Source organism: Brachyistius frenatus, unplaced genomic scaffold, assembly GCF_029030835.1.
Source record: "Brachyistius frenatus isolate BFR_SWC_R1_liver_20210118 unplaced genomic scaffold, ASM2903083v1 Contig_12, whole genome shotgun sequence".
NCBI classification, from domain to species: Eukaryota; Metazoa; Chordata; class Actinopteri; family Embiotocidae; genus Brachyistius; species Brachyistius frenatus.
Window position 1 is genome coordinate 925,708 of NW_027210611.1, and position 144,179 is coordinate 1,069,886.

Here is a 144,179-nt window from a genome sequence, read left to right on the forward strand (position 1 = left end):
CCCATACCAGCATACATGGGAAATGTAAGGACAGATTCATAAAACAAGAATAAAATAAAAGTATTGTGAACAATACGATAAAAATATGTGTGCTGTTGGACTTTCTTACACCCAGCATCTACTTGAAGATCAGAGGTCAGCTTATATTCAATTACAGTGCCAACATATTTATAAAGCTTCACAAACTCCATGGCTTGATCATTGATCACTAAAAGAGGGGTGACTCTAGGATTTTCCAAAAGTCTGTTGTATTGTTTTAAGTGTTTTACACACTGATTAAATTTTGGATTGTTCCCAGTCCTTGATGGATTAAAACGATTTTTTTTTTTTTACTATTTTGTGTATTTTAAACAAACAAAAGCCTTCAAATATTGCAAACAGATATCAGAAGGTCAATTGTTAGAAGATTATTTGAATTTTAGAAAAATTCTGAAATATTGAAAAACCCTAGCTGTGAACATTTTGTAGGTGTAATCTATTCGAAATTAATTTTCTACATGATACTGTATGTTGAAAAATAACTGTTCCCGGTGGCTTTAGATGTCTTTGGAAAATGTATTCTGTTGAAACAAGATATATATCAATATGAAATCTGGGATGCAAGACGGCACGGTGTTTTCAACAGTCATTCACTTTCAGATGACTGTCTTTCTTCTTGCCTCTTTGACATCATAGTGGTGTCAAAACCATCTGCTTCAAATAACCACATTAACAGCAATTTAATGAGGGCTCGGACTGCCTAACACTATTACTGCTCTAATTATTCTCAAAGTGCTTGGTGTGTGAATATGATCTGATCTTTAACAGAAACACGCACAGGTTCTAGAAGTGCATAAAATCTTAAAGGAACTCAGCCTCTTCAGGGGATAAAGACTTAATGAGCTCAACAGCCTTTGAGTTGCCTGGAGACAGTGGCAGGGTTATAAAGCATTAAGGAAGGAAATCAAGTCCTCCTGAACACAGGAAAAAAAGAAAGAGACTGCAGAGATTCTGACTAAGCTGTGGGCGGTGGCTGTAGAGGCTGCTGAGGACACGCGGTAAAGGACCCTGAGGAAGAGGTAAGAGTAGTGATCAATAACATAATCGGCAATCACTCAGGCAGTGACATTTAGTTAAAGCGAATTTAATACCATATCCAGCCTTAAATCTCTGGGAAACAATTTCCCATAAGACACTGTTGAGTGAGATGGAAGCTTAGAAGGGACATTTCAAAGCACAATGCCACCATGAAGACCATTTCCTTTCTTAATTGTAGAGTGAACCACAGCAGTGTTTAATAATTTGCAGTATCAAGCACTGTCAAGAGGTATATTTCTATTACTAAGCTCAGTGCCCTTTTTTCTGCTTGTCTCTGTCTTCCACCTTCACTTTCCTTAACTTAAACCCCAAAATGTGACAGTTGTGTTGATAGGATTGTCGGTTTCAGCACTGCCCTACAGGCAAACTCTTCCATGGTTTGGCACCCGTTTTCTGTCTCCCTCTCTAATGTCACCGTAGAGAGCCTTTGGTTGAAAAGTCAAAACCTTTGCCTCTTCCTCTTCCCAATATTTAGTATTAGTTCCATTGGGTAGTGCTTAAATGCAAACATTACAGCGATTTTGGGCCGCAGAGGATGGACCATCCCAACTTTGGGTTTACATTTATACCTGAGTGAAATGTCTCAACAAGCATTGGATGGATTGGTGCATATGGTACACATTTTAAGTTCAACCTCAGGGTAATTTGTGATCATTTATCTGATTTCTGTTGAACTCTATTTGACTAATTTTAAATTTGACCAATATTTTGATTCATAACCATGTACTTGCTAGGGATGGGTCATGATTTTCAAATAGTCATTAAGAAATAATTTTTTTTTTTTTTAAACCGAATAATTTACGCAGCTATTATCTCGCCCTATTTCCCTCATAGCTCTGTTTTGAGTTAACATGCTAACACACTGAAGTGATAGACGTGTTGAGTATCAGCAGGTCAAGCAACAGCATGTTAGCCTTATCATTGGTGGCACGTTGCCATGCTAGCATTAGCATTTAGTTCAAGTGTGTGGACACCATGGCTTGTTCTATTCAGTGTTCATCTGTTGTGAGCATCCTTGAAAACGCTAACTGCTGATGCAAACCCTTGGAGCATTGTTTTCATGAAACCGCTCAGAGGCTGTCAATCGTTGCTATTGTGGAGCTGTGCTCTCCTGGAAATGCCTCATCACTCTATTATATCTATGAAGACAGTTTTGTAAAGGTGGGTTTCTTTTATAGGGTCAGTTTTGATGACAGCGTATTGTCTGAAGAAAATGAAAACAGTAAATCAGGATAAAGAAGCCTTCTTGGGATGATTGTATGCTCTTGTCTTTTGGAGGAAAACAAGGGAGAAACACAGACCTCGGCTAATTTGATTGGCATCTATTCTGATGGCTGCTGAAGTGTCCAGGTGCCCTCTTATCTAATTCTCTGTTCGGCTGGGAGGCTGGAGTCTATAATAGCCTCGTTATGGAAGCTTGTTAAATTCATTATGAAAGAAGGAAGCAGGAGCGACAATGGGGGCAAGAGCTCAGTTGTTCCGACATTCTTCTGGCACAGACTCTGCAGGGGAATAGTGTTTCTCATTTTCATGAGATTTCATTCGATAACACCTCGCTTTTCACGACCAGTTTAAAAGATGAAATGCTGCCCACACAGAGCTCCATTCAGGACCGTTTTGTTGTAGAGATGGGGAGAAATCTAATTTAAAAACTCGGCTCATGCCTTTACTCGAATGTTATAGGGAAGATTAGCATATCTCTGTCATGTCATGGCAAACTGACAAGCAGCACAACTTGAACTGACATATTAAGCTGACTGTGTCTTGCAGACACAACCAAATGCAAAAAAAAAAAAATAATTAAAAAATGGATACACCCACACACATTGTATCACTGAATACGTGTCACAGTCCACAACACCTCCTCAGACACTGTATAAATTATCATGTTCCCAACCACACAAAGATGGCACACCGTCTTGCCTTTTGATGAGAATATTAGATCAAGTTTGACAAGGGAAAATCCCTAGTACTGAAACTGCATCCACTGTTTTCCCGACCATTGTCTTCCAACAGGACCTCCCACCCCCAGAACGAAACAAAATGCTATGTTACTCCTGTTCACCTGTTTAATTTCAGCTCAGCTCACTGTCACTGAAGCTCACGCCAATTCTGTCATGTTGTTCCTGTGTGCTTTCTGTGTTTCACGAAGGGCGGGAGTGCCTCGTTCACACCGAAACACAGCACAGCAGAGCAGAGGGCGGACTCAGGGGAACGTTACTGGAGTTGATAACAACCGCACCTGTGACGTGACTGTGAAAAAAAAAAAAAAAAAAAGCGCAATGGAAGCCAAAGTTAAGCTGTCAAATGAACAATTTCAAATCGGACCAGAATATCAGTATTTTTTTTAAACGCACCCTTCCTGTATCTACTGAAAGTAGCAATGATACTAATGTTAGCAGCTCTGCTGCTGAGCAAGCCAGCAGTCATACTCAGTACAAGAAGACAGGCTTTGATTTATATTTGTTGTCAGAGAAGAAATGCTCCTGGTCTTTGCTGGTTTTGTGGCTGGTGTTTGAAAAAGTTTGCAAACTTGATATGGGCCAGATTTTTTTATATACATAACTTAAGGAGTCTTTGCAGTTGTAACTGAAGCTGCTTGGTTAAAGTTTTTCCAGTTTTGCTACACTTTTATGCAAAATTACACATTTTCCAATATTACCTTTATTCAAATTAAATATTTTGTGCGATTATTATTATAATGTAATATAGAGATGGGACATGATTTTCAAAGTTTAAGTAGTCTTAAAAAAGAAAAATAAATAATAGTCTATGCAACTTTTTCCCCTGTTTTTACACGTGCTTGGTAGTAATGCATTACTGCTGCCAGAAGGTGGTGTTAATGCACCTAAAGGCTGTTTGCCATCTGCCATTACACAACAAAAGAGATGAGTGAGATTAAATACTACGTTACATACGGCAGAATCTTGCAAAGACAACTACGTCTGTCAAAATTGTCTGTGTGTAGGTCAATCCAAAAAAAAAATTAAAATGAGGTGCAGTTCAAAATCTGCCTGCATGGTAAGCTAGCACATTTTAAGTTTACCACAACTGTGCACAGCAATTAGAGATCAAAGAACCGAGCAGACAATTCATTCACAGATCAATAATCACTAGCATTGTCACAGATGCAGTAAGTTTGTTGTTTGACGTGCAGAGCAAACAAAGGCCCTCATCTTAAGGATGATAGAAAGCTCGCCGTCAGCTTTGTCATAAGTTAGAGTTTTTGAAGTTTGATGGCATTTCTTTAGCGTGAATTTACGATGTGAGTTTATTTCTCTAATGATCTACTATTATGTATTGTGTACATGCAGTGAATATATTTAAATACGGAAAGATGAATTGTCATTTATGTATTAAAAAAAACAACCTCCCTTATATTAACTACTTTTTTCACTGAAGTATTACCGAGAAATAATTGCGTAGTTTGCAAGTGATTGATGCGTATTGTTACACAGAGTGTGTGAACACCAACTACTGACAATACCTCAAATAACTCTGCCTGTTTGTACACATTGGAACCATACCTTTTTAGTGTGTAGGTTTATGTACTCTCTTATCTCAGGCTTGGGTATGTCGCTTGACTTTAATAGAAAAAAAAGGTTTGTGAACTGAGGAAAAACAAATTTTTTTCACCGACTTTAGTGTTTTCACACATACCATCTACTATTATTTATTCCATTATCAACTATTCACTTAAGGTTTCTTTCAGAAATGTAACTTTGAAATGCACTTACTCTATGTACTGCCCATTGAACCATAAATTATGACCCTTTCAAATGTCTTTGACAAAATATCTTTTTAAAGTTCTTCTTAAAGTGGTGTGTTAAGTGTTGATATCATATCCTGGTATAGCTTTATGTCCCATTGCAACCTCATTAACCTCCAAACACCAACCTCTCCTGGTGCGATCACATTTCTCATTCAAAGTGTTGTATTGCTCTGCTGTTTTTCTATTGAGCCCTGCAACCACATAACCGCATACTGCAGAATATCAATCAATCTGGCCGTAGCACGCTTCAAGGCTCTTCAACTCAGCCTCCTCTACTTTAGCTCAAGCAATCAACTGATTGTTCTTCAGGCTCCAAACCACTTCTAAGTCACCCCACAGATTTCACATGAAATTTCAACCAAATTAGCAGCAGACTACCGGAGAGCATCACCACCAAACAGAAAGATGCTCTCGGCCACAGTACTGCTACCACATGAAGCTAACAAGTGTGCAAGGCAAAACAACTACACCACCTGCCTTTATCAAAGTTCCTGACTAGCTTTTTATGTCGGAAGGGCATCCCTCTGAAAGCCAAAACAACACCACTGCTGCTGTTGGAAGATGCCTTCTTCCTCCCAGCCTTGTATGCGTGCTGATGTCTCTTTATTTTTTAAGTTTATTCCCATTTGGGGATTGTTTGTAGTAGCCCCTGCATATAATTTTCTATGCTATTTTTTTTTTCATGCTGCTTTGCTATGTTGCCTCAACAGGGAGTGTCCTAAAAAGAAAAACCGTACTGCCAAGTCAAAGTGTGTTTACATCTGTATTTGCAAAAAAGCATGAATGTTTCTAACAGGTATTGATATTGTAGCAATATTTCGCATATCAAAAGGTAAACTCTCTCAAAAAGAGATTGGCCAGAAAATTAATGAACTGTTAGATTATTTTGGCGAGGTGGAGTCATGGTTAATCTAGAAATATCATGGATTTCTTATCATTTGAATGGAAAATAAAAATATAAGGCAATTATATCGTAGTTCTCCAAACAACATTTTCACTGAGATATAAGGAATAAATATGCAAGGTTTTGTCTCTTGAGGTATAATTTGCCTGAGCTTGCTATAATTGCTAGGAAAGGAAATTACAGTGTAAACTACAGGTTTAAATAGTAATAATATCTTACATATTGTGGGATAGAGTCTCCCAATTGATCAATAAAGAGCAGCAACCGTGGCATAGTTCTGTGTTCTCTTCTGAATGTGGTTTTAGCATTGTGAGATTCCAAATTTAAAATATTTTACAGTTACATGAAATCCAAGTACTGTATATTTCATTACGGTAATCGTATATATAGATATATTTTTGTTGTTGTTGTTTGCCAGATTGTGCTATCAGGTAATTGTATCACACATAGACAACATATTTTTGACCATGTTCAACATGTTCAATATGTTTATCAAGAAAGTGACTAATCACTTGTGTATTATAGTTTGGAATTTACCATCACATCTCTAATAGACCAGGATTCATGATTTACAATAGATATTCTTAGAATATTTTCCATTTCACCTGTAAAGTTGTGAGTACATTGGGTCTTACAAGAAAAGTGGACTTAGTTTTGTGCAACACGAGTCAAAACTAAGATACTTCAGAGATTAAGTCAGATATGAACTTGGGACATAGTAAAAAAAACCACTATACACCATTTCATTCACTGCTAAAATCTCTTGTTTAATGGAAGGAACGGCATTTTACACACATACATGATACCAATATTGAACTCCTTCTTCTGCATTTAAGTCTGTTTTAATTACCTTTAATCACCTGCTCCTGACTCAGGTGAATAAAGAAATGCAGCAGCATTGTATTTTAATTAATACTAGCCAGCAGGGACACATTTTCTTACTTGTTTGTGATTGGGCCATAATTCTCAAAGGCCCCGTTCATCCCCCCTCTATGTCATGTTTAATCAGCAATTTGTGGCATGAAGAAGACATAGGCCGATGCTTACCTCAGAAAAATAAGTTTCTCTTTACATTCTGAACTTACACCCTCCAAGTTTAGCACACAAGGCTGCTATTCTGTTAAATCCCATGTTTTCCACTGCCGTAAACAAAGTTATCCTGAGGCATTTGTTCCCTGCCATGAAGTATCTGACAATCTGTCCAATATAGTGTTTCACACAAACAGCAGTCTCTTGACAGGACTCGTTTATAATGACAGCCATACTGCATAAAGATCAAAGCTGCTATCAGGACTTCAGTCCACGGTTATACTGTTTATGCTCCCGCACATCAGGGAAAAAGCTTTTCATGTTCAGAGATGTTTATTACTTTTATATGTTAAGAAATAAATTATGCTTTGGAGACAGACACCTCAAATTTGATATATTGTAAACACAAAATAATTGACCAGTGAAAATCTAGATTTAAATAACTCACTTGTAGTCATTGCAAGCGGATTCTAAGTATTTGCTATTGTACATGTAAATCTATGAAAGTTGATAGAATAAGACATTATAATCCATGATTTCAATAGTTTTCAATTTCAAGCCTTTGATTTCATCTTTTATTTCCTACAGACAATTTCCTCCAAATGGACAGTTTAAAGTACACTGGTTGAGCTTAGGATGGGACATGATTTATAGATATTGAATAGTCGTTAAAATATAAGCAATCAATTAGTATATTCAAGTAGCGTTCTTCCTCATTTTCCCTGTTTTTACCGGCGTATGGTCATAATGCATTACTCTTGTCAGAAGGTGGGAGGGTGGCGGTAATGAACCTAAAAGCTCTCTGCCAGTCGCTATTAAATAGTCTAATAATAATCGAACTAATCCAAGCAATTTTTGAACATAATTTCAAACGGACATTGAAATGTGACAAATATTTTATTTACTTATCAAAGCTTTCTCTTCTCTTTCAACATGGACACCAACCATGTGCTCTACAGGCATACAGCACTACATTTTATAAATGCATGAAACTCTACAGTAGCATGCCTCTTTGTAAAGGACAATATACCACATAAAGGTGTAACATTTTTGTGAACTTTTTGTTTTTTGATTCCTATCCAGGCATATATTTGAAACAGATCACTAACTTTTTGCCCATCTGCGTGACTCGGTTGCGTCTCTTTACATTTTCTCAGATTTATGAGGAGGCTACAGACTCTGCAGATCTACATGCTCACAGCAGGAATAAGAGAGCCACATGGCACTTAAGGCACTACTCATAACGCCACTACTTACTTACTTAAATTGCACTCTTCAGGAGCAGATATCACAAATGCTTCACACTTAAATAAAAAGGTAAATATAAAGGTAAACCAAACATTGAAAATGAAAGCAACAAATACAAACATTAAAGAAATCTCAATAATACAGACACTTAACAAAGTTTTTACAAACTGATCTACATCCACGATGATGTCTTTCACCTGTTATTATTCTACTTTTGAACTACATTTGAGAATGTTAAGTCTACAGAGAAGTTTCCAGGGTTAATGGGATAATCTGGATCTCTTTGTCTTTTAAGGATAGAAAACTTTTATCATGGGATGGCAGGAGCACCAAGTTGTCTCTGTTTACAGCAATAGTAAAGCTTGTTAACCAGCGCATCATACAGAAAAAGTCCTATATTCATTTATATTGCAATTTCAAGTCGTTGTAGTAATTATGACACAAAGTAGATCTGTGAGTTTAGATGTGAGGACAAGTTTCTCCTGCAGAGGGGGCTTAAAATGCTCATGTTCTTTTGGGAGTCGGTAGAAATTGATTTGTTTGACTTTGCGTTGTTTGCTTATGATATGTTGCTCAAAACATAAATAAACCGCAATGAACGTGATCTGTAGCATCTGCCAGTGTTGTCCCTTGATTTTCATTTAACCATTCCATATTTTGTCACGCTAGCTCTCTGTCCAGCAAAATTGCTGTTCATCTACTCCTGAGAAAGATACAGTGTCATAGTTCAATGTTGGTATTTAGTAATCACAAAATATAAACAACATTTAAGAAGATAATGTGATATTGTACATTAGTACAATGTACAATAATGACCTCACTTTTCATAAACATGGTAAGCAATAGTTGCTTTTTCTATTTCAATCAGGTGAACAAAAGTGCACTAAAACTGGAAGCACACGCTTGAAGTCAGCACCAACTTCAGTTGAAGTGAGCAGGATACGGAGAAAATATTAGGATAGAAAATTAATGTGACCATATACCTTCAAGGTTATGTTCACGTTAATTGTTCACTTTTTCTTTTAACCAAAATAAAGGACTAGTGTAATTTCATACTGTGGTTCAATTATTCTGTAGTGAAAATATAACAGCCTCAATAAGTGGTCATTGAACAGTCTGCACAATTTTGGGCTTGAGGCAAATTAAGTTTAGAATGAAATGATGCAATAAAGAGTAACAATGTTTTTATTATCAGAAACTGCTGATTTCTAATCTCCTGTATGAAGGTACTGTGATTTCCTCCAAACACTGTAGTCTCCACATAAGAGTCCCTAATTAGTAATCAGTACAAGTGCTCAGTTCTGATAAAATACAAAAAAGATGATCTGTAGAATACCTTTCATTCTTTCTGCTTTTTTCCCTGACTGAAGCTCGGGCTTTCAACAAAGTGCTGCTATTTAAATCAATACATCCCTCATTACAGAATAATGAATATTTCATCAGCAAGACTATTACTTCAAATGAATAATTTAACTGTGTTATATCAGTCAGGGTTGGGGGTTCAGTGGTGCCCTGGTCCCTCAGCTTTTAAACCCAATCACTCATTATGAGGCTCTTTAAAACACTGCATAACCCCACCAAAAAGGTTCAGGATTAGGTTCAGAGATTGTTCTATCTGAAAATGCCAGGGTCACAGTTCAAACCATTGACGGTAAAGATATCCTCAGCTCCAATTAGCCGATTTACAGTATATGTTGTAGTGAAAGCATTCTTCTTTATTATAATGAGTGCCATGCATGGGTAATTCCCACATGGATGTGTGGCTTTCGTGCTCATTATAAATATGAAAACGACACATGACCTGGAAGACCAATCTATCAAATATTCAAAAGAAAAAAAAGAAAAAAAAATATGAGTGGTACCAGAATATAGTCTGGTTTGTAATGGCTGCTCTTTTTGTACTTAGGATTTATCATTTGTTTGTTTTTCCAGACACACAAAGAACAATTTCTGATCCCCTACATTAAGCTAACAATTATATTTGTAATCTGATGTCATTTTAAATGTTAGTTCTAAATTAGATACTCAGATTACTTTCAAAAATAAATAATGGTATCTTTAACTACTTACAAACTTGTTTAACATAATTTAATGTTATGCTTTCTTTTAATAATGACCATTGCAAAGTGCACGAAGTAAGCCATGACTGTTTTTTTGCCATCTCCATATTGTTATCTGGGCATCTAATAACTGCCCTAAATAAACAACATTACGCAGGGAACACAGGCACACAGCTGTTTCCGTTCTCGCCCGTCTGCTTTTTTTTTTTTATCGTTGGCTAGTTCAATTAACATTCCATTAACCTCACAATAATATAGGCCTGGGTCCAAAAGGACACAAATAGAACACAAACAAAGTCAGACGATGACACAACAAAGCTTCAAAAGTCAAATCCCGTCCAACCACAACTAAATGCCGGCAGGGAGCAGAAGGCTACTGTAGCGCCACTGCTGGCAGTGAAGAGCCTGATAAGGTAACGTTAGCATCAGAAAAAAAAATTGGCAGTTACAGTTCAGTTTAAACCCAGAACATACTGGTGCCGTTTCCTTTGCTAATAACAGTGTTGTTTGTCCTCCCAAAACACATCTAGTGTTTGAAATTTAGATTGTACAACCTAATTCTAGGCTCTATGGCTGGTGCAAAATGGATCATTAGGGGAGACGCTCTGCCGGTGATTGGTTGTTGTGTTGTGGGAGGGTTAAGGTTAGGGACCAGCTGAATGACATAGAAAACAACCAATCACAGCACTGTTGATTTTCCAGTGTGCATCCCTTCGAGTGCTCTATTCTAGCACCAATCATTGTCTACTGTCTCTCTGGAGTTCATATAAGTCACTGCTGGGTCAGTTGAATGCCACTACATCCTGCATTTGTTTCAAATTAAAAGCCCTCTTGTGTTTCATACATGGCCCCGCTAAAGGTTGTGGACATCAATAATATCTCCTGATATATTTTATTCACTGTAGAAAATCAAGAACGTAATAATCTGATATTGGCTGATACGCCCACCACTATGTGAATAAGGGTAGTTGTGGCACTTAATTTTCCCACTTGAAGCAGTGATTGTGACCATTATTCCATGCCTTTACTTTACCTTTTAACTGCCTGTCCCTTCTTCCCCTTTTCACCCTTTCTCACTTTTTAGCTTACACAATCAGGATCAGCTAATGAGCTGTAGAACTGCTGTGATGAAATGAAGGTTTAAAGCAGAGAATATAAAATATCATAAAAAAATCTTGTATTAATCATTTCAGCCCTAAAATACCAATGCCTCACTAGTGGACCAAATTCTGATATCCTAAACATGGGCTGTGCTCAGTAATACTTCCAAAAGGATATATTTATTATCAATGACATCAAATTCACTATCGTACATTGAATATAGTGAGTAGATTTTAACCTTGAGGATTTCCACATAGAAAATGTTTGAATCCACTTCCCCCTCTGAAATTCATCAAAATGGAGATAAGAGTTCTTTCAAGTGTTGAGCTGTGCTGGGTATTAAGTACCACAAGGTCAAATTTAGTGTTCATGTAAGATTATGGAAATGTCAGTCTATTGCCTTCCTCTCAACTTGGTAGTTAAGAACACTGAGAGCACAGTGGTTAAGTATGTCATACACAGATAGATGTGTTGATTGTATGAGAAGCACCTATTTCAGTCACATGCCAGCTCATTTGTAGTCTTTCAATCAGACAGTTTATAATTTCTGTGTAATTACTCCCATTAGCATGAATTGCTCCTCTGAAGCTTGAGTATGTGATGACATACATTTTGAATACAGATAGTTGGGCATGGGCATCGCAAGCTCTGCAATCTTCTCCTTCAAAAGGGTGCACCGCATGTCTGAAAATAAGGCAGTTATCGAGTTAATTCATCGGTATCAAAGCATAAAAATCAAATATATCTGCGGCTAAAACTTGATCCTTTAGGACAAAATGTGAGCTCAGGTGGATACAGTTTCCTATCTCCCTGTTCTGCAAGCATAAAGAGAATTTTACATTCAGGCTACATTTTATTCACTGACATACAGTTATGGTTGAGTTTTGGAATATGTGTATTTAGTTATTTGTCCTGTGTTTATCATTTGCTCTCTGTGAGGTTCTTTCAGAGGTTGATCTCTTTGTTGCACTTGAGCTATAATTTTCAGAACTTGGATTAAAACTTGATATGGCATTGTAATGTATTATAATTATTATTATAATGTGATATTATTTTGATTAATTTGTAATTATTATTTTCATAATTTTATTAAGTTAATTCCGTAGAATATTTTTTTGCACTTTATAAATATACTTTTTTTGTTTTTACAATAAACAGTGACATTTCTTATTTTTGTTTAGATTGAGGCCATTTAAAAAAATAAATAAATAAATAAAAATAAAATTGTATCAAATATTCTCTCAAAAGACTGAAAAGGCAGCTATACCATATCTGTTGTTTCAGCCTTTGTGAACAGTGTTTGTGATGAGGTTAAATTTTGTCTGGGTTTTGAAGTAGGAAAATACCACAAAATCACAGAAACATCTTCAACTCCTGCTGCTGCATTGTATATTTCTCCATTGTCCACTTGTTACTGACTGGGATCAAACCGATTTCATCAGAACATGTTTTATATCATCCAGCAGACAGCAAAACCTGAATTATTTCATATCGACACATGATTTTTCAATCTCTGCAAAAGGAGCTGTTTCTTACATGTATAACTAAATCATTCTTTTGTGCATGAAAATCATTAGTTCAGCAAGTGTGCAGAGATGAGTCTGACTTTTAAATGGCTTCATCTGCATAACTAGTGAGCTTCAAAAGCTTTTCATAAAATTTACATCAGAGACATTTTTCTGATGCAAAAGGCTCGTTCTGGACTGGTACGTCTTTTTACCGAAGAGCACATACATGTGCAAAACAGTTTTGGAATGTCATAAATATAATTAAATGTGGCTAAAATAATGAGAAAGCCATGTAATTGTCTGTGTTTGCCAAATATTGCCGACCATGCATCTGAGCACCAAAACCAGAGCATTTAGCATTGCTAGTAAATCCTTTTATCAGCGAGCCATTCATATCCTCTCCAAAAGTACATTCTCCCACACTACGCTGATAACAGTGGCAGAAGTAGCCTATCTAGATCTATCTCTCCCTGGACTCTCCCCTATCTCTCTGTCCTCTGTCCAAAAGACCTACTGAATGACAAACTATACTGTTCTCTGTGGATCAATGACTCATAAGTATAAACCAATTTCCTTTACAAACTGCACTCTGGGAAATAAACAGACGCACTGCCTTGGGAGCCTGACACTGCATGAGACTTCAGCAGGCCATTATTCATTTTAATGTTGTGGAACTTTGAGAGATGCACCAAACTTGAGAGATTAGGCTTAAAAGTAAATCTTGCAAAAGCAAAACTGGGGTCAGAAAATGTTTTATATAAGAGACATCAAGAAAAATAACTATTGTACATAAAATAATATTTAGGCGATTGCTTTTTACAACATATCTCTCAGGATAGCAGTGCTTTTTTATGTTTATGAACATTAGCTGAGAATCATGTATTTTATCTTGCTGCCAAGCTTTTTGAGATAAATCTTAAGATTCACTTTCCACTCATTTTGCTACACACAACAACTTTAAACTATTTGAAACTTGCTTTAAGAGGTCACTTCATCACAATCAAATTCAATGACTTTTGGATTTCTTTATTTTCTTGTTTTTGTCAGTTTTCACATTTTCAAAGCAGCAAAGGTTTTTCAGAAATGTTGTGTTCAAGGATGCTCTAACATTTGAGGCTTCCAAGGAAGCTGCTGAGCATTCATCATTATAAACAAATCTGCCAAATCCATGTCATCCTCTTCATACCAGTTCTCTTATTTAGCCTTTTGATTTGGATTTTCTGACAATACAGCTCATCAGTGCAACACTTTCTGGCAGACAATGACCTGTTCTGGAATACTAAAGCGTCCTTGAAACGTTGCCAGAGGGTGTGTTGCAAGGGTCCCTGTTTGCAACTGCAATGCAGTGCAACACAATATGTTTAGATTAATCTCATTCAACGCAGCAGCACAATATTGAATCAAAACTAAGCTATGCACTGCATTGTTATTACACACTGTGCGATGGTTTGCAATGTGTTGTCAGTTCTGTTTAAGTTTTATTGAGCTCTCATTTCTAGCTGCATCCAGCACATTTTTGTATGATACAGAAGTTAACGTCCAAAGTTAAAAGACTGCAATGGAAACAATCAAGAGAAGTGGCTGAAAAGGCTGAAAACATGAAGAGAAAATTACTGTGTGGAATGCTTGCTGAAAGAAAAAGTGTCAACAAGGGGAGGGAAAAAAGATCTACTGCAGCGATTAGATGAGCCGTTTATGCTATACTCTTTTGATAATGTAAATAAAATCAGAGCCGATGACAGTAAAGCAAATAAAAGAAACATATCAGCAGTAAAGATGATTAAACTGAGGTAGAATGGAGATAATGGTGCTTCATATGGTTTGTTTTTCCTGTTATGTCAATGATAGAAAAGGGGCTTTGGTTGAACTCTGAACAAGTATCTTCTCCGGAGTCTGTGTGTTTCAGTAACATCAGAACTGACAGCTTGTAAATTGGACATTGGCGTTTTCAAGGAGGCATTTTAAGAGTTAGGTTTTGAATGACAGATGCTTTGGAGTGACGTTAAAGTAATGTCTACACTTTTCACACTGATCAGTTTTATTTTTTAAACTCATTCACAAAATATGTCAAACGATTGCTCAAAAGCTGCTGCTGATGCAATTACAATATAAGAACTATATTTTGTGATATTTTGACTGAACAAAGCCTTTTAACATTCTTACATACAGTAATGCGAAGACACTCACGATATAGGAATAGTTTGCAGAGATCTTGTGAGACTTCTTCCCTTTGTGTGAGAACCTTTTGGAATACAGTTCTACAGTAGACGTTTTGTGTATCTCATTTGTTTGGTAGGAGTGGTGACATCCTGCAGGAAAGTGGTGGTCACAGTGAGTTGTGTTATTAATTAAACTCAAGATTCCACCCATGTTTCTCAGGTCTGTATCTAAAAAACTCTGAGCCAGGCTGCATTAGGAATAATCAGAGTATCCAATTACAGCTCACACATTTGGCAGTAGGATGCATGCACAATCATTTCCTGTAAGTTCTTGCGCGTATCTTTGGCTATTCAAAGTTTGTTGGATAATTGTGTGCCGAGGTTGGAATAAAGAGAAACATGCATACAGATCATTAGTTTAGTTTTCCAATAAGCTGTCACAAAATAGTGCTTAAAAAGGCTGCAATGCCAGAGAGGAAAAGTGTGTATACAGTTTTGTTTACTTTAGGCCCCTTGCCTCTCTCCAGTTCTGAATGACTGAAAAGGCACTGATAGTCTTGTTTGTTACATGAGGCCTATATACGTTTGAAAAAAAGCAAAATCAACAACAACAACAACAAAAAGCTGTTTTGCATTAAGAAATTAAATAAATGTCAAATTCTGGTTTACATTTTGATTATTTATAATGTCATGTGATACTACAGTAACATACATATTTAAACAGCCGTGGTTGTGTTGAAAAAAAATATTAAAGTTATGTTGCTGGATGTCTAAAATTGTCTTTATAGTTATTGATTGAAGGCCCCAGTAAAATGACATGAGTGGCCCCAGTGGGTTAAATGATGGCTGGTATAAAGGAACCATTTAAACCCCTTTGTTGTGTATGCACCATTCGTTCTCTGCTTCTTCTTATTCTTAAATATCCTTGACATTAATTAACAGGAGCTCTGTGGTCTTCAACATCCACATCCATTCATCCTCTCTCTCATTGAGTTTTACACTCCTTTTACACTCCTTTTCAGTGTGTAAAACACATACGTATTTATTTTTTGCCGCTAGTCAACACTGCAACAGCTAATGCCAACTTTGGACTATTAAATACAAGCCAGTGTCAAATAAATCTGTAATCCTTTATCAATAATTCATTATCTACAAATTTATTATGGATTTCTGATTACTGTATTGTGGCTGAGTGACGGAGGGTTTGCTCCATTGATTGAAGCTACTCATACCTTAACCATCAAGGCTGTTTGTTCATGTTGATGGAGTTGCTGTTATACACATAATTGGTTTCCATTTCACTTGGTTGTTTTCAACCTCTCATTCAAGTAATTTGGCTGCACCCCTAAAACTAAGAGTCAGATCATTCTTGATGTTTCCTACTTTCTATACTTGTATCAAGTGACTTTTCTCGTGATTTGGACTTTTTAAAACTTACTTTGTTTCTTTTTTTAATATCTGTATCAGTAAATGTATGGTCATCATTCAAAGGAAAAAAAAATCTTCGACAGTCGTGCCAATTGTTGATACTGTGTAGCCGACACCCCTTCCAAATAATCCCTCTTCCCACCTTTTGTGATGGTCTCTGCCTTTTTAACAAAATGTCACTGGTTAAATGGTGTTGAATTAGTAGGAGATTTGTAACTGACCAACATCTTTGATCATTTTCAACAATTTCAAAAGAAACACAGTTTACCCACAACAAACACAAGTCAGAAACAACAAACAAACAACACTGCGCAATTACTTCCTACCTCACAACCAGATAAATTGGATCTTTGTCCAAAAAACCCCCCAAAACTATTTCTGGTGCTCAAAAGAAGCTACTAAGTCTAAACTCTCCTTTGTTTGACAAGCATGAGGGTGGGAAGATATTTGAAGACATCTGTGATGACAGCCCAAATTGTTCCGTGTTCCATTAACACCAGACAACGCTGAAGTCAGTTTTAAGGTGATTATGCTACATGAATCAAAGTAAACTCCACAGTATTTTTCTTGAGGCGACACCACAGTGTGATAAATGTCAACTACCGGAGGTTCTCTGATGCACTGTGTGAAGCTGACCATATGGTAACAGTTTTTAATGGCTGCTCAGCCTCTCCCAGCTTTTGTGCACCTGTCTACCTCTATAGTTTCAGCTCTGCATCTGCCAGCAAATTTACTGAAGCCTTTTAAGCCCAATTTCTCTTCCAACACTACTTCAGTGCATCCACTCAGTTCCGAAGAGGTTTTTTGATTGCTTTAACAACACTTGCTTGGGTTCCCTTGATGCTGTCACTCCCTTTAACAACTACATAATCAACAACAAAAATTCCTGTCTTGACTAAATGAAACCATTTTAGAGAGGATAGGGTAATGTTATATCATGAATTGACATACGATTTTTTTCCTGAATGCTCATCTGCAACAGACATTGTTTTTAAGGAGGTCCTTTGAGTTTAGAAGAACTATTTTGTGTATTTGGAAGCCAACAATGCAAACATTTCCACTGCACAGTTACAGCGGCTTTTTTTCAACAGGCCATTTAAATAAATCAGAAAGACACTTCCTCCTCATTTACCTACTGCTGCTACAACTAAATGACAAGTGTCTTTCCAACAATGTCAACCAGCAGCAAAAACACCCACATTACCCGTTTTATATTTGCTGCACAATTGGTGTTTACCTATTCACAACTCTTATGATCATAAATTGAGCCCTGTAGTACAAATTCACATCCTGAATTATGATGGGATATCCAAAATATCAAACGTATTGGGAAAGTGGAAATGTCTTAAAGTCTGAAAAGTTTTTATTATCTCTATTGGTATGTAGAAGTGACTGTCCAAATTGGGATGGCATGGGCAGGACTACAACCCCGTTTCTGAAAATGTTGTGACACTGTGTAAATTCTAAATAAAAACAATGCAATGATTTGCAAATCCCATAAACCCATATTTAATTGCAAATAGACCAAAGACAACATATCACTGGATTCTTCTTCTATAAAGTCATGCAGTTGAATTATGTGCAGAATCCAGTTTGGCATTGTTTTGTTGAAATGAGTCAATCAGTTGAACATACTCGTATTATTTACTATTGAAAATTAAGGTAAAAATGATCTGTAAGGTTTGATGAAGACCTCCAAGGAGCTATCATAGATATTTACAAATACAATTTAAAATTATAGTAGATTAAGTTACTAAAAATACATTTCAATAATTGCTTGAAGTTTATGTTGCTAAAGAGCAAGATTATTTTTTCCAGACGTGAATTGCGACCAAATACATATAAATTGGCATTCATCAGGTGGACAGAAACATGACTTCATTGAATGCTAATGCTGCTCTGTACGCAGGCGACTTTTTGCAAGTATATTAAAGGGTGAGGATACGCCACTGTTGTGTTCACATCTTCTTTACACTGCCCCCTAGTGGCCAATAATTAGTTATTGCCAGGAGGACGTTTGATCAAAATGTATTTTTACTCTGTTATTAAGTCACATTATGAGTGTAGAAGCCTGTTCATAATGTCAGCCTTCACAACTATATATTACTTTTCATAGCTCCTGAAAGTTTCATTGGCTATTTCACTTTTTATTTAATTAGATTTATTCGATGTTGATGTTTGTTGTAAATCACAGATGGACAAACAAGACATCAACTTCATTTAAGTTAAAACTCATAACGGTGGATTTTTATGAGCATATCTAGGTTCCAAAACACATTACTAGACTGCATTAGAGACATTTGGGGAAATTAATTCATACAGAGCACTGAAGGGTTTTGATCTTTTGCAAGAGCCATTTTCTCTGAACCTCCTACTTAATGTTTTGACACTGTTATCCATGTAAATGCTCTGCGCAGTGCTTCTGAATACTGAGAGCGCTCTTTTGCACATGAATTGTCAGAGTGGTTGGAGATCATTTAATTCTTAGGAGATGGTGATTAACACATGCATTCATTTCAGGTTATGCACCTCTTTGATTCCAGCAAAAGGAGAGAGACCAAAAGAGGATGAGGGAGAGAGAGGAGGAGGAGAGATGAAGAGAGAAGAGGGAAGAGGAGAGGGAAAAAAATGATAGAAAGAAATACAAAGAGACAGACAGAAAGTCACACAGGGATGGAAGAAGCAAATCCGTCATTACTGATATGTGGCAATGTTCAGGGAAGAGTCTTCATTAACGTTGTTGATACTAAGCCCAGCCTCATTCAAAAGCTCAAAGTGCTCTTTGTGCTTTTGGCAGATATTATCAACCAGCACGACAAAGACTGGAGTGAAAAGCAGCAACCGTGTATTGTACAATAAAACAAAATTATGTTTCAATTTCCTCATTAACAACGTAGTCCAACATCATGTTCAATTAAAAGTACTATTTTGGCAGTTTTGTGCAGGGAGAGAAGTGGCTTTGAAAACTGATAAACATATATGAATAAATGATGTACATATACACATTTAAAGCAGAGAGAGAGAGACAGGAGAAGAAAGTTGTATGAAAGGCAAAAAGTGGGACATATGAGAAATGTGAGGGAGCTTTTCTTTATACCGTAATTGCAAGATTTAACGATTTAAAGTGCTATTTAGACAATAATGCCTTCAGCCAATTTCATACTGTATATGATGATATTTTCATCTCTTCAGCACTGCTAATATGCCAGCACCCTCCTTTGGGTAAATATTGTTTTTAAAGGTCATGTCCCAAATACTAATTCATAGCTCATGCAAAAGGGCAGATGTTCTTGAATGAGAGGTCATTTGCACCATCCATACACTGTTATCCGTTATCTGTAATCTTTCAGATTTTCATCTTATCTATTATCCATCTATGCATATTATTGTTGGATCAGCAGGAAGCGGCGGTCACGGTCCCATTCCAGTAGGACTTGAGGGATGTTTTCAACTGCAATGGGCAAAATACTTTGGTCATTCTTTGGTCTTTTGTCACTTATCTCAGATGGTTGAATTTTCCTTCGTTAAGAAAAAGTATGTGAAATGTGTTGTTGGTGATGAAAATTTACAGTTCTAGCATTGTCATTCTACCATAGTGTTGTGTACAATACAGGGAGGGTTTTCCCTTTAAAATTACATTTTGGTGGTGATTCATAGATTCAGTTATTCTGCCTTTACAGTTACTGACTGGTTTATCAAAACATGTTGAAAGAGAATCATTTTTAGAACCTTGGTCTGAATAATGCACAAAAAAAGGCAGTAAGAGATCAATTCTGTATAATCAGCCTTAATAGTCCTCAGTAGTCTGTTTCAACTCACAGCCATGTACAGCGTCTTCACTTAAAAAAAGAAAGATGTACAGTTTACTGTTCACTGACCCCCACCCTCTTACTGGCGCTACGCCAGGTGAGCAAGTGATTGCATCACGAATAGCTGAAAAAATAACTGAGACTATAGCACCTTGTATGAAGTATTCTCATAGGGTCCACATAACCACTGCCCAGTGGCCTGCGGCCTGTAAAACTTTATGCAGGGCAATTTGATTGGTCAATTGGAGTCTGCAATGTCAGTGCATTTTAGATTGTTACTTTTTTCAAGAGACGTGACCGATGAAATGCATCATGGGTCACTAAAATACATGTGTGGACAATGAATGCTTTATGAGATGCGGCCAAAGCCTCTCACCGGTTCTTGAGAAAAAAAAAAGAAGAAGTCCTCTAACGAAATAGGCTGCAGAAAGAAAGAGGGGCTTTCTACTTTCTTGAACGCGATAATACTCCTGAGTGGAAAACAGCGACTGATACATATTTTGGACAGGCCTCCAAAAAGCAACTCAAAACGGACTGAAAGAGTGACGTCAGTGTAAACACATTAACAAGACAGCTCTTACATGGCAGTCCTGGGTAGATCATTGGGTTTCACCTTTGGGAAATCTTACATTATTCCGTAATTCCCTCTTTTTAAACTTATGCTTGGCCACACACCTTTCTGATTTAAGTTGCAGTGGTGACTTGACTCTTCTCTGTGCGCGGCTGCCTAACTAGCTATACACAGCTCGCTAAGGAGTTTAGGGAACAACAGTGAATTGTAGTCACACAAACGAACCTGTATTACACTCTCCCCCTCTAAAGTGCATGATTCTCTGCATTCAAATTGATCACACACTGTACCACCCACCACCACAAGTCAGTTCTCACCATGTCTATATATAATCAGACCAGTATTAAGATCAAGGGCTGCCAGTGCCCACAAGTAAACATAAAAAAGGTTCCTGATGCTGTTTTTGCATATTTTGGTGGAAAAAACACTGAATATTTCACTGATGCATTCACTCCTAACTTATTTCTGACTTTCCAGATGTGTAAAGTAACAACGTTTTCTCATTATGTTAATAGAAATGTAATCTTGTCAGGATTTGGTGTCCTTCAAAATGTATTTGATGTTGCAAATTATTGTCTTGAGGCATTTAACCAGTGACAGACGATGAAGGGTTAAAGTCACAGTAAAGATTTCCTTCCAAGGGCAGTACATGAAAAATTATTTCACAAAGCATTAAACCAAGAATTCAATTTGATCTATAATGCCCATCATAAAACAACACACAGGGTCACTTCAAAGGTCTCCTGACAATGAAAAGGACCCTGACTTTATGGATAATAAATATATATATTCTGTGGCTATACATTTTCTACTCCTCTTTGTTGTGGGGGGTAGAAGCTTAGACTTCCAGTTCCCAAAGTCAGCCTAACACCCTGCAAAATATAGTTTTGTCATAGCTTAAAAAAATGTGCCCCGAGTGTTGTTTGGATTTTAGCTCTTACCTTAAATGACTCTCATACTGGAAAATAATTTCAATTTTTAAACATAGTTTTGTTACAGTTGGAGCTTGAACACTCGATACTTTGAAGTTTATCATGATGCAGTTTACGTTTAATTTTTGTATTAATGTGTTTGAAAATGAGGGATGGTATTCTGCCTTATCAGTGCACACATTCTTTCAACCTTTTTCTTCTTTAATCGAGATCAAAGGATGACATTAAAATATCTATAATGCTGATGAGACATTTTGACTCTGGCCACATTTAAGATGTTACCTTTTTCTCTAATTTGTCTCTGCTTTTAGAAGGATGCCCCCAAGCCCTCACTGCTGTGCAAGTCTCTTCCAAGGGTTGTATAAATCTACAGAAAATAAATGAATGTGTAGTGCAGCTTTTAGTGGGTAAAAGCACTTTGACCCACAGCAGTCTTTATAAATCAAATTAGCCAGTGTCCTTGAATACTGATTGCTTTTACAGGGGGAAAAGAATGCAAAATAAATGTAAAAACTGTGTTCGAGTGTAGCACCCATTAGAGTGTGTGTTTGCAAAAGAAATCCATGCTGGATATTTTGATTACTTTAGAAAAAGGAAAATGCAATTTCCTTTCATCACTAGCACTTGGCTATGACTGCATGTGATGGTGTATAGTAGAAATAAGATGGTGACTGGGGAGCTGGGGAGCAGGAGAACAGTGATGATGCCTAGTATCGTCATGACTGCTCTGTCACTATATGTGGACAAACTGTGTGGGGATGATGGGGGACAAAGGAGGCGATTAGTTGGACCGAGCACTCGTAATACTCTCTCAGGGGACCAGTAAGTCAGGCAGCTCAATGCTGCAGCCAGGTTCACTGAGCAATTAAGAGCTGGGAGAGTCAAAGTGGCTTAGCCTGATGCTCTGCAGCTCTGCGCTAGTGTTAAGAGCAGAGGGTCACTTTCAACCCCGATCAGTCCACCTGTGTCTTAATGTATCCGTCCACACTGGCTAGAGGAGCTGAGAACAGAGCCAAAGGGACAAGTGAGGCCAAAGCAGTACATCGGAGGAATTATTCTCCCGTTTCCCCATAACTGTGTCTGACATATCCTCTGGCTTCTCTCCCAGATCATTAGCCATACATATATTTTTTTTCTTTATGCCCTTGTTATCCCCAGTTTCTTAATGAATTATTTATAGTGGGGAGAGTGAGAGGGTAGAGTGCATTTCCCTTGGAGTAAACATACCAATAAAGGGAGAGTTGGCTGCAATAAAATTATATGGAAGGCATCATTTGCTCTTTTGCCAGAATGGGTTTCAAAGTATTATAAGGCTATCATTTCCCATCTTAAACTTAAAAAAAAAGCACTTCTCATGAAGTGAAACCGTAGAAACCTTGAATCCAAAGAGCTGGATTTGTCATCAATAAATTGAAATGTGTTTGCGTCAATTAATCATCCCCCCAGATGCCACTAATCAGCCCTTTCCGTCATAGCATCATAGCAATCCTGCAGACTCCACGAGTTGGACCTTTTATCTGAACGCCATCATAATTAATTTGTGACACACGAACAATTGATCTGAACTGTAATAATCCCGGCTGGTGCAAAAACTGAATCAATTAAATCCTCTTAGATATTCCATTTTCTGATGCAGTTTGACCTCCATGGAGCAAACTCAAGTTTCAGGTTTCTGCCAATTTTAGGTGGCTGTCACATATTACCCATGGCTACCTGGCAATCAGAAACAACAATAAAAACCTTACAGTACTGGAAGTATTTTAACAGTAAGGCTTAGGGCAATTCTCAAACGGTGTTTTTTTTGTTTGTTTTCCATTTGCTTTTTTTCCCCACCAGATTACAAGAATGAAAGCAGCGATACTTTGAGGGGAACAATTTTCAACTATCCTGCATTCTTGAGCTCTCCCTCCTTAGTCCTTAGAGAAACAATTTTTCCAATTTACAGCTTCCGCAAGAGTGCTAGAAATATCCATCCTGAAATAAGGAATCAGCTCTTTGTTACATTTCATTAATTTGGAGGAGAAACCATCAGCTTCATGCAAAGATCACAGTGTCAGAATTGAACAGCACTCTCCTCGCAATGAGGTTCATGCATGTGAAAGTGGATTATTCTCCTATATATGAATCTGCATTAATTTTTTGCTCATTGAGACATAATTGCTTGCAGAGTTCTAGTCTTTCAGAACTGAAAGAGAGGGCAGTGATAGGTCAAAGCAGAGAGCCTGTTAATTGAAGTTGTACATAATAAAAGAAGGGTTGGGGGTGGTGGTGGGGATCTGTTCATTAATAATTGATCAAAGAGCCGTTAAATTGAAATGTGTTTGCGTCAATTAATCATCCCCCCAGATGCCACTAATCAGCCCTTTCCGTCATAGCATCATAGCAATCCTGCAGACTCCACGAGTTGTGCTGAGCTTCAGCCATCATTCATCATGTTTTACTGTGCTCTTAAAGCTGGCCTCAAGTCTGTGACAGAGTGATTAAAACACTATTGCCATTGAACGCTGCAGGCTTTACTCACAATCTCCTCTGAAAATTGGTTGCAGTCTGCACTGTGTACAGTGTGAAACTCGATTACCATGTTTCTATGAGCTATTGATATTCTTTGAACTTTAACAGGGTGGTGGGGCATTCTGTAACAGTCTGTGGTGGCAGTTTTAGTTCTTAAAATGTTTAGTTCAATCATCGTCAGGCTCTGCAGTCCCCTGGTTTGTTGAGGGGATGAACACCCACTAGCAGCTTGTGAATGCCACATAATCATATTCAAAAGAATGCACTGAAGTTAAGAATGACTTCATCACAGCTCATTAGCTCGTTATTACACCCGGACATAGTTTTAAAATATTTCAACATAATGTAGCCCTATATTAACAAACCAAAATTCACTTCATTAGTAGATAGAGTCTAGCCACGCTCCACTGGAGATTTCCAGTTGTTGCATCCTAATGGGTGTAGACTTCAGTTTAATTTTAAAACTACTGCAGCAGCCAATCAGCATGGACCATTTTAACATGTATGTTGTGCACTGAAACCAAGCTATAAACAACAGAGACCATCCCCTAATGTGACCAGAGTGCAACGCAATGTTGGTAAATGACCATTACAGATTTTTTTTTTTTTTTTTTTTTTTGCTCTGGCTTGTTGCAGCTGTTGGTGTCGTGTCATTTAGCTCTGCCTCTGTTGCCATTGTTCGAAGTACATTTCAAAACAAATGCTTTACTTCAGCGTCATCTCACTAACGCTGGCTGATTGGTCCGCCCTTCAGTGTGGCTGAGTAAACCTTAATGCTAACAGGATTTCCAGAAGAACATCGTAGTGACAACTGAAGCTGAGAGCACTCGGTGGGCGGAGCCAGGGTCGAGATTTTGACTATGTAGCATGAAAATGAAAATATTGAATTCATTTGGAAATAAAATGAATTGTCTTTTAGAGGGAACTTGTGTAGTGCATGGCTCAAAGTCTTCTGTTCTGATAGGTTTACCGTAATTACTGATGGGTTGCTTTCCACCTCCATATCAGAGTGGCAAAAACCACTGTAATGAAAAGCAACAAAGTTTTATATCATATGTACTGTATGATGTGCAAAAAATGTGTTTGTGGACTGCACCTGCTGGGGTGTTCATATCACTGTGTTGTCTGTCTTCATGTATTGTTATTTAGTGGCTTGAGTAGATTGTGATGCTATACTTAAGAAGACCATAATTTGTTGTATGTATAAACTGCAAAGTTACCATCTATGTAAAAATAATGAATATTTGATTTGGCCCTGTGTGGCGGTTTGCAAGCATCACATTATTTCTCTCGACATAACGAGAGATAAACATTTCAGACAGCCTCAGTTATTATTGGTATACTAATGGAGGTAATTTCGTCATAAATATGTTTTTTTTTAATACTGCTTATTGTCATATTTAGCCCTAGTTACCAGAGTATAAAGTCAGGACAAATTTCATACATTCCACAGAGTAACCCTCATCTAATCTGCATGAAATCAGAGCCCCCATCTTTAATTAAGATGAAAGCACAAACTGCCTTTTTATATTTACTACATCAGTGAACATTCAGGTTAATCCAAGAAGGGATTAGCTCCACTCACCGAGAGTGACCACTCGTGTAATAAACTCACAGGTAAGGTGATTCAGTTTCAGAGGTACCTGTGGACTTACATGATGGCCCAGTCACAAGTCATAATCGTCAGTCCCACTGTTGCCATGTTAGGAAACGTCCCCATCATCTTTATTTAACGTTTTATATCTCCAGGCTGCGTCCCAGGCCCGATGCTGTTGACATAAAAATGATCAATGACAGTAGATCAGCCCCATGGGAAGTGCAAGATGCACATCACATGATTAATGGCTTTGCCAGCTGTCATGAACTATACTGGACCAATGCAGTGAAGGCTTCATAAATCATAAGTGTTCCGACACATGAAGTTTTGTGCGCTTTATAAAAGCCAACGTTTGGCGTGTTTTTGTTTTTCTCAGTTTTGATTTCTGCAGTACTCTCAGGAACAAAATGAGATGAACTTTGCTTCCAATTTTGTCTTTTTATAGTTACTGTATTCTGTTGACAGTATTTATTTCAAAATGCCTCCAGTCTTAGCGATGAATTAAACATGAAATTTAAAAGTGCAAATAAGATGTCCCTGTGGAAAGTCTGTCATGCATTGTCATACGCTAATGAATGTCTCTTAAACCTTCATTAAGTGTTTACCACCAGAGAGAGGAGAGACTTCAAAACAGATTCACAGCAACGCAGCCCTGATATACCACAAGCTTAGTGGTATTAGTAGAAAATTGGCTGTTTACACATCCAACAAACACAGAGCTACACCAGCATCTCACTGGAGTCTTTTTTCTTTTTACCTGTCAAATGTAAGCCTGGTATTGAGTTCCATTTCAGCCCTGGCTTGGTCCATGAGCCCCTTAGCAAAAATATCTGAAGCAACTAAAAGCTGCAAAAGGCTGTAAGGCTGGGTGTTGGTCTGAAAGGTGTTGATTTGTAAAGTTAAAGTATTCCTAAAGATTTCAGATTTCAGTTCCAGTTGATTTGGCAATGAGCAATGTGATAGTAGCGAGTGCCACTTAATACTGTTTGTTCTGGGGCAGCAAACATTGAGCAGATATTTTATCACAACAGAAGACCACCTTGTGTATTTGAATAATGGAGCCATATAAATTCATATTGTTCTGATGAAGAAGTCAGTTAATAGCAATTGCTGACTTTGCAATGCCTGAAGCAGTATAGGGAACTGTAAAGTTTGAATTTGGCAGCCCATCGTTTGCAGCTATTTACCACTATAGCTGCTCTTTTGAGCAATACTATATTTGCCACAAAGTTCAAAAAGTTCCTGTTGCCTTGTTTTGTAGACACATTGATGAACAATCGTGCTGAGGTGGCAAATATACTGCACTTCAATCCCACATTTTGTCAGTTGAATGTTTGTAATCTGAAACAGACGTAATCTGAAATGTTCTGTTTGCTTGAGCAAATTATTAGATGTCATGTGATGTAAAAGGTGTGAAGAGCATGAGGGAGAGTGAGATTGTTATCAGTGAGGTAAAATTGCTCTGGATTGTATACATGTATCATTTCCTGTGACTCATGTATGTGAATGGAGTCTGGATCAAGCACAGGAATTATCATTTCCACCACTCTGAAATAGAAATAGCTTAACACAGAAGTAATTACTGAATGTAAATTTATTAAATGACTATTGCAGAAAGAAACCCTAACCATTAATGGTATCAAAAGTGGAAATTGATTTAGTAAGTCTTTCATTAAATCAAGATTTTAGTCCGATTTTGTAATACTACTTTGAACATGAAAAGGCAATAGTGAGTCAGTGTAGCATTGAGTCAGCCCTCAGTTTGTCTCTCAGAGTTTTGGCAGTTTAGCCTGTTGTTTGTTATCAGTTGGCTTTATGTGTGATTGTAACGTTAGATTGCACAGAGCCACTAGTGGATCAACTAAAAATACGTGTGACTGGATAAGCCTATAGTTTAACAACAAGTATAGCTTGTTTATCTCCATTTTTTAGCACCAGCATAGTAGCAATAAAACTGCCACAACAAAACCATATATCAGCGCCGTTTGGAATTTTTTTTTGTAACAGTTATTATTATATTATATCATTAACTGCACCAAAGATCCGTCTTGAATAGTCCAAACAAGGACAATATGCATCCTTTTTTGAATGTGTTTAAAAAAAAAATCATACAAGTTACAACTTTAAAATGATTATTATTACAAACTATGTCATCACTTTGCAGGAGCAAAGTCACTTGATTCATTGTGTAAATTCCCCAAATTTCTGTTTGTATATTTGTTAAAAATATTGATTTCTCCTTATAATCATAATAATAATTAAAACGGCAAGCAGTGATATGCGGGCCCTCGCAGCTTCACGTCGGGGATCCAGCGGGTCGGGGCCGCCGGCTCCCCGACGTGCAGCGCGCGAGGGTCGGCATATTCCCGCTTGCAGTTTTATTTTTTTTCTCGACCTTGTTCCTTATTCTTCTTTAAAAAGAAAAGGCTTTTTTTGGCGGCTTTAACATCTTCAAAAACTCATGAAACTTGGTGCCCGATGCAAGTTTCATGAGTTTTGGAGCATCGTTTCACCTTAAACATCAACTTTCTGTGTCACGGCGAAACATCAAATTTAGTTACTTCTCACTGTGAGGCAACTGCTCTATATCATACTATATCATGTCTGTAATATGAAAAAAAAGAAGTCACTTTTGGACTTTTATTTATTTATTTATTTTTTTGTATTGTTGTTGACCTTTGGTTTGGTATTAGTATGACTGCATGTACAAACCCGAACCTGTGTGGCTTACCCTTAGAAGGACTCGCTTTAGGAGGTCTCACCCTCCGTGAACCACGTGGCTAAGGGTAAGCCATTTACCTACATGTATGAAATCCGGTGGACATGGTGGCGAGTCCCCTTAATAAGCCACACGTCTCACGGAGAGGGCACAGACTCAATTTCAAGTCGGTCCGACAAAATCTGAAGGAGTTTGTTAAAGTACAACGTGTAAATCGCCAAAAATGGCAACTAAGTTCAAAATGGCGGACTTCCTGTTGAGTTGACGTAATGGTGCAATGTAACTTTTTTGTACATCTAGGTGTGATACACATGTCCACCGGATTTCGTGCATGTCGGTAAATGGAGCCGCCGGGGCATCTGTTGAGGGGGCGCTAGCGAGCCATTTGGCCACGCCCATTAACATTTTTCGCCGGGAGAGACGGGTGTACCAACTTTCATGAGTTTTTGAATATGATAAAGCCTCCAAAAATGCAGTTGTTTACGGAGAATCATAATAATCGCTCGGATAACAATAGGGCTTTCGCACCATCGGTGCTCGGGCCCTAATAATAACAACAGTAATTATAACTAATAATAATAATAATAATAATAATAATAATAAACTTGAAATGCTGGTGTATTCAATCTTCCTACATTTGCATTCCACATCAATCGTTATGCTGCCATGTGGTCACAATAACTCTCCTTGATGGCCCATTAGTAACACAGGTCAACAGGGGTACGACATATCCACCCACCAACTGCCAACACATATGTATGCACAAGTTGATTACACAAGCATACATGTGTGTGCATAGTCTGCACCCAGAGACACAGAGGACCGCAACAGAAGGATATGATGTAGAGCGAGGGAATAAGAAGGAAGGAGAGAGCCAGAGGTCAGAATTAATAGAACTCTGAACCTTTAATAACACTGTACAATAGTGAAGCCATTACAATTATAATTATACTCATTAGCGTAATATCTCCTCTTCCATCCTTTACCGGGCTGATATGCAACTCTATTGAGATCCATCAGCTTCTCATGCTTTGGGACTTGGTGAGCATATGGTGCATTTAACGATGTGGAAAAAAAATGTAATACATCTAAAAATGACTTCACATGAATTTGAAGCAGTTGTTTATCTGACCAGACCTTTGGGAATGCATATGTTTCCATTAAAACTGAGAAATATAAAGTGAAATGTTACTCTTTATTATTTTTAATTGCCCACATTACTGAGCAAGCTAAGCTCTCCCTTTCTTATGACCTGATTGTCTAAATAAATTCTGTATCTTAACTAATTTAACCACACCATTTCCCTATTATCATGGTGCCTGTAACAGAAGTCATGGCTGATTGTTTCAGAATGAACCGGTAAAAGGAAATTCTTTATCCTTTATATGATCTTTATATTTCACTGAAGAATCTGCCAATTTGTTCCCAGTGCAAGGTTACCCCTCGAGCCATCTCTTCCACCCTCCACTCAGTCCAAACAACAGTTTATGCGAGTTTATCACTTTTAATCTAACATGGCAAGGTCGCCACACAATGAAGAGCAGGTACTATCACGGAGTGGATCTGCAGAAATATTTGCCAATGCCGAGAGGCAAAACAACAACAACAACAGCAAAAGACACAGGGGAAGATATCACAACATTAAACACAGTGTGTCAAGAGCTACACATGCAGCTCACTGTGACCTGATGAATGGGATGGGATAACTATGTATGGTTGTCATGTTTTTACTGTGACAGATGTCCATGGATGCAGTGGAGTTTCCCTGAAGAGGAGATGTGCTATCTGTTATGAGAATGACAGGCAATATGTTCTTAATAACCTCTCACAAACATCAAATGTGCATGCGTGAAGGGTGTTAGAGAATTAATGTAGAGTCCAGAGCTCACTTTCAGTTGGCTTTTGTGGCAGCCAAGCGCAGGCAGCACTCTACAGTCGTCTAAAAAAAGAAATTAGCAGCCAAGGTGTTGCCTGGGAGCAGATGTATATAAAAAAAAACTTTCCAGTGTTGGCAGCCTTGTAGGTTAATAATACATCCAAGGGCACAAACACATTGACCGAGCCAGGACGGTGACACATTCTAGCACCAACAGGAACTAGTTTGGTAAAGTGAAGTGAACTTGTTGAGGAGAAGTAGTGATTCCTGGCATCTCAGTTAAGAACCATCTGTTAGCTGCATTGATTTCAAATTGCAACACTGGCTTGAAGTGCATCTTGAGGCCAAGAAGTGATATAAAGAACACCAAAGAAATGGAATCCAAGCTTTAGCAGTGGCAAGTAAGGTGCAAACACTGTTACTCCTCCACAAAGCACAACTATTTGTTCCACAAAGCCACCCTGAAGATTCACGACTGGACTCTTAGCAGGCACGCTATTTATGAGGATTTAAATAAGCAGTTACGGCAACAGGAAGTGTTATAGCTGACTTAGCTAATGAGCAGTGCAGCCCAATAACCTGTAACCGTAAACAGGCTACACAAACTAGACCCTTTGCTACAGCAAAGGGTACTTTGTGTATATTTCAGTCAGTAGAGTAAGTCATTTGGGAGTGTGGCGCTGGATTTTAAGTTGTCTGCCTGAATTGGCTTGCAAGCTTCCCAAATGATATAAAAAAGATAAATGGAATTGTTCCAGTTTTGCAAAAAGAGCACATTTCTGTGGCCACGGGCATATTTATTTCTCATGAGTCCCTGTCAGTTAGCTTTTTGCAGTTCACGTTCAAACACATACCCTTATCAAAAAGCTGTGATCTAGATGATTACTTGTTACTGACTTTATTTCTAAAGAAATTGCCATTTTATCCACAGGAGGTTTGATATTTTGGTCAATTTAATAGTTTGTGTACTGTACATACTGCACAAACTCAATAACGATTGTTTCTTAACCACTATATGAGAAATAGTCAGGTATTTGGACAGCATCTAATGAGAGGCGTTACTATCAAAGGTGCACGAGCGCTGTCCAATACGATGCTATCATCAGCTCATATATGGGTCCACTGACATAGATGACAAAAGCAGTAGTGCGAAGGAAGGAGCGAGAGCACAGCATCCTCGTTAAGCGCTGTGTCTCAGGCTGTGAACAGCAAGGCCAGACCCTTTGATTAGACCAGAGCGGAGGACAAAGGCAATACAAAAAAAACCTCCCTCACCGCTATGATTAATACTCTAGGAGCTTAGGCTTCCCTGCACTTTTTGATCATATCATTCCAAATAAATAAATCAATAAAGCTGGAAATGAAAGTGTAAAAACACAGCAGACCGTATTGGGGAATGTGGGAGGAAAGAGGCAACAATATTTTGAGAAGAAACAACTCTCAACAACAACACTAGACACTTGACTTTGTGGTATCTGCTCACAATGTCAAATTCAAAGAGTATATCTTATGTGGTCAGTGTATTCTACAGGGACGGTGTCATGATTCTTGTCGCTGCCCTGTTAATCCTCGCCCATTGACTTCCGACCTGCTATTCTCTGTCCATTCTCTGTGCCGCGAGGTGCCCCTGGACCCTCTTTCCAGTCCCCAAAACCTGACCTTTCCCACCCACACCACACACCTGTTAGCAGTGTGTTCATCGGCTTTGTCCAGTGCTTTGTTGGTAAATCAGGGGGTCTCGGACAACATAGAGGGTGCTGCTCCGGTGGGTCAGGGGGGAGAAATGAAAGTCATTGAGGACATAAAACAAAATCTACAGATTGGTTAATACCTTGGAGCTAGCTGTTAAAACAAAACTGTCATCAGAAACAAAGCATTATTTATTTACATGCAGGCATCAAAGCATTCACAATAATTACCCCGGCAAATAATGTTATTGCTGTTTTACTGGAGATACAAAAAGCTTAAACAGATGAGGCCAAAAATACAAGCATCTGACAGTGACAGTCAAGCCCAAAGAACACTGCACATGCACAAATCAGGCTGCTGTGCTGCTCTTATCGCCAACCTGTTGAACAACCAGGCCGCCGTAGGGTACAACTGACAAACTGATTGGAAGAAATTCAACATATTTATTTTTTGACATTTTCCCAGTTTCCTTCGTGTTGCCGAGCTTCACATCGCAGTAACATCAGCACAAACCTCCACACGCTGCAGGCATCACTGCCTAAGTGATGGACGTCTCTGTCTTTTTAATCAGATTTAAAATGCATCCAATACTGGCAAACAAGCGATTTACGAGTAACTTCGATGGAAAATAACCGGATGCCACAACTGATAACGTGAAATATTACACAAAATTTTATTTTCAGATTTTGAGAGTGACAAAAGAGGTCCCAGATCCCGTTCTGGCCATATCCGGCACAGATTAAGCTGACAGAGCCAGGGCTTTGTCACCGATTCTTACCAGAAACCAGATTTTCCCTCATTTATTTATAAAAACTCTTCATGCCTGTTTGGTGGTAAAATTGTGTCCACTTCCTGTTGTCTGTGAACCCAACACTGACAGGCAGCACATGTTAATCACTACTAATGAGTGTTAAAATGTGCCTCAAACATTATATATACTTCAAAACTTTCAGCTTCTGGATAGACTCAAACCAAGGTTAGATATAAAAGGGCATTTTTCTGCCCATACTGTGTGTGATCTGTTGCAGTCTGATGAATTAATAAACAGAAATACACCACAAAAAAAGAAGTGATGGAGGCTCCGCTATAGGCAGAGATGAAATTAGACCTAGAAGGCTACAAATTCAAATGTAATGCAGTGATTTTGCATTACTTAATATTACATTGAATGGCTGAAGATCTCTCAAATTTATTTTCATCAGTTCAGCATTTCTGTAGAACAATACAGACAGCTCCCATTTTCTCAGACATCTATATTTAAAAAGTAAATATATGTATAATTTTCCCTGGCTTTTTTTTTTTTTTTTTTTTTTTTTTTTTTTTTTTTTTTTTTTTTTTTTTTTTTTTTTTTTTTTTTTTTTTTTTTTTTGCTCTCATGCTTTTTTGTTTTGTTTTGCTGGCTAATATGAGAGTAATCCATAGACTGAGGCAGCTGTCATGAAGCTTGACAGCTCAAGCTCTTCCCATTATCGTACTACTTGATGTCAGAAAGCAAGTGACCAATGAAACCCGTTGCAAAGATGCTCGAGATAATTTTTACTGAAATTTGTTGTGTTGATGAAAGAGGTTTCTGGCATATCAAGTGATAATGAAGAGCAATCGCCTAAGACAATTTCAATAAACTCCCATAAGGCTTTGAAATATAAATTTGATTAAAGGACAGAACTGTAAATACTTATTTCATTCAGCAGTCCTGAATTTGAGTTTACATTACGAAAGTTAACTGATGTTTTTTTTTTTTTTTTTCAATGATGATTAAAATAGGTAGCTCGCGGTAAATTGCATATGAAAGGCAGTTATACACTAAAAGCTGCATTTGTGTGTTTAGGGACAAAGGAACAAGCTCTGAGAAGAGAGGGAAAATTGAGAAAATCATAATCAGTCATAATCCCAGATAATGATTTTTGTGCCTGAGGTAAAACCATACAGAGGTGCTAAGACCTTTGGTAAACATCACCGTGCTCCCTGAGTTTGTTATGTGCTTTTTTACAAGGCTGTACCTTTCCCTTTATTTTCCTCTGGCTTAAAGAAATATACAGTTTACAGAAAAGTCACACATTGGAATAATGTCAGAGACATTTTTTTTTTGTATTTTAATGAATATTTCTCCATCTCTGAATATGTACTGATGATGGGTACAAAGATAATTGATTTGTTGTTCAACTTGGTGTCAATCAAATGTTTTTTTTCCACAGTTCAAACTAGGAGTAGCCCTAAAATAATATCACGGAATTTCAGGGTATTTCTGCGATTACAATAGTTTTGATGGCGTGTTGTCCTTTGCAGATTATAAAGGAGATTGTCGTTGTGTTAAATTTTGCAACGGTTTCATCATTTTCTCAAATAACATGGCCTCGGTGCTTACTCCACTGTTGCAATTGATTATTGCCTTTGTGTCATCTGTTAAGACCACAGCGCTTCAATATCCCCTCTTTCATCATTCCATTTGTTTTCATCTTTGCTGTAAAGATAAGTTATAGAGTGTACTATTTGTATTCATCACCAACTCGCACTGCAATGTCCAGGCACAGAGGCGGAGAACAGGCAAGCAGTCATGTACGGAAGTGGTCTGGTAATACTACAGAGAGCAAGCCACAGGATAAAATTAAATAAGGGGGCGTTCTTCTGCCCAATGGAGTGAAAAATCATCTGTGAACATTCCTCTGAAAGCATACCAACAAAATTAGATCAAGCTGATGGAAAAGGTGTCAAGGCTAACGCTATGGGGTTGTTAACACGGCTGGTTTTTGTTGACCAGACTCTGCCCCCTAGTCCACATGTGGCTCTGATTATAAGAGGCCTTGTGGTTTTGAAAAGCGATGACCCTAAGTGCATAAAAGCTGTTCTGAATCAAGGACGAGGAAATATGCTTCGCAAAGTGTTTATTGTACCTGTTCTGTGCTGCCTGTTCTGCAATATCTTGATCATCAAGACGTTTTGAAATCCACTCAGCATACAGTACAGTGAATACATTAGAGCACAACATCTGGAATCATTAAATTTCACTTCTTTTGTTTTTTGGGGGGGTTTGGCCAAAGAGTTGTTAAAGTAACCAGTGCGGTATAAAACTTGAAATAAATTGACAGGTGGTTGTGACATGATATGTATGCTAATCACTCTTCCACAGTGAAACATGAATGAATTTGAAATATGAATATGGAGGAGTGTCATCCGCGCCTGCTGTTTCAGGACACCTGGCTATTACGCTGTCACATCACTGCTGCTTGGAAAACTTTCTTCAAGGTTGCCTCTGCTGTACCTGCCCTTGCAGGCTGCACAGCTTCCTTCAGCATCTTTACGTTGCTGAGGCTTGTAACCTATACAATACAGAACATTTTGTAATGTTGATTATTTCTTCAATACAAAGTAGAGATACAATTGTTATACAGAACAAAAAGAAATACTACCAGTCAGTAGCTGGAAACAAAATAAAGACAAATATATTTTATTTATACATTTTGTTTGATTAAGAATCATCTCAGGAGAGCAGTACAGCCTCACTCTGCCCGTCAATAAACAGGCAAGCAGTCAGAGGATTAGAAGAGTCAGAACGGAAGCTCACAGTCTTGGAATTTTTATCATCACTCTGTAACTTTTAAGGTTCTTGAAGTTCAGATGTCTCTCCACACAAGGGCAGGTTACTTCTTCCTATAATCTAAATCACTAAGGAATCAGAATGTCAGAAAGAGCTTTGTTTGGAGGCGGAAAAAAAAAATCACTCAATAATCTGAATTATTATTGAAGAGAAAAGCCGCCTTGTTTTTTTGGGCTCCAGATTTAGACACCACAGAATCCACAGTGCACTCGCCAGCAAAATGAAAGCATAGATGCACACGAGTGCACTCAAAACAAATACAAAGCAGACGCAGGAAACAAGGACCATGCATGGGGCCAAATACCCCTTCCCCCCCCTAATCCTGGTGGAATATTTTGTCATTACTGGCTCTTGTGTGAGCAAGGATGCAGGAATGCCACATCCAGTAAGTAATGCCCTGTAGCCAGCACTGGGAGAGCCCCTGCCAGCCTGATGTGTTCTGCTAACAATCACGGCACACTGAGTCACGGGCCAGTGGAAAATGCCAGATAAACATCACACTGGGAATGAGCTTTCTCCCTCTCTCTCTTTACCTCTCTCTGGCAGTTTAAGTGGTTTAAGAATAGCACTAGAGATGGAGGTGCTTATTTTAAGTGACACCATGCGAGTCAAAAGGTCAAATGAAACATACAAGGTTAAAACAGGCGAATAAGGCGCCCGGCGGATCAGATGACGGAGGTACACGCCAGGGTGTGTTTGGGTTGCGCTCTGATCCAAACGGCATTCTGCATGTTATTCTGTCTCACCAACATCTCCGCTGTCATCTTCTATTATGTACTACACTATAAAATCGGCAGGAAACAGAGGGGAACTGAAACCTGAGTCAGTGCTTAGTGTTCTGCTGTAGGAATACTGCATTAGGACTGCTTGGCTTTCGCTCAAGCTTCCAATTCACACCTTCACACAGGCTTTCACAAAAAGCTTGTCGTAATTTCCTGGGAGACCTTAAAAAACATAGTCAGGAGCAGCTCTCACTGCAGCCCGCTATTGTAAATCACATGAGGGCAGCTCTGATATTTCATTTCTGCTGAACATCTCTCGGCTCATCGACCGGTGGAAGAAAGTAGCCTGTGAAACATCTCTTCCAGTTTCATGACGTATTACACAAACGCAGCACTGCAGAGCACCTACACTGTGTCCGACATAATAGCTTTTTACTTGTTAAAGTAGTGGATATAAAAACAATCCCTTGACTTTTAAGGTATCATACAGTGTTGGAAAGTATCTAAGTAGTTTTTCTAAAGTACTGTACTAACGTGAAGAACTTTACTTCAATGAAATTTTCATTTTATGGAACTGAAACCTCCACTGCTGAACTTTTGTTGACCCTTTATGGTAGTGAGGGTAATTACAAAAATGTGTAATAGCTAAATAGCCTATTCCAAATATTTTATAAATAGTAACCTGCTTCCTTGCCTATCCTCAGTCCCTTCAGCACCCTCCAAGGAAAAGGAAAAGCTACACCAATGACTATCTGTGTTTGTTCTTGTTGTCGATCCCTTCTTGTTCTTTTTCATTTCCTCTGAATCCTGAAGTACTATTTTTTTATCCACTCCAGAAACCTTTCTTTGATGCTTATTAGGTTTTTCTGGGTCCTCCCCACTTTCAGCTCTGGCAAGACAATCCTTGCTGGGTGACTTGAAACACATCACTACGGTTTCAGAGCAAGAATGTCTTTGGTCAGACAGCAGATTTTAAAAGTCTGTTTACTGTGAAATGCTGAGAGATTTATCTGGCTTGGTAGACTTAGTCAGCATTGTGTGACCTCACTTGAATGTTGCAGACATTCCTTTATATGTACAATTCCTGTCTAATACTTCACACCAAATTTCAAAAGGGAAACTTTGCACTTTTGATCATCTACATTTATTTACTAGCTGAAGCTATATGTGACTTTGAAACTCATTGTCAGCCTGTAAAATAGTATGCTATACTATTATATAATAAACTGCAAGCAGTATTTAAAAATACAAATAAAAGTAGCTTCCCCTCCACATCTAAAATTAAATGATGCCTGTGTATAAATATCTCGATAATAAAGTTCAGTATAATATAGCACTCGAAAAAGGGCGACTCTTTTGATACTGAAGCTTCATTATTGCAAACAATTGCTTATTCCACACTGTGGGACAAAACTAAATATGTACTGCATTCTGTATCCAGTAAATGACTTTAATACACATTTCAAACATATCGAATGTGTCAGGCCAAAATTCTGAGAATCCTTTGGTAGTTTTGGGAGCTATACTGTCTACAATATCACCTAAGGGTGAAGGATTTTACAAATATGTCTGAACACTATTAAAACTATACTGAATTTATAAAGAAAACTGTTAGTTGCCGTATGGCGATGGATATATTAATTTAACTTAAAAACTCCTGGAATCTCTTTAAACTTGGCATTGCCTCACGTCAGGTTCTTCACCCCCAAAATCAGTTATCTTTCTGCTTTTTAATGATTCTTTTCCAGTCGCAGAGAATGAAAAAGCAAAGTTTTCGGTCCATTTCCTCCGGACCACCTCATTACGGTGCTGACTGAGTGCTGCCCGTACTGTAAGTCTGCTGCACTGAGCAGGGATGAATACTGTAAGTGCCATCCAGTTCCTCCTCCTCTTTCTTCCTGGCATTCACTTTCGGTGGCAGCCGGTGATCATGGCAACGGCTAGTCTTTGGCGGAACCACTCAGGTCTAGACTGGTCCAAGCTGCTGTAGTCTGCTGGCTGCAGTGCTAAGGCGCTGTGTTTAATTAGGCCCATCCTGCTGAGCTGCTGCTGTTTATTTCCCCTGTGACACTCTGCTGATCTCCGCTGAGCAGTCAAGGAGAGACAGGGAGAGGCAGAGAATCGTTATGCATACACTGCTGCGAAAAAGCACCCATACATTAATTGCTATATAAACTCATATATAAGCAACTCACACTGACAGTACAACAATACTCTCATATAACTATATACTTCGCTGTATACACATTCGACCTCTGGAAAATGGAATTCCGTGCAAACACCATCACTTTGCAGAGAGACACTATAGCATCTTGAAGTGCTCAGTCAGGGATCCTCTGGTCTTCGCCTGCACTCCCACGTCATCACAAGCACCAATGTGTTATCATCACACATCTCTAAGAAGCAGTTTAAGACTGCTTGACGTCGCGCTGACAAAGTGAATGCTTAAAAATTTTACATTTTTGGACACATTAACAATTGTCAAACACAGCATATACATTTTATATCGATATCAATATCGCTTGCTTGTCAGTCCAAAGGTAACAAAGTCTGGTTGTTACTTTGAGGTTGTAAACTAACCTGTGGGGACTCCAGCAAATGACCTGCTTAAGAATTTGTCCTTCAAAAACCTACAGTGTGTTTAATGTTTTTTTTGCACAAAACAAATGAAATGTCTCATTTATTGAGCTTTATAGGTTCTGGTGAGTAGCGTTTTGTATCTTTAGACAAAGACAGCTTTGCTGTTTCCTCCTGCTTCCAGTCTTTGTGCAAGAGCTTAATGTTGACCATACAATCATGAGTGGTATCAGTTTTGTCATCAATTTATCGACTAAGAGTTCTTCTCTTGTCATACTTTGGTAGAGATCATATTGTGTTGTTGGGAAGAACATGGTATAAATGTAAAGATGTTTTTGGGGAATTTATTGGTAAAAAAAAAAAAAAAGTACATTCACAGGCTACTCTGATACCTCATGATGGGAAAAAAATTGAAATGCTTTTCCCACACACACTACTGAAAATGGAGTACTTGTCACACAGGGGAAAGGGCAGTAGCCATGTCTCTCCAGTACAAAAATCAATCCCTAAAAAAAAAAAGCAATAGCCCTGACAGAAGTTAAGTTGGGTCTGTGAGTTTCTCAGGATCCCTGCAGGGCACAAACTCCAGAGTTCTTTTAAACAGTACCTGTTTAATTTAAATGTGGGTTCAGTGAACTGAAAGTGAATTACTGTTTATCTCGGCTGGGTCTCTGCGGCAGACAGAAGCATCAGGTCAGCACAACGCTGCAGCCAAATGGAGACAGAGATAGATGGTTTGTCAGAGTACCAAGGTAACAAACAGCTCATAATGTAGGACACATTTTCCCTATGTGCAATTTAAGCTGCTTAGCTAAACAATCTGAATGAAGCTATAAGGTACACTAACAGAATATTATGCTGTCCACACATTTTCCTTTACCTGCTTCTTACTTTCTTTATTGTGTCAGTAAAAGCAAATTGAGAACAATTGGAGCACATGGCATGTTTGACAACTCTGGCACCAACTAAACTGTGAAAGTAGGACTGGCAGAGCAGCCATATGCTCTGTGCCAGATCTTTCTTGTTACACAAACACCACTCCTCACACACACACACAAAACAATTATTTAGAGGAAATATAATTGATTTCCTGCTTTTACGTATGAACATCCACGGCTTTATGCTCTTTAGATTTAATATCAGGCAAACCTGTAGCTTCATGTGTAATGAAAAATATATGGATGACAGATTTTTTTTCTCACATTAACAAAATCATGGCATAATAGCAATAACGAGGTCATTTAAATGCTTAATTTCGGGATGAGCAGATCATGAATCTGTATTTCAACTCCAGGTACCTAATTCACATTACATTTTTGTTTTCTGGTCCCCGGCAGACACTTCCCTCGGCCCACAAGATGAGAGGGGAATATTTTGCTTGTTAAATGGCACAATTTCTCCTCTTTAGGCTAAATATATGTGAAGAATAATTCATGAGACACACTATTATAGTATTTCGCTTTGGCTTGTAATTCACTGGCCATATGGTGTCATTGTGCCTGGTTGATAAAGTAACTGAAAGGAGCAAAAAGGACATCCAGGAATTCTTTTGAAGTGCACAGCTGTGCTCATATCAGTTGTATATGAAGCATAATGAGGGATCTCCTTGTCACTGTCACCTGTGATAGACTCATCCGACTCCAAATCACAGGACTAATGGATAGATTGCCCAGTGGGATACAAAGGAGAGATATTGTTGTTGGAGGTTACAGTGGCTCCCGAGCATTGAAATGGGATGCATAATGGTGGATTTATTTACGGTGTTAATGTATCAGAGAGGAGCTCATTTGTCTGTCACCATGTATACTTGACTGGAGAGGATGGAGATTAACTGTGGAGTCAATGTGACCTTTCCGTCTGTCATTCCTCTTTCCTTCCCACTGTCTGCTGTAACCAGCTTTGGTATTTTTCTCACTCTGCAGGGAGGGGCCATGAACTTGGATGGGAGAAAGTCTGCAGCTGCACTGTGTCTTCACCCTGTGCCTCGGACGACAACAGAGGTTCCCAAACTTTTTAGACCATCTACCACTACTTCCCAAACCAGAAGTACCAGTGCAGGTACAAACATTTATTTTTCCTGAAATGCAGTGTACTGATTTTACTATGTAGTCCTGGAAAGGCAAATAACAACAACTTAAGGCTACTATTGCATAATAAAAAAAAAACACATTTACTTATCTTGCTAGAAATGCTCCATTCAGTGGCTCAACTGCCAACTCCAATCCTTTTCAGCATTGAAAGGTTCATGTCACCTGTCAGGTCCAGTATTGTCACTTGACTCTGGACTGTGTTTTGGACCTCAGCCATTTCCAAATTCCTCTTATTCCCCTTGCTAAAATCAACAACTGCGCAGTTAGAATCTGACCGCATCAAGATAATGCTAGAGTTATGCTATGTTGAACATGATGTCACATCACCCTACATGGCTAAGCACAGGCAGATTTTTTTTCCTTAAATATTTAAAATAATTAAAAGCTGATTTTAGCACAATTGCAATGGGATCTGTCTATGCAATAACTGTTGTCTGTAATGAATTAAAATACAACTTTTTTTTTTTTTTTTTTTTTTTTTGCAGTTCTTAGGGCCTTACGCTTACCACGGACTAGAAATTGGGAGTATGCCGGAAGACGTTTCTGCCGCTGGTGTTTACTCAATGTGATTGAAAAATACCCTTTCCGTTGCACAGGTATATGAGGGCAGATTTATTGTAGTGTTTGTTTGCTTTAGCCTGTCATCAATAAATACAATTGAGCAGACAGGAGAAAATAAGATGATCTCTAAAACTTTCAATATTTCACGCTTATTGCTTTAAATGATCAGGAATAATAAATTGTAAATCATTTAAAGGAGCTGTTTTTAGTGGCATCTACTGGTTAGGTTGTAGATTGCAACCAACTGAACACCCCTCTCTTCACCTTCCTCTTCCAAGTGAGTACAAAAATCTGTGGTGGCTGTGAAATTTGCATAAAACATAAAGGGCCTTCTCGAGAGTCAATGCTTGGTTTGTCCCTTCTGGGCAACCTTGGAAACATGGCGGTGCAACATGGAAGAAGACCCTATGTAGGTGTGAAAAGCTTATCCTTAGGTAATGGAAACGCAACGAATTTTAGTTTTAGGTAATCACAATGAAAGGATAAATGTGAATATTATAACATACTACTTCTGCGAATAGACCCCTCTAAATCCTACACAATGTACCTTCAATACTCGAGGTAATATCATGATAACACGATGTCTTCCATTACACACAATATCTCTGCGTTTACGTTATGTCTTGGAGCGACTCATCGAAAGACAAATATTTGTTTATTGTCTTGACAGGCATCAGAATCCGGAACCAAAACAGATTCAGAGCACAAAACCTTCCAGCCAAATGTTCGTTAAGATTTTTAACAGTCTAAGTGCCAGTTTAATCATTTTTGATTGCATATTATTAGTGACGCACTCAGTACATATTTCTGTCTCTTGTTTGGCGAGCGGGGCCCATCGTTGATTTCCTTTTTCTCCATGTAACCAGAGTTCAGGACAACACTGTTGGCACTGAAATGACTGGAAGGGGGGGAAAATGAGAGCTGTGACAGGCTTGAGCAAACAATCTCAGCATTATCAAAGCTGCTGAGTGGAAGAGAACACGGTGTACAATGATTGGAGGGGGCTGGGAGGAGGACACTGTAGTGAAACACATCACCTCAACACAAAGTTTCTCTGACACTGCAAGTTCATGGATTGGGATGGGAGGGGGTTCCAATCCATTAATCATAAAAACCATTCTTATGTCAGACAAGAGCTTTGTAGCCTCTACGCTGACGTATGGTATGCTAGCTAGCTGTAACAGCTTCATAATTAAACAGTAGCCTTTATTACCCGAGGTCTGACAATAGGCTGCTGCAATAACAAGAAAAGACATGCCAGCGTGTGCAGTCCGGTCCTCGCTGTACATTGTAATCAAACTGACAAGGTAACAACCTCTGTTGTGGATCACATTTACAATCTCCCTACTTGTACATAATTACCACATTTCTCCCCTGCAGTGAGTATTACCTGTAGGAGCTGCATCCCTGTAGAGAGAGATAGACGTGTGACGCCCACCACTGTCATTAGTCGCTGAGTGGAGGCAAAGATCAGCTGACAACTCCTACCTCCTACCTAAGGGCTGCACATTGGGAGAAGGTAGCTGATGGGGTGGAGGGGTGGGGGGGCAAGTAAGAAGGTATAATGGGGTGGTGGAATTAAATGGAAGCAGTTTAACTGGGTGTGATTTAGAGTTGCCCAAATTGTGTAGGAGAGTGCAAAGCTGTACATGATGCTCACTGATTTAAATCCTACCGTATGATGTCATCCTTCTTCCTCGTGGTACAGCAGCTTGAGGCTTTTCCGATTATTACACAAGCCGCAGAATTTATTTTGGCGGGGTACTTTTCACTCACGTTAATTAGGAACAGTTTTGTTCAAAGACAATGTTGAATCAAACGAAAAATAAATTCAAAACAGCAATGGATCTTGCTAATTTATTGTCTGCTTTGTTAATAACTGAACTAGAAATACAAACAAATGGGAATCTTTTCACTTGCTAAAGGTGTGTTTACATTAGAAACAAAGTATAAAAGTATAAGTATTGGACTGTAATTTACTTCTTTTTTTTTTCCCATTACAGTAGACTGAGAAACACGGAATGTATATTTTAATCTGTGAGTGAAAATATATTTAAAAAATATGCTACAACAATAATGGCTTTAGCTTTCCAGACGGAAAGTCAAGCTTTAATGAACCAAGTCAAGCATTGGTTAATTAAAACTAATTCACAGTTCTGGAATTCATTTAAATAAAAACAAAGAAACACATTTAATCAATTTATTTAAGGTACAGAATCACTTAGCAACATGCAATTTACAACAACAACAAAAAACACATTTAACAGAACATATGGCAGGCAACTGAAATAATCAAAGTTAAAGCAAGACAGCCACATTCAAACATTAGTGTTAAAGAAATGGTGAAACGACATGCAATAGGAGCACACAAATGCATAGAGAGCAAAAGAAAGAGGGGAGGGGAGGAGCTCAGTGCATCATGGGAAGTCCCCAAGCAACCCAGGCCAATAGGGGTGTTTCAGGGTCACCTGAGCCAGCACCGAACCTTAAGTAAAGTTTTAAAGCCTAATATTAACTTTATAGACGACGTCTGCCTCCCACAGCATAAGAGTTCAGGTTTCATTACGTGGACTGAAAAATTCAAGTCGTTGCAGGTTAAGAAAATAGTAGATATGGGGGAAAAAAATGCATTGAAACAATATGCCACCAAGAGTGATGTGAAAACAACATTGCCACAAATCAACAAATTTACATCCCGCCTGTTAAAGTATATCACAGATGACATTGGCAAATTGTGACTTATTTTCTTACAGCATCTGTTTAATCCTACATCGACAGAATTATGTGTGTGACATAAATATTTTCTTTGAGTTTGTGTTCTGTATTCAGCATATTGACAAAGTTTACATTTAGGTGAGAATAGTGTGCTGTATCTTGAATCCACTTTGTACATTCTTGTGTATAATGGATGTGTGTGTGTATACGTTGCACGTACAAGTCTTTACATATGCATATAAGCCCATATTCAGTGGACACTTTTGGGTCAGCTTCGAATCCAATCTGTTCCCTCTATGTACAATTAAAGCGCCACTGAAAATATAGTGTACTTGCCCCAATTATATTTCTCCAAATGTTCCCGGCAACATTTCTGCTCCTCTCCTCCCACTTCTACGTTTGGGTGACAGGCATCTGAAATACCTTGCCTGTAGAGCTTTTCACAATGCCCCAGATCCATCACTGCAGGGCCATTGAGGCTCATTGTGTGCATCCATTAACTGTATCTATGGTGGAACCTTACAAAGGGCCAGCTTGAAGAGGGTCACTGGTGCGTGGGCCCTAGCCATCATAAATCTGGTGCAGTACAGTGCTGAACCTCCCCTGTGCTCAACTAATGGCGCTCTAATCACTGGTACCACTTCTTGGGTGGGATGGAGGTATGTGTGTGTGTGTGTGTGTGTGTGTGTGTGTGTGTGTGTGTGTGTGTGTAGGATGGGATGGGAGGGTGGGGGCTCACGAGGGGACAGGGTGTGTAAAGCATTATTCATTTGTTGCCAAGCCCAGAGACCAATGAGCTCTAACTAATCACCCGGCTTTTTGTGTTTTCCATAAAAGTGTTTCTGAAGAGCGCAAATTGGCCAACTGTTTTTGTATACTTCCTTTGTCACGATATCGATATTAATCATTGTCTTTGTCCCATCTCCAGCTCAGTGTTAATATCCATATGAATAAAATATAGACTGCGCACCAGGGATGGCCAAATCCCTTCCTTTGCTTGCTTTTGAAAGGATCTCATTGTTCCTCATTATTGAAGTGGGTCAGTGGCTCTTCACCTCTCTGCTCACCTGTAGAAAAACATACGGACTGCAATATTAATGCCCTCCAGAAAGCAGAGAAGACCTTACTGCAGCCGCATCTTTCCATAAATATGTTTTGTTTCTGTGCTGGAAACGAGCTCGATACATACTAGAATTACTCATTTGTTCTTCTTTGGTTTAACAGCATTACACGATTGTTTGCACAAATAGATTATGTGAACGTGGATGTTGATCAATGTAAACATTCATTAAAATGTGGAAGGATGTCCGCTAATTATCACAGCATTAAATTATAAAATCGGATGAGAAATAAATTATAGTGTGTTGCAATGATACGCCCTGGAGCTATTCATAATTACAACAATGCAGAAATATACCCACATAGAGGACAAAGTTAAAGAAAATGTGACTTTTCAGAAATCACTTTCTCGAACTTGTTATGAAGAAAGCTGTGGCAAAGTATGAAAACTGGCGGTGGTACCAAAGTTACAAATTGTTGCCTTGTTTAATGTGTTTCTCTGCGCTCTGAATGCTGATTGGTATCCTTCTAAGCATTGCTATGCTGGTACAAGTGTCCCACTAATTTTGCCTGCAGGGCCCTGAGAACGGCTAATTCCCCCGTGCTGTAGGACGTCGTCTAAATTGGGTTATTTTGAGAAAGCTGAGCAAGATATGAACAGATTCTTTAACACCCAGTATCCAACCGCTTGTCCTCTGTAGATTGGGCAAACGGTTTACATATTATTACTTTGCTTTTATTTTTTATTCTGCTCGCTACCTCCACCAAGCTTTGTGGGCATCTCAGTCAGAACATCTCCCACTGAAGTCTGTGGGTGTCCTCTCGAGTATAAAGAGCTCCTATTGGTCTTCCTATTGCATCCTACCCACACACACATCCAAAGGTTCCCCTCTCTTCGCCAATCAGTCCCCGCAAATCCTGGCAGTCGTCACAGTGTCTGAAACACAAAAGAAACGTGTCCACCTTAATACTGTCCCTGGGTGCCCAGAGATGGAGTGCTGGTGTTGGCAACAAGAGAAGACTGCCTCTGCTTACCCCCCACCCCCACCCCTCCCCAACCCCCCTCAGTCCTCCTCTTTCTTTCATATGGTGCATGATCAAACCTCAAAGGAAGATTCAAGTCAAGTGCTTGGAAGGCAATGGCTTTCTTCTACCAAACACAGCAGGGTTACTGGTGGAATGTGGCCAGTCGGATTCACACATCAATTACGCTATTTAGATAATAGACGGTGTCCAGTGCTTGATGTTCAATCAGGCTTTGTATTAAGCCCCAAAGTGTTCATCACAAAACAAATGAATCAATATTAACTGAATCTGAATTTATAATTTGAGATAAATCATTCATTCGCCACTCATTTTTTCAAAATGTTGTTTCGTCATTGAAGCCTTTTGCGTTTGTTTTGATTTTATCATGAAAAGTTACAAATGTCAAAAGTCTGTTTTTTATTTCTTAATGCAATTTTTCCCAGCGTCTCTTCTTCGTTTTGAGACATTTTTGAGACATTTTATTTCAAAAGGTTTAAGGAAGGAAGTCGTGATAGAGTGACAAGTCTGCATAAGGAGGAGGTTGGCAGTGGTTGGATGGATCAAACACAGGACTATTAGAGACAGGGTGAGACTCTGTGAGAAAGCAGAAGTCAGCGTATAGTTATTTTAAGTAAAGTTGTGTAACGCATTTAATTTATATAACGTATGTAACGGGTGTAAGTAACGCATTTACGTTAACCCAAATCGTGATCTTTTTCTGCGAAACCGAGTAGTCATGTTGCCTCGACAACGATCTTGTCCTGAACACCAAGTGTATCTCTGTCTCTCTATCCCTGCCAGCAGGCTTTGATAAAATAACCGTTTTTAAAACTCTGGATGAGAATGAGTCAAAATAATACAAGTTATTTACTGTGTTTGTGTACTGCGTTTATTTGTATTGGCAGACTCTAGTTGTTTTTTCTAGCTTGGGGCTAATTGGCTTCATTTGGTTGTGGTTGAGTGACAAAAGAAAAACAGTAGAATCTCGTACACACTGACTCCGAGCTCATTGGCCTCCGTTTACAAGTGAGCCTCAACCCATGTTTCAATTGCTGTTTTTTGTTTTCATCTCAAAAGCCATTCAGGACTCATTGTTAATTCAACATCACTCATGATCGTGTATAATAATGCCAGTCAAATATAACATCTTGAGTGCCACAGTTAGTAATATTGCAAACTGGAATTCAATAGCTGAATGTGGCTTATTTCCTCTCTATAAGTCCTGTAGTCAGTCACAATGTGTTTCCGTGTCCGCCATTCTACAGCTGCACAGCTTCTATTTACAGTCTTTTCAGCTTTAATAGTGAGACATATAACGAATAGCCTACAACTTTTAGACTCAATTTACTATTGGTACTTCAGTAAAATCATGGGGCTATTAGCAGAAAAAAGGACTGGAATGTGTTCAAGTGCAGAACTACCTAAGGAGTCCCCTTGTGTTGCAGTTTGGCGTTCTACTTGAGGATCAGAATTTCGCACAAAGCCAGTATTGTTTCACCCTGTAGTGCACATCATGCTCTTTGATTTGCAGCCTGACAACAAGTCTACATGCAATGTTTTTTTTTTTTATTGTATTCCATGGATATTTTAAATGCCATGTGGCACCACAAAATATGATACTTCTAAAAAAAACAAAAGAAGATTTTGTGAGCTGAAAATAATTTCCCGCTCCACAATACCTTGAATTTCTCTGGGTGCTCTGCTAGCTTTTTAGGAGGGGATCATTCTAATCCTGCAGTGATAATTCAAGACCATTTAAAATCTGTTGAAATGTCCCTTTTGTTCCTCCACTACTGTTCGCATGAACAATATAGGTGACCTGTCATGATAGCTTCCATGCCAAGGAAAGCATGTGGGTGTCCCCATATGGTTAATACTAAACCATATGGAGACACTTAAATTAACAGCTACTATTGGAAAAATGCATTTCACTACTGCAACTACAGTGTAGCCACAAACAGAAGGTTTATTTTCTCTTTTACATGCAACCATAAGTCCGATTTTTTTTTTTTTTTAATTTTATGATGCATTGTGTTCTTTTGTCCTTGCGACACTGTGTCACAGGTTTCAGAAAATAGTTTCTCTGATGTAACCTATAGCAGTAATATTTGTAATCGGTGACGCGTATGGCGCAATACACCAGAGAAAGCCTTATCAGATATTCATCTGAGGTGATTTCCAGTGTGTAAACATGAATGTTGTCCCTTGATAGGGTTGTGCCCAATAGTCCTGCAAAGACGATAGATGGCCAGCGATCCACCCGTGTGTTATTCAACACTCCTCCGGACGTGCTCATCAGCTGCGGGGGATTAACATTCCGCTGAGGTCTGCTTCCTGTGGGTGCCTGGACAAAAAGCGGAGGCTCCGCAAAATATTAAATACATATGCAAACAAGCAGGCAAGCCAATAAATAAATAATATTTTCAAATATTCATGCCAACCTGTTGGATGTTGTTTGGCAATGATTTCAGGATCACTCATGCATACAATGTGCTTTATTAAATGGAATTCCTACAGTGTAGTTAAAGGAATGCCACTGTGTGCATTCAGTTGGAGATACGATTATCCGTGGTGTTGTACAATGGCTCATATTAGAGCTGGTGGAGATTTTGTCAAAAGAGATTAAATGTGTAATCCCTGTTTAGTGTCTCTTCTTCTGTAAAACACACTCAATTTAACTAATATACACATTTTTGAGGTGAAAATATAAAACAAGCAGAATCATTTACCAAAAGAAGATGAAGATAAAAGGCCGTTGTTAGCTCTGCACATCCAACATCAAACTGACTTTGTCTGGTGACAAAGCTATCTGTTGATGTTTGGTCTGTACGGTGCTTTGCCCTCAAACGATTGTGCATTGCTGTGGTAGATTTACGATACGATATCTTTACTTGGCAGAGTTTGAACTGATGTAGTAGTCTTTGCATGTGTCTGCTGTTTGTACTATAGCATCGCATCTTACTGCATCACACACATTTTAACAGCCGAGTAGCAACATGTCATTCTTCTCCTTTTGTTGTTAAAGGAGGTTGACAAACAACTTTTAGGTGCATTACCACAACCTTCTGGCAGAAGTGATGTGTTGCTACCAGGTGCTGGTAAAAACAACAAACAGAATATTTTTTTTTGTAATTCTCATAAACTATCTTTTTTTTTTTTTTATGATTTATTGACTATTTGAAATTGTGGAAATTATGAGCCACCCCTTGTCTGAATAGTTACACTGCGGCATGCCTCAGTCTCAGAATGGCATATCAATAAAACATTGCAGGTAAGAAATATTGACTGATCGCTAAAACCCACTGCAGTACAATAGAACTATAAAACTATTCCTGCGTGTCAGGAAGCAGACAGTCAACCAGTGCAGCGGTAAAAGAGGGAGAATCACTGAGGCAAGGTCATGCTACCACGTTATTGTGCAGTGCTGTTCCTTGACAGGGTGAAAATATCCTCGGCGTCGGCCTCACTTCAAAATCTTTTCATTCAGCTTGACTTGTTGTATTACAACAAATTAAGATCCTTTACGACATAATAATGCACATTTATTTTAAAAGGGTATTTTGCATGCTAATGTTTAACACTCGGCCGGCTATAAACCAAGGAATTATTGGCTTTGCATTGCCGATTCATGCCTAATGTGTCTTAATGGCATATCTTTGGGTCCCATTTAAAACACTAATGGGCAGTTACAGATCTCAAATTGTGGTGTGTTATATTAAATTAATTATTGATCTCGGGCTTAAATGCAATTGATGTCTCAGTCCTAGGATACCTTGTTATTGACGTATTTCCCCCGACGTTGTAAAGTGGGTCTGCCGAAGCCAAAATGCGTCAGAGTGTGGAGCTTGCAGACCAACATGCACAGACATCTTGGTCCGCAACGATGCGACTCGTATTGAAATGAGAAGAATCAATGAAAACATACACAAAGAGTTGCGTTTCCAATGACTGGCTCCTGTGTGTCGTATCAATAGATGGGGATAATGAGCTGAAAGTGTCACGCTCTGTGTTAATGGTCAGCATATTTTACAACGTAATTGGAATTAATTTGTGTTATTGTTCCAACGTTGGCTCTCTAATTGGAAGAATGGTGCATGTAAAAGGGATTCGTGAGGTCACATAACTTCATCAGCGATGTGCAGGGTTTTGAAGTTGATTGATTCACAGAGTAATAAAAGGCCACTTTTTTCATTTAACTGCATGTAACCACGAACTTAAAACTTTGGCACCTGACTCTGTTTGCACATCTGCACTGACTGTGGATACCGCATACTTGTGCTTCTTGGCTGCCGTGTGGAGTAATACCGCTGCCAGGAACAAGAATACTGAAACGGCAATACGAAAAGGCACGCATACGGGCGCTGTTGTTTCTTCGTCATGCGTGTTGTTTTTGTTTGTGCGCCTGACCAAAGCCACTTCCAGTATGCTGTTCACGCCGATAATAAAGCTGCGTCAGAGTTCTGACTTCTGCGTTTGGGGCTTTAGAACCTTGAAGATGATTTTTCCATCTTGGCAGGCGTGGATGTCTGCTTGTTTGCAAAACTGAAGACTTTATGGGGGTTCTTAGTTTTGGCACTGCTATCTTCATCTGTCTTTTAGTGCTGCTCTTCCTTCACAGATGAAATAGTCTTGTGTGCTGCAGGTGAAAACAAGCCATGCAAACATCATATTTTTAAAGCCCGTGTCTACGTAAGAGGCATTAAAAATACCTAGCTGACTGTATCTGTGTAAATTCGGATAATCCAGCAGAATGTAGAGGTTGATCTTTACAATACACTGGGCAAATGTTGTTATATCCTGAATTTGTCCTGTGCTGTGGTAGTTTCATTCCCACACCCACCTCAGCACTGTGGGTCTGTGCAGCATCTGGCCTGTCTGTGTGTTTGTTTGCCGGTAATACAATTCTTCCATGCTGTAAACAAATCGAGTGAGGCAGTCCTCTCACTGCTTTGGTTTAGGATTCTTCTTTGTGCTGCGAGTCAGTCCTGTCCTGTCCTGTGTGTGTGTGTGTGTGTGTGTGTGTGTGTGTGTGTGTGTGTGTGTGTGTGTGTGTGTGTGTGTGTGTGCGTGTGCTAAAAATACTTGTGTGGACAAACACAAAACAAAAAGAAGAGATAGATATTGTGGAGCTGTTTTGAAATGTTTAAAAACTGCAGCGGCAGTTTTATATCTGTCCTCATGTTCCCTTCAGTGTAGGAATTATTAAGGTGTTATTATAGCTGTAATAAAAAGAAGGGTGTTTCGTGGATGCAACCTAAAAAAAAAAAAAAAAAGAAAAGCCATTTAGCTCGATAATGAGAAGACTGTACACCGACATAAATCAACGTCTCAGAATATTTCATTAAATGAAGCAATAACCGAATGTATTTTTTTTTTTTTTTTTTTTTTATCTCTTCCATCCACAAGAGACATGCAAATGAGCCAAGACTCCAGGTTAGCAATAAGGCCCAATGTGACACTTCTAAAATCTCCCGAGTGAAAATCTGTGCTCGGACTTTGGACTTCTAAAGGACACTGCTTGTAAAAAAAACTTTTGGTGACAAGGGAGCGCAGAATTTCCTGGTTTAAGCCACGCAGCTTTTGAAGCTTCTCTCCACTTAGAATTGAGGCTAAAGGGTCAAATCCAAAGAAGAAGCCATTTGAGAAAAATGATGGCCTGAAGCGAAATTAACCAGTGCGGGGTGAAAGCGTATTTAACATCATCCAGTCGCCATGTAAATCTGTTTTGCACCTTTTGAGAGAAGCTGGGGCAGCATCATATTAGCATGAAATACCAGTTTGAGCTGTTTATTATATCATAGGATTTTGGTCAAATTGAATTTTAAGAAGTAAAAAGGATTAAAGGGAGCTTATAATGGCTGTGTTTATTACTCCTTAGCCAATCACGGTGGATGGTTTGACACGTATGTCAGAGCTAACTAATGCTTTCCAAGTGCTCCTTAACAGCGATATGCTGTAATTTATATAATAACTGACAATTTACAGATGTCACACAAATAACAGGCTGATTAAAACACACTCCCATTGATGTGCAAGCTCATATCGCGCCTAGCATTCTTTGACGATGTTCGAATGACGACGCTCCGGAGATTCTGCTCCCGCCCGGCTGACGGCTTGTCACTCTTGCTCTCGGCTATCCACGCAAATGCCCGAGTACAAAAGAGTCAGTAGACGGGAAAGGCCGGCCCACCCGGTGGCCCCATTTCTCCTCCATATAGACAACAATATAACAACCCTTCGGTCTGTGCGTCGGCAGCACGTTGATCTCGGGGCCCGTCTGCCCTGCGGCACACGTATCAGACACTGATCACGGAGGTCCTTCAGCAGTCGGCACCAAGACCACAGCGCCAGATGTGTGCACGTTGGAAGAAAATGATCCAGTTATTGTGCGAGCGCGGCAGAGGGACCTGAAGCCTTAATGACAAGAGGGTGATGGAATGTCAAGTGTTTAAAAGCATGAATAAATCTGACGGCTCTCGAGGGATTCTTTGTTTCCCCTCTTTTTTTTTTTTTCCCATGCCGTTCTTCTTTTTTCTTCCCCCTCGCTCAATTTTTGCATATTCTATTTCACATGAGAATAAAACGATCAGAAATGTATTTCTCTGGAGTGAGTAGTAGCTTAATGTAATTGCTTCTTTTAGTCATTTTCAAGTTGCGATAAAAAAAGGTTACTTCGTGCATGCGTGCGTGCGTGTGTGTGTGTGTGTGTGTGTGTGTGTGTGTGTGTGCGTGTGCGTGTGTGTGCGTGTGTGTGTGTGCGTGCGTGTGTGCGTGAGAGAGAGAAAAATAGGGAGATCGAAACGGAGAAAGAAATATGGCCTGGGTGTCTTTTAATGTGTGCGCATGGTTCATGATTACACGTCCTTTGTGGAGCACATCAACCATTCATGCAAGAGAAACCGCAACGAGATGAGAGATGCCTCCCGTGCACTCGCAGGCAGCAGAAAGTGACATTGAACGTTCGCACACAAGCTGGAAAATCTCAGCGCCTCAAGCCGACGTGCATCTTACGAAAGAAACGGCGTTCATCATCTTCTTCTCCACTGCACCCTCTTCCTCCTCCCGCCTCCTTCGCTCTCTCCATTTCTGTGACCGCGGTGTCACGACTGTGTGGGGACCACAGAAATAATGGAAGATGGGGCCTGATAAACGAGAGCTGATGAATCAGTATCGCGAACAGAGGCAGAACAATATCTGCTGGAACAGACGGTAAACCATTCGAGAGATATCCGCCCGCAGTCGGGGAGAACGCGGGGACCCGTAGATCAAGGCTGGATGTCAGCGGAGTCGCACGACCTGCGACTCAAAAAAAACAAAAACCCGTCCACCCTTTTCGCTCGCTGTGGGTGAGGCAATCCAAACAAACTGATCTAATATTACACTTGGAGGACAGCCATTTGGAAATAAAATATATTCATTCTACGCAGGTGACTAGGTCTACACACAAATATATTAAAGACTGCGTGTGCCCTAGTGTGGGCTCTCTGTCATCCAGCCTACTGACTTATTCATTCCGAGGCAAGCGTGCAGGGCTAGGAAAGCGTAAGAAATGTGCTCTCGTTGCTCGGGGCCAGAAATTTCTATCGATAGCCCGGGTAGCATCCATCTTCCCAAAGTCCACCAAAGGTCAGGAGCAGCATAACTTAGAAGCTGGTTTGCATTGGATTCTAGTCTGTATTCTGCATGTTTACTGACAGTCCCCCCACGGAGGGCCGGGTGGCTCGGTGACACTTGCTCAGCCACACACAGCACACACACACACACACACACACACACACACACACACACACACACACACAGAAAGCTGAGGATGGCTGTCTTGTAAATCTGCTATGGTGAGGGGGTGTTGGTGAAAGCATTGTTTCACAGTCAATAAAAGTAGCCCTGGGGTGCTTGTAAGAACAGCAATCTGCAGCCGGTTTCCAAAAAGAACATCTTGGGAGTGCTCGGGGGGGTTATAAGTGGAGTTCCTCCTCATATTTGGAGTTAATATTTTGAATAAAAAAAAACAACCTAAAATAATAATCTGCTCAGCACATATTGCAGTGTCTGATGGGAAAAGATAGGGAGTCGCTGGAATGCAATGTGCACATAAAAGCCAGATTTCACTCCAGGAGAGACAACAAAGCCCATGTTGCTAGCCAACAACTGATAACACATTCATTATTTATTTATCGTTTTTGTATTCCTGAGGTGTTTGCTTCATTTTTTTTTATGTGCATTTTGTATGTCAAATACATTTGCATAAACTGGCAGAACAAACCAGTGTCATTCCTCTCCAACTTAATTAGCTTTGCAAATAATTTTCTGCATATTTAAATTACCCTGCATTACTATTTTTTATCCATTTGTCAGCGAGCTAAAATGTGCAAATGAGATACTGGTTGGAGCAATTATTTTACCCAACCTTGCTGGACCATATGGCAAATAAATGAAGAAAATATGCTTCTCACACAATAGTCATTCTAATTACAGCTCAGTCAGTCAATGTCAATAATTATAATCCTCACAAAACTCGATATTATCCTTTGATGTTGCATACAGTATATTTAAAGTATAAATGTGTTATTTTATTTAGTGCAGCTCATTGTGCCATTGTATGTGAATTTAGCAGTTGTATGCAACAGTGTGGACTGGGTAAGCTGCAAATGAATTGCCTTCTTGGGATCAATAGAGTTGTCTGAATCAGAATCAGAATCCAGAAACCCTCTTTTCATTGCATTATTCCACAGTCTCTACCAGCACATGTCTATAAATGGCACACAGCTGTACTGTATGTTTTGGGTTTGGATAGTGAAGGAGCTGTGCAGCAACTGTCTTTATGTCCTGGCCTCTCTTAGACTGCCAGCGTACCTTCGGGGATAATCCATGTTGTGAAATTGAAGTGCAGTGCTGGAATATCAATTCTTTTTTTCTCTTTTTTTTTTCTACCCTGCTGAGGGTTAAAAAATGAAATAGGACTTGAGTGCTTGGTGGATATGAACCCGTTGGAGCAATCTGAACATCAAGATGACAGTGCGGCAGGGTGGGAGAGGACTTAAAGCTCGCGAGGAGGCGGCGTTAAGACTGTACAGCGCGGCATTGTGATGCAATTTATAAGAAGTGTTTGACATCGTGGGAAAGGTGCTTTTTTTTTTTTTTTTTTTTTTTGCTTTCTGGTGTCCTTTAAATATAGGCGTACAGCCAGAAGTGGATTAGTTTAGTTTAGGTTATTTTAGCATGAAGACTGGAAATGGGGTTAACAGCTAGTCTGGCTCTGTCCAAAGACACTAACACTTAAATAGGACCTTTTAAAGGTCCAATGTTTTACACTTTTTCAATCCTCTCATCTAAATCTGGCCCAGATAACAAATGAGCATGTTTTCAAACATTGTCAAACTATTCTTTTAATGGTGAACAATCTTGTGAAAGTGCTTGGATGCACAGTTTGGGCACATCTGAGCCATAAAAAGGATTTGACGAAGCGCTTCTAAGATGTTGAGTCACTACCCACATCTGTGGCTGCTCGAGATCAAAGCAAAGAAAGTAGTTAGCCAAAGGTTTAAGTGGTGTAGCCCTTCTGTCAGGGAAGCAGAAACAAAAGGAAACGCATTAAAACCAGCTGTCTGGTTTGAAAACCTCAAAGTCAAAGGAAGTGATTTGGCTGAGCAAATCTGATTCAGTTGCCGTTGAAACAACACCTCAAGGTCAGACAGTTTGTTGTTGAACATTTCTTTCGACTGGGCGCCGTCAAATTTGGTGCTGCTTCTAGTGAAGGGAGAGCGCAGCTACGCATACTCTGAGATAAGTGATACGCATCAGACAATTAAGGTCATGTGAAAACAAGTCTGCATATGAATACTTCCTTTGGTTCATGCTCGTGGCATGTATGAAACACCAGTGTTCTTTGGAGGTACAGGATGTGGAACTGATTAACACAGACCAGCTCCAGTGATTACACCAGCTGGAAAACAAAAGGCACGTACGGTTCACTGGTTGCTCTCTAATAGAGATTCACTGTGTATTGTGTGAAGACTACGAACCCAAACTTGCTCCCGTCTAATTTGGTAGAATTAATAAGCCGCGTGCGCGTCTGTTCGACTTGGCAAAGGGCGGCTCTGTGAATTACAAATCCCAACGTAATCGAGGCGAGAGGGGAAGACGAAAGGCAGGTGAAGGCTTAACGGCTGATGCGCCGTGACTTTCCTCAACCAAAGACACCGTCCACGTGACGGCCGAGATGATCGTAACCACCTCCACATACAGTACGGTGTGTACACACACACACACACACACACACACAGATCATTGTATTTTTCACCCTTGCAAATGTCCCGGGAGACCAGATACTACATGCACGAATCCCCAGAGGCAGTATTTGGAGGCGTTCTTCGTTTTGAGGTCACGTCCAATCTGACCTGCAGTCCTCAACGGTACAAATCCCTTCTAGCGCACAGGTGCTGGATGGATTGGGCTTTTAACCTTGACTTGTCTTCAGGAAACAGTGTTACAGAATGAGCTTATTGTTTAGTTCACTGCCTCCCAGCCACACATTATCTATTGACTTGCGTAGGCCTTTAAGTGTCTGGATTTTGTTTTTACAGTGTGTGCAAACAACAAATAAATAAGGGTATAACTGATTTATTCTCTCTTCTGGCAAAATATGACACAACGAGATATTTTGGGTTTAAAGCTACCGTCCTTTGAGATAGATTACACAATTCACAATCTAATTAAGCCTCTACAACGATGCTGAGAAACAACAAATAAATAAAGAGGCAGTTTTTAGCTCCAAAATTAGCATTTTATTTGGATGGTTGGGGTCAGAGAAGTATAATTTGTGTTCCAGTACACATGGTTATCCACAAGGCTTAAGTCCTAAACCTTTTCCAGTCTTAAAGCTGATTCAGTAATTAGTGCCTAGCGTGTCACCCCCACCCCTCCCACCTCACCCCTTTTTGGTACAAATTCAACAGTTGTGCTGACATGATCACTACTTTTCAATTTTTATCAACGTGGGTTTTTTTTTTTTTCATGTTTTATACAAAAAACTCTCTTAACTTCTACACATTTAATGTCACCCAGATTTTTTTTTTATTTTTTTTTTTCACTTTGTAAATAAATTTGGGAAACAACATTTTTTTTTTCCATTTTTGTTGTCATGAAAAGATAAAAACATGCAAAAAACTGGAATTTGTAGTCCAAATTATACATTTACAAGTTTGGAACTTTTTGCACTTCTTCATATACTACATCAAAAGAAAAAGATAAAGAAAAAAAACACATTATGTACACACATCTTTTTACAGTGAAGTAAAACTTGAATATATCAGATTGATGACTAAGGCAAATGAAGTGTACATAGATTAGACCAAAACATTTTTTTTTTGTAGTTTTTGTAAAATACTACATCACTTCAAAAAAAATAAAATGCAAAAGAAAAAAAATCTGCTACAAAAGTATGAATCATAACTCCCTTTATTTGCAACCAGCTGCATAATTTTAAATGTTTTTAGTGAGAAAGTCTAGAAGTCTAGCGTACTGTACAGTGCTGCTCTTAATTGTTTTTCTCTCCATCCAAGCTAACAGATGATCCTTCATTTCTTCATCTTTGTGGTTTATTTAAATAAATCTTCAACAAACAGGAGCATTGTGTAACCAAAGGGGGGGGGAAAAAAGCATGTAGAAGCATACCAGAGTGTAACATACCTTGTCTGAAATCACTCCAAAAGTCAGTACCATTAAAGCCTTGAACATAAAACTAATCATTTAGATCCAAAAAAATGTACAAAAAGGCACATTATATCCCAGTGCTTCTGTACTGTGAAATTCAAGTGTAACTGAGCGCATTCAATACCAACAATCTGAGTGGTGACAGTCCACCAGTGTTCCCTCCCACATCCTCCACAACTGGACCACAGCCTATGCCTAAGCTTTCAACAAGCATATGTATGCGTAGACTACAACAATAAGCCTAGGTTGGTTTGTTTTTGAAAAAAAGTCGGAATCAATGTTTATTTATTTGTAAATTTTTTTGTTTCTTTTCTGTCACAGTTCTATCACTCTCTCAGGGAATATCAGAAGCTGTCCGTGTCCATCAACAGGAAATCTTTCCTTTTCTTCATTATTTTTTTTTGTTATTTTTTATTTTTTTTTATCCTTCCGAGGTGTGGCTGTGTGTCCTAGTCGTCACTCCCACCGTACATGTCCGCCAGTTTTCTAAAGCGAGGGCCCCAGTCGTTGAGGTAATCGTAGTCCTGGTCGCCCCCGCTGCTAGAGGAGTTGAGGGAGCTTAGGGAGCCGGCTGTGGAGCCGCTGCCCTCGTAGTCGAACACTAGCAGGGAGTCGTAGGGAGGAGCAGTGGGGTCGTTGTCTGCTGCCTTCAGTCCCTGTGCAGGAGGAAATACAATTTATGGTTAGATGAGGAGATTAAACCACGTCTGGGCACCGACACTGTCTGCAACAAAGACTGAGCCACACAGGCGCAGCGCCCTCCCATCCACTGCTTCACACAAACAGGCTAATCTATCCTGAAGCCAGTCAGAGGTTCTGCCTCCTCTTGTTCAGGAAATCAGGTTCTTGTTCACATTGATCAGGTTCCTATGTTCCAGTGAGTTTCCTCTGGGTTTCAGTTGAGACTCTCCTGCTGTTTTCTGGAATGTTGGCTTATCCGCTGCTTGATCAAAAGCCAAGATTGAGCATGACCAGCAGCCTCAGATGACTGAAATCATCTCCCCTTCCCCCTCCCACCCCCCACCCCCCACGTTCCCCCTCCCACCCCTGTGCAAGCCTCCCCCTCCTCCTCCCACCCCACCCCACCCCCGCACAGGCAGTACGACTCGGGCACTGATAGTTAATTCATCTATCATCTAGATCTTAATACTTTTAATATTTCATATTTTTCTGACTCCTGCCTAAATTGTAGAAAGAAGCACTGAGCTGAACTGAAGCAGAGATGAGAGCATATGTGTGTGTTTGCCACGCATGCGCATCTCTACGTGCTATCTGGAGGCTGGCGGTGCTGGTGGGGGCGGTTCTATTTTGAAGATTGTGCTTGACATTCCCAGAAATCCTCATAGCGTCATGAGAGGCCCTTATGGATTGTTCTTGATTTCCAGCCTCATTCCCTAACGGGACTCGGGAGACTTGATGGATTGCTAATCTAGGAGTTGAGATGTGCTTTGGCCATGAACCACTTTGGATCCAGGCCTGGTTTCTCCCTCTTATCACCACAACTGAGGACACCCAACAAATAATAAATGAATTAAAAGAAGTGGAGCAACACAACACAGAGAGAACGAGACCTCAGCTCATTGGGAACTTGTCAAAGATTTATAGGTTCCTCTATGCCGCCATTATGGCGCTGAAATGCTCTTAAATAAAACGATGGATTGAATTAAAGTGCCTGGGCACTTAGCGATTATTTTCCACTTGTTAGCTTTCGTTAAGTATTTGCTCAGGGCTGTGGTGCTGATAATTTTGTGGGAAATATGACAGATGGATCATTCACTACAATTACAACCATAATCGCTCTGCTGGTTATAGCCCCCTCCATTTACAGCCAAAACCCCAGTGGCAGCTTCATAAAGTTATTCAATCACAGGAGCGGCCTCGTAGTTTCATTACGACCGAGCTGGAGACAATCAGGACTCTTCGGGAAACTGTGAACCCTTCTCACTTTTTTTTGGAGTCTCTCTGTCCCCCAGATAACAAAGAGATGTGTAACAGTCTCTCTATTCAACCTCACCGGGGCTGAAACGAGGCACAATGCAAAACAATGAATGCCGTCACGTCACCGTGTCCACCTGTGAACCGCGGGAGGTCGTGTCAGGTTGGTGCTAATGTATTTAACGGTGCCCCCTTCTTGTGAGCACAGACCAGGAGTTGACTAATAGACCTTTGTTTGTCTGACTGCAAGGTTAAAATCCTCACGCTAAACCTACGCCTTAATTTTTTTTTTTTGCCCCTCTAATTTAATTAGGAGCCGCAAGCTCCCGGGGGCATGTGCACAACTCAGGATGGAGATCAGACATGCCCCCCCCTCCCCTCTGTCTCCCCGCTCCTCTGGCAGCGAGCCCTATCAGTGAGGTTAGAGTCTACCATGACTGAGCTTTAGCAGCAGTCAAATTTGGGACTAAAAACAGATCAATGTTGCCTGGTTGCAGCAAGCGTTTTCTGGGTCAGGACGCTCAGAAACGTCTCAAAAGCCTTGTGAGCATTTTAAAATAACATGCAAAAAAAAAAAAGTCCGACGAGAGACGTCGCGCATTGTCAAGCTGTACTTTATTGTGCGGCTGGCAAACGTGAAATTTCCCTCCGTTACGACATGTATTAGGTGTGTTCGTGACTCGCGGAGACAGAGAAAATGAGTGGTGCCGCGGTGAAGGGATCTGAGGGATGGATGTTCGGGGTGCACGGCTGAAAGAGCAAGTTCTAATCTAAAAACATGGGCGCCATCCAAAAACCAGGAGAGAACTCCATTTGTAATGCTGTGAAACTCTTGTCTGTTGGAGCTTGTGAAAAATATATGACTGCTCTTTTCATTTTACATTCTCCCTTCATGCTGGAGTCAATGATGGCCTCAGGCAAACGAGGGCACTCTGAACAGTGCACTCCCATAGAAAGCCAATGCATTGCTTCTCTCATCTTCTATTTCTATGCTGACACATCTATAACTCTACTTTGGCGGAAAGTGAGGAGAAAAAAAACAATTATATCCAAGCAAGTTAGCATCATGTACTTTTTGGGTTTTAGACATGTCTGAGCGGATACGTTTGAAATGAGAAAAGTTTATACTTTCTGCTGGGAAAAGACAAAAACAATTCTAATAACAATGGTTTCAGTTGAAAGTATCTCTCTCCCACTACAAGACGGAGCGGGATTCTCAGTCATATGAGGAGCCAAATTGTTTATTTAGATACAGGATTATTATTGGAAGAAAATCATTCAACAGCTTTGCGACAGCACTGATCCTTTCATTTCCCCCCCTTTTCCCTGGATTTTATTTCACTATGAATCAAAACCATGTTGGATTTCAATAACTGTTGCTGGCTGGTGTTTTTACCTCATTGATGAAGTCTCCGATGTCTCCAGGGTGAGGTGCTGCTGACCTCATGGGGTACTGCGGCTCGGGGTGGAGGGGTCTCTCGTCTAGACGACGGATCCCCACCGGCTTGATGGCATCAGGCTCTATCGTGTCCGGCTGCTGGAGCTGACTCAGGTCATAATCCTGGGGGAAGACGTAGACAGATGGGACTTAGCCGAGCAGCGTGACAAGACCCCAAACCGAGTGTGATTATTCAAATAGGTAAACACTTCCTGCGCAGTGAAGAGGAGGAAGAAGTTCAGCTGAGTGGAGTGGGAGATTTTAAAGTTAGAATGCAAGCGAGGAGAGTTGAGGGGAACACGAGGGGAACTTTAATCATCTTGTCTGTGAAGCACAAGCCCAGGGACAATTTGACACATAAAAAGAGGCAGCACTGAGGGGGTCCGAGCTGAGGACCACATCATACGCTGCAGAGTGTTTGTAGTTGCGCCGTGTGCTGCAGGAAGGATGTGCAGGCGACTGTTTTGCTCTAATCAATGCCCAGACACGGAATGGTGGATATGCATAAGCCATTGCTAATCCTATTAACATTACCAAGGCAACCTGAATGGCTCGCAGTTTGTGCAAAGTCATGGGCAGGGAAGGAGGCGGAGAAAGAGTGAAGAGAGAAAAGGAGTTAAGGAGAGGGAAAAGAGGCTGCGGTGAAGAGCTGAGCAAGCTGAGCTGAATGACTGGATGGTATCAGGATGACAGCAGATATGATAGAGAAAATGCCATTTGAGAATCAGTGTGTGCCTAATAAGCGTGCATGATGGATTGTCCCTCTTTAAGAGATTTTCGGTAATCCATCCATCTCTAATATCCCCCTTCAAAATTGTCTTTGCTCAGTTGCACATGTACCTACATACACAGACACTCCCTGAAAAAAAAAAAAAAAAAAAAAAAAAAGCTGTGAAACACTCCGATGTAAAAATAACCATGAGAATACATATAAACTTTGAGATGATGCACAAACAACCCAGCTATACAAACACAACAAAAAAACGTGCTCATCTCCATGCAAATAGGTATAATCTGCAATCTTAAACAAATATATTGATTATTCATATGATTTCATGGGGTGTAACAAAAGCCCTGCAGCCAGCTGGAGAGGAATAATGGTCACCACACGTTGTGCAATAACAGCCTCCCCATCATTTTTGGTCCATTTCAGTCTGATTCCCATTTCCACCTTGTCTGAGGTCGCTCACCAGAGGGGTCAGGAGTTGGTGACAGGGATTGCAGCAGAGCCATATAATGGCTGAACTAAGCAGGAAGGTCTAATGACATACCAGCCCCCTTCAGGGAATTGACTCCTCACACGTACACTGGCCTGGTGAAATGGCTGCCCCCGGCACTCATGACCCACATTCAAACACGGGAGACTGAACATTGCTAAGCCTTATACACTTTATCTGTTGTGAGACATAGCCGAGCGATTTTAAAAAAGGACCCGAATAATGGAGAACAGCAAGTCCAAACCATCCCCTTAAATACAATGTGAAGCTGAGACGATCATCATTCAAATCTATTTGAATAAGTGTGGTCATCACTTGTGTGGGTAATAACAACATCGGAGACAGCAGTTCACGTCCAGAGATGTGGGGAAAGACATTACTGACACTAAACACAGGCAACTAATCAGCTTTTACAGCAAACCTCAGGGTAGTCAGACATATTTGGAAGACGGTCAGTTTCTGGTTTAGTTTGGACCAACGTTCACAGCGTAGTTGTGAGCATCACATTTCTGATGTTTTCGCTTTCCACTATCCCATCTGTTAAAAGTGTTTTAGATCATCTGACCGAAGTGCTGGCCTGTTTAAATTATGCCTTCAAGAAAAAGTTGAACATTATTGGGGAAATATGCTTAGTTGCTTTCTAGCAGAGAGTTAGATGTGCAGATTGATACTATTCTCATGTCTGTCCAAGCAACTAAAGGCTTGAGCCTGCAGCTGGTTATCTTAGCACAAAGACTGGAAACAGAGCTGCTGGTGGCCACATGTTTTTACTTTTAAATTACACAAGACTAGCTATTTCTCCCTTTTTCTAGTTGTTAAATTTCATATCCACCGTAAAGATTTAGCTTTGGGGAAGACGAATAAGCATAAAGTATTTCCCATATTTTACAAACTAGGCTATTATTTAAAGCGAGGGCGGTGCAATATATATATATTATAGCTGTATTATGATATGAGAGTAGATATCATCTTACATTTGGGATATGGTCATATTTTGACATGGCATAAGTGTTGTCTTTTCTTGATTTTAAATGCTGGATGTCAGTAAATTTATGTAATTTTCTGAACTTAGCAGAGCGTTCTATTATTTATCCACTTTAAAACCTTGTCACTTATGTGAATATTTTGCGTAAAACAAATAGGCTTCACTGTAATATTGTTGCAATATTGAGATGTTTGGTCGAAAATATTTTGATTTCTGATTTTGTCCATATCGCCCAGTCCTAATTCCAACAAATGTAAATGAAGCATTAGTAATTACTTCCCTTTGTACAATGTTAAAATAATTCAAATAAAGGTGAAAAGTATAAAAGCAAGCCCCATGTTGTCATAAATTGAAATGATCCTTGAAAAGATTTCAGAGACGTGATGAACTTCTTTTTATCTGCGGCGACAAAAACATGCAGCAGTTATCGTATCTGCATAAACAGGTCGGATTCATTTTGTTTCGCTTCCTACATGGGATCGAAAAACAAATCAAAACCGTTTTCAAAGTGTGCCTCCAAAGCCACACTGTTGAAGGTTAAATCAAATTATTCTGAGGTCATTGGAAGAAGCAGATGACTTCACCTGTGCACACCGGCTTCTCTATTTGTTTTTTTTTATTTTTGCATTATATTTTCCATGTCCGGGGAGCGCGGCCTGATCAGCTGTCTGCCTTTGATGAAATGAGTGCTTCACAAACCAATACAAACCAGGGCAATGGCAGCAGCAGCTAAAATCATATACTGTGAGAGCACCCAATGGTCTGACACTTCAATTTCCTCCCCAGCGGGAGATAGGGAGAACAGAGGTGGGCATTATAAAGACCACATCGCCGGGATAGTCAGGTCAAATTTTTTTTTTTACCCAACACAGACTCTGCCGATTCCACAGACAAGACCATTTTCTCCTGGCGCCATGCCCTTCTCTGCGCCACTCAAAATGGAAGCTTGTTTTCCCTCCAACAAATTGCCGTACCCGCTCGTTTGCCTTTGAGGTGCATTATATATGCAACAGTTTCCTTTTTTCAACCGGTTCTGGTCCACAAGTTTGTGCATTCTCCATGTGAAACTGTGGATGTGAATGCACAAGTGGGTGCACTCCCTCCTGCCTAATCGCTGGCAGATGCGTAATGGCTTTCCAGTCATATTGTTACCTTAGACAGGGCTTCATTATTGCCCCACAGCAGATGTCTGTTTCTAAATGACATCAGCTCAGCAATTACAAGTCTCCGAGGCTAATTTGGCACTGCGTTGGGTCAGACCGGGGTCTCCCGCACATTTCTACTATACCTAAACCACCGAAGCACTTCAGCCAGTGGCAAGAAAAGAGCCCATTTGGTATATTACTGCCTTTTTTTAATGAAATGATTCCGTTCTGCTAACAAGGGGTTATTAGGACAATTGAATTTGTGTATGTGTGCCTGATCAGTGCAGGAGGATACAGAAATGTGCCTTTATTGATGCCTTTGGCGCTGTGTTGTGTGTGTGTGTGTGTGTGGGGGGGGGTGTTTGGGTGTGTTTGGGTTGCGAAGCGAGGAGTAGTTCCAGTTGAAGAAACTTTTCCAATATTTCCAGAAACCATTGGATCAAAATGTGTTTGCCTTATTGATTCCAGCTTTCGATTCCCGGCTCCCTTCTAGGAGAAAAGTACTATTTACAATTTACAATGAAAACCTTCTTACCCCTCATAGTGACTAACTGAGAGGTGTATCTTGTAGCAGCGTAATGAGCACGACTAGTGCTAGAGAGAAGCATTGTAAGTTTATGTATGCTTGCACAAAGAATCTAGGTGGTCCTCTTTGTCCTTATGCTGCTTCAGCTATACAGAGACAGCTTCCATGCTGCATAGATGTGACCTGAATATTCTTTCCCAACAAAGACCACACACTCGCCTTCTGTCACCCTCTCAAAGGCACTGTACAGCTTTATGATGTGTATGGCTCGGCTTCCTTTCGCATTTTTCTATACTAGACACCAAGATTTCTCTACATAAACAACCAAAGATCAAGAAATACAAAAATGTTACCTTACAAATAACTTATTTAAACAATATATAGTAGAGAGACAAAAAACAACAACTTGATTTTAACCAGGAACAATCTTATCAAGCAATAAGAAAAAAAAAAAAAATTTACAACTCTGATAATATGATATTCTGTTATCGACACATTTCAGCTCGCCAGCTGATACAAATGTTGCCCTGATAATGTGTTGGAGCTGATATCACAAGTTGTTACGAGAAGTAAAGCTATTTAGGGTTATAAAGATCAGAAATATGTTGTAACTACAGTTACTGTCAGTGCTGGTGAGATGTCATATCACTTTCTACTGAACTATGCAGGTAAAATGCACAAAAAAAAAAACTTTTTCAAATCTGAATTATTTTCTACTGATCTAAATATCTCTAAATAATGTAGACATTAAATTCAATACCTAAAATATATTTATTATTCAGTTATTAGTAATTTAACACACACACACACACACACACACACACACAGGAACTGTGTAGGTTTTATCACCTCCATAACTCATTCTGACTGGTGCACAAAAGTTTAACATCAAACCAATGATGAGAGCTCAGACAGTCGTACAAACGGGAATCTTTCGGTTTTTCTTTGGCAAAAAAAATGTGCGAATGTAGGACACTATCACTTATAATAAAATGTGATGTAGAAAGTAGGTTTTCAGGGCTTTTTAAGTTCCTCTCTTGGGATTAATTAAACCCTGAAAACCTCATCCCTGTTCATCAAAACTACATATTTAAAAGTTGTTTCCAGGAAAAAAAAAAAAAAATCCCCTCGTGCCTTTAAATAGTTGAGATATAACTCTACACCTTCGCCTTCATTCAGCACAAGTGGATTTAAAAAAAAAAAATATGGATATGGTCCCCAGAAATGCTGAGTCACGACTGCTTTTTTTTGCTCATGATATGGGTTGTAGCGTATTAAAAAAAAACACGTTAACAAAGTCAGTTTCATCGGAGTAGGTCTTTAACATAGCACCAGAATTGTTAAGTCATTTGTTCACCACATGATTCTTACCTGATCCTCCTCTCCTCCACCTTCCTCATCATACTTGAGAATGTTGTCTCTCACATCATCCTCGGGATCGATAAGGAGCTGCTTGGCCTGACGCTCTTTATCACGGCGCTTCATCCACACCACAAACATCAGCACGAGAACTAATAGACAGACAGACAGACAGACAGACAGACAGAGAGAGAAAGAGAGAGAGATCTCATATTACAAAAAAAATATAATAATAACATGCATATTTTCAGTCAGATGTAATCGGATCCGAGGTTTTAGAGCTTGGATGTGGGCCTGATCAAGCCTATCTTTTTGGTAATCCTACAGTAATCTAGTGATATCTCGGATCATGTTTAGCTCTCTTTGTAATCCCTGTGTGCATTCGGGTGATGCGCTGTTTGAGAGAGGCACTGAGACACTCACTGAGGAGGATGATGATGCACAGGAGGATGGATATGATGGCGCCTGTGCCCAGACCGGCGGCCATGATGTGCTGCTGGTCGGTGCAGTCCCCATGGATGTCGCACTGGCACACTTTAATCCGCAGGTAGGAGGCGTTGGACATGGGCAGGTTGCCCGAGTCCGTGATTAAGATGGGGATCTCATAAATACCGCTTTCAAGGAAGCCAATCTTCAGACTCACCTGAGCGTAGTCACCTGAGAGGAGAGAAAGAGTGAGTGAGTGATTTGTGATGGCTCCTTCTCAGAGGAGGAAATACATGTGTAGCAGAGAGATGAAGTAACTGTTTATGTCTCTTTAGGAGACAAATCTTTCAGAGGGGATTAAATCTAAACTCTGAACAGTCGTTTGTATAGACTGTGTTCGCAGCATGATTACTCCTATTACTACAAATATGCAGCATCAATTCCTACCTGGGAGTTGCATCAGCATATCTAATCCAAAACATGGTCAGGATTTAGATTTGGAGCTTATAAATCTACTGAATACCTTTTGATAATGCTGCTTAGGCTAAATTCCCAGCTGCGATAATCCAAATGCCATTATCCTATTAAGACATATTCACCGCATTTAGAGTCACACTATCTAATAGCAAACGCACAACAAATGACTTCTTCCACTCATGTTTTTGTTTGAAATTAGCATAAACAATTTAAGGCTGTTCGGTGAGGTTAATATATTTTTATATTCGCTGCTCTGCCATTTTCCTCAGTGTTGCTCAGAAGGAGCACAGATCTTCAACTTTAATTACCAAACAACAAACTGCTGAATGTTGCACACATTGTTTTACATTTTACAGTTTTCAAGTTGATCATAAAATGGCAGTTATTATTCGTCCTCTCTTCTTTCGCTTTAGAAACAAACACAAACGTCTCTGACATGTTACCTTTGCAACAGCAAAATGAAGATTAGTTTTACTTCATTAGTCTAGGGTATTGATACAGGATGAATGGAAAAAAAATATTAATCTAACTGGAGTTATTAATGTGAAATAGTTTTAGCATGTTCTGTAGCTTACCATTGACTCTTGTTATGGTCCAGTTTCTCTTCACATCCAAGGGCCGGTGGGCTAACTCGAAGGCGAACGGCCCAGCGTTTGGGTTCAGGTCTCCGTCGAGTGCCGTGATGTTGATGGCATTTGGCTCCGGCTTTTCGCATATCTCCACCTCCTGGGGGAACACCTTGGGTGCATTGTCGTTAATATCCAGCAGGTAGATCTGGAGAGTGCCTGTGCCACTTGCTGGCGGCAGACCTGAATGGACCGTAGAATGACACAGACAAACACTCAGCAGCACATCCATATTTATGAGAATAAGGATTTAAAAAACATTTACATATGGAAAGGAATATGCGCTGTTGAAATACCAACTCTCATTTTGCAATCATTATACAGTCGACAGAGAAAAGCAAAATATCAAGTTTATTCTTTGGGTCTCATGCTATAATGTGACACTTTAAACAGCTATTTACTCTGGTGGGAGATGCCCCATACAAACGGCATACTGATCTGAGAATCTAATCTCAAGTGAGGAGGTAGACAGAAAGACTTAGATATCAGAACATTTGGTGTGTGTGTGTGTGTGTGTGTGTGTGTGTGTGTGTGTGTGTGTGTGTGTGTGTGTGCGTGTGTGTGTGCGTGTGCGCGCCTGAAGAACGTCTTCCTGATGAAGGACACGGGATGGGAATACTAAAGCAGACAAACAGAGCCCACTGTCGCTCCTCTCAGGCTCCTCTATGTATTCACTCAGCTAAGAGGCTTTTTTTTTACCATTCAGGCCACGCTCAAAGGAGCTAGTCATCCAATCCTGACCCATTAATGCTGAGAAACCTCTTTATTGGTAGAGTTTTTAAGCCTATTGGCCTAAGCTATGCTCCGCAGAACAGGGTAAACCCGAACAGAGGTAAATCCCACCAGTGCAGAGAAGAGGTGAATACGTCCACATTCCGGACGGTTCTGGGATTGCTAGTACATTAACCTTCGACTAAGGTGGTCAGCGTTCCAGACATGCCAAGTGCCTGGTACAAGAGCGACCTTCAAGCACGGAGGAACATCTTTGTGGCTGTAACTGAGATAGATTTTTCAACAGATGTGGTGCATTCCTGCGCCGGCTTCAGGTGGAAAACACCACAGAGGTCGTCAAAAGTGTGACTAGGTGGAAGATTGACCTTTGAGAGGTAGGCTGCATTAGACATCCACAAGGCTTACTTTTGAAAAGGAAAGCATTATCTCCTCCTGAATGCTCTTAACAATAATGGCCTGGAACAAAGTGCTTGTATAACGGCCCAGCTAAAACACCTGAACTATGTAACCAGTGCATCACAGGAGCTCAACAAGGTATTTTTGGCAACTGTAGTACCACTCAAATGGTTACCTACCGTTGTCAGAAGCCAGGAACGTTGCATTATACAAACTGTTCTTCACAAAGGGAGACTCGCGGTCCAAAATGGCAATTGTTGCGATCCGGCCAGTGTTGGGGTCAATCCTTAGCCAGTTGGCTGGATCTGAAAGTTTGGTGTATCTGAGGCAAAAAAAAAAGAAAAAAAAAGAAGAGATTTACACAATGTTTCATATGTTCTAATTATCTGCAGGTTCTCTTATATAAGTAGAGAGGAAGTCAAAATGGTTCAATTCTGTTTTCTCCGGAATAAAATCCTGACGGATTTAGTCTCCATTTCCACTTTTAGCATTTCTTTACTCTAAAAGTGTTTTTTTGTTGTTTTTATTTGTTTACATAGAATAAATATTTCAGACATCATGCATTTTACATAATTATTCAAACTTTTGAGAGCAGGCTCACAGGGGAGACCAGTCTGGCTTCTTGTTATCAGCAGCTCAAACTAATTTGTAGGACAAACTGTGGAATTACAAAGCTAGTTTATTTCTCATGGACTGTTTTCAGGCAGATAAACACTTCCAGTGCCAAACAGCTGTGATGAAAAGAAAAAAATAAATAAGGCGTCTTCAAGAATGAGATGGAGACGTGCTGGCTGCTTAGTGTTATCTGAACAGGACGGATGAAGTGGATGGCTGCCACCTTAACCCGTCATATCATATCCACTTTGTTCACACATGAAGTGTGCCATTTAAATTATAGAAACTGGCGTCAAGACACGTTCAGTGTTTCCAAAGCGTAATTATTGGAAATGAAGCAAATTTAAAGTTTCCACATCTGTGAACTGGACTTGATTCTCAAACCTATCGTTTTGCTGTAAAATCTACCTGATGGTTTGCTGCATGAAGCGATCAGGATCCTGAGCAGTGAAGGTGGTCAGCGTGGATTCAGGCATCATCCCTTCTTCCAGTTTGATGAGTTTGGGGTTGGGCTCAAAGTAGGGACTCTCGTTGACATCGATCACTCTGATAGAAACAGTGGCAGTGGACTGTCGGGGAGAGTGGATGCCTCTGGCCAGGGGAACCTCGTTCTTCGCTTCCACTGTCAGCACATATGTCCTGCTTATTTCATAGTCGATAGGCTGGAAGAGAGGGTACATGGAGAGTGAATCACACATAAAAATGCAGGATAGACTCAATCACCTCGAATTTTCAGTTATGTGACACTGATCAGAGAGCAACTCGAAGAACTAAAGACCTTTCTTCCTTTAGCTGGAAAAAATATCAGTGAAAGCTTGCCGCAGACAGTGGGATGAGATAGAGACAGAATCCTTTTGTGGTCAGTTCAAGGATGTACCACAGCGAGAGAGCTGGTGTAAGAGTTGTGAAACCACTTTATTCCATTTGAAATGTGGTCTGAATTTTAAAATTGTTTTTCACTTTAAACAATATACTAAACATTTGGAATTTATACGAAATCCAAGCTGGAGATTTTGCCAGTAACAGCACTCACACCAATCACAATCACGACCCATAAATTAATCCGTATGCAAAAAACTGTAATGTACACGTGACAAAACTGTAGTACTTGTACTCTTCTTCAACAGTTGAGTGCTTCCACTTTTCAAGCAACTAAACTGGACAGCTGGATTATTAATGTGTTCTCTTTACTCGCTGTGACTATAGTCTGGAAGACACTGTTTGTCAGCCACTCTGAAGGGCAGACAAATCTGGGACCAGTGGGGTTGGCCAAGTGTGATGACGCTGAAGTCAAAGTGTTTGTTTCAAATTGTATTTCAGTCTATGGCGCCAGTGGTAGAGCGAGATAAAGCGATGCGAGCAGTTGGAGTAACAATGCTCCTTGTATCTTTAAATTTACTTTATGGTCTGCAATAGTCATTTACTGACATGGCATTGCAAACTGGTCACATCGAGGGAAGGTTTCTGTTGTTTACGTCTCTGTGAGTTTCAGCGCACAACGTATGTCATATGATATTCAATGCCAATTGGTTAAAGCCTGCTCCGATAGTTTGACTTCAGGTCTATGCACACAGGGATACAACGACCGGATGCCATCTCCAACGGAGCATGACCATGACCTTATCAACTCATGCAATGAATTTGGGGTCTGGGAATACCAAAGGTTTACTGAGTATGTTGTTCCCTGGCAATGCCATGTTGCCAGGGAACAACATGGCATTTAAGACATCTTCCCCTAAATCAAATTCAACATAAATAGTTTCAGTAAAAACATTCACTTGCAGGGTACTCTAAATAACAAATTCAGTCAGTATAGCATACATGCATACTGTACATGCATACATGCATAGATAGACTATGCATCTCCAGGGGATTCAGCGGTGGAGTTTGAAGAGGAGGCCTTACCTTGACAACAGTTACCAGGCCCTCGTTAGTGGTTGGATCAGTGGGCACAGAGAACCTGCCGGTGGGGTCGCCCCCGGTGATTTTGTAGACAGCATTCCAGGCCGGCGTGTTGGGCTGGTCCTTGTCAGTCACCGTCAAGTTGGCCACAATGACATTCACGCGGTTCTCAGGCACCTCGCCGAAAAACTGCATGAATAAACCATGAACATACAGAACAGCGAGCTGTTAGTGATACTGCTGTGATAGCAAAAAAAAAAAAAAGAAGCACCAAGCCCTCCTCGCATAGCGGCACGGCAGGACCAATCTCGGGTAAATAGACATCTAAGGTAACTTATCATGTCGTCATGGTCAGCTCATTCCCTATGCTCCCCTGATAGCACAACAGTAGCATTACAAATTTCAGTGATTCACGAGCACAGTAAGTGCCTCTTTCACTCGGGGCAGACATCCCCGTAGTTGCATGTGTCAACATTTGGAGGAGGATATAACACTTTACGCATGGCTGACGACTTGTATATCTGTATGGCTTCAGAAATGCAGGGCAAGCACAACTAGGTAAGTGAGCAGAACTGACAGTTGAGTGCATTTATCCACAATGGGGTGAAGCGGGGGTCTATTGCGGTGCTTTTCTTACGCCAAGATTACCGAGTTGACATCTCGGATAAGAGCTTGTTTCTTACCGTCTCAGCAGTAAACTCTGGCGGATTGTCATTAACGTCAGTGACTCTGATGACAGCGGTGGCTGTGTTGGACAGGCCGTACATGGGGTTGCCTTCCATGTCAGTGGCCTGGATGATCAACGTGTACTGAGGTACTTTCTAGAAGGGAAGAAGAGAAATGTGATTATAGTGGTGGGGTTGTATCAACACCACTGCAACAGTAGAACGAACACTGAGCACAAAAAGGTTCAGAAAGCCTTGAATTAGATTGCGATGGACTTTACAAGTGTCCCTAAAAATGACAACATATTTTGCATCAGCATTAATCTGTGTTCAACTAAGATTAAGCAAATCTGAATAGGCTATCTTCTTAATTATGATGACTAATAGTAGGTTTTTATATAAATCTGATTTATTCCCTATGGCGTGATTTGAGTATTGTGTGTGCTAGTGTGAAAAGTACACCTCTGCTACACTATCATGAAGCTAACAAATGACTCTTTTCACATTAAAAACCACTCAGGTGATGGACCAGTTGCTCGGTAATGAGAGTCGGGCAAATAACTTTCATGGTGGAAACTGGCGCACATAAAACGCTGGCCCCCGGGGCGGAAGTGATTGAGCAGCCACCTCAGCCAGATTGCCCTCTCTAGAATTGCACCAACTGGCTCAGCACAGTATATATTATTTTATTTATTTACTCAAACGGCCATGCAATTCCAATTAAATGAAAAGAGTGGTAACATTTGCAGCATACAGGCAATGAAGGAAAGAAGATGCATTTAAAGCTTCTGATTTAAAGAAAAGAAAGAATGAAGAAACGGAAACATTTAGTTGCTCAGTATTGCACGGAGCCTCCTTGTAAGAGTAAATTCGTGTGAAACAGCCAAGTCCACTTCTACTTCTCATTTGGTTGGTAACAAGCACAATACACTTTGCCTCATTAGTGTTCAGACAATCTGGATGTTAGCAACGTTACTCAAGCTGTGTTTTGTCATCTTATTTTTAAATATCGCACAATCTATTTGTGTAAACATAGAAAAATGATATGATATTCTACAGCAAGAAACAAATGCGAGACAAAAAAAAAACATTAATAAAGTGGATTGCCTTGCTATTGAAAGTGTCACTTAAAAACAGATGCAATATATAAAAAAAAATTTGACCACAACAAAAATCCAGAAAGAAAAGTGTTGACTACCTCTCTGTCCAGGCCTGCAGCCACTGTGATGATGCCTCCAGTTTTGTTGTTGATGGTGAACATATTGGAGGTCGGACTTTCGGGATTCTGAGACAGGATCTTGTAACGAAGCATCCCGTTAGCTGTTTTGGGATCATCTTTGTCAACAGACGTTACTGTCATAACAAATGTTCCTGTGGCATACAAAGAAGGAGAGAAAATTGCAATGTTTTAATGTCACCTCTATTTATTTTTTCATTTGCAATCAGAAGGCATTAGAAGTTGAGTGGATGGTGCGATATGAAACACTACTAGATTTATAGCCCTGTAATATAACCAGTGTTTCTTTAATAACCCTACAATGCCGCTGATCGCTTTAATACTGCAGGAGCAATGTTAACAAAGAGGCCACCCCCAGGAATGCTGTTTGATCTGCTAACAGTGCGGCTGCACACTGAGCCGCAGGCTCAGACTACAGCGAACGCACTTCATGTAGTATATTACCTGGCTTGGAACCCTCTGGAACAGTGCCATTCCAGATCTGGTGGGTGAACTCGGGTCTGTTGTCGTTCATGTCGATCACATTGATCACAATATCAATAGGGTTTTCCACCTGGTTGCCGTTCAGGTCCACTGCATGAGCTCTCAGCTGGAGGAAAACACAAACGCACTGGACTGTAGAACTGTTCGAGCAATGGCTATTGTCAACTGTACAAACGATCAGTGTTGGGAGAAACCTCTAACCCTTCACTCAATGTCACCAATTAAACTTATGTGATAATCAACTCCACAAACTAGAACTCTTTCACTGTGTAAGAGAAGGGCTTTAGAAAATTCCCTCCATTCAGACCAGTGATACTGTTTGTATAAAGACCAAGTTTTTCCCAAAACTAGCTTTGCGTGTACATGACACGAGATGTCAGATACCTGCCACAGAGCCTTGCAGCTACATTTTTATGGATGTCTCTTGAAACAAATCCATTCTGATTTCAGTCATATCATCATCATCATCATCATCATCATCATCATTCATCATCTTTATTCTGTTGACTAACAGCCCAGGTTCTCTTTTGTTTTACAAGAACAAGTTGGTGCTTTTTTTTTTTCCTGCATATGCAGAACTGCAAGGTTTGTGCCGAACACAGGATTTCAATTCACTGATACATATTTCATATAATCCCACCCATTCATGCTCTCGAATAAATATAGTAGATAGATGTAGTATTGAAATCTACAGGCTTTGCTTGGTTTACATAATTTGCCTATGTGTGTTTCCCTTTCAGTGTAGTTGAAATATACAATAACTACTGAATTGCATGCCATAGTGTCAAGTGCATATAGTGAAATTCATAGGAAAAATTACAGGGGAAACTCATACTGAAAACTAAACCAATAATTAGCTGTTCCTGTTTTGTTCTATGGTTTCCATTTATACAACTTAACTGAATCAGCAAGGACATCTGTGAAAGCTTTGGCTTTTTGTTGTGAACGTCTTACGTGGCCTTCCAGGATCACTTGAGTCGACTCTATTAGATAAAACATGTCGAAGCCTGCGATTTCATTTTAGAACAACCTCGGTTGACGTGTCCCAGTTTGGTTCGAAGTGCATTATTTAAAGACCATTCTAATGTAATGGAAAAAACACTAATGAATAAAGCAGCCCTACAGCTGGAGGTTATCATAATGTATCTAACATGCACTCAATTCACTTTAAATCCTGTAAATTCTCAGACGGATAAGTCAGATTTCCTGGGAGCTCTGTCTTTATTGAGTCTGAGGAGACTGTTTAGGCTACATATGACCCTGGAGCACACGCCAACTGGGAGGAATGTACGAACTGCCAGCGAGAGCACATTTTTCTTGATAAGGTAGATTGGAAAAACTGTTTCAAATCACGAAGACGTAATTAAAGAGCCAATTTCTTATTGTTGTTAGCGACTTACGTGGAAGTTGGAGATGTGCTCTCGATCCAGGGGCTTGTTGACGGATAGCTCTCCAGAAATTGGGTCGATGATGAAGATTCCAGTGGGTGGCTGGTCAGCACCTGGGCCTGTCACACTGTATCTCAGGGACCGTTTATTGTCGTGGTCTGATCGGATCTGTGGGTGTAAAGATTTGTTAGTGGTTGCTTCAAAATATTTCTTACCATAGCCTGTTTGACACAGAAAGACTTAAAATAAAAATTAAAAAAAAAATAATTAAAAACTTGGATAACGATGCTTTCAAATTTAGGATTTTTGAACTCAAATTTTGTGTCACTTATTTATTTGTATAGAAACATTAAAACAAGCTCTCTAAATCATATGACCAAATAGCCTGATTGTTTCTGCTCTCAAATACAATCCACAGGAGTGTTTCATAAATTAGCGTTAGCTTTAAGCAAAACATACTTGGTTAGGGAAAAATTAAAAAAAAACAAAAACTGTCCTGACTCGTGGTTGCAGGCTGGAAGCAAACAGCGGTCTCGTACAGCAGACATTATGCAACCTGTGTTGTCATGGAAGCAGTAATCACGGTTTTAAAAAGCGATCCCGACTCTCTGCTCGGAGGTAGGAAGCCAATAGCAGACTCCTGCACCCGAGTCCACTGTCGTATCGATCCATTCATCCAACCACCCAAACCTCCATCTAACAAGGAGAGCTAGGGACACCAAATTGTGCTTATTTATATGACTGCTTGTCACGTAAAGAGCTGCAAAAGACCTGTGAGGTTGTTTTTCGGTGGGCAGTTTCAAGCTGATAATCTGCAAACACTCAACAAAACATATCACATTAACGGCTACAATTTAAGATGCTTCCTTATTTTTCATTTGAAATATTTACTGTTTAGTGTTTAAATTGTAATTGAATTTTTTTTTTTTTAACTGCGCTTCACAACCCGTCTTCAAATCATTCTTTGAAATCTTCAGTCGAACCCATTTTTTAAACGAAGTTACACTTTGCAAAACTATATCGTAAAATGTATTACAATCGATAAGGAGTTAATGTGGATTTACCCACTTATTGACTAATCATTTCAGCACTAATCCCAGAATTGGGTTTACAAATAGGTTGCTGTATGAGTGAGAGAGCGCGTACAATGAGTGTCTACATAGTATTGAAGTTCCGTCTTGGCTGGGCTGTCTATCCTGTTTGGCGTGTAAGCTGAAACCCTTTGTGCCTACAGTGTGGATCCATTCTGAGTAAACAGAGTCCTTCCTCTTCCTGATGTCATCCACTAAAGCCTAACAGCATCCCTTCAAATATGTGTGAATTAAAAAATAAAACGTACATATAGCATGTATAGGATTTAACAGTCTGTAAGGAAGTAAGCTTTAACATGGCGAAAGAGGATCTACTTCTTAGCTATCCTGAGCATTGCTTGTCCTCTGTCAGCCACCCACACCGAGCCTTTCGCCACAGAGTCGGTGCGAATGAATTGAACGGTGTCGGTCCTTGAGGCAAGAAAAAGGTGTACAATATCAACAGAGGAACAATTACGCTGGTGAGCACTTCAGCTTTCTCTCTGCTTCTAAATAATAACAGGTTTTACTGGTACAGACTGCCCCCTGAAACAAAAGATAAATAATCCAGCCAAAAAAAGAGCCTGTGACCTTTAGCAAAGCACTGTAAATATGAGGCATCTTGTGGAAGGCATAAGTCTCGTCTGTGACCCTGTGAGTGTGAGCTCAGAGCGAGGAGGAACCTACAAGGTTGTCATATCAAGCAAAAAGCATTTTCTTTGAAGTTGGGAGAGATGTGTCTGTGTGCAATGCATGTGCTTGGGTGAAGTACATTACCCGGACAAGCTCTTGTGGGAATGGGCCTCGCGAGTTCTCTGGGACATTGATTGGGGGGATGACCCAGTCTCTCTTCATGCGTTTCAGCTGGCTGTCTGTATTTCGTGATGGAAACGCAATTTCCTTTAAATCCTTGGACATGACTGGAGGGACAGCAACTTCCTGGACCTGACGAAAGGAAACGATTCAGTGATCACATCTATGCAGTCAAGTATTAGCACAGACATTTTTTAGCCACGCTAGCGGCATGGCTCTGTGGATCACAGTGTTGATCTGTAGGTCAGTGAGACACAGACTATTTCACAATTTCCCGTTGAATTTGGTACAAACATGCTTGTACCTTAGATTCCTAAAGACTTCGTTGATCCTCTGACTTCACCTTGAACACCACCATGAGGTTGGTATTTGTGGTTTGTATTACTGTAATTATTTTGGTGATTCCTCAACTTTGGTCAAACTTTGATTTGTCCACTACCGACCACACTAATGTCATGTATTTTGTTTCACTGGTGCTCATTGGCAAATATTAACTCGGCGAGCACAGAAGGTAAACTTTACACTGTGTACCTTTTTAACATCAGCAGGTTAGCATGCACACGTCAGCATTTACCTGTGGGAATGATATCCCAGATACAACTTACTGCAAAGAATGACATTGTAGGCTGACCAATGACCCTGAACCAAGCAGCAACCTCTACGGCTTAAAAATGAGCATAACACGGGATGACCGAATGGGAGTGCAGTTCTTCACATGGCCACGAGAGGCTGACTCCAAAAGTGAGTCAATCCCCATAGATCCCCCTTTGTCAAAATGCCAAAATTCACAGCAGACATTTACATGTTTTCAACCTGGTACAAAAACCCGTTTTGGTATCGATAGCTAATTTTCTCATTCATGACAGCTTTACAGGGATGTGATTTTGTTTTATAGAACTGACCAGTTTTAATTCTGTGAGTCAGAGTCATGCATAATTAAGAGCATGCTGCTTTGAGTGACAGGTGGGTGCCATCAGGTTTCAGCCAGAGTCATACAGACATGATGCTGGTTTTAACAACCAGGCTTCATTCAGTCCATCTGAGCTCCACCCACGCACGTCTTTTTTTCTTTGCTCATTTTTTGATTAGCACCATCAAGATGGTGATGGCCAGAGCCAGCCGGAACGGAGCTATAATGTCATATTTCTAATAGGAAACCTATGGATGCCAACCCTGGGCCTGCGTGCATTATTTATTTACATTCTACACCCTTATCCAACAGGTTATTAAGAAAGGACACTATTGTAGTACTTAAAGAACAGGCTGCCACTCTCTGCAAAACCTAACGAGCTGTTCCAAATGTCACTTAGTACCGACTCTAAATGTGTGTTCAATCAAACAATCCCTTCTGTTATGACTGTCTTTGTAGCCCAAAATATTCACAGTCCTACGTGATGATATGCCTTGAAATTCCTTGGTATCGCCTCGACAGCAGCCGCGCACCTCCAGCGCCGGTTTGCTTTAAACAGCAGTCCTCTTCTTATGTTCTGATAAAATGCACCCACACAGATAGACCAGCTTCCATAATGGATCTGCCATCCTCCCTCGGCTGTAATGAATGAGATTTGAAACAAAGGAGGATGGTACCTGAACGCCAGACACTAAACACACAGATGGCTCAAATTGCCTTTGCTGCTCCAGAGACTGAGGAGGACTGAAGTAGTGCCAGAGAAAGTTAAAATAACCTTGAACAAAACGAGGCAGGAAGGAAAACAGAAAAACAATATGTAAAATCTGTCAATGCCAATAAATGATAGGTGTGATTTTAATGGAACTGCCACGTCTCTTGAAATATCTTGCCTACTGCTGTCTGCAATTATTTCCATGTTGACCATTTGTGAAGTAGTCAAGTCCTACAAACTACTACAAAGTGCCCTATGCAAACACAGAAATGAATTACCACTTTCTCACCTTATAACACAACCCATGTCCCACATACTCCCCCTCCTCTAACATCTGGGGAGCTGTCGCCGAGCTTCCACTAATCATGTTTGAAATGCGATTATACTGCTTTCACACATTGGAAATGCAGAGAGGCAAGCGGACAGATAGGAAAGGAGCATGCTTCAGAAATATCTATTACCCTATTAAAATGGGTGCGAGTGAGAGCAGTAATTATTTGCAACTTGTGTCTGGAATGATGAATGGCATGGTGGGTTTGTTCAGCCCAACACCAATCTATCTCTGGTATGCTGGAGGTCTGCATCCATCCGCACTCCGCGATCCTCTCCATCTTCCGACTAGGAGTCTACTTCAGAGTCCAGGAGAGCGTTAGGCTGAGCGATGGGCTGGTTGTTTGAGAGTGTGTGGCACAGATTACATACACGTTTGTTTGTCCTTTTAGAAAAAATTCCGTCTTTCATATCTTGAAACGTTTTTGCCTCACGGACTCTAATGGAGGTGGAGATGGTGAGCAAGAACACACTCCTGTAAATGAGGATATTGTTTGGTTGTCATTGATTAAAATGTTTCCCCAAAGCCGGTGCATTCATGGCACTAAATTAAAAAAAAAAAAAACTTGAATCACTGATGTGATTAAGAGATGCGTGATGATTAATGACAATAATTGTGCTGGGCGAAGATAACCGCTCATGACCTCATAAACGTGCAAGATGTGGGAAAATCAATCCCTGATTTCATTACGAACAAATCGGGACAAATTCAACAGCCCTCAACAGATACAGATGAGACCAGTTACTGATGGAACCCATGCGATATTCCTTTTTTTTTTCTAATTTGAAATGTAAAAAACTGCAGAAGTCTATCCTTATCTAATCTTGATACGCATATACTACCTTCGACCAACCGACAACAGTGAGTAATGATATCATTAAAATCACATATACCTGCAGGAGTCCCTATAGTAAATGATCGTCAGTGGCTAACGATGCTGTTTTGAAAAGGCATGCAATCATTACCCACTAAGTTTAATTTCGGCCAAGCCAACTAGTGCACCTGCAGCACTGACAGTAACTACACTTAACTGTCAGCATTAAGTTTTAATCTGCACCCACATAAAATGCGACGCCCTCCTTTCCTGAGATTATCTGCTGCGCCTCACATTTAGAAATGGCCACATGTGGCCATTTGCTTAAGTGCATCACAGGGATTAAAAAGAAGAGCACGTTGGTCTTTGTAAGACAAACACGATTATTGCATTTGAGGGTGTTTATTAAGTCACCAGAAGGTTAATGTTCTTAGATCTTACAGCAGTGATTACTAACATATGCGCATAAAGGCTCACCTTTAACCCTACAGAAAGAGTCAGAAGAGAGAGAAACACACTGCTGAAAAAAGCATTGGTTTATGTGTGTGTGTGTGTGTGTGTGTGTGTGTGTGTGTGTGTGTGTGTGTGTGTGTGTGTGTGTGTGTGTGTGTGTGTGTGTGTGTGTGTGTGTGTGTGTACGTGCGTGTGCGCACGCGAAGCATCGCCCCAGTAAGTTTAAAGCAGCAGATATTATGTAATGGAGCAGGATCACATAATCCTCTGTCTGTAACTACAGATCAAACTTCTACAATAACAAAGCTTTTAGAGCTTCTATTCATTTCCCAGTTACAAGGCCGACAGATAGGAAATCTGCTGTGCTCTTCTTTTTTTGTTTTCTTTTTTTGTGGATTTCCTTTGATCCTCGCCCGACAGCAATGTTGACATAAGAGCACACGGTCATTCTAACTAATTGCAGATGACTGCGCAACACGTCCAGTGGAACGGTTAGAGCGGCACTCTACAGCTCAGACAGATGCTTCCCATCTTCCAGAGCACTGAAAGAGGCGTGTTCCCCTTTTGGATGGTGAAGCAGTAACCTCACAATCGCCAGGCATGCTCGGTGAAATCAACTTTATGGGGAGCTATTCTGCATCTGCTTTTGCTACCCACTGACCATGTTGAGTATATGTTTGTGCTAATAGTAAATTGACACATTACGTTTTAATTAGCAAGCATCCATCCAGTCTCTCGGAACACCTGCTACAATTTAGGGAACTAGTCATCTGTGAATGTGCAATGTGCCTAATAAGTGCAAGTTATTCGATGCAAGGGCAGAATTGATCATTCCACCTTTCTATGGCAGTTACATCAGTCAGAGAATCAACAAACAAGTCAGAAATGTTCTTGAAGTGGTTGAGATGTATTCACCTGCTGGCCAGAGTGGGAGGAGGCCGACAGCCTGACTTGGGTCACCCATTGCTGCTCAGTGACGGTGTCACTAGCCTTGATCAGCAAAGGTGATGCCGGGAGCGTAGAGTGCTGGAGAGTCCTGGCAGCATAAACCACTCCGCCGGCCTCTATCCGAAAGTCAGATGGGTTGCTGCATTCAAACCGCACCAGACCACCGCGGCCGCAGCTGACAAACCTCACTGCAAGAGACAGAGACAGATAGGTTTGAGTTCAAAATTAGCCCAACAGTGACGAGGAAAAGTAGGGGAAAAAAAAAAGAAAAGAAACTAGGGATGTGGAAAAAAAGAAGACAAGCAGCCAGACAGAAGGTCCACAAAGGTTTTCTGGTTCTCCTTCTCGCTCATACATTATTCACTTCAAGCTGTGCCCCAAAGGTATTGCTCAAAACAGGTGCAGCGGAGGAGAAAGATGGCGAGAGAGAAAACTAAAGAAAAAGGGGAAGTGTCCCCCTGAAGGGCTATTAAAGACAAATCAAAACAATACATTTAAAAGCGGATGTGTAAATTAGATTAGTCTAAATGCTCTGCTGTGTTTGGGTTCAAGAAACTATAAACAGCGTGTATAAATCTAAATCTGCTGGATAGGTCTTGTTGTATTTTCAGCTGAGGCCATTGCATGTTAGCGTTGTCCCTCGTGACATACAGGGATGCCGACGATCCTCTGCTCCTTTGAGAGACAGATGTAACTGTGTGTGATGTTTATTTCATAAGCAAGTACACGCGGAAAAAAAACACGCACACCGAAACTCAAGCGCACTTGGAGGCACGGCAGACAGGTGGCTCATGGGGGGCTCCAGTCCCACAGGTGCCTCAGTGGCGGTGGTACAACATCGGTTCGTGTTACTAGTGAGTGACAGGACAGCACAGCCTATGTACCTCCTGCATGTGCACACACCAAAACACACACACACACACACACACACACACACACACACACACACACACACACACACACACACACACACACACACACACACACACATGCAGGCATACCTCAACACCTGAGAGCTTCATTGTGTGATCTATTTGTGTGGCTATGTTTCCCTGGCTGCCCCCCTCTCGTGTTTATAGAGCACAAAAAGACATGAAGGGAGAGATAAAAATCCCTCCTGGCCACAGAGATCACAGCGTTACCGCCATATATGGTTTGTATGGAGGCTCTGCTGATGGCGCCTTGAATTATTAAAGCAGATGTGGAATTATTGACAAAAAGCCTTGAAGGTGGATGCCTAATTTTCCTTTGTGCTGCTACCTTGGGGACCCACTGATTTCTTCAGAGCCCTTGCAGTGCATTGAGCTCCCCTGGGCTTGAGGAAAGGATGCTTGGGGTCTCGAGGAAATTGCCAAAAGTACAATTTCTCTGTGAATTTTAGGAATAAGTATTTTTGATCAAAAAAAAATATGATTGGATATACGGTGGGACGTATGTGACTATTATCAAAGAGAGAGAGAGACACATGCCGTGAACTCAGGCTCAACAAGTGCCATCAAACTTTGAGAACCCTCTCCCTTGACAAAACTGATGAGAAGCATGTCTTTAGCTATCATCTTTGAGATGAGGGCTGTTATTTGCTCTGCACTTCAAAAATCAGACTTACTTCTCCTGGTAACAAAGCCAGCCATTGTTTATTGATCCGAGGATGGACCGTCTGCTCGGTACTTTGCTTTAAAATCGCTGTGCATAGCTTTGGTAGATTTATAATATGCTAGCGTTACCTGGCGGAGTTTGTACCGCACCTTATTTTGTTTATTTCATTTGAAGCAGTTCCACAGAATGTTTCGACAGCTGTAGTTGTCTTTTCATGTTTCCGCTTATTTTAACTGTAGCATCTAATCTCAGCACCACACGCCTTACTGCAGCTGGGTTGTTTTTCTTTTTCTCCTTTTGTTATTTAATGGCGGTTGGCAAACAGCTTTTAGGTGCATTATCGCCACCTTCTGGCAGTAGTGATGCGTTGCTACCAGGCGCAAGTAAAAAAAAAACAGGAAAATCAGACGAAGACGATAGACATATAAACTTTTAGATTTTTTGTTTTTGTTTTTGATTCACTATTCAATAAATTAGAAAATTATGACCCATTCCTGCTGAATTTAACACTTTTCTTGCAGATGTTTCCAAGAAGAGGCTCTTGGCTGCAGCACTGACTAAAATTGCGTGTGAAGGGGAAGGCGAATCTCTGTAAAAAAACAAAAACCATCATCCTATACAAACTACAGCTACATGTCTCTGAATGTGAGAAGGGAACGAGACCGATAGAGAATCATATATACGAGGTCACCTCTGACATGCACTGTAATCGCAACGTATTCTTCCTGATGAATGAAAATGCAATCTTGCTCTATTATCAAAACCCAAACAGGGACAACAAATTTTCTGCAAGGGCCATGTTCTGCTTTCCATTAGAGCCTGCTGAAAGATTTAAACACTGACAAAACAAGACGCGTATTGCCAGCAGCTGCAAAAATAAAGACAGATGACGTCTTTCCTCTACACTGGAATACACTATATATTGACTTCCTAACACTTTTGTTCAATTACCCTTGACCAATTAGTTTTTGTCTCTCTTTGAACCTGCAAAGCTGACATCAGATAGATGACCTTCTGTTCCTGAAGGTTTTGCCTTAAAGCCAGGTGCCTGCAAACTCAAAGCCTTCAGGCAATCACCAGCCAGCCCAAGTCAGCAGATACGCAGACAGAGGTAGAATACAGAGTAAGGGACTGTCAAAAGAACTCACAATAAAGCAGAAGACAGGACAACGATTTAAGAAGCCTCACAATGTTCCGAGGACGGTAACGGCTCAGCCACACTCGAGTTTTTGGATTAAAAATATATACAAAACGATTCTGCAAATGTACATAGAGCTGATGCAACTGAGGGAATAATAATCAGCAATTAGTATGATGACTGATGAATAATTAAAGTCATTTTTTTCAGCAGATCACTTGGTTAGGAAATAATCATCATCACTTATTTGAATTAGTTGCAGTTGAAAAAAAAAATTGATGCGTGCAGATCCGACGCTGGTTAATGATTAAAACAAACTGTCCAATGTTTATTCTAAACCTCGGCCGTACTCCGTGGCCCGTTCCTCCTCCTCCTCACTGCATTGAGGGACATTGGAGTCAGCATTTTGTCAATAAGTAGTAACAGAACACCAATAATGTACCATTGACTTGTCTGACCTGAAAAAAGTAATTAATAGACAACAGATGTCTCTCTGGCTCAACTAGTTCAATCCAAAAGTTTTTTAAATTTACAGCAATTAAGTCACTTCTTGTCTGTAATTTCAACCATCATTAAAATGTCTCCCACTCCTTCAAATTAAATCCATATATCGCCTCTCTGCCCCCAAAAGTTGCATCTCGTGTTTCCATTTTGTCTCCTCCTGACACTTTTCAGAATACATTTAAGTGAATTCGTGTAGACATACACTTGACAACAGCAGCCTTCCCCAGAGATATTTTAGCACAGGCCTCTTTCTTTAGCTGAGCTGCAGCTCTTTAACATTGTCTGAAATTTGGCCATCAGGAGTCCTCTGAGAGGCCCTTCAACAGTCGGGCCCCACAGAAATCGCTACACAAACTCCCAGCAGGCACGGCCATTTCCAATGATAATGGATGGGAATGTCCCGCATGTGTCTATTCATTTATCAGACAGGCTCTGATGGCTTAAAAATGCCACAGCAATGTGTAGAGTGGAATTTATCTGTAGCTAATCTATATCTAAGCATTAGCTCCCCAAGTAACAGGGCTAAAAGAGGTCTTGGTTGCCACGCCCTATCACACATGTTGTCATGGGCACAACGATAAAGGCTTGAATTGGAAAGAAATGCCGATGCAGCACATGGGGATGGGGGGTTGGGGTTAAAAAAAAAAAAAAAAAAGGGAGGGAGAGGAGGGAAACAGGCATGTCAGCAGAAAGGGCTGTCCGACTAATGCCCCGCACCGGGGCCCAAAATTACCTCCGACTCAATGATCCTATTCACTGTTCGGATGCCCCCCCCCACCGCCTGACAACACAAAACCCCGACTAACCTCTCCATTGTCTGCTCAGTCACGTGATAACTCTAACTCAGACAGACACAAATAGTTGGAGAGAGAGAAGGGGAGCGGCAGAGAGATACATTTAATTTGGAACATGGAATGTGGACTCCATGACTCCACGGAGGCAAAGAAAATGTTTCACAATCTCATCGTTATTGCCTGCCTGCCAAATACATTGGCTGCAAGTGAGCAGACTGAAAGTCCCTCTAATGTGCTGTAAATGTGACAAGACGGAAACCTCTCATGTGAGATCATCCCAACACGCCATCACTCATTTGCAAAAAGTGAGGTCGCCGACAGCTGAGAAATACCCAGCATAGGTGTTTCATCAGGAGCTGCTGCAGACGAACACATAGCCAGGCAAATACCCCAGTGGCAGCCCCCCACCCCCACCTGACCTTGGCAAAATGCTACAACACCCCTGACAAAATGCATTCTTCGCAAATGAATGTGACCAGGTTTAGTACAGTGGCCTGCTCTGGCAGTGAGACAATGCAATATGAAGCAGAGGCTCCAACTGAATGTGCTGCGTGAGACATCCATGCCAGCGCCACTGTTTATAAGATCCTGTTAAGCCCCACTGGAGCTCGCACTCCGGGACCTCAATTCAAACTGCTGTGATATGAAATTCTAATCCCAAAGCAAAAAAAAAAAACTGGGGAGAACACAGTAAAATTAAGGTCAACATTCTCTAACAGTGCACAGATTTTGTGCCGAACCAAAAAAAAAAAAAAAATATCCAGCACATTCTCTAATTGTCCAATTATCTCATAAACTGCTAAAAGCACAAAACACTAATGTAACACAGAGTAAGATTGCTGCTCGCTTTGTGTTAATAGTTCATGTGCGTGTTATTCTTTCTCAGCATAGTTTTTCTTTTTTAATGGCATTATCATGAATATATATTCTGCTGCTTTAAGGCTAGTAAACAAATAAAACGCCTTTATGTAACCTCATACATCCCATTCTTCACAATTATAGTTTTCATGCTTGACATGTATTTTTTTTTTAAAGAAAGTCTTCCAGTAGAAACATATTTGTTTGTTGCTCCCTGAGATAATGCAATTAAAAGCGTATTATAATTTTTCTACAAATTTATAAACCATGTACATTTAAATGGATAGTTTAAAATCTAGGGTTGAGAAAGCATCATTGAACCACTTAAGACAATGAATTAATTAGTACTGATTGCGTCACTCATCCTACTTGAGACTACTGTAAATATCCATTTATTTAAAGAAGCTGAGGGTCAGAGATGAGACAAAGGTATATTTCTGTTTTCCGAAAATAGGGTATTCTTCAGAGAAACTAAACTGTTTGTAGCCGGAGCTTGGATCTGGGAATGATGATACTGCCTTTTGCCAAACTAAGCCCTTGAAGGCGTTTTACTAATGCACTGCACTTCAAACGCGCAAAGCATTCCATGCATTTATAGCAAGGCCTAAAATATGTAAGGGATTTGCATGAAAAAAAAAAAAAAAGCATGCAGTGTTTGTACTCTGTTCAGTGTCTCTAGCAATTAAGTAAACTAAAGAGGAATTGCATCAGAGCATAAACATGTTTACCAAGCAGCTGGCTCGCTTTCCTGGCTTGATTACAGTGACCAGTTCCCCCAGCACTTGGTTTGTCTCTGCATATTGGTTTTTTTTTTTAATTTGCTTTCCTAAAAATACTGCTTCAATGAGAGAATTATGGAAAGGCCCTCCAAAAAAAACCCCGTATTGATAGTACCTTTTCTTATCACACACACCCACATCAGTTCACACACACTGAGAAACGTAAGCACAGCCGACATCTGAGCAGCTACAGAGTTTGCTCAATCTCAAACGCAGAGATTTTTTTTTTTTAAGCTGCCTTGATCTAGCAAACTGGCCCTTAGGAGAGGCGAAACAAATTCAATTTGTTTTGATGTATTTTCTTTTTTCCTTTTCTTTTTACACTTGCATTCATATCTTATTTGCACATTCGGTCATTTGTTCTCTGAGGGTACAGCAATCCCATCTGACCACTATTGTATTCAAAAGGACAATTACAAGGTAGACAAACTCCCCACCAGGACAAGAGTCACCTTTACTTCCTCAGGAAGGCCAAAGCATCTCCCAGGTCCTGTTGGGGACAGAGAGTCCGTCTCAGCGGTGATTAGCTAGAAGGAAGCTAACATTAGCCCACTCCACTGGCTGCCCCATGCCTACACATCAGCTGCATGCTGGGTAAGATACCCGCTGGGTTCTGACGGAGCAAAAACAAAAAGAAGCTGGCCAACTGCAGCCAACTGCTGTGATCTCCCCAAACTGATGTTTGGTTCAGCGTCCCTTATTCCAGAGGCAAAACAGGGTCCTCTGAAAAGAAAAATGCATGATGACAGCTTTCTTTTGAATAAGTAATATTTGGCCTTTGAAAATTAGCAATCTCTGAGTTTAGTTGCAAAGGGGATAAGCAGGGGAACATCACAATTACTCTCAGGCCTTTGTTGGGTAAATGAAATGATTCCGTGTTTTCCAGTACAATGACGGTTGAGCATTGTGTGGATTAACGTGCCACTGGAGCCGAGCACAGATAAGGCTAAGCTACATCCTTCTGCAGTTATCAGTGCATAGCTACTGGGATTTTGTCCGGTGAGTTATTGAGATGAGCGGCTTGATACACAGGCTTTAGTGGGGCATTAAACTGACCATATTACCAAGACGTCAGACAGTCCTGCTTGGCATGTGACTCACTGTGAGTGCTTACAGGTGAAGCTCCTTATGAAAAATGTCACACTAATATGCTAAAATGACAAAAACTCATAGCTTCGTAGATTGCCAGAAAAAGAGCCCTCCAGTATGTTCCACTGTTCTTTCTCCTTCATGTTCAAAGGACATAAATGGGCACTTGAAAAGGGAAACTTATAATTACTGTACACTATGACGAGGCTAAACGTTAGGTACAAGACTGTATAATGCCAGAACAGCCTCTTGTCTCTGAATCCACCTGCTACAAAGCCCTGTTGACAGAACCTCTCAGATGTAAATCAACGTTCTGCGAAATGAGGTGTTGAACTTCATGTCTATAACCTTTGACCTCATTTTGTCCTTTCATAAAGGTCACAGGATTCTGATTGGTCTCCATAACCTAATTCACCTTATAACATCTGACAATGATCTATTTGTTCAATCTACAAAGGCTTTAATGACAGAGAGAGGAGGAGGGAACCGAGCTGAAGAACTAAAGTAGGTCAAATAAATCAGTGTGCGTGAGGTTAGAAGGCCAGAGGATGGTTCACACACCGAGATACCTTTTAGAAATTCGATTGAGAATAATAAGCCATTTAAGGTGTTCACATGCATCAGTTTTTATTGTTTCTGTATTACAAAGGTTATTCTCTGGTGACCATACACTGCAGTAATACACATTTGAGGAAATGCTCCATTGCACAGTGCATCTATCACCGCTGCAGCATGCTGCTGCTGCTGCTGCTGCGTCTCAGGCATTTTCAGCTGGACAGAAAGTTAACTCACCCCTGAGGCACTGGTTGGGTGAGATATAACCATAAATATTAAACACAAGATATCGATTGCTTTCATTTATTATGCATCTGCTGTTGTGAAAACAACGGCACCACTGAAAAGAAAGGACTCAAATATCATGCACCTTCAGATTTAATCAGAAAACCTGAGCTCATTTCCAAAAAGTATAAAAACCATTACATCCCATCACTTTCACTTTGAATGTTAGTGTTATAAAGGATAAGTGTGGCAGACACAATTAAGATACAGTGACTATTCTTAAATTAGATAAAACAGCTAGTGGTGTATAGGTTTTATTGGATCTTAATATTCAAGAGGCAAAAGTATAAGAGTAAAGCAGCCTATGTATCCGCTAATCGCTGTGAGCCCCCATGCCTCTGGTTCCAAGCTAAGCTGATATTTTCTGAAGAGGCTGATCACGAGGGCCAGGCACTAAAACTGCCACGGTGCAACCTGTAATGTGACATGATTAGGGTCGTTTGATCTCAGAAGCATAGACTCAAGGCTATTTAGTTCTTCCCCTTGATCATTTATGTCAAAATGGCATCATAAAAATCAAAGAGACAAAAAGAAGGAGGCAGTGACCAGGGATGACATAACCTCTGCTGGCATGTTCACCACCGGGTCTTGTAAGACTTTTTAATCACACCAGCAGAGTGGTTCATGTCACTGATTTGTTGCAGAGAGAGGAAAGAGAAATGCACTATATGTCTGTGCCCAGAACTGTGCCAATCATTGTTCCATGGGGACGATTATTATCCAGGACTTTTGGTGGAAAAATCAAAGAGGTAACTTAAGAAATGATGTCAATGCCTTATGCTGCTTTCACAGACTTGAAAACTAGAGTTAAAATCACATATAGTTAGGCTATGTCCTCAAGCTTTAATGTTAACTATATATGTGTGTGTATATATATATATATATACACACAGTATATTGCTTAAAATAGAATAGTATAATCTCTGTGATCACAGATGGCAGATGCCAGACAGAAATGTTGCAACCCATCTTTGTGTGTAAATATTGCATGTTTTAGTGGAGGCTGGAATAACATTATATCAATCGAATCCTGACCACTGACATATTCAGTGTGCATGCAGTGAAAAAGTAACAAACAGGAGTTGTGTATGTGGCCACATTTTGGCATCAGGATGGACAGCTGAGACATGAATTACGGTGCAGGCGCGGTTTGAGACAGCTTTAAAACTAGTTCTCTGCAAAGCAGAAGACAACCAACATGTAATGGCCACTTTTCAGGCCAACAGCAGCTGAACATTTCGTATCAATATATAGATCTTCAGCTATTAGCTGATTAATCGTTAAGTTGATTGACAGAAAACTTGCCGTAGAGTATTTTGATGATTTGATGACTGTTTTGCGTAAAACGTTTTTTTTTTTTGTTTTGTTGTTTTTTTTTTTTTTTAAAGAAAACCTAAAATGATCTTCTTAAATGTGACTATATCTAGTTCCTTTTATTTCTCCATGATAAAAAAAAAATATATATATATTTTGGTTGCAAACTATTGGTAGGGATAAAAGAAGACATTTTAAGCTGCCCCTTGCACTTTGGGAAACACTCATTGACTTTTTTTTTTTTTTTTTTCCCCCCATTTTCTAACATTATAAAGACCAAACAGCTAATAATCAATTGAGAACAGAATCAACAGATTAAATGTACATACAAGTAATTGTTAGTTCTAGCCCAACTAACATATTGGGTGGAGTATCAGTAGATTGAGTAGTTTGGGAAATGAGCCTTACATTTTATAAAACGTCTGAGTAATATTTAAGTGTATGATAGATTTGTTAATGAACACTGAATGAAGAAATAAGAATTTGATAATAAATAGTCATAAATGTGCTGCATCTTTGCACACATGTATTAAAGTCCACACCGTTATGTTCCCAGGCAGTGAAAAGACAGACTGTTTCTTTAATGGCTGACAACAAGCCACGGAGTTAATTAAAACTTTGATTTGCGCTGGACAAAGCTTGAGCAAATGAATGTTCAAGAAGACAAAGCCATTTCCCGGGAGACTGACCACAGGGGAAGCTATTTGTACGTTATCAATTTTGATAAGATTAGTACAGTTGTTTATTAGAATGTGATTAAATTCTGACAAATTGCCGAAGCTCTTGTGTCATTCCTTGACATAGAGTTCATTTAATGCTGAAGGGAGGCAGATCCAGCCGGCGTAAATGATAACTGTCATGTGTGACAGGGGTAGCTGCCCTCTCTTCAAAATGTGACACACTGCGTACGTATCTCACTATGTTTAAACACGTTTACACTTTCATTACATGGTGCTGAATGAGCCACATGCATGACCAGCCAGAACAAACACAATGGCAAGGACATCACGGGATATAATCAAGGCAATGTAACACGAAGGACACGAATAGTATTCCAATTTACATGCACTACTTCCCATCTATCTGTTCAGTGAGTCATATTCACACATTCACAAGTGGGTGCAAGTCAAGGCAGACTATTACAGCGGGTAAACAAAAGAAGAACCTAACATCCTGTGTAGTGGAAAAAAACACAGTAGGAAAAAGTACAAGGCATAATAGGAAGCCAGATTATTATTTTTTTTCTGTGTTTAAAGGCTGCGTGAACACCACACACACAAGGATTTTTTTTTTTTGGGTTGTTTTTACTTTTGTCTGGATGCTTTTAGTCTGTGCTTGATTGAAAACCTCCCTGATGCTCCTGTTTTTAGCTTCAACTTTAAACTTTCTGATTATTTTTGAGCACATTAAGCTTGATGGCCCCCACAAATTTACAGACACCCCCCTCCTCCTGTTCCTCCCCCCTCCGTGCCACCCTAAAGTGGGATCTAATCTACCAATATGAGCTCAAACACTCCAGTAGATGGACCATGGCTGAATATAATTAATATGCCGTTATGGAAATGACATTTTAACAATTTTCTTTTAGCAATGATGACTCAATACTAATCAACAACAAAGTGATAGCTAATGAAAAAGGCATGGTTTGTGCATCCACTCTGCCTTCATAGTGAATAAAACCTGTGCCTGCTTTGCATAGCTCTGTTGTCAATCAAGCCCATGCAAATGACTAGCTCAGGTAAAGACTGATACACTCCACTGCATCCAATTACAAACCTAACCACACACACAAACATGCTGTTTCTGCTCACTTTTTCCTCCTTTCTTCTTAACATGCATACACAGATGCGTGCAATCACACATACACACATACATACACACACACACACACACACACACACACACACACACACACACACACACACACACACACACACACACACACACACACATCTAGTTTCCCTTTATCCTTCGAAGTGCTCCAAACAGAACAGCACAGCAATTTAAGCCAGATTCAAACAAACGGAGGGATTTTATACAAAAAAGAGTGTCTGTAAAAAAAAGACAAGGAAGGATGTGATTCCCTCACCTACAGCATAAAATGTAAAATAAAAATAAAAGGCGGCGGAAAATGCATGGGGAGCCGAGACCAGTTCTGGGGCCATTATGTCATGTGTAGCACAGTCACAGGTTCACGCTGAGTTTTTGAGAACAAAGCTAATGAAATTCCTGCTTGCCTGCCTTTCGCTTTGGAGAAGTCAGGGTAGAGGGAGAAACAAGGAGGAGGCATGTGAATCCTCTTTGGCTGGGAAACAAAGCGGCAGACAAAAGAAGATGAGGCTGACAGCCTCTGGAGAAGACTATTATATTGTAAGATCGGGGCTGCTCCTGCGTCTCTCGCTCTCGAGAAGCAGAGAAAAATCATTACCGAGTCATATGCACACAAAAAACATATATATACTGAATTCTGCTTCACTGCTTATACCAAACTCTGTAAATTGTACAAATGCACAATCATGTGGTTTTCAGTTCAACTATTCCTAAAGGGATGCAATAAAGTACACTGTATATTAAAATGTTCATTTCTCATTTAAATGCTTGTTTTTCAAACTGAACAAAGCAAATGAGTCATCATGATAGGCAGACCATTACAGCCACAGGTACCAACCATTATCCTCATTGTACTCACTTGCCCTCTGCCACACATCACAAGACACTCAAAAATCTCTCCCTCTCTTGCTGTAAAACCCTTCCATAGGAGTAAAACAAACCAACATATGGAAAAAGAAAAAACAACAGTGCTGTATAGCTCCTTGGTTTAGAAACCTGCAACCTCTGTGAAGATGGTGAATGTAAAAAAAAAAAAAAATCCATCACCAAAACAATGACATCGAGAAAAAAAAAAGAAAAGAAAGAAGAAGCTTCTTCAAAGAGGGGGATTAGGGCAGCTGCCAATACGCATAGTGTGAGCATTTGCCATTGCACATTTGAATCAATACGTGTCAAATTCTGCTTGAAACACAATTAGCCCCCGTTTAAAGAAAGAGACGAAAAGTACACAGAAGGAAGATTAAAGATAAGTCCAATGTTCCTCGGAAAAGCTCGCACGTCAGGGCGTACGCGGCTTTTCAGACACATGACAGCTTGTTATGTGCTGCTCCAGTCGACGAAAGCAAACACAGAGGAAAGCATGCATTTGTATGAATTTACAAACAGCTTCTTATTGTGTCAACCGAGCTCATCTCTTTGTACTGTGCTGATTCCTGAAGTCAAGCTACAGCTGGGACGCTGAATCCATCTCACGAATAACTCTAACTTTGACCCCCCCCTCCCTCCTCCTCCTCTCACACACACACACACACACACACACACACACACACACACACACACACACACACACACACACACACACACACACACACACACACACACACACACACACACACACAGTTCGCACTTTGACAAACGCAGTTGTTTAACCGAGTTGGGTAAAAAGTTGGTCTGTTGGGTTTTACATGCCTTTTGTGCAAAATTCCCAGATGCTATTGATTCCTGTTAGTGGGTGTTTTTGTTTTTTTGTTTATAATGTGGGAGTTCAGACTCTGATGTTCGATGCGGCATCAATTTGGAAAAGAGACACATCTTTCTATTAGGGCTGCTCACTTTCATATGCATGACTTCTTCCTTTTTCTTTTTTTTTTTTTTTTTTTATATTTCTGAGCAGAGGCAATTTAACACAATCCACCCCAACAAATTGAAAGTGCACTGGAGTCTCCCCTTCACATAATGCAGTGGGAGCAGCATTAAAACTACAACAGAAAAAAAAAAAACAATTAACTTGATAATTAGAAAAACAAGTTTTCCATATTCGTGTAAATCAAACAATAGCTCTCATTTGTGTTGTGCAAAGCTGCAATAAGGATCATAGATAACAATAAACGTGAATAAAATCAGAGTTAAATATCACTTGTATGAATTGATATTTACACTTCCTGCAGGGTAACAGTTGCTCAGTGCGAATGCAACATCAGGTGTGAACAATTAGTCTTGGCATCGGTCCAGCACAAGGAAGTGTCTCCTCTCACATGCATTATCTGTGTTAGGGGACCAGTTGGAGGGGGGATGGGGGGGGGACACGGCACTGCAACTGGACTCTGTGAGAGGAGAGCCCTCTCACTCCCAAGTAATCAGCTGAACTGAGTGGGTTCAGAGAGGGATATGTGCAGCTGTGCTTTATTACAGACACAATGACTCCCAGATTAGGGAAACTGCTGGAAGGAGGGAATAGACGATCACGAAGAAGGAGGAAGGAGGAAGGGGGGGGGGGGACTCCAAACACATCTGTCCTCAGTTTGTCTGCAGCTATAACACCAAACCACAAGCATGGCCATGTACAAATCTGTCTCTGCTTGCAAAGGCCGCCTGCGGAAATGTTTCCAGACCTTGGGTTTTTTTTAACGTGAGGACTCGTGGGAATACTCTTGTCGCCTCACGGTGATAGCAAATGCTTGTCAGGGTCACACCAGCATCGACAGTGGTGGCACAAACAAGCAGGTGGCGCAAACATGTGAATCACTGTAGACAGTTTCTCACATTCCTGTGTAGTCTCTGCATGTGTCTCACAGAAACAGTGTTTTTAGTGTGACCCGTTGTTGCATATTCACTGACATGACATGCTTTCTTACTGTCAATTTGTCGATTTTTTTTTTTTTCCCTTTTCCTTTAAAAAGCTGCCCGATCTGTCATAAAGCAGGGGCAATTATTGGCAATACTAATCTTTCTTTTCTTTTCTTTTCTTCTTTCTGTGCAGCTGTGAGGCGGGTTTTCAAGCTTAAAAAAAAAAAAAAATGCAAGCGATCATGTTGCCTCCACCTGAGTCACCCTAACCGACCCGGAGAGAGAGCAAGAGCGAGAGATGAGAGGCAGAGAGGTGAGGTGCTATGTTTGGTCGGCGCTGTCCTATCATTCTGCTTCAGTGGAACCTCTCAAGCAAACACAAAAATGCAGGTTCACAGAGTGTTATGCCAACAGAGGCAAGATTCAACCAGGAAGACATCCCACTGCCATTAGAGCTTACTGAAAAGCCTCTCTATCCCCCTTAGAACAGCTTACGCATGGGGAGTGATTAAACATCAAACCACACTGTTGCAGCCTAATCCACCACCAAATTCCTGATGTGTCTCCCTGTTTGTCTTGCTTGCTTCCTTTCACGTATACATAAGTAGAAACAAGCTAATTCTTAACACTATTCAGAATGAATAACTGTTATGCTTGAAAAGAGGCAGAAAGACTTTCTTACACAGTTGAAAGGATTTTCCCTTTGTTGCAGTTTACGTACTGAGAAGAAAACGACAACTGACTTAAAAAAAATATATCACTTGGATTTATTTTGTTGGACATTGATCTGCTGTTTCATTACTGGGAAAAGGCCAAAGCTGGATGAAAGTGGCTGAAACTGGCCAGCAGGCACATGACACCAGCAGGATACAGCACTCCTTCTTTGTTGGAAATAGTTGCGAGGATTAAATTGTTCCAGGTGGGGCCCTATTTTCTTTAAAACTGCTCTGTATAGGCCTGCAGGTATAAGAATAGCAATTCTCAAGACTGAAATCTATCCCTTTTTTTTTTTTTTTTTTTTTTAAAGCACATGAACAGACCAACAGGAACAATGGGGGTTGCATCTCTTTGTCTGTGAGGCTGGTTTTATTACTTACACTGCTTCTGCTCTCCTCGCTTATCCACAAGCCTGTGATTCACTGGAGTGGGCACAGGAATAATGTTGTTTTTTGGTTTTTTTTTACCGGCTTAATCTCATTACTTTCATTGGCTGATAAAACCCTGTGCTAAAAGGAATCTTATTATTTATTGTTTTGAACAAAGTGTATCTGCACCAGGTGTGTGACCGTGTTCAAATGGATGTAGGGAATGAGAGGAGCAATCCGGGGGATAATAATAACCACCTTTTATTTATTTATTTATTTATTTATTTGATATCTTATGGATGGCACAGCTGCTTATGAACCAATATGATCTCCTCCGTTACTCTATTTTCTCTGAGACCACATAGGACAGATCAGGCAATATACACGGACACTCGAGATGTACGGCCTAATAACTCACACTATATGAATTTAATAACACGTGTCTATGGCACTGCATAGTTGTTGATGGGAGCAGTAAAACAAACTTTAATATCCCAGTTTGTTAGAACTGTTAATGATCTGTGGTGAGGGCAGTTAGGCTGCAACTCACTGTCCACATCCTCCTCATTGCCGATGCAGACTATAATTCTAATGCTAACACGATATGAGCGTTGAAATCATGCGCCTCCAAAACAGACAGACACAGTACCCACAAATAACATTCAGCTGACGCTTTTATGGGCTTACGAGCTTTGTGAGGTCAGTAACGGAGCTTGTGGAGCCCTTAAAGTAACCAACATTATCTGATTCACCTCCTATTGTTTCATTTTTGAGGAAAAGCATGACACTGACCACTTTTGGAGGTTATTCGTCAGCATGCAATCTGGCATCTTTGGGCAAATGCAGAGGTAGAAGCTTTGGCAAGGCTGATAATTGCAGCAAAATATGGCAAACATGTCATGCCATGAGATCACAGACTGTTGGCCAGCTGTGTCTGTTGATGCAGTGGAAACCTTTCAAACCCCTTCAACATATGGTTTGAGTCAAGCACATCAGAGCCGTACTGAGTTTTATAAAACAAGCAAAAGGTCCCATGTATTTGCAAACACTGGATTAATTAAAATGCTGAAAAACACATTTTGAAATGCATCTTGACATGCAGAGATGCTGACATTGTACTTATGTGACCACATATTTCCAAAGAAAATGCTTGGCCAAGTGTTTCAGTGTAATCCAGCAACTGTATTATATTAGAATCTAAATAGTATGTGACAGTGAGTGTCACTGTAATCAAACAGTCCTATTCATTTAATAATAGGAATTTAACTCTGAAGTGCTGAAGTGGCTAGATGCTAGTGCGACCAGAGCCAAATTCACTCAGAGTAGAATAGGGTCTTGGCTTTGCTCCATGGAGGATTGTTTCCAGTTGTTGCATCCTAACGGGCGTAGACCTCGGGTTAATTTTGAAACTATTGGAGCAGCCTTTAACCAATCAGCATTAACTGCCATATGATGTATGCTGTGCATTAAAACTCTGTAGCTGTAAACAACGGAGACCCTCCCCCATGTTAGCAGAGTGCTACACAATGTTGGTAAATGAGCATTACAGACTTTGCCGACTCCGGCTTCAATTCCTCTCTATTTGCTAGCGTGGCTCCACCTGTTTGTATCGCTTCATGTGGCTCTACCGCCGCCACCATTGTTGGGACTACATTTATGAACATAAATAATAGGTGTTTTTTTTTTAAATACATAAAAAAAAAAAAAAAATTAAGAAATGCTTGACTTCAACATCATTACATGTAGTCGCATCTGAATACCAAAGATGCAGGCAATAAGCGGGTGGAGCCAGGAAAGATAGATGCATATTCCGCCCTCAAAAAAATAGTGTTCAGGTCAAGCAGTTTAGATAAATATATAATGGTCTGAATTAAATAAAACTACAGCCACAGTCAATTTCTATCAGTAGAGGCACACCCATTAACTAACAGCTGCCAATCATGCAGAGGTAAAGGTGTAATTTATTGAGTGTGAAGGCCATCCTTTCCCTGGGATGCATTAATCTGTTTTAAAGCACATCACTGCACTGAGCAAAAATCAACACAAAAGCTGTAAAAAAGACAATACTGAATACTGAGAGCCATTAAGTCCAGCTGTGCAACTTCCATTACTAAAGTGTCAGGCAGGGTGCTGTTATACTCATTAACAGTGCACACAAAAGGCAGGGGATGGACGGTTTTATGTCCCTGATTAAAGCAAACACAGCAAAATGGTAAATAAATGTTAACTTGTTTTTCTCGGGAGCATGTTAATAACTAACATTACTGTTTGGAGACCACTTTCCCGCTGACTCTCAAAACTATCTAACCCATATCAGCCATGATGAAGATTTGGCCCAGCTCTGACCTCTCGTCGCCTTTAAATGAAACCCCATATATTATGCTTTTTACATAATCTACACATCTGTTAAAATGCTCAAAGTTTATAGACAACCTGTTGTTACTACGTTTTATTCCCTTTGTGACTGACATGAATAGAGGTCGCCACCAGTTAAACTTACCAGTGCTTTTGATAAGCAGTGTTCACCACATTCAAACCAGAGTAGGTAGAACCCAGAAAAAGCTGCCTGAAAAGAAAACTCATGTTGAACTGCTTCACATTAAAGACACAGTCCTTTCCCAGATTGTGTCTTTGGTATGAAATATGAAACCTTTAATGCCAGAAATGGTTAGTTGATACACTCCGGTAGAATCTGGGAAAGGGCGTTGTCCATGAACCTTAGTGTGTTACTCCATCTTGCGTTACACATCCCCCCATCCTTTGTGTGCAGGGACAATAACAGCGTTTGAGGGAGAGGGGGCACTGCAGGGCTGACAGGAGGGGGGGGGGGGGAGATCTGGTTACCTTCCCAACCACTGCCATAACAACATATGGAGGAAGCTCTATAACATGACAACAGGTCCATCTTCCTATGTTTCTCTAGGAGCTGTTTAAACGCCTCAGGACACTGATTGTTAAGCAGTAAACACAAACACACTCAGGAAAAAGAATGACAACACTTTAACACTAAGACAAGTGTCTGAGTTTTAATGTCTTTACGATAAGCCAACTCACAAAAATCAAAGCACACAAGCTCACACACTGTGAGAGAGAGTGTGTGTGTGTGTGTGTGTGTGTGTGTGTGTGTGTGTGTGTGTGTGTGTGTGTGTGTGTGTGTGTGTGTGTGTGTGTGTGTGTGTGTGTGTGTGTGTGTGTGTGTGTGTGTGTGTGTGTGTGTGGAAAAATAATTGTATCATCCCTCTCCTTTGTGCATCATTTACATAATGTGGGCGCAGAGAGGTCAAAGATCATCCCCATCACAAATCCCTTTGAGTAAGCGCTCACAATGGGCAGGAGCTGAATGCTTTTAGCCTGCTGGCGAAGGGGAGAGCTGCTCCTCCCTATGGTGCTGCGTTCCAACATCCCTATTCCCGCACCTCTCCAACATCCCGTTATTCACAGAGTTTACCGTTTGAAAAGTATCTCGCAGCCTGCACTGTAACCTGAAGCGGTCTATTGCATATCAGTTTTCGACCGAGTAAGGAGAGCCGTGGAGGAGAGAAGAGGCAACAGAATGGGACAAAAAAAAAAGGCATTGTGAAACAAAGAAAAAGGGGAGGAGGGTAACAGTGGAGCTCTGCTTGAAGGTGTTTTATTGTATCCGGCTTGGCGGAAACCGTGGGGCTCCTTTCAGTTGTCACATTAAAAAAAACATTCGTCAGAAACCAGTGTCGTCCCTGCAGATTGGTTAAGAGAGAACACGTTCCACTGTGGTAGCCATCACTCCATAACCCAGCTAGTGAAAATAAGTTCTCCACTGGCACTCATTATGACCGGCATATAAACAAGGCTGATATTCCACAGACCAGAAAACAATAAAATTAAAGACATGGTTGCAGGAAGCATTCTTCCACACTAACCTAACATAGCTAACTGGAGGATTTATCACCTTTCAACCTGAACAACATTATAAGTACACACTATGTAAAAATGCATAGTTCACATAAAGTTCATTCAGCATTAATATTAGGGCATGGCATTACCAAATGCATTAAATCCCATTCCTTCCTTGAAAACAACAGTTGTTGATTTCCGGTTGGGACTTGAGCCTCAAAGAGGACCGTTGTGCCGGAAGTCTAATGAGTATGCAGGCTTCTGTCAAAATAACAGCAGATATCTTTCAGTGTCTGCAGCTGGGATACCAGCAGATATTCCGTTGCATTTTGAGCTGGACGTTATATGCAAGGAGGGGATAACATGACAGCTGTAGCGACCCGGGACACCGGCAAGACCTGGAAGCACAAACATTTGCCTTTCTGCCTCACTGGAATCCACATTAGGAGGTCATCGGCATTACAGAACCAACCACCCCAGCTCCTCCCAGACGTGCCTCGATGGCAGCTGTGCCTGGGGGTTTACAACCCAAACACAAACATGAGATAGGGTGTCCAAAAAGAGATGGGTGTCATCGTGCCTGTACAGTGTGAATTTATGACTGACTGCGTGTCTAAAGTAAATTAAATTACTATCTCGTGTCGCCGACTTTAATGAAACTGAGTTTTTACCTATATTTATTTTAATAGTATGAGATGAGCAGTAATACGAGAAATCCCATAGATTAATCGTCACCCGGATCATGTGATCAAATAGTGAAATGTTTGACGTTGTCCTTGCATATGTCCCGCTCAATCATGCTATGGTCTTCTGCTCAAGTAAACCAGTGGGAGCCGAGCTTTTAAGATCAATGTAACATATGGAACACAGCAAACTGAGAGGGAGTGGCGCCCAAGGGTTAGATTTAAACACGGGCAGACAGCTGGTGCCGTGAGCTATGACAGCAGAGAATTTGTATGGAATTCAATTCCCCTTTTTACGACTGTGGAATTGTGGGCAAATTGTGGAGCTTCTCTGCTAAGAACATTAAAGGTTTTTTTTTTTTTTATGAGTCTGCTAGCAGAGAACGGTTCACTTTAATGAGGGGCAATGTCCAGCCCATGCTCCTCCTCACTTTAACTGCATACTGCCTCAAAGCACACGTTGGACCCTCAGCCACATCAGGGACATCTGGCCCCTCCATCTAAAAACATGGTCCTTAATGGGCTATTACAAAGTCCAGTGCCTGGGAATATGCTTCGATTTATAGTTCCAATGTATCCAAACCCAGAATCCTCTGTCTATCATGGCCACATTAGGTTATATGAGACAGGAGGCCCATCAGACCTAATAAGCCTTATCCTTTCCAGAGGATGGCCATTAAACTCCCTCCTTCCATGCCAGCCCAGCCATCAGCTCTCAGTCTAGTAAATTAAACAAATGAATGGCATCCTCAGTATTACAATTAAAGCATAGAATAACATGAAACTATGAAGCTCATTAAAGCGCGACCGCGTCTACGCTCACTGCAGAGCCAGGGAAAACTCAATTACAAATCATTTAGAAGGCAGACATCCAATGTGTGTATTTTGTTTCAGCCTTTCAATGTCAGCCTCATATTCAGTCTTACTACACGCCTGCATCTGAGCTTTCTTGTAGGCACGGTGAGAGCGAGGCAGTTTGTACAGAGCCATTTCAGTTGCCCCTGACAACCCATGGCTTTTGCCAAGTTGAGCCCTCTTCATTTCACTCTTCCTCCCTCTTTATTTTCAGTTGGGGGTCTCCTGCTTTTATTAAGTCCCCTCCCCCTTTCGTTGCAAACACAACCACGTTATCCATGTCAAATCCATTGGCGACAGCCTGAGGAAGTCAATATGGAGCCAATAGATTCTCTGCTTTCATTGTGGAACTAAGAGGCAAACATAACTGAAACTATCACGGAAAGCTTGAAACAACTAACTTTTTAGGGCAAGAATGTATTTTATATAAAAAGGTATTTATATAAATAGGTATTTAAAAAAAACACCAAAAAAACGATTCAACACTTTTGCTTCAGACATTCAGCAAGGATTGTTTCAGGTATAACAGCATTGTTTCAGCAAATGGGTTTTTCTTTTCTTTTTTCATAGCGATGTAGTACATGAAAAAATAATAATGATTAAAAAAATAAATAAATAAAGGCCCTGAAATGAAAAGCTGAATGTGTAATTGAAAAAAGAAAACCGTTTTTAGAGTGTTGGTGAGCTCAGAGTCACTGAAAAGAGGATGTTTGTACAATTACGTTAGTCTGCGTAATGCTTCAGAAAATTCTAAATAAAGGCAAATGAATAACATTAATACTGTGAATTACTTCCCTCCTCCAATTTAGATCAAAATAAAAAATACAGCCCAAAATTATTCTTAGTAGTGTAAATTATCAGCTCAGAGGAGAGGAAAGGATGCTACAAAAACATATACACTATTATGCCTTGTTTTGCACAGCCTTTTTTTTTTTTTTTTTTTTTTTTTTTTCGCAATTAACACCTGCCAACAGCTTTCCACCCTCCTGTCCTGAGCCGCAGGTGTGAGAAGACCAATGTGTGCCCTGATGAAAGACACTGGCAGTGTAGTGCCAAACGGTCATTTCCCCTCACTGATAGGCCGTTCTCTATTTAGCTCTGCCTAAGGAGGTGCGCTTACCCGCCACACAGGCCAACACACACCGGCACCGACGCTAAAAATAAACCTTTACCGCCAGCACAGCCCGCTGGTCACACATTAACCACGGCAAACTAGCTATCCCCTGCATGATATGATACAGAGTCTTGGAACTAAAACACTGACACAAAACAGGAGAGGGACAAAGACTGACCGTGGCATCACAGATGAGAGTATGAATCACCACCTGTAAGGCGCTACTTCCCCCACTCTTCCCCTCTGCTCACCCAAATGGCCGGAACTCCAGAAGTGACAGTGAATACTAACAATGTGAGCTAGTGTCTCCCGGGCCTCTGTACAGCAGGCACAGCGGAGAATCATAAATGAGCGACTTTGACAGAAAACACATAGGCTTATAGGAAAGAAAAAAAAAAAAAAAATGGGGTGAAGGATGAGCAGCAGAGGAGGCAATGAATTTAGAGGATGGGGGATTTTTGATATGACGGGGTAGTTATTTGCTGGCAGCAGCGAGCCCTTTACCAACAAAGGGCCTTTCATATTTCTCGTGAACAGAGACAGAGACTCCCATTAATCCCGAAGGGAGGGCTCATCTCAGGCTTTTCCTCCGCACATAAATTACTCTTCTTATGCCCCTCCTCCCATTACTACTCAGTGTTTACAGCATAAAGAGGAAGAAACTAAAAAAAAAAAAAAAGAAATAGCAGAGTCAGCCGCAAATCTTTAATGTGTTAGGCCACTCTTAAAAACAGTTATGTCGGCGCTAACTCATAACACATGTGCCAACATTTGCTTTGCTCCAAGCCACAGTCAGGAAACTGTGGCTACCCCACTCTCCACGTCAGTCCTCTCATGCTGTCTCTCTACGTCTCATTTCTGTCTGTCCATCTCATATGGGAGGAGAGAAACAGCTCTGCCCAGCTGTCGCATTTTTCAGCAGATGAAACCCGCTCTGACGGGCAGAGAACATGCCAATCCCCACTTATCCTGCACAGACTGGAGTTCAACAGTGGTGCACAGCTGCATGTGCACACGTGGTCAGACCCCTTGGTGGTCTGGTGGAAGCCAAGGCATGATAAGCAACTAAAGAAGCGTCGTCTCGCCCATGTGGCATGCTTAGAATGGATTTGCAAGAAGTGGACAGGCATGGGGATGGAAATGGAGAGACAATGACAGAGGCAAGGAGTATAAAGAAAAAAGCACTAGCATTTATGCGTTTGCCAAGTTGCCTGGACCGCCTTATTTCAAACAGACACAAATCAATGGTGGTGCAAATTGCATTTTCCAAGCACAGTGGAAGCGGACCAATAAATTAAGGCCAGGGATCAGAGGAAAGGCTAAAGAGAGGCGAGACACTGCGTTGTCTGTGGCCAACTTTCATAGAATGCTGTTCCAGCTGTTAGCCAGGTCCAACACCTACTCCCGAACACACACACACACACACACACACACACACACACACACACACACACACACACACACACACACACACACACACACACACACACACACACACACACACACACACACACACACACACACACACACACACACACAACCATTAAAAGCAACAACAGCCATATTGTTCCTGTGTTACTCTGTTGATTATAGTGGGAAGTGGTGCAAAAATGTGGATGAATCATCTTCATAATGCAGCGACTTGTTGACCTCATTACTCTGAATAGCTATTTACGCAGTGGTACTTCAGTAAAGGCTTCTGCATTCAACGCTTTAAATAATTAGTCTGATGTCATAAAAACATGTGGAAGCGTTGCATGCTTGCATAGTCTAAAATCTGAAAAACAAAAGTGAATTTCATTGTTCTCCAGTTTGTATCATCAAATATCTATTTCTGAAAAGCCACAGATCTCTTCCTCACATCAATATGTAACCTAACGTGGGTCATGAATATTTTCTGCTGGGATTGTTTTCATGTCTATGAAAAACTTCAAAATGCCCGACTACAATATAATTCAGAAGATGCGGGTGACTATCTTGGCAGTCAAAATGAAATAAAGCTAATAAACAGCACTGAAGCTCATGAATAAATATTCTCTTTCAATCAACTGCCCAATCTTTCAACAGATGTATGAAAGAACAATGTGTGCCAGTGTTGCCCACTATAGTCAGCGTGCACATAAAAAAAAACCTGGTAAATGCAGGACAAAGCCTTGTTTGTGTCTTTTGACCTCAGCTCTCCTAGACAACACATTCTTGGTAGGACAGAGGGGAAGCATTCAAACGGGTTCAACACAAGTTGTTTTTCCGCTATTTATCCAATAAGAGCTCCTTTAAAAGACAAGCTGTGTGACTGTGTGTGTGTGTGTGTGTGTGTGTGTGTGTGTGTGTGTGTGTGTGTGTGTGTGTGTGTGTGTGTGTGTGTGTGTGTGTGTGTGTGTGTGTGTGTGTGTGTGTGTGTGTGTGTGTGTGTGTGTGTGTGTGTACTGGGGTGGGTGAGACGGCAGCTTTAAACAAACACTAAATACTGAAGCAATAATGCCATGTCAACCTGATCGTTTATGTTCTCGGCAATTCATCCACAGCATTTGTTGTTTATGTATGTTCGAAGATGAAGAAGCTCTTTGTTCACTATTAACAGGATAGTCAGTTGACTGAACTGCAAATTCTTTTCAAATGTCACTCCAAAGTGATTGTCCTTAATAAGAGAGCCCTAAATTGAATCGATGAATAAAGACTAATTTCACATTTTCAAAAAATACAAACATCTTTCACTCGACTGAAGCCCTAATGACTAACGGACTGCGGTGGGCAACCAGAGTGGTCATACTGTGTGTTTCTGATTGACAGCTCTATCAGCCACCAGTGGAGATTTAAATTGCATACTACATCAGAGCAGAACATGACGAGAATAAACAGGTTAATGGAATGAATGTCTTTATCCATTACCGACACCCATAACCACAGCAACGTTAGGATGCACCAAAACATGGTGGCGGCTGTATGAAATGTTTTCTCAGCCGTCCTCAGTGGCAAATGTGTGATTTTAGCGAAGTAACTCTATTTGCCTTTTTCTCCTGACAAGTTTAGTACCTTAAAGGGAAGTGCTCAGTGGAAAGTGCAGCATTTGGTTTCACACCACAAAATAGCCCACACTGGCGTCTGGACTGAAAATGTTAGGATGTTACATCTCGCTGCCATCGCTATAACGATCTGGAACATATTGCGATGACACAGGCGAGTCGCACATCTGAGAGGAAGGAGGAGAGGGAAAAAGAAAAGGCAGCCAACTCCGAGCTGTCCAATTTGTTTTCAGTTAATACTGTAAAATTCAAATAAACATGCGGTCAAAATCGGCTGAAAACTTCCAAGCTTTTGTTTTTTCAGTATTTTGGTGGTCATCCTGTGACTTTGAACTGTGTGAACTTCAGATTTAAAGTGACAACCATATTTAGCTGCAGTGTGATCATACCCTTAGTGCATGTTTTTCCCCTCCATCAGCTGGCACCCACTTGTCCACAGTCCCAGCTCGAGGTATAAGCTTTTGCGATACGGAGCTTTTTCAGGTCCCAAAATACGCACTCCCACTCATACACACCCCCACTTACCCCCAGGCCGAGATGATATATATTTTTTCTTCAATTTTGTACATACTGTACATTTTGATAAGTAGTCCATTTGAACACACAAATAAGTTTCCCTCTGACACACACACACAAGTATGCACCGCATTTACGACCTGCACACTCAATCACACACAATCCTCGTGTATTTACTCCTCATCCTCTAGCTATCTCGCTACAAATAAACAAACACTTGGAAAATTCAACACGCTCCTCTAAATTAATTCTACAGAGAATGGGTGAAGTAGCATCAGTGATTCAGTCTCTTTTCTTGCTCTCTAAATTGGACTATAATGAAGCCCACTTGTAATGTCTGAGGTATATATAGGGACAAATGTACAATATTAAAATAGTCCTTACATTAGACCTCACTGGGGACGGAACTAAAACATGTTTATGGTACAAGCTCTCTGTTTTTATCTATTGCTTATTTCCACTGGGATGTGATTGTGGTCCTATGTACAAACAATGCATCAGGCCCAGATAAGCTTCTCCAGAGTCAATAAAAATGGCTTTACTTGAACCCCATAAGGGACCAAGTATGATTATAAACACAAGTAGTGGAGCTGGAAAAATAACATCACAGCATGTTCATCCAATATAAATGCATGTCTCCCACCAGGTTTTACCGACTGGGGAGCTCTGAAGGACGACAAGGCTGAAATAACATGTGCTCGATCTTCTCTATCCACAGCTCCGTTTCTCCACAGTCCACATAACACTCTTCACATGCTTCATTTTATTCAAATGGTTTTCCGCCTGTTCGGCTTTCCGCTGTTGTCTCACAGCCACAAATTTACAAATAAATCACAAGCAAAACCCCACAAAGATCAAAAAGATCTGTGATTGAAAAAAAAAACAAAAAAAAACTCATAAGTCTGTTTAGGAGTTCAAATCGCCTTTGCACAAACTTTGATGAGTGACTTTGAATTCGCAAAATCCTCCATCTGATAATAATGACCTCAGTTTAAGATGTTTTGCTGTAATGTGCTTTGTGCGCCAAGTGTTAAATCTTTCATGCATGTTGCATCTTTCCCAGGCACATCCAGAGGAGTGTTATGATTTAGGCTGCATATACACTAATAGGATCTCCGTCCCCACAAGCGTTTTAGCAACGTTTCAGAACTAATCTCCGTCCATACCAAATGCAGAACATTTTATATTTAACAACAACGTCCATGAAACAGGACGCAGAACTGAAACAGTCGCTGTGTGACCGTTTCAGTTCTGTGTCCTGTTTCACGGACGTTCAGCGCCTGTACGTTCAAAGAATACCTCCCCTTTTTGTTGATGTGTTCTGTGGATTTACTTCAACATGTGTGCAGTCAAATGTGCCCAAACACTGTTGCATACCGTGCTTAGTAGAATTTTACAACAAGATCCCTCATTTTTTACTCTGCGTTTTGATGTAGCCTGGACCCAGGAAGATGATGATGGCCTTACTGACTTGTCAACTGATGACTGAAGCAACCGGTTGGGGAAATCCAAATGCATTAGCAGTTTTCCAGAGTCTTCCTCTGGTAATACAACAAGCATGTTCAACTTTAATGTCCTTTCTGGCCTCACCTAAACATTGGGCTGATAACGCCACTGGACACGGTAATTGTCGCAATTCACTTGAATAGTCTCGTCTCCTGCACGTGTAGGCTGAAGTTCCATTATAAATTAAGAAGTGAACATGGGTGTCTGCGCCACCATATTCAAAAGTCTCATCTTTACCCCCCCCCCCCCCCACACACACACACACACACACACACACACACACCAGCAAAACGGGTTGAGCAGCATTTTCAAGTCTACATTTTACAGGTTCAAAAACTTCGTAGTAGTGTGCACATTTTGTTGTATACATTATGCGTTTTAAATCAAAAACATATTGGTGTGGATGCAGCCTTATAGTGTAACTATAGTTGTCTAATATGTGCTCTCAATTTCTACCTGAGCTAAGGACAATTACTCAAACAGTGTAAAAAAAAAAAGGTAGATAATTTAAATGGAAAAAGAAAAGGAGAGCATAAAGTCCACCCCCCGGTTGAATTCAAAGCTCAGCTCCTTAGCAGGCACAATTCATTTTCCTCCGGAGTCTGGCTTCCACTATCCCCAGTGACAGGCGTGAAAGGTCAATAACCTTGGCTCGTAGCACTCATATGGTTAGCAATGCCATGAATTAATGGTTGAGGCCGTTATTCCAAACTCCGAAGGAAAGCCGAAGGAAGCTTATCTTCTACAAAGGTCACGGTGCTTAGATCACTTAGTGTGAGAGTGAAGAGCTGACAGGACCTATATAAGATTGAGTGCATTGTACTTGATCAGAATCAGATAAAAAGTAGGTGGGATGTCGGCCAGTATTTGCAAACCTTGGCCATACAGAGGCATTTCCATCAATATAATGTTATGGTTATATTTAGCACTATATTTGAAATCAAGCTTGAATCAACGAAGTTAAACTCCAAAAGAAATTGACCTTTTATTTTAGTATAAACATGTTTAGGCCAAAACTTGATTGGATAAATACAGTTAGAAACTATTTTTCCTCACCCTCACCAGCCTTGTTTCTGACTCAATTTGCAATTTGGGGAGAAATTAGTGTTTGCCTGAATTTAACTGATCTCCTGCTAATCCAAACAACGCAAAATCATTCTCATTCAGGAAGGAGATTTCAGAGTTATGAATAATGATTTTAATTCATTTAATTGCGCTGCTCTAATGGGCAGCTGCTCCCAGCTTTGTGTCAATCCAACACAAGCACACTCTAGCTGCCCGGGACAAAATGACCTAAAGCCTTAAAGAAAAGGAAGTGAAACATCTTGCAAAGACTTGGAACAAACTGGACATTTAAACAAAACTAATAACATCTAACTTGTTACCCCATGTTGTTTTCACTTTTGCTAGCTTTCCAAAGATTTCTAAATATCAAAATAGTATTGTTGTTGTGAATTATGTGATGCAGCACAATCTCTTCAATTAGCCATGCCTGATGATAAGCTGTTGAACTACATCAACAGTCCTGTTTATTGTGCAAAGACATGAGGCAGGAAGTAATTTAAAACAAGAGGAATTCAAATCAAAACTCCATTCAAACTGTTACGCAATATGCTTTGTTCTTAGCCAACTAACATAGTTTCTGGAAGTTAAGTCTATCTTGGAAATTAGCAGATCTTTGTTTGTAGCTGCAGTTATACGCTTCAGTAAGAAAATAACCCCCCTGTCTTGCTGAGGAAGCAGTGCTACAGGAAATAAATAGCCGACATGCTGCACGCCCTTTAATGCCTCAGTAAATATCGACGGAGGAAGAGATAATATAAACTCAGACGAACGAAGGCCGCATAGCGATATGTTGGTCACTGCCATAGCGTGCGCTCAAATAGAGACTAGAAATTGCCGCAGGTCAATCATAATATCCGTGGTGATGGCAGACACTTGTGTCAGCAAGGCCTAGTAACAGTAGATCACTTGAGACAAGTAATATGGAGGGCTACATGTGCTTATCTGATGAGCAAACCGTTTTTATTATTTTTTTTTGGTTGTTTTTTTTTTTGGGGGGGGGTAGAATGAAAAGTAATATTTCCAATCAACCAAATCAAGATTAAACTAAAAGATTTGCTCTCTATCAATTAAATTAATTGATTCTTTATATTGTAACATAAAAATATCAATAACTGCAATACAGAGCGCAAGTTAGTGGAGCAAAGTCATAGGAAACTATCAAAAAAAAACCACAAGCTCTACAAAACCTCCATCAGCCATCTATCAAAAATATTACCAACACTACTAAAATCACAGTCATGACGGAAGCCATGAAGCAACCAAGGTCACTCCAAGAAACAAACTCTGCTGCAGAAAAAAGAAGAACTAAATGCTACAGTACTGTCCTTGCATTACCCAATTAAGGCACATCAATCATTGTATAGAGCCAGGGGAGCTTCTCCATCTTAAAGCTCACAGAGGGGGAAGGGACAACAGGGAAGGGAGTGGTGGAGGTGATAGAGGACTGGTTAAAAGGAGGATACATCGGGAATGTCACAAGATACAACCTCACAGGTCGTCAGAGGCTAGTTGTCCAGAGAAGCGCTGGTGCGTTGAAATTGAAGCCTGCGCCGGAACACAATAGTTGGCGTGGCCTGTAGGAGGTAGACATCTCTTCCCAGGCAGGATATTGGCCTTTGTGAACATGGTTACAGTATCTGGGTCAATTAACGTGTCCCTGCTTCAAATTTCTCTTTTGTTGTCAGACGAATAATACCGTGCCAATTCATGTACGCTCTTGAACACAGCATGAGGTTTGAAAAATCTGAGCTATGTGTGCCACTTGCATACAGAAAAGGGCTAAACACAGGGCTAGTTCTGTTTCTATTTTCTACATTTGCACAAGCTATCTCATTAATATATTCATTTGAGTATTAGCTTCCGCGTATGACCCTGCACACAAAGACGCTGCTGTCTGCCTGCTGTCTGTCTGACGTTCACAGCTACGCCAAACATGTACTGCTGCTGAATCTACATCTGGGCAGCTAGTGAATGCAATCTTGTCTGGCTAAAAGCAAAGAAGCTGAAGCTAAATGTATTGCCTCACGAACAAAAGATTTAACAGCGGAGAGAAAGCAGCGGGGGAATGGGAGTGGCCTCCTTTCACATGCCAGCCAGTGTAAAACGTGAGGACACAGCTCTAAATGCTCTCATCTAGCTTAATATAATGAGGAAAACAAGCACAGCACAGACAGAAACTGGGGGCAAAAATCGAACGGTGTTATTTCATAATAAACAGCTGGAGAAACACTAAAAACTGAGCTTTTTTGTTGTTGTTGAGACAGAATCTGTAACAGAGATATGGAGTTGTTTGCTCCACCAGCCAAATAAGGCTGGCCCACAGAAGAAAAATGGCACCGAAATCCACAAATCAGTGCTTAGAAAAGTAAACAATTCACTCTGTAGTGCTGATGTATTGTCTTGTGGGTGCAAGCTGGCATTTTCGTTTCCACCGGTTCTCGTATTTCACTTGTGAAAAATAACACTAGCCTAGTTATATGGAGGCATATATGCAGAAGAGTCAGGTCAATACAGCTATTTATACACGGCCTCATTACATAGCGGGGTCATCCTTTGCACTTTCTGGGTGTTCTTCACATTAAATAAAAGAGAACCAGTGTGGCTGACGCATCACACCAAAACGAATGATTTCACATCCTTTTCATGTCAAGTGGAAACAGGGGAGGATTGATTTAAAAGCACAAATAAATATTTTTCTCTTTTGACAGCATTTTAGATGAAAGCTCACGCATCAATTTTAAAACCGTAGCAATACGACGTCATGGATGGAGGGGCCCAGGTGTGATCTAGACCCAAATAACCTATAAACCCCCCTTAACCTTCACATGACTGTGTGACAGAGCAATACAGTTAAACGTCTGCTTTTCAAATCTACATTCAGCCCATGTGGGTCGTAATAGACAATGACATTTATATTTGGCAAATGTAGTTAGGCAGAACTATGCGAGACAATTCACTAGTCACAGTTATATTATATAGTATGATCTGACTGCTGATTCTCAGTCAAATGTTGACTGAGGCAGTCGCTCACATAGCTGTTAAAACCAGCTGGTTGTAGAAGTCTCAGTTAGAAGTATGTTTGTCCACCGCCATCGAGAACTCTCTGAGCAGAACAAGCTAATTATATGCCAAGGACAAGCTCCCCACAACACACTCACAGGCACGAGAGGCAGAGACACCTTAACTACTGGCCAATGTCACGGGCGTACGGGTAGGTGTCAGTCGCAGAGGGCACGGCCTCCAGCCGATAAGTGCGATATAAACAGAGGTGATGAGAAGCTACCAAGCAAACGTCTGACCTCAAGAAAATGCTTTGTAGGCGTTCGGGTATTGCACAAGCGCCGGTCTGCCCCCTAAATGTGGAGGGATAAATTTCTGTTTGGTTAAGAACTTGGAGCCTAAAATATAAGGTATCCAATGCTGTCATGCCACCCAGCAGGCCCAGGAAGCACACAAAATTTGGCCACAGACGAGTGCACTTGCTTTAATATTATTATTTCATTTTTATGATATAGCCTTAGGACGGCAGTGGAGCTGTGATCTTGTGACAAATGATCATGGTGTTTTTACTAATAGCACTCAACTAAATCTGCTTCCTTGTAGAGACATGCAAAAGGTTACTTTCCAAAACCATATATTGCCAAGATTAAATCTGCCGTCACAATATGTGGTGGTTATCTAGGCCATGGCGATGCCAGGAAAGAAAAAAGTAGAGTGAAAGTGAGATGAAAAGAAATTTATGCAGGCTTATAACAATAAAGAATAAAGCAAATTTCACTCCAACCCGCCAGTGACGCCTTAGCTGGGAATTGGAGCGCAGCCTTCATTACAACATATTGATCTCAGCAAACAAAGACCCTGAATTCATTGATCCACTTTCAGAGAGAGAGAAAAAAAAAAGAGGGGGGCAATGGATCGGTCTTTCAACCAAACTTACAGTGAAACTGCTGCCTTAGCTTAAAAAAAAATAAACTGAAGAAGAGCGTGGTTTTGAACCCCCGCAAACAAAGAAAGATGGTCATGGGGTTGCTCTTGATGTCCCACAGTGACAAAGAGAATATGTGAAACATGTAGCAGCTGCTATACCATTAAAAAAAGGAAGAGCTTCACAGTGGCTCATGTTGCTTGTAATTTTCCCCCATCTCCTTCATGATGGCTCCCTTGTACTTATGGATTTCATCTTGAAAAGGAATTTGAATACTAAGAAAGTCATGTTTGACAATTAAATTATTCAGCATTGACAGAGATCAAAACATACCTCAGACACCTGAAAAACAAAGATCTCAACAGCAGTCATACTGTTGGCTTCAGCAATATCAGGCTATTTCTCAAAGTTAGAAGTTAAATATGTCTACAATAAACACAGCTATCTAAAATATTCCAGAGACAGTTCTTATAGTCCTTACCACAAGGCCCTAACAGAACTAATTAGTCGATCAATATTGTGAGAATCGATTAATAGTTTTGAGTAATTTTTTGATTTGATTGCAGTGTCTTAAATTAGAGTATCATCTGGTTCCTTTAGTCCTCCATGACAAAAACTGAATATATTTTGGTTGAGACAACACAAAGACATTTTAGGATAAATGTTGGGCTTTCGGAAACACTGGACAACATTTTTCACCATTTCAGACGTTTTAATGACCAAACAACTTACAGAGAAAAAAGATAAAATAATTGTTTCAGTTAATAGCTCTAATTTACTCTGCATGGTGCTGTTGGAGGAAAAACACAAAGAAACCTCATATGCAGAATGCCTTAAACCACCCCGCTTTTTTAAAATGTATCCTTTGGTTGTTTCTCTAAATGATGAACGACCCACTCTGTAGGTTAGGATAACATACGCTAGAGGTGCCATGCATTTGTGCCCCCCGCCCCCCTCCCTGGCGACGGGTCAAGACCTCTTTGGCCGGTCTATACCTCACCAGAAATCCCACCCCCCTCATCCCCAATCTGAGACCAGGAAAAATGGCTGAGCATGTTGCCGAGCACTTGGCCCAGTTTACAGGAGAGGGTCGAGCGGGGTCACGTCTCACCAAACGCTGGGGCCCCTTGAACACATGAGTGGCCCCAGCTGTATTTAAGTCCATCAGAACGTTAACAGAACGCAGAGAACCAGAAAAGCATAAAAATGAGTTCAGCCAGTGCAAAAGTTACGAATACAATGTTTTTCTTGTCAAAAGGGCGAAGTTTGGTTTGTTTAAAAGGTTTGCCTTAAACAAACACAGCAAAGAGGAGTAATTATTCTTAATGATAGATTAACTGCGAATTCTGAGATATATTTAGCCTGAGAGAGCTTTCCTGTTAATGTTCTCATGGCTGACGTTGACACTAATTGTTTGAATCATGTTATTAAACTAGTCAACTGTAAATCCCTCCCCCAACTCATCTGCAGAGCCGGCTCACTGGACCCCTCTTGACACTGTCGAAGCACTTGAGCCAAGGCCAAAGCCACCTATAAACATACTTCTCTTCCATCACTAGAGCTCACACATGTATCAAGGAAATAAGTAAAACTCAGGGCTGAGGGGTGGAAAAACAAAATATGAAAGCAGAATAGAAGGTTGGGGGTAGGGATGGCAGAACAGCAGCATAAGAGAGTGTATTAAGCTCAATTAAGCTTTTGGGCTTTTCATTAACCCAGTTTTTAGGGAGGGAAACCTCTGCTGAATAATGCTCCGACTGACTCACTTTGCAACCCTGCTTTAAAGGCTTCATCTAGACTTTTTTTTTTTTTTTTTAAAAGCTGCACAATGTGTGTCAGCTCTCCAAAGCCACCAGAATTCCATTAGACACTCAGGGGCAAACCCCCCGCAGCCGCGACCTACCTGAAATTAAATGCAATTTAGTAAAACAAGTCACTTTATCAAACAGCTAAACAAGATAAAAGGGAGCAATGCACGAATGTTTAAAGACTGCAGCTGCTTTCATCAGTGACGGTCTGATAATAAATAACTATGTTTGGTCACTTCCTTTCATTCAGTATCAGGCCAGAGCAAATATTCCAGCCTTAACAGCAAGGTCATGCGGGTCCCAAAGGGCAGACAGTGGGTAACCTCCTAAACTGATTGGTTTTTGCATTTGCAAACAATGAGCGTTACCTCCCATTAAATGGATCATTGGCGAGGCATTCTCATGTGAAAAATAATTGTCCTTACCGGCTTTTCTCTGCGCTGCTCTGCCAAGCAACTTTGAAGAAAATCATTTTAACAAATCTATTGACATTCAATGTGGCTTCACCTGGACAGCTAACGGTTAATGTCCAGTTTACACTGCCGGGAAGGTGATTCAATGTTAACACTAAAGGGATATGCTAACTGGCTGGTCACAATTGCCATGATCAAATCCACAGGATGTCTTCAATTTAGCGCATACAATGTCGGCCGTTAACATGTGAACGACCACCACTTCCGGGTTTTTACAGACCTCGCCTCAGGATGTGTATTCTCTTAATCAATAAGAAAGACGACGCTGCAATTAGATAGGACAAAGATATCTAACATAATCACCCCCGCTCTGTCCAATGCATGCATAGGGTCAAATGCAATATAATATGAGCAAAGGACTCATATGACTGACACCTTACACAATCTACTGATAGTATTACACTGATTCTGGAGGAGATCCTATTACAAATACGCTAACTAACCTCACAGAAAACCAGCGACCAGCCACCAATAACTTGAGGAGAAATGAATTTGTAGTGAAATTAGCTGACTTTGTTTTTTTATGTTAGAAAAATGACTACATGTTCTGCTGAAGCATGTTCAGACTTTTAGGTATGTTTAATAAGACACTTCAGGATTCACTCATTGACTTCTCATTTATTCTTTAAGGCCTTTCACGGAACAATTGGCAGAGTTAATCAAATGCAAGGAACCATAAAGCATGAGGCTGCTACATGTGGCTAAAGAAGCATTAATCTAAATCTTTCCTGGTCGGAAACAATATTGTAGACCAGCATGGTGAAAGCAAAGTTGAAAAACTTTGAGAGCACTCTCCACACTGTGGGGGCTTTGTCTTTCAAAACATGCCACAGGAGATTTTCATTAGAGAATGCAGTTTCATTAACATCATCCCACACTGCTGAGCCCTGCTGCATTACAATGACACAGGGGTGCCCCTCTCTGTCAAGGAAATCTCCACAGAGCAACAACTTGCTGGGGGGAGGGGAAGGCAGAGAAAAGAGGAGACAGGGATAGTGCGGAGGGGGTGGTGGTGGTGGTGGGGGGTGGGGGGCAAACAAAAGAGAACCTGATTACCCCTGGTCACGGTTCATCCACAAACCAACACAGGGAAATCCATCACCTGCAGGATCAAACGGAAGGAAACTTGTGCACAAGGTAAAGCCCAGTGAAAGCTGTACCCACCCATCTAAGCACTCTCTTCCCTCTTTCCTTTCTTCTCTAGTCATCACTACCTCCCCCCTCCAACTCTGACTCACACCTACAGAGGCGTGCGAGTTTTAGGCACACACTGTGAAATCCAACACAAGTGAGAATGTTTTCTGGTCCAAATGACCTCAAGACTCCAACCCCTCTAATGGCACACTGGTGATATATTCCAGTTTTTATTACTGTCTGTAGACCTGCGTGCCATTTCACGGTAGATCCATCGTCATTTTGCCAATATTAAACTCCAAAGTAGCAGTGTTGGTCATGCCTGCCGCAATGAAATGGACAATTGCAAAAAAATATCGTTTTTCCACGTTCTTGTATTATACTAGTTTATATGCAAGAAAAAAAAATATATAAACTTACTAAAGCTGGGTATCCAACAGAAGGGCTACTGCTCTAACTAACATTTTGAAAGGTATTTAAATGTCTGTTATTACTGTGATTGAGTGGCCTTGACAGTGTAACACTGCACGGCTATTACCATATGAATTTAACAGGAACATTTAGGCATAAAAGTGTTTGAAGTAATGCATCATGCATATGCTTTAACTCTGTACACAAGTGATGATAAATTAGGACAAGAGAAATGCAAAATAATGGCAAAAGATAATGGGAATTATTCAGTGTGCCAGCACAAGGCATGGAATGTTTAATAGCTAGATTATTTGCTCGATTGAAGTTGCTAAGCATTCAAATCTGTGTGTAATTGATTTTTACTCATTGCAACAAGATGCTTGTCCCCAGTGGAATCAACAAAGTTTTCCTACATTTAATTACAAATACAGAAGTTCGTATTTGCCTAAAAAAAAAGTGCAAATTAGAAAACACGAAATAGTGTAGCCACAATGTATATGTAGCAGTGAAGTAACAGTCTGCCCATGTTTCAGCCTGCTGTGAAAGTAAAATCAGCATGTGTGCAAAATGGACAGGAGCTATATTGTACAAAGTTTAACCACATTTGAGCTGGTTTACAAGGCGAACGACATGACTTGCAATACCACACAACTACACTGAAGCTAATTGTTTAAATATGTCAGGCTTGTTCTGATCCTCCCTGGAATGTAACGCATGGAGGCGAGCACACTCAACTGATGTGCATGCAGACACACAGAAACGCAGGCACACACACACTCACTCACTCAATCAAACACAGACATAACAGGCTCCAAGCACTAAACAGGACTGAGAATATTTCAGCACTCACCGTTGAAAAGGGGCTGTCCTTTCTGTGTGATGTCTGGCACCACAACCTTGTATACATCTTCAGAGAAGCCTGGCCTGCATGGTGGGGTGCCCCTGCCCTCTGCTGCAATCTGTGATGGAGGGGGTAGTAGGTTAGAGAGAGAGGGGGGGGGGTAACATTGAGTCATAAATCAACCTTAAAAAATGCACTCTGTTGCCTCCAAAAACCTCTTGGTCACATTCTGAAGTCCCCACGGTTGTACAAAAGCATCTGTTGTTTTTATAGCAGGGACCGCAATTAGGATAATGAGGCCAAAAGGGTTAAGCATTAGGCAAAAAGCATGGCTAGGCAAGAACAAGCTCCATTTGTCCCTGTGTAGGGGCCCAGGCATGGGGTAATAGCCAGCACTCTCTTGGCCAGCCCCACTGATCAACACACTACTCTGATCACACACTCTTCCCTTTGAAGTGCAGGAACAAGGGAATCAAAAGTCCACTGCTGAGGGAATAAACATGTATGTGTGAAGGTCTGAATAAACACCTAAACCCAAGTGCATTGTTTCCAAGAAACTGCAAGGTTATGACGAATCTGTATATTCCTTTTAGTATTTTGTTTAATTATTGGCCTGGTTTTGAAAAAGGAAAACTCTGGGCTTAGGTCGTCACCACTAAATGTTTAGAGAATAATAGGGTAGCTGCAATGAAAATAGGTGCACCACTGAGGCTGGTGTTTCCGTAAACGCTGGATTTAGCACAAAAGAAAGAAACTGTAAAACAATATGAAAGAAAATGTTCTGGTGTGCAAGCATGTCCAAATGGGCTCCATCGCACAACCTCAGCATTGATTCAGCTCTCAGGGAACAGAGGCCTGGCCCTATTTCTTTGCTTGCACTCTGAAAAGAATGTAAAACGAGAGGAGCCCTGCTGAAAAAGACCATTGTGAGTATCAGTGCCACTTGCCATTCTTAATCAGAGAAATTGAAATGGAACACACACAAAAAAAATGCTTGCAGGGAGGAGGGGGAGGAGCTGGGCTGCAATTCTTGTACTATACAAGATACATGTCTGGATATGTTGACACAAATGCTGCCAAAAACTGGTATTTTTTTTTTTTTTTTTTAAACTGTATGATTGATAGTCTGTAATGCTCAGGGGAAAACAAAGTGGCTATACAGGCAAGAAAATAAATTATCTCCACAAAACACTCCAGTTTCCATCCCTGGGGTTGGACAACAATCATTACCCCTCTCTCAGTGCTGTGAAGTTGCGGCTATACATAGCCTGTATTACCACACTAATTTACAGTAGGGTACTTTTCATTGTTGCTCCTGCGACGACTTTGAGAGCAATTAAGCCGCCAGGGGACAGGGACACGCTGCAGCAATCTACATAAATATTCAACTTAAAACTCAAATAGAACCAAGCGCTAACTAGATTAATGCGGGCCTGCGTCGACCCAACTTCCAGACAATAAGACTCAGCTTAATTAAATTCGCCTGCATCATTGCAAATGTGTAAGTACTGTAGGCGAAACAATCACTTTGAATGCGCGTACAGCATCTCGTGAGCATTCGGTAAGAGCGAGTAAAGACGGTCCACCCTAGACGTAAGCTACTTTGTCGTGAATTTTTTTTTTTTAGTGCACAGCCTACACTGTTCTCCCAAACTGCTCGGCAAGGTAAAGTGCCCGCAGGAAAGGCTAGCAGCTCGTCCGCGGTCCGTAACTCAAAACAAGCAGCGCCGCTTCGGAACAGATCAAGCAGCAAAGTGTCCGGTTTAAACTCCGCTCCAAACCGCTGTGAAATTACATTTACCTGCAGTCCTGCCAAGACCAGAAGCAGACCGCTGACCTCGTGTAACGAGTACATTGGTACGGCCGTGACTGCTTTAATCCCCCCCCCTTCGGAATCCGTAAACACAAAAAAAAAAGAAATGAGGGAAAAATTACACACACAAAAAAAAAAAAAAAAAAAAAAAAAAGAATATCCCACTGGCTCAAGTGTGGCCTCGATGGCGCGAAAAAAAAAAAAAAAAAAAAAAAAAAGGAAGAAGATCCGTCTAGGACAAAGACAGGAGCAGCAGCAGTAGCGGCAGCGGGAGTGGTGGTGGCGGTGGCGGCAGCATGTAGCAGCCTCCTCTGTCTATCCAGTCCGTACTGAGGGAGAGCACTGCCTGGTACTGAGGCTGCTGCTCCCTCCCATCCAGTCCGACACAAAAACAATAAAGAGCCCCGGCCACTAGTCTATAAACCGCCCATCTCACTGTCTCTCCCTGCTGGTGACACAGCCAATTTCACTTGGGACGCACAGGGGTCTCCTGTGTTAAACGCCATCTCAAATGACATAGTTTTATTATATTGGGCTATATACTATTGTACTGGTCCATTATCTGTAAAGTATTTAAAAATGTGGCTGCAATAGCCTTCTTGTAAAATGTGTGACTGTAATTCATTCTCTATTCAGCCTGAAAAGATAGGCAAATGCAAAACTGCTGATATATAGGCTAAACTCCATTCAAACCAATAATGGCATGGCTCTTATATATATTATTACGTTCTAGTATTACATTAAGCTATCTTTCCAGTAAAAATCAAATATCTCCAGACATTATTTCATCATTCTCAAAGAAAATGTCTTAGCATTTCAGATTGCAGCGACATCTTATTATATTTTAAGGTCAGTTTGAGGTTATTTGCTTGCCTGCTATCACTTACTCGTGCCTATATTTAAATTGAAGTCCCACCAAAGACGCATATAAAGAAAGATAAGAAACCAGACAATAATGTACACGAGTATGTAAATAGATCAGTACACACAATGTAATTTGATATTTTAACATGTTAAAGTTAGGTTTGTTATTTCTGACCATGATACACTGGTGTTGCACATAGCCTATATCTACAGTGCATTAGTTTTCATTTAAATTCTGTGGTCATCAGCTCCAGACTCCTCTGAGAAAAATGCTTTTGAATGTCATGGGCATCAGTAAATCAGGATTCAGTCAGTTGTCTGTCAGCCTGCATAAAGAGCAGCCCTGGCTGTATTGATCAATAGGTGGGAGATTCTGATTACACTGGCCCTTAGATAATTGCTGTTTACGGCACGTTTGAGCTTCAGGATTATTAATTGTCAATGATTCGGTGCTAAATCTCTGTGGTTACCTTTCCTTTTCTCCCTCAAACACATACGTCTTTCTCATAGGTGACTAAAAAGCTCTGTTTCACAAATGTTTCACAAACTTTGTATTCTATTCATCCCTCTTTACTTAAGCGTAGAATTAATAACTAACACTTTGTTTCATGTTCCACTAAAAGATGCAATGAATAATTCCCCTATATTATCTGCTCATGTGCTACTGCCTGATGAAGGTTAAATTACCTGGGTTGTGCTGCTGACACCTAATTAACTATCATGAGATGGTTCTATAGAATAGATTGCCTCTGTGACATCCAAATATTTCAGTGTGGTAGATGAGAAAAACATGTATCCAATCTCCAAATAATAATCAAAGGCTGACTTTTGGTTCACCTCCTCCTGGGCAATCTGTTGTTTTTCAAATTATTGGCGTTTTGAGGTGCAGGCAGGTACGTCATGGGAGCGATGTTGCTCCCCTCCTCCTACAAATCAAACCATCCACTCTCGAGAGTCTGTTGTAATCCTCAACAAACAGTAAGCACTATCACATCCCACTTACAGTCAACACACAGAGGAAGACAGGGCTGAATAGTTTTTGAAAGTGCTTGCTTCTTCTAAAAAGTGACTCATGTCATTTCACACTCTTGTCATTGATTAGCACGCCTGATCATCTCGTGTTTTTAAATAATTAGGCTCTTTGGTGGAAATGAATGCAATCACAAGAAGAAAGAAAGCTCAACAAAATGAAGATAACGCACTTACCACGTTAAAGAAAGAATATCGTGGTCATGGTTTCCCACAGACAGGTTTTCCTGCAGCTATTAAGAAACATGACAAAATTGTGATTTTACCAAAGGCAGTCACATTCAATGTGCACTTCTTTTGTTTGCTGTGGCAGAATTTGGGCAAATGATCAAACAAAATGACCTGCTGGTAATTGATATCGCGTTTTGTACAAATTGTTAAATTTATGTAATCTAATCTAATTGAGAGTGGGATCAAAATGCTTCATCTCTTTGATTAATGCAGAGGCAGTTATCTTTCATCAGTACTTGTCTAGGCAGGGAGGGGAGGAGGCGTTAGTGAGAATCCAATTTGGACTTGGTGCATTCAATCAAACAATATCATGTTGCATGATTCATAGTAACAATTTGAGACCCCTGAGAACTCCATGTGCAGCATTGACCTGAATGCGGCCTGGTTTAAAACGTGCAATCAGAGGAGAAATTTACCGTCAAGGTTGCTGTGCAGTGTATGGATAATATATTCTCAGGCCTGGATGTGCTGTCTGTGTGCAGGCAGATAACGTTGTTTTGCAGGCATGTGTGAGGCAGCTGTATGATGCATGTTGGTCACCATGCTGACACCGCAGTTGACTCTCATAAGCACAGGTGTCCGAGGGCTCCTCCAGGCCACCAGCCCTCCGCACCTTTTACTCTGCAGAATTGGATGTAGTGCGGAGCACTGCATCACGGTGGCCTTGATGGCACTGGAAGAAAAATGGACGAGGTCAGCAGCACTTTCACATCCGCGGCACTTCTTCATGCTGACTTTGTGTTGATACAGGAATATGACACGGTTCGCCCTCCACTCCCAGCATACACAGAGAACATTCATTTATTTTCAAATCCTGATACAATGATATTCAGTGACACACTTGCAGCATCTTTCTTTTGAATTTATTGAGACACAGATGTGGAATTTTGAAATTACACTGAGCCTCAGCATTTCTTTTAGTTAAGGGCAATCTTTGCTCTTTTGGTGTAAACACATATAATTTGACCCCTTTCAACAGTTGGCTAATTACCTTTTCATTGGCAAGTCCAAGCATGTCAAAGGTTTCTTTGGAACAAATTAGCCAGTGGAAAGGAGCAATCTAGTCCTCAAAGCCATTATCAATTTCAATCACGCTTCATTGTTATGCGTTCAATAAAGGATCTCAGAGGACCACAGCATTGCTCCGAATAGTCTCCTCTCATGCCAAATCATCTCATTCAGTCTTTTATACCATTTGAACAATGGAGTCAAATAGAGCTGGGATGTGTTGCAGATATGTGTAAATATATATTAAGTTTTTATACTGCTACATATTTGCATCTTGTCTGAGTGCATGGAGTTGTTTGTCCCTTTCACAAGCATTTTATAGTAAGGTCTCTGCTAGTCATCCTCCATGTATAAAGTGCATGCTGACAAAAATACTGCATGATTACTTTATTTATAAATTTTGTACCCTTAAAAGGATCTGATTATACTGTATTGTATGCAAAGTGACAAACAGTGACAGAGACATGCACGAACATTCCCGCTGAGCATTTTCTCTGTAATTTTTTGTGAAAAGACATGTCAGTAAAGCAGTTTGGTGCCACCCCCTTGTCGACAAATAAAGGCGAAATGGTGCTTCGCACGCAGCTCTGGCAATGTCTACTGAGTCAGAAGGCTGTTACAAGTGTGTGTCTGCCCCAATTTATGGATTGTAGCTTTTGCTGGGGGCCACATCTGCCTGCTGCGTACTGGTGTGGCACACAGACCTAATAGTGATTGATTGCCTGATTAAGGCAAATTGTGTTGAACTCCAAAGCAACTCAAGGAAAGAAGGGAACATCTTTAATTAGTGATGCAATAAAAGCGTGGCTATTGATTTGCGATGGCACATGTGTGCAAAAAGACAGTTCTCTCAATTGCTTATTGTTCACTTGTTAGCCAAACCTTGTCCAAAAGGTTGGTTTGCATCTTTATTATTCCTTATGCAATTGTTAAACTGTAGATTAAAAAAAAAATAATAATAAAAAAAAAAAAAAAAAAATCATTGTTTAAATAATTGAACCAAATACAGTATAATTCATCATTCTAAAATATACCACTATAGGAACTGAAATTCTTCTTTTTTGTTTTTGCGAGAGTCTACAGCCATACTAGCGCTAATGTGAAACTGTTCTTTGTCACAACGTAGCCTCCGGGTCTGGAAAATGAGGCCAATGTGGAAGTGCCTTAAGCTGCAATACCATCGACTGCCGCTAGAGGTTGGTTTTAAAAAATCTTTGCTCCATAGACTCTCTTTTAGCTTCTCTCATTAAATACAAAGTCAATCTTTTTTTTTTCACTAGTCATTTTGGTGTTGTTAGCTAACGTCAATCCTTCTTAATAGTTTCCTGGCACTCCATCTGAAAATAATCTCATCATTCATTGGTGGGCGGAACGTAACATCATTGGGTTTCCAATCAGATCGAGTCACATCCACCACTCGCTCCCTCCCAGTTCGTCCAAATATGGTCACTTCTGACCAAACCACTACCAACTAACAAACCAACGGGTGACATCACTTTTTGTTGCCACTCGGATGTTACGCATTTGTTGTGCTCACATCTTAGTTTAAAGTGTTAGCAAGCTAACATTGAGCCTGGAATTATCAGACCCAAATTCACTGCATGTGTTCATAGGGTTTGGCACTCTCTGTTGAAGATTGTTTCTAGTTGTTGCATCTTGATGGGTGTAGACTTCAGTTTAATTTTGAAACTGTCGCAGTAGCCTTTAACCAGTTGGCGTTGACCACAATAGGATGCATGTTGTACGCCAAAACTCACAAAGCTGTAAACAACTGAGACCCTCTGCCGATGTGAGCAGGGTACAACATCCTCTCGGTAAATGTCCATAGCAGACTATTTAAAAATCAGTTTTAGGCATTGCTCTTGCTTCGGCTTCAATTCCTCGATATTTACTCATGTTGCTACAACTGTGTGTATCGCTTCATCTCGCGAGTCAGTACACAGCCATATCATACATTGCATTAAGCAACAGAAATACCACAAGGTGCATTCCAAAACAATGTCCCTAACAAGCTCACAATGGGGGAACATCATTTCCACAGTTGTTGTTTTTTTCCTCCTTCTTCAGTTTTCCAATTATCCTGCTGTGGGAATATTTCACACTGAAAGCTGTGGTGATATTCCAAAAATCAGTATACATGCCTCTGGAGCTCTTTGAAATCCGGATGCCTCTTTGGTGTCTTCAGTATTTGCAGCTTGAAATTTATTTTCCCTTATCACTATTGATCTGCAAAAAGACAAGGTCTGTGTTCGTGACAGTCCAGCCTGTCTGATTTAGGAGTGGACCAGCAGCTTGTCTGAGCATAGGGGCATGAATGGATTAATATGAGAGCTGTTGCTGCTGCTGATCCACCCATGTGTCTTTCTCTGCCTCACACTGGGCTTTCTTATTAAGAGCTTAATTTTGGAGGCAGTCAGGGAATGAGACTGTGTTTTTTTCTTTTTTGCAATCACAGAGGTAATGAGATTAGAGGTTACTTCAAAAAAATACTTGCTTTTTTTGTGGTTATCTTAATGTTTTCAACTGGGAGAGTTTAGTTTTACATTTATTAGATTGCTTTCATGCAAATGGTGAAGAAGCCTGATTACAAAAATGCGTTAATAATTACTGTGGGCTTAAGAAGGTGGCAAAGGCCTGGCTTGCTCTCGGAGTTTGTCAGATTGCTTAAAGGGGTGCAATTTGTTCATTAAAGTGATTAAAATCACGATGAAAAGTATGATAAAATAGGAGCTAGTGAATATACCATATGTACCATAAGAAATGAAATATGGAATATTAAGATGCTTCATAGTTTCCTTTCTCATGGTGGCATACAGCCAGTCTTGAATCCAGAATATGTAACAACTATATAAATAACATTATAGATAAAATACCTTATTATCTGACAACAACTAAATTAAGAAAATTATGAATTTTACGGTAGACAATATTGTTGATTTGACACAATATATTGGTTTTAATGAGATTAAAATATGATCCTAATTCACTGTAATTGCCATAGTACCTATTCTAACACACTTGCCTGTGGGTATTGGTATCTATTTTTTCCCTGTCAGTGTGAACAGGATTATTATCTGGTGCATAATGCTATCTGCACAGCTCATTAGCAGTCAGCAGGTTATCAAAAGATGCTGTTTTTCTTTCATTAACTCAGAAAATAATGCAGCCTTTTTCACAGGAATCCGATAATTAGTAAATAATAAAACACCTGAACACTGGCAATATGGACCCATTAAAGAACATGGTTGCAGTTTATAGTGACCCTGTCAGTGACAGACAACAAGGGAAGGTCCTGCAAAAGTAATCACTGAAATCAAGGAAAAGAGGGATTATTTGAAATTGGTATGTTTTACTTTAAGTTTTTATTCCTAGTATCAAAGGTTCAAACCAATCAGCCGACAGGATTAAAACAAGAAGGGCATTTGTGGCCAAAGCAGCAGATGTTAGTGGCAGGTTGCTCAGAGCGAAGGGTGCCTCATTTGGCTCACTCAGGAGGTGATCATGAGACACATTGCTTTTACGCTCGTCCTCCATACAGACATGTGGCTGCTCTCTTCCCCCACTGGGGAATGTAACAAGGGTCAACAGCAAAGAATTTGAAGTGAATAGTTTTTAAGTGCAGCATTTCTGGGGTTTCCCAGTGTTTGCTTATGAGAAAATGCAACATCAAAAGCTTTTCCTAGTCATAAAGCTGTCTTGGGACCGGAAAATGATTCATCAATATGACTCATTGAATTGAACCTTCTCCAACATAAAAAACACGTCCCACATGCTACATTTGAAAGTCCCACGAATCATCCAGATCTGTCCTTTTCAATGTAATGTTTTGCACCTTTTAAAGATAAAGAGTGCTCTTGCCATTGTCAGTAAGGCAAAGATGTTTGAGTTCCTCTCAGGTATTTTCACAAAAGGTCTTGAGGATCACTTTTTGTCTCTGTCGGTGCTTTTTTAGCAGCTCAATCCCTCTCTCACCTTTCTTGGTATCTAATTGGGTTTCATTGATTTCCTCCTCCATGATGCTGGCTTGGACAAGTCTCTGCTGACCCTGCAGAAAAATATCAGCCAGGCTGTCTAACAGGCACTGTTCCGGCTAAACACACACACACACACACACACACACACACACACACACACACACACACACACACACACACACACACACACACACACACACACACACACACACACACACACACACACACACACACACACACACACACACACACACCCAGCACTCCCAATACAAGCAATGAATGATTGTGTCAGTGAGCTGGAAGTGAGTCAACCTGCCGCTCCTGTGGCCCTTGCAGCAGAACCATAGATTAGCGTCGCACTGAAACAACAATAGGCTCCAAGGGGGGGTGTTTATACCCACTGCTCAGGTACTCTAGCAACGGCTGTAGAAGGGAAAAAGTGAGGGGGCCAACTGGCGGTCGTCAAGAGGCCCAGGGACACAGCCACTCATCTGTGCCTGAGCAACCATGTGTCACCTTGAGCTCTCTGGAGGAGGTGTCCGGACATAAACCTGCTGGGCCAGACGGGGTGTGAAGAAGGAAGCAGAGAGGAAGTAGAGCTGCTATCCAGCTTTCCAAATGTGACAACTGTGACAGAGCGGGTGAGAGAAAGCTATGGAATAACTTGAAGAAAATTCAAACAGAGAGCGAAAATTAAAAAAAAAAAAAGACTCGCCTCACCTTTTCAATTCTGCATGCAGCAATCGAGAAGATAAGAATAAAAGGATATAATACAGAGAGAGCTTTGATACCAACTGTGTCCTCGTTTTCTCCTCTCGACTCCTATCCCCCTTCTGCCATGCATTATAAACGGCTGATTATGACAGTGACAGCTCCTCAGGTGTGCAGTATCCTAGATTTGTTATTCAGCTCACAGGCATTTCTGTCCCTCCCTCTTACCACCTGCACGGCCACACAAACACACACACACACACACACACACACACACACACACACACACACACACACACACACACACACACACACACACACACACACACACACACACACACACACACACTAGCGCAACGTATTGCTCACAGCTGCTGTGTCAGCGGGACACTGAAGCCAGGGAGAGGGAGATATTGCATGAATCAGCCTCACACAACTGCTGTATTCACAGGACTATGATTGAAGCCCACAAATTGAATTGAGCTTTTATTGTTTGATTTAGATTTTTATGGGCAACTGGTGTTTTCAAGAACTCGGATTTGTTTAATTTTGGAGATATTAGTGGACAAAATGGACAGATTTGCATTCCTGGAGAACATTGCAAAGACTTCCCAAAACAATACCTTTCAGGAATAGGTCATATTTTATATCCATTAGAATACCATTGGGCCACAAGGGATGTAAACATTACAAAAATATCACTGTAGTGACACATTCAGCCAGTATTCCACTTTAAAGATGGCGCTAGGTGTATGGTTCAAAATGTTGAATATATCAGAAGCTAAAAGCAAGTTTTATGGAGGGATGGATTTCACCCTGAAGACCAGTGTTCAAGTCCGCAAAAAAACAGAAATCAATGTGGATTTATTTTAACTAACGTAAGTAAACTTGCGTATTTAACTTGCCTAACATACCAAAGGGTATTCACCGAAACCATGATCCTTTCCTAAACCAAACTACATAGTTTTGGTGCCTAAAAGAAAAGTCGCTCATGACATCATGTGCTAATTAGCATATCTCTGAGGCCACTGTCTCATATTTGTATTCTGCCAAATATCAGACGGCATCAGCTTCCTACTTCCTACTCTCTATGCTCACATATACTGTTTTGTAATACAGACGAATTCCCAATTGTTCTTATATACTGCACATGTTTTTCTGTTTTTGTTTTCAGACGGGACGAGTATGAAATAATGACTGAACAGTGGTCCGTTAAGATTGCACGCGAAGCAGCAGTCACTTTCAAGCTGCTGTTCTGCACTGAAAATGCAAACTTTATAACAACAACGGTGTCTGACAACATGACCGTAAATGTAATTTAAAGAAAGCTGCTGTGCTGTGATATTTCACTCAGAGAGAAAGTTAGAAGCAACAGAATATCTCATTTTCTCTCTCACTCAACGTACAGCTTCTCTGCCACTCACTGAAGAGAGTCGATGCAGAGAGGTCTGATTCTCGCTCGAGGAGCATTACTGCCAACTCTATTCATTGGAAAGTAGCTGCGATTTGTCCAAAGTTGCTGGACTTTTCACAAAGGTGCTTTTTAAAAAAAAAAAAAAAAAGAGTCATTAACAAGGCCTGAGAAATCACTAAATCCAGCAACACTTGTTGCTAGATGAGTTGGCAACACTTGTAATGACAGCAGCAACGCTTGTTGTTAGGTTGGTGGCTAACATCAGCGGTTATTATATAGCATTCGTGCATTCATGGGGTGATATCAGTGTCATTTGTGGCGGAAGGAGGGGAACGCTAAGCGCAAAAACAGACAGGAAGTTAACTGCAACGCCATTATCGTTTGCTGCTCATTTAGCTGTTAAACCTTGTTTTCAGTCAAAGCGGACAGCTGTTTTTAGGAAAACTGCTCTGAACCTCAGAACCCATTCTCTACCGGCCCAGCCCGAAACTCAACTCCAAAACGAATGCTTATACCACTCTGTCTCAGTTGGCTGTGTTAATAAGTAGCTGTTTTCCATATCGCTAGACATAACAGCAATAATCACTGATTTGTTTTCACAAAAAAAATAATAATAATAATAATTAATTAGCCATATCATTCTACACTCGAAGGAAAAGGCTGTCCAACAGTCATATACAATACTTTTGTGGGTCTGTTGCTTTGTGACGTATTATTGTGGAGTACATGCACAACTATAAACTATGTGAAGTAAGCTAAAATCACCTTGAGCTTTTCCCGGCGCTGCCAGTGGTGGAAATGCATCACAGTGGAAATGCTTCATTGAAAACATCAGGAGTAAACATTTTGTCATCAACTCTTCTAAATCTGAAAGCAAAGACATCTTCAAAGTATTGACTGGCTGGGCTGCCCGAGTTATAATTGGCTTGCTATTCATTTGACAGGAAGCAACAAGCTCTCTGTGGGTTATTAAAAGCTCGCCTGAAAAACAACAGACATTCAAACACACATAAATTAATAGACAAACTTATCAGTTTGTGAAAGTGGATAAAATAAAACAGTAAAATACAAGCCATTCTTTTGTAAAATTGGAACTAAATGTTCAAATGTCTTGACTTGATTGAATTGGATATAGATACTGTACACAAGTATCCAACTAGATCATTTTTTATTTTAAGATGTATGTGATAATACTGACCATCTGCTGCTGTATACACTCATCATCATCCTGTTGTCTTCCCTAGTAAGGTACTTTCAGGATATAAAGTGATCTGTGTACGAACATGTTAAAGGGCAAAGATGGTAAACATGCTGAGCAATTTTTTTTTAAAAATGTCCAAAAAAATTTGATTCTTGAAGTGTTGATGTTTCACATGGCATTTCTCTAAGTGCCTGTTATTTCAGTAGAGCCCATGGCTGAGTTCTCTAATTTGTTCCAGCTTTGGCTTCACTCTACCATGTAAATGCAATCAAGTTGCTGACAAAGTATTTCGTTTGGCAGAGTTGCTGTCTGCCTTTTACATTAAAAAGAATGAAGAAATAAATAATTATGAAACTCATCTAAAAATAGAAAGAATAATCACTTTGCCAGGCTTTGCTGTGGGAAGCAGTAACTCAAAAGGTTGAGGCGTCACCTTTTAAAGTCCCATCGATTTCATTGAGTTGGTTATATTTGTGTTTCCGGATTTGCCAGAAGTGTTTTTTAAGCTAATTTAACTTGACAAGGTTAATTTTGCGAGGCCCAGTGTACAGTAACACACATTGCTGACCTTTTGGTACACAGATTCACAGTCCGCTTTTAATTAGGTTCCATGTTCACTTCATTACTTTGCTTTTCTAATGCAGGCAGATTGCAAACAGCAGATATATTAGATGTGATGTAACCTGAGTAGGTTAACCGAGCATTGCACCCCCTACATTAAGACTGATTGCCCAACCTCGCACATGAAAAGGTTACATCAACCTTCATCTAAAACATTCTTTACATGTCTCATGTTATTCAGTGAACAAGTCATGTAAATGTTAGCATAACGGCGGCTAGGTCAAGAGGCAAAGTGTTAATGCCCCGGTGCCTAAATTACTTTGTTTCCTGGAGGGTCAGAAATTATTTCTCATAAAGACATCGTTACGCCTGTACTTCAGCTCTGCCTTTAGGGCCAAATTAGACAAGCGTCACCTTGATTGGAGGTAGCTGCTACAAAGTTTAAACTTCACAAGTCAGTAATAGGTGCAGCAGAAATCAATGTACAGTTTGAATTGCATGTATTGATGCACATAAATTATTTTATGAGATCCCACTTTTACCATTGTGCAAAAGAAACCGTTTTTTTGGTTCATTTGTTTGTTTCACAATGACTATTTTAATTAGGGGGAACCAAAACATGCAGAAGAAATGTAAACATTACGATATGGATATGACCAGCTGTTAGTCAGGGCCATGGGCACTCTTGGCTTAAAATTGCAATGAACCTTGGAGACACTGTTTGAGCACCTGTTTGTGAGAATGCCAGGCTCCAACCCTTTAAAGTAAGACTGAAATTGATACTGACAGAGAAGCTCTTATGAATGTCATGGGCTCCTGAATGAGATGACAAATTGTATTGTGGGTAGAGTTTAGGATTCTGGTGACAAAGTGTCATCTTGCATTAGCTCGCTTGAGATTGGCGGATCAGGCTAAACAAGGTGGCAGTGAGGTGGAGAGAGGCAGTCAGCAGATGAGTCGGTTCACTCGTGACAAGCTTACGCTGCTCATGCACCGAGTGGAAGAGCCAGTGTAACCAAGCAATTTCTACCTCTCTGGGTTTTGCACTTCTCCTTGTGAAATACATGACTTAATGGTGGCATTTTTACTTTTTTTTTTTTCTTTTTTGGATAGACTGAAACATATAAGCACCATATGCTTTTGAAATAAAAAACACAAAAAAACCTCAGAGTGCCTTTACGTCACAGAGAAACAATCAGATAAAAGCTAAAAGCTGCAGTGCTTATCAAACCTCCCTATGCAAAGTATAAACTTGGAACAAGTCTAACATCCAATCTCCCCGTGGCATCATGTTGGAATCACAAAATATGGAGATAGAATAAAGAAGGAACGCAGCTGAGATTCACCACTTTGCATTACCTGCATTTTATTTTTGGCAATTCGCTGAGCATTTCTGGATCTGGGAGAGTAACTTAAAGTGCGTGTGCTTTTCTTCGATTGCCTACAACCTGCAACTTCTTTCATTTGTTCTATTTAGTTCCAGCTTTTAAGAAACCTAGTTTTCTCACTGTTGTACTCCTTGGCTCATTTAAAAAAAAAAAAAAAAAGCTTTTAATCTGACATTGTAATTCATCTTCTGAATGTAATTAAGTACAATTTATAGAATTTTATTTTTAGCACATTTTATACAATTTAATTTTATTCAATTAAAGCATCGCTCTATATACAGTAAATTGCCTTATTATAACCTGTATTATTACTTATAAGATTAAAATAATTGATTTCAAAAGCATGTTATTTCTGATGCTTAATCTCCTTAGAATGTTTTGATATGTTTTTATTTTTTTTTATTTTATGATGTATAATGTTCAAGTGATGAGATGGTGCCTCTTAGTCAGACTGGCAAAGAAGCAAATCTGTGACTCCATGTCCTCATCATCTGCTTCTCCCATGAGCTGAAAAACAAGACCTCTTTGTCGTTCTTTTCCAACCTTTGAGGCAACTTCAGGAAAAATGGGCCAAAAAATGTGGTTGAAGATTTTCAAAATCTGGCACGAAAACCCATTTTATTCTGTGTCATGCCTTGCTATGTCTCGTTTGCTTCTCAAACACATCAGACATGTGCGATGTGTTCAGCCACGCTGCTGGGTAAAAATTACAAATGCTATGAATAGGACGCTGAAAATTGCCCTTGCAATATTATAATCTTAATTTAATTTGTATTTGCAGTTTACAATTTGAAAGGACAATGTGACATCCCGCTGCATGCAAAGTAGGAAAAAAACGTGTTATCTCATAACAGCTAATTAGATTTCATATGCGAATACTGACATGTTAAATAGGCATGTCCTACCAGTGTCCTTCATGGGCCATACTCGTGTTTATGATTACCATTAATCCTGCCATGTGGAAACATCTTGCTCCTTGTGCATTGGCGCAGAGCTCCTCAATCATATAAAAAAATAATTTGTTGTGTTGATTTATTGATGTTGAGCATTTGGGCTGAAGCATTTCCCGGTGAGCACCAATTTTTAATTTGTTTTTTTAGCTTCTGTCAGAATTAACAGGTGTGTTTATAAAAGTCAAATACATGTGCAATTGGTGCTTAGTTAAAAAAAAAACACTTTAATTTTAATAAAATTTATTTGATGATATTTGACATTTGCTAAATGGCTTTCAGTACTTCATAGAGTTTTATTGTGTGCAGTCCTTTAACGTCTTTCTTAATGCCTCACTTCTGCTTTCTTTAACCAGCATTTCATCCAAAAATAAATCTTCTCCAGCAACGACTGTCACACGTCTGAGCACAGGGCGATGTGACATATGAGGAAATTTGAAAAATTAGTTGTCAGCATTATTTGTCATTCGTCAACAACTCTGGAATCATTGACCCAAGTCCAGCTCCATGAACTTCCTCTTAATTTGCAAACTCAATGTTTTTGGACAATACAGGTTGCAGCAAGAATAACAAGGCTGCCACATGTTTTATATACAGATGAAAGTGTCCTTGTTAGTACAAAATGTGGCAGGGATGCTTTCACCATCACGTTGATCTATTGATGATCGTGTCCAGTTGGAGCATCTGACAGTCTGTGCTTGTTTATTTTTTGTTTTGCTTCTCCCTACCAATCTGTTTAATAGGATATCTCAAACACTGGCACAATAACAAATTACCTGGTGAATTTGCATACTGTTGCTGTTGCCAACATTATTGCTTCCAATAATCACCCCAGATTTTCTAACAGACCTCTATTACAGCTTCTCTCCTGTTTTTGTAATTATATATGGTCATCAGGTGGAGACATTATTAAAAATAATTAAACGTGATTTGCTATGCGTTCCATTTTGATATGTCTCGGACACTCACATGTCCTACAAAAAGGTTTTATCAGAAAGGGAGATATGATACAAATATTTGTTCTTCATTATGAGTTTTTTTTTTTTTATCTCTATTGGGTGAAGTTAGCCACACGTAGAAGTTTTTGTTGGCTCTCTTGGTGAAACATGCCACGGAGAGAAGAATTAGTTTGCTCTGCACTTCATTTGTTTTAGCCTGTATGACTGCTTTAAGATGAAGCACTACTATTAATTGCACAGCAAACTTCCAGGTGATTATTTCCCCAGCTGGGGAATAATAGCTGGACTCAGACTTCAGGACTATTAGAATCAAACAATTCAGCACTAAATCGATATAGTGAATTTCTCCATTAAGTTTTGTTTAGATGGAAAGTTTAGATGACCACTTTCACTGCAATAGAGTGAAAGTGGAAGAAATAGAGAAACCCCTTTGCAGCCTATATTTACTACTCTGTAGTTCTTACATTCACAAGCTCAACATCAGGCGTCTCCAACCGGTACCGGAACGAGTACCCGCGACCGGGTTGTAGTAACCAGTGATATACTAGGTTTTGACCTAGTCATGCGTTTCTTTCAGGAGGATCCCAATCAAAGGGGAAACACTGGATTTTCTGAGTTAAATCTTAAATTAAAATGCTTTATTTGACACTTTTTAAACCAGTTTGGCTTCACAACAGTTGCGTGCACTGCAGTGGGCATTCAGGCAACATCTATGTAATATACAGAAAATACCCCTTTCTCATTTGAAAACATAAAGAAATACATACAATAAAAGGCCATGCACATGCTGTTGAATTTAAGCTGCCGTGATACAAAATGTGTGTGAAAAGTATCAATTTGTTTTTGTTGACAAAAGAAGTTTATTCAGCTGGTTTGGGTGGGGCTCAGCTATGTGAATAAATGTTACTAAACAGAAGTAGCTTTCGACCCTTTCATTTTGTCAAAGTAGCTCTCAGACGAAAAAAGGTTGGAGACCACTGCTCTAGATTTTTAGATCTGTCTCATGTTTTCCTTTCTTTCCCACAGAGGCTTTGAATGCCTGTACTAAAACAAACATGTCTGAAGTCATCTCAGATAGGCTGAATAAATACACTATTTAACACATTCCACACCTTCACTATGGTGCTGGAAATGCTTTAGTTTTACCCAGAGACATCTCTCGAGGCCTCGGGCTGAACTCCTTTCCTGAAAATACCTCGGACTGGCAGTGACACCTCTCCCCTGATCTGGCGCTACACCCCTGTTAACGGTCACATGTGTTTTAGCTCACTGTGATGTGTGCAAGCAAGACGAATTAGAAGTCAAAGTACGGGAGTAAAACACATTCCTCAGTAGGAGGGAGTCTACCTTATTTATTAGTGTTGAAATAAGTGTTATATTCTTTTGAAAGATAAACAGAAAGTGACAATCTATTTAGACAGATGATATGTCTAACAAGTTGGAGGCGTGCGGGGCATTGGCAGGCCTGCATCCTTCTATAAAGCCAAAAACGGATAAACTAAAAGTGTTGAATATTTAGTGTGAAATATTCATGCACAATTATTAAACCGGTTGATTAATTTTGGGGAGAGTTGATTGACACAGGGCCATCTCAGGACATTTTGGTGCCATAGGCTAGACGTCTGCTGGTTACCCATTCTGACTTGACTTCTGATTATTCATTATAATATCTTAAGACAATGATTTTATAATACTATATTATTTCAAACTTAACTTATAGTCAGCTTCTGTTTTGTATCATGCCATCAAAAATCATCAGTCAGTTAATATTTTCACATGCACACTAGTTGCCGTTATCCTGGTTTATATATTCAGGATATGGTATTTAACACTGATTATTCATTTGTCTGTCTGTTTACGAGGATATGGTTATGGTTACTGTCCATGTGTCTTTGAAGCCTCTACAGACAGCCTTTGTTATTTCTATGCTAAGAAACAGTTGTCATATGACGTATGGCTTTCACTTATGTTTGACCTTACCATGTTTTATAACATACTTACATAACTTACTTTCATTGCACATGTTATGTCTACACCGAGAGAGAGGACGTCAGTGTGAGTCTTTTGTAGTGGGAAGGCCTGAACGGGATTGAGACACTCATTAACCTCAGCATTAACACAATGTCAAACTAACAGCAGCACTGCAGAGTTTTGTTCCCCTGCGACATGAAACAGACCACCTATTTTTATTTTTTTTGCACAGTAGGTCAAAGCCTTCAGTGCTTTGATGGAGTACAGTGGGGCGAATAAGACAGCTGGCATTTTAGGAGTAAACATCTTAATCTACAGCTCGTAGGCTACATTAAAATGTTGATGCAGCAGATCATTGTTTCTCATTAAAGGCTTTCTTTTGGTAAAGTTACTGACTCAATGAGTACATAAACCAAGTTTAAGACACACTTGCACACCTACAGTATTATCCATATGTTGATTATGATCTAATCCATTGTGGATCATATCATCTACTGAAGTTAGCATGCGAGCCAGCCCCAGCCCATGCTGTCTTGTAATACCACCCTGCACTGCAAGACGTGATAGTGAGTCGCGGTAGGGTCCAGTCTGCTTTCAGTTCAACATGGAAGGAAGAAAACCGCATTCTTACATCTTGTTAGAATAAATGTAAAAGTAAACGCAACCGCAGTTGTAACTTTTGACAAAATAGAAGCAAAACAATCCATTTTGTAAGAGCTTTAAAATGCAGTCTGATAGAATTTATATCCCACTTGAACCTGCCTTTCAGTAGACATTCTCACTGCAGTGCAATGACTAATACAACATTTTATAACATGTAGTCTACTGTGTGTAAAAAAAAAAAAAACATAACACATGAATAAACTGTAATTATGTTCAAATCATCACATCAAAAAAGAGAGATGTGGTTAGATTTTGATTGCCATAATGCTGATTGCATCTTTTCTGTGACCAGGACAGGAGAGCGGAGAAGAGACCATGAGGAGAAGGAGTCCGACAGATGGATCAGACCAGAAGAACTACTGCAGAGGTGAGGAAGAGTAGCGGATCAGGTAGACTGATTAGACACAGAGTTAATGCAGTTTGTCACAATTCAAATGTGTCACAGTTCAAGATGGGCCCTTGTTACACAATCAAAGCAGGTGCTATGAGAGCAGGGTTGGCCTGTTTTCAAAACTGAACAGCACTGGCAGCATATAATCTGGTGTATATGTGTTTCATCAATGTCAAGGCTCCTCCTGCTAAAAACTAATAATGAAGTTGAATGAAAACGTAGATACCACATTTATCTCTATTTCATGTTGTGAAAGCCAGCCTTCGCTCCTGACCATAACCTTTGTTAGAGCACAGTGCTTCACATCTTACATTCATTTTACTCTGAAATAACTGAAAATGATGCAATTATTGGGTAAATATCTAAAGATTTCTGGGCTGGGCTATTTTTCAACATCCTAACAACGCTTCTGCTTTCATCCTACAGACTGCTCACAGATAATATGCATGAAAATGTTGATAAATGACTGATCAACTAGTTGGCTATAGTCCCTAAATAGTAGACAGTACTTCAGTGGTGGTCAGTCATTTGAGATTTGGGACACTTACCAATCATTATCATTTTTGCTTCATCGCAGTCACACAATGATAGTTTTTGCATCCATAAAAAATCTGCACATTGCATTGTGGGATTGTTAGCAGGATATAGTTTACATATCATGGATGCTACTTTTTTGTTTTGTTGTGGAATTTTTGAGGAAACTAAACTGCAGATACATTTACACACCATTCGGACACTCAAATGAAATGATAGAGAGTAACTTTAAGTTTGTGAATAGGAAGTGATTTTGCCTGTAGTCATAAGAGGATGTTTTTTTTCTTGACCGAGTACACCAGCTGTAAGACAACCAGGTAGACAAGTGCCGCTGAGAAGCAAGTTGTGGCCAAACCAAGTGCAACAAGTGAGGAAATTCAGCCAGGCTCAGAGATAGACAGCTGTGCCCAAAGCAATCTGTTCTGCGCTGGTCAGGTGCAGCCGCCCCCTCTTCCACCCTCGCTGGCTTCTTCAGCTGATGTGCCAGGACTGCTGCCCGGCACTGCAGGTCCTGCATGTTTTTGGAATCCAGAAAAAAAAACGTGTGCATGGTATGCGTATAGTATTATGTCCCCGCAATGGTACTAACGTATAACCTCGCTAAAAAAAGGCTGTGACTCTCACTGCTCCTTGTAAAATTACTGTATATTGCCAACTCTAAGAAACTCTTCCACACGATTTCATGTCACATTGGAAGGATATTTGTGCTGAGATTGTTCTACATGACCCCCACATTCTTAAGGTATTTTAATTGTGAGTACATTTTTATTTAGTTTTTCCCCACTTACATTATTGCTGTGCTTTGCTGCAGTGAATATTGTGTATCACTCATCTGATCTGATTTGACGATGTGTCCACATTGTCGCTGTCCTTAGTGTTAAATCATTGAATTGGTGTGCCATTACACACAGGCGTGGCATTCTTGCAATGTGTTTTCTTATGAACCATAGTCCACTCACTCAGTTATATCTATTAAAGCTGGATAACATTTTTTGAATACTGGTAACAAAATTTGGACTTCTATACTGCCTCCTGAACAATACTTGTTGTATACAAATACCAATATACATTTTTAGTTTCCATGCAGTGTGTGGATGTGTGTAAACTAGGTTGTTTTCTGTTGATACAATTATCAGATGTCCTCAAATTTCCTCACATGCAAGTCATCGCTAGACACGACAATTTACCAATGTTCTCTTAAAAGCTTCACATGCTCTCAGTAGACACTAACTAGTTTGCAACAAGTTGCTCAAAGACAACCCTCCAGTCACTGCAGTGCAAATAACTCAGACAGATATGTGGCCCAAAAATTGTTTTGAGAAAGTGAAATAGTTGAAACTGAGTGATTTGATCCACATGGGCGTGCCAACATAGTAAGACCACATGTAACATATTTTAAACGAGGTTTACAACGCTGACACTGATGGGATTTACTTTCATATAAATGTACCAAAAGTTATGGTAGGTATCAAAATTTTGCTTTGAATGATGGCTTTTTTTTTTGATAGTACATAGTCGTAAAGCACATTGGTTGGTGCTATAAACGTATCAAAGTTCAATACCCAGCCTTAATAACTATTGTGGACCACATGCTCGCAGCAATTCTTCTAATGCCACATATAGTAATTTCATAGGTAATGCAGCATCAGTACTGGACTATTCAAATGAAATGGAAACATCACAGGGATAAAACAGCAGGGATGGATGAGAAACATATGTAAAATGTGCATACAAAATATATAAAAAGGCTCTTGGGGTTCTCGCTAAAATCATGGCCGCAATGATGAAAAATATCAGTCAACATAAAATGTAAATGATATAGGGAGAGGAGCAGTGGTATTTTCAAGCATTTCCCATTTAGGGATTAGAGCAAAATGTTTTGCTTGTGTTCCCACACCAAACATTACCCTCAAAGCATTTAAAAGACAACACAACAGCCAGAAGAAGCCAATTAACAAACCAGTGGATTTTTTTCATTTGATCCCTGGTTTAAATTTTTATGGTTCACTGGGGATTATGGCCTTTTATTTCTCATTGTGAAGATTATTTTTGAAATACACTTTTAAAAAATAATTGACTTGGTCAATGAAATGTCACAGTACTTGGAACGGATTAGACTTAAAACTAATGGCCACGCTTGGATATAAGAGATATAATAGACCTCCACTGCTTATTGCAGTTAATGAGTATTCTGTATGTGGCTTATTGATAGGAACTACAGAGCATTTTGATGTCTAAATGTAGTTGAGCAAGATTATCATCAAAGCCATTCCAGTATTGGGAACACAAACAAGAGGCTGATTGCAGAAAGGCATTTTTTTTTAGAAGAAAAAAACAACATATCTTTTGGTGTCAAACTGTCACTGATGAGCCCTGATTAAGGTGTTACAAAAAAATGATGTTCTCACACTAAAATGTGGATACTGGGGCTGTTGTCACATGCAATGACAGTTGGGATCTAGAGAGAGCTATTATGAAAAGAATATTGCTGTTCACCTGACATGGGAAATCTACCCACCCAATAAACGATATGACTAAATTCAATCACGTCTCACATTTCTAGACAATAAAGGTTCCCACTACTACAAAACAATGAACAGTACAGCGGTTTTGTCGTCAGAAGGGGGAGACGCATTTTGCAGGTATTTAACATTTAACAGATGGGATAAAAGGTTTATGCTTGATTTCTTTATTTTTGTGCAGAAATTGTGATGACACTTAGAAAATGGCTGGTATATTTATTTTTCTTCCCCCAGTGATAGAGTAGGACACAAGAGCAGAAATTAGATGCTATTGTTTTGTGCTGATTGATTTAGATCAATTTACCCTGAAATATAAGCTAATTAGCTCACAAGGGCCTTTTCAGATTCATTGCAGTATAGTCAGGGCATTCCATTCTGTGGGGAGACTAACTCTGCATCGTTTACCTCTTATTGTACCTGCGTGTTAAGACCAGTGAAATCAGATATTATAATGGTACTGCTGTACACAAGGCCAAAGAGGTTTTTCAGACTGCTGCTGCAGAATTAAGGTGGTAATTACAGAGACAAATCACTTGAGCTTATCCCAACTGTGGGAAAAGTGGAAAACCAATTTCCGAACACTTTGAAGGAGTTTAAGTACACACCTTGCATGTAGATATCTCAGCCAGATGAAATGCTGTTTGAAGATAATCTATCATATTGTACTATCAAACATTGCGGATATCAATAATATATGGTCGAAAGCTATTTCTCTGGTAGTTATATGAATCACTGCAATGATACTATTTTGCTATTTTGTCAGTAAAATGTTCAAAATATTTTGAGTTTAGAAAATTTAATTTTCGCTTATTTGGATTCAAACACAGTCCGTCATAGCACGCTCATTAGACCCATGTAAACTTGAACAGTTTTCTCGTGTTCAAATTCAAAGTACAGCGGAGAGCAATAGCTCGGAGCTTGAAAAGAAGCATTACATCATTCTAATTGGTATGCAAAAACACAGCCAGCAATTGGTTTTGAACGTCTTATTTTAGACTGTTTGATTAAATCTTTCATGGTGAATTTGCTGAAACTAAAATCAAGGGTTAATCAGAAAGCAGGTCAGCGTAAACCACAGAACTCAGAGATACATACAAGAGAGCAGAAATCCCCCCCTTCAAACAGCATTAGGCTAAATTATACTACTCAATCATCACTTATGATCCCCTGGCACTGGGTCTCAGTTTGTGTGTCTGCAGAGAATCTGCATTTTGCCTTTATTCCTTCCTTATTTTACTCTTATTACTCCACCAAGGAAAAGATGTTTCAGTGCCATGTTTTTGTCTGTTTGTTAGCAAAATGTATAAAATGATTTCAATAACATTTTTTGAAATTTTCTATTATTAAAAAAACATTTTGTTTGTGATTGTGCAGCCTTGAGCGTGTATTTGAGTGCTCTTTAGTTATTATCATTGCTTTTTTCTGAATGTTGAAGGCATATTTAGAAAGTTTTGCACTTGGTAGGAGGCTGCAACACGTGATGCCAATGCCACGGCTTGTGAAAGCTCAATTCTTTGAAGCAACAGCAATTCCAAGGAAGGAGACTATACAATGTTTTGACCCTGCTGTTTTCTTTTATGTTTTATTGTAAACTAAAATTGTAATTAGCGTAGGTATAATTATTTACTTTAAAGATTTTTGAGGCCCTTTTATTTCCTTCTGTTACATTTCTAGAAAATGACTCCTTTTCATGGAAATCCTCAGAAGTTTAGAACAAAATACACAAAATTATACATAAAGAATTTGATTTGTTTTACAAGATGATAATAACACACAGTAGCACACGCAAAAATGATGTGAAACCAAGAAGCCATAGTCAAATTTCACATTAAATACAAGCATAAGTACATGAGCTGGGCATTACGACAAAAAATACTATCACAAGGTTTATTTTCATATTGATCAGTATCAATAATTATCAGAATGTACATTTGATAACATTAATGAAAAAGGAACTACATTCAACATGTCTGTTAGACCTTAAGAACACAACGTTTTTTGGAGAATAACACTGAATGTGAACAGAGCTTGTTTATATTGAGGGAAACGCCACAGGAAAAAAAATTAATTTGAAGTGTGGGAGGTATGTGTTCAGTTTAGGATTGGATCCTAGATATAAATGGCAAATGGTAAATGGTCTGTACTTGTATAGCGCGTTATCACCTTTCGGTCTCAAAGCACTTTTACATGGTTATATATATACCAAATCAGGGTTTGTTCTGAAGCATTTATTTATTTCTGAATCAATAATTCAATTCCCCCTGCACTCTGCAGCCAACATGGTCCAACATTTATGCTTCAATAAATCAACAGTAACAATGCTTTGTACTAAACATCACACATAAAATCAACATGTTCTGCTACACGTGGGCTGTTACACTGACAGTTGTATTTACTTTGATGTGGCACATAATAATACTAAATACAAATATATAAAGGACAAAAATGGAAATTACAAAATGTCAGACAAACAGCTGCAGGAATGATTCCTGTAAGAGAGTAATGACTGAAAAGGCGTTGAGCGTTTGAGCCACAAGAGGCTTGTTGGTGGGTTTGACTGCTAATGCCAGTGCTTGCAGGTTGTTCTTTATGCTTCGTCGCCTGCTGTTTATAAAGCTTCAGATATTCAACCCAATTTCTTGTTTTCGCCCTAAACTTACCAGCTGTCACCCTGTTGCTGTAGCCCAATAAGGTGATCAAGCAGTGGGCCGACCTAAATAGAACAGATACATTTAAAAAAAAAAGTTTGCGTCCTGGTCATAGGAAAGTAAAAATTCCAGCGCAGAGCAGCTCTCCTGCCTGCATGGCTCCTCATTCTCTTAGCACAAGTCACTTACCCTGAACAGCAACAGAGGATGTTTTAACAGTGTCTGTCTCAAAAATATTTGAGCTGACTTCACTAACATCCTTCGCCAGTACCGAGAGTGTCGGAGTACCAAACAGAACATAGTTCTGTCACCCCGTGTCACACCATCCTGTGTTTCCTTCACCCCTTCATAGTTAGCTCTGTCCTAATGAAATTTTGACACAAATAGTTTACAGACTGACATGTTACACGGCCTTACCTGTCAGCTCTTTTCTTGGAGATGCAGACACCCAAAGCACAGATTTATGGAATTCCAAATATAGCTGTTTTGTATCTTAAATGTGTTACCACAGGTAAATAAATGCCACTGGCCAAATAATTCTGAAGTTAGGACGGCAAAATAATGTGTCTGACGAGAAACTGTGTAAGGCAATGTTAGTGGTGCAGGATCTTTACATATACTCCATATGTGACCCAAAGCCTATTTATGGTGCCTTAAAGAACCTTTTTTGAAAGTTTTTTTCAGGCACCTCTTTGGGGTTCTTTAAAGAACGTCCTGCTGAAAGGTTCCTCATGGAACAAAATTCTGTGGCATCACTCCTAAGAACCAGTTTTGCTCCCAGTTAGCCCTTTTATTTTTTTGGGGTACACTTCAGCTAAGTGCAGGTGGAACCCAGTGGTGGGTTTAGCATGTCATTAAACTAAACACCTGCCTGCATAACGAATTAGCTACAGTTCCTCCCATAGAAATGATACTGTGGAGCACTTTATAGGAAGTGAAACTGTCTCTTGTCCTTAAACTGCATTTATGTACAAAATATGATGGACAGTTAGTTGTTAGCTGCTCTGTCTTGAAAAGTACGAGGTCAGCATGTTCAAAGAGCCTCAGATATTCCAGACAAGGAGGATAAGCATATCCAGGGTTGTTGTTACATGCATAACACTGATACTCAGTAACGTTTTGTGCATTTTTGGGCTTGATTTCTGATGAAATTACCTATATGAAACAGTCTTCATAAGATTTGTCAATAGATATCAGCTGTCTAAGGTTATGAAGGTTGACTGAAAAGGTCGTCATTACAATTTAGAAAATTAAATACTTTGCCCTCTGACTTATGTTTTATTAACAGTTAAACTATATATAATTACAAAAGGGCATATTTCTTGTAAACCAGATGAAACAGCTGCGTCTTCCATCATAAAATGTAACGTGATCATTGTAGCAATTTGTTGGTATTTTACTCTTTCTTACTGCAGTCCTGTAGATCTTGGCTTGGCACCGTGTCCTCCAAAGTTTACAGAATGATCAAAGTTGGTGATAAAAAAATGTTATATGGCAAGGAGCACTCTGCCAAGATGCCCGTGTTTTCAAGAACCTCAGTTTAATGTTTGAAGTATGGCACGCCATCAACAAATACCTCTCTGGAATTCAAATGTGGTGAAATGCACTTATCTTTTTATGGGGATTTAGATGGAGCTGTTTGGAGTTGGGGCTTTCCATTCATTTATTCTGTCACCACCGAGCCGCTCAGCTGTATTACTGAATTGATGCACTGTGACAGTCTTAAGCTATTTTTATCTCCTTTCTCCATCGTATTGAGAAATTACAACTGATATACTGTAGAAAAGTCATGGATTTCAAACCGACACCGAACTGAACTTGATATAGCTCATAACACCGTCTAAGCCTACGTATTG

At 40.2% G+C, this 144,179-nt stretch overlaps 1 protein-coding gene across 1 annotated transcript; it reads right to left on the reverse strand.

The window, feature by feature from the left end:
* Positions 1–56,939: 56,939 nt before the first annotated feature.
* cdh2 (cadherin 2, type 1, N-cadherin (neuronal)) lies at positions 56,940–119,431 on the reverse strand. Its single transcript, XM_069692045.1, has 16 exons — positions 119,293–119,431; positions 117,501–117,609; positions 81,618–81,838; positions 77,447–77,614; positions 75,612–75,767; positions 74,173–74,317; positions 73,690–73,862; positions 72,510–72,647; positions 71,830–72,015; positions 70,333–70,586; positions 69,489–69,631; positions 68,131–68,364; positions 67,076–67,309; positions 66,665–66,804; positions 61,379–61,543; positions 56,940–58,703 (listed from the first exon to the last, which is right to left on the reverse strand). Exons 1-16 carry the CDS (start codon positions 119,344–119,346, stop codon positions 58,497–58,499), a joined length of 2,727 nt encoding a protein of 908 aa, XP_069548146.1. The 5' UTR covers positions 119,347–119,431; the 3' UTR covers positions 56,940–58,496.
* Between the last annotated feature and the right edge of the window lie 24,748 nt (positions 119,432–144,179).

Bases quoted from the DNA above. Each gene is read 5' to 3' on its own strand.
- cdh2 (XM_069692045.1), bottom strand. From the start codon at position 119,346: ATGTACTCGTTACACGAGGTCAGCGGTCTGCTTCTGGTCTTGGCAGGA. The intron at 117,610-119,292 runs GTAAATGTAATT...CCTCCATCACAG, and splicing joins TGGTCTTGGCAGGACTGCAG to ATTGCAGCAGAGGGCAGGGG. The intron at 61,544-66,664 runs GTAAGAATCATG...GTCTTCCCCCAG, and splicing joins GTGGAGGAGAGGAGGATCAG to GATTATGACCTGAGTCAGCT.